Genomic DNA, 144,179 nt, shown 5'->3' on the forward strand with positions numbered 1-144,179 from the left:
GTGTGTTGTGGAATGTAGACAGTTGGCTAGTTATTCACAGACTAACTGGCTTAGTGACCTATGGCCCTCGAAAAGGTTTTGAATCTCACTCTCTATGCAGTAATGAGCGTGACCTGTGTAGATGTCTGTGTGGCGTCACATGTGCCACGGAACCTTCCAGTAGCTTCTCGACGTGCCCAATGTTCCATCCATATCCTTACGCTTCTTCCGCCGAATTCTCGAAGGAGCATGCACGCGCTAGTCGTCGTGGTACATCTCACGAACGCACGCTAGTGGGAATATCGCTGGGCAACGAAGGGAAGAATCCGTTCGATCAATCATCTCATCTGTATGCGATTAATATCGTTGTACTCCAACAAAGCTCATAATTCGCTAATAATTTTATCCACGAAATGCAATGAAACTACCTGCAAAGTCAATTTCACTGTGTTTTAGCTTCCACTCCTATCGAACCTGGTCGCGACGTGTCTCGTTTAAAACGGTAAGAGCCGCCGGATTTCGTATAATAAAATTATTTCGTTCGCAGAGACAGGACGTGCACACGTTTACGACTCGACTATGTAGAGGTTACTCATATTATGATACGAAGTTCGAAGGCAAACGATGGAAAGTGTTAGGAGTATCTTGATGTGGCGTTCGCGTAATGGTTATAAGCGGAGCCCGTTTCGCTATAACGATTTATAATCACTCGTATTAATATTTTCATTAACGAAAACTGAAGACTAATTAGAACGGGGCAATTTATCAATGTAGCAAATATACGGCATTCGAGCATTGCACCTCGCGTTTTGCGCTCGATCAATCTTCATTAATTATGCCATCAGTTTACATCGTCAGCTACGTTACGTATCGTGTTAGCCGAACGAGTAATTAATTTTGCCAACTTTCTCCGATGTTTTACATACGAATCGTGCTCGTTTCTGTACTCGTTAAGTGTCGTCCATTCGCGGATTCAGTGTAAATTATGGTACTCGTTGTTTAAAAAGTTTGCCTGTAGGAAAAAGTTTCGAAATCTTCAATTCGTCGAATAACACTCTCGCGATTATCGTCGTTCGATGTAGAAATTGCCAAGGCAGAGCTAGAACATCGGTGAATTGGAGTAGCGTGAAGAACGAAATTAAAAAGTATGAGAAAAAGAAAAGAAAACACGCGGATCTTAGTAAACGATTTCGTGGAATTCTGTTTAAACTGGCGTTTGTTTGCGACAACGATGGTTCTACCGGCAAATTATTTAATTCCCAGATCGACAACTCGGTAATTGTTTTCGCATGTTTGCCAGCATGCTATAGCGTGGTTGGTAGAAGGACCGGCTTTGTGCCCGGGTTTAACACGCTTGTCTGTAATTAATTTTGCTCGTCAAACAATCGACAAGCTTCTACTTTAATCGCAAAAGAAGAAAGAAGAAAAGAAGAAAATAAATCGCGTTTATGCATGCCGTTCGAAAGCGGAATTGCCGCGCGGTCTCGAGCATCGTGGCAATTGCGGCTACTTACGTACTTACTGCAACCACTAAAGCTCTCGTTGTACGCTTTTCTCTGGCATCTTTATCGCTGTATAATTTTCAAGTGACGAGAGCAAAGAACCAAGGGACGACGGTCGTTTTGTTAAAGAAATTTCGTGCGTATCGTTGGAACGAGTAGAAACCAAGTTATGCGGCTTGATGATAGTCGACCTGAGTCTTAGAACCGATCTCGTTCATGTAAAGTAGAAAAACGTTCCTTAATTACGCTTTGTTCGTGCTGTAAAGCCAAGATCACCGAAGAAATAATGTTGGTTTTCGAATTTTTTGTTGAGAAGAAAAATGATCTCGTAAAGCGTCGAGCAAAGCGTTTTCTTTCTTTTTTGCTTTTGAAGTAGCCACGTTTTTGCCATGTTGATTGTCGTGTCCCGTAATTGAACAGTACCGTTTCTAGTAGAATAGATTCTCTTTATTTCACGGGGATGATGCTTGTACGGTAATAGCGTAATTCAAAGAGATGCACCGAAGCGGAAAAGCTCATAGCATGTAGAAAGACGAGAGGCAGACGGACGAAAAAAGAGATAAAAATCGAAAGAAGAGAAAAAAGGGGACTCTTGGCGCGCTTGGCAGCGTTCGCGCTCTATGTCGCTAAATCAGATGAATAGCTTCAATTAAGATACTTCCTCCGACGGATCACGTCTTTTTAGATGCCGTGGAAATTTTAAAAAACATGTTTTGCAGCTTCTTAATTAAAGGGGTTAGTATCAACGAAAGGAGTCATCCTATAGCGTGTTGATATTTGGCAAAGTCGTTTGAACCCTCGACGAACATTTTCGAAAGTATTTTCATGTTTTTTCACGTTCGTTATAATTTATATCGTGCAAACACCTCAGATGTCCGTTTGTTCGCTTGGCCACCGTTTTTAACACCTTATGTTTATTTCCTCTAATGTGCGAACAAAAGCAGTTAAAACTCGAAGGAACAATACGAGGATGAAAACAAGCTTACGAAGTAGAGCTTTCTGCATAATCTTATGAACGCGGTATTTTGTGTAAATCTAAAATATTTTACATATTTAACTGGTTCTAGTATTTACGTATTTAACTCGTATTAGTATTTGCATATTTAACTCGTATCGTTAGATGCTACGTTAAAAACATTTTTCTCTCGCTGCTTTGCCTCTTCCTTTCTTCTTATCGGACAGAATCGGATTCGTCGAGCTCTGTAATTCCGTACTTTATGTTCGTGACTTATTTTTACGATGTTATCGAACAAAATGTACGTGCTCTTACAGGCAAGCAATACAGACGAAAGAATATATCGTACGTTCCGCGAGACAAGTGGAAAAACATATCGAGCGAGGAAGACGTTATAAACGATCGGTTTAGAAACGATAGAGGCTCGTTCTCGAAATCGCCTTACTAAATACAACTGTTATCAATTAACGACGTCGTACGCCGAAGTTAATTGCTTTACGTTGAAATATTTCGTAAAATCTTGTCGGCTATCGAGGAATTATCTTTCGATTCTCACCGGTTACTTGTCCATCGATCCAATATGTTCGAAACGACTGTATAACTAACCAAGTTCGCCGAGTTCGCAAGCTTTCCAAATCTGTACACGAATAACTTGGAAACTCGGAAGCTTTTTAAGTTGGAGACAAAAGACTCGGGAACTTAACAAATCTGACACGTCCTGACAAACCGTCCCAAGTTTTTAATCCTTTTAACCCTTAACCCATTTTTGGTGCACGAGGTTTATGTACGAAGCAATTTTCGTTCATGGGAAAAAGATACGTTCGCGAATATCGAAGTACTTGGTATAATTATTTATGACACGACACGTATAATATGTAAATGGAAATAGAAACGATTCCATGTAACGGCGAACGTATACGTACGCTTGCAGCAAATACGTATTGGATGTCGGAGGATGTATGTGTACGCCCTTCGTAGCGAAAGTCGTTAAATCGGCGTCTAAAATCACGCGAACGTGCGACCGCGTAGAAATTGTGAAAGATCGCGACGAGAGATAGGTTATCGGGTTTTGAAAAACCGAGTACACGTGTGCGTTCGTGCTAAATTCTTCTACACAAGAGAGTTTCAAGATTCGATTCATCACGCTCGTAAGAATTCTATGTAGGTCATCGAGCTTAATGCAGCGATCAATCATTCGCGCTGCGAACGAATTTGCTTTCGCCTTATCGCGTTATCGTTTGTCAAATTTCGCGATTTTTTTTGCATCGGTTGCCACGTTTGACAGCTACAGGGTTATCTTTTTACCTCTGGATGTTGATCGATGGGAATAGAGTAGCGCGATCGACGTTGCTTCTCCAACATGTGTTTCTACGTTGAATTCTCTTTTTTTCATCCCAAGTTACGTATCCATGGAAAAAGTAGATTTCCATAACCAGCTTCTCGATCCTCGAATGCATAGCGCTGCTACTTGGCGACATACAGTGGCTACGACGAGTATTGGCACATCCTCTTGTCTTCCAACGAAGCGTTTCTTCTTTTATCGAGTTGTACGTTTCATTCTCAAATTTTCTTAGTCACACGGAAGTCCTGGCAAATGATGGGAAGTACGATATACCTGCACCTAATTAATTAATACGTAAACGCTGTATGTAAACGCAATAGCCCGTCAATGCCTTCTAAGTTAACAGGAATAGGACACTTATCGTGTCGCGTGTACAGCAGAGTACAAAGAAACTGGAAAACCCGTGTACGAGTAATTTCGTAATGTCCGATGACCTTATCGTTAAGTTATTCGCTCGTATCTCGCTTCAAATCCTTGCCAATTGCTTATAAAATCGGAGAGACGTCACCCTTCTGGATCCGCGCGCGATCCTCGTTTCTGCGAGAGGTTTCTTGCGCGCCTATTGCCGGAAAATCTAATCGTAGACGTCTCGCCGGAAACATCCGACGCCTATCAACAAAGAGACGCACGGATTTCAACCGTCAGAGATGGGATACTTTCGTTACCCTATGCTGCCGGGGTGAAAAGGAAGGACCGACGTTTCCTTCGAGCCACAAAATTATTCCCGATAGCGGTAGCGAAGTTGAGAACGTTCCATCGTGGAACGAAATTGAAGGGGGTTAGGTTGGTGTGGGACAACGTACAGGCCCGGTCACCCTTATCAAAACCGGTTTGAGAAGCAGACGCGAAAGGTCGGTTGATAAATCTTTAAGCAAATTCAAGCTGGAGGGATTGTCGATACGTTGGTACGGTGGAGAAACATCGTGGAAATGACGAGGGAGGCTTGATTCTCGCGGATGTCCCAAGGGTGAGATACAGACTAGAACGTAGCCGTAGAAGACGCGGATAAGGAAGAAAGATAGAGACAACGGTAGGGGATGAACGTGGCTGTGCGACTGTACGGAAAAGTATACAGTCGATTGGCCGCGAGTCTCGCTCGTGCCGGTCCTCCTCTGTGTTTTCATCCGAGCAAGAACCAAGGGAGAGGTCGATTGTGGAGTCGAGATTAAATTTGGAACGTTTCGTGTTATACGCTCGTGAAATTTAGAAAGGTAGGTACTCGCGCGAACGCGTTCCCAGGATGAAAGGAAATTTTCTCCGGGAACGAGAACGGTCAGCTGCGTATGCGAAAATTCCTCGAGCCTCTCGAATGAGATACACGAAACGAGACGAGAGCGTATCGTTCTATCACGATGTTCCAATAAATAAGCCGTAGGACGAACGACAAGCGCGTATCGTCGTACGAAAGTAGAATTTGTGTGGTAGAAATTAGCGTTTAATTCGTTTAATTCGACGTATAAACTCGGTATATCGCGAGGCATCGAGGTACGCGAGGTAAGAGGCGCGCGTAATACAATAACGAGCCTTTCGCAACTTCGCTTTTCCGCTGAAATATGGAAGTAGCCTTTAATCTTTTAAATGGAACGCTGGTGTTACCTTGCAGAGTTATAAAGAATATGAAACGTTGACCGAGTAAGCGTCGGCTCGCGTAGCCTCGCGTTAACCGCTAAGATTTTTATAAATCTAATAAATTTGTTCCCAGTGAAAAATGTAATATTACTGCGGTAAAACGATGCTTAGACGATAGCCACGAAAGCGATACGTATTAGATACGATCGTTGGGCCGACGACAAAAATAAAGCGCGTCGTATCGGATCCAGTTTGATCTCTGGTTACGTCCGATATGTCGTAATTTTATCAAACAGTTAATAATTTTCTATTTTTCCGACAATACCACCGCTTCTTCCCAGCGTTAAACGCTACTCGATTTCCACGCAATCCATACTCCTCTTTAAATAACAAGACGTCTATTTAAATCCGAACAACAAACATTCCAATTACAGGGTGGCTCGCGAAGGGATTCGAGCACCCGCCACGGCATTTTTTCACGAATATATTATACGTATATATTACACCGCACGAAATATCGTTAACATTAGCGAGACACGACTATCGTGATTGTAATAGTAAAATTTGAAATATTCCGAATTTTGCAATCGAAAAACGTACGACACAATCTGCAAGAAATTTATTGCAAACATTCTCTTAGCCATAAATTACTATACGGTATAAATATCTTTAAATATATACAATCAGCTAATAAATTCTCTCCTTAAACATTATCATGGCCTACCACGATACAATGAACACAACTTGTTCAATAAAATTATCGGTATCCGTACCAAATTTTACGGATATTACGCGATAGCCGTTGGATTTCGTTACAAAAGTAACGAGATCTCCAGGTATTTCCTGTAACGTACGCGTAAAAAGTTTGCAAGAGTGTTCACACGTCTTTCCCTCGTTCCCTGCTCTTTTCCGTTTTCGTCGAAACTACTGGCAAAAATTTATATTAATACCCGTAATTAGTCGAGTTTACCGGCTGTAAAACGTGCTGTTTGCGGGACCGAGAGAAGAGTCGGCGCGGGATAACAACGTTCTCGCCGTAATTTATATCGGGTTACGCGGTCAACGGTTGATAATAGGCAGCCGTGTTCTTTAAACGTTAATGCCGTGTCGGTCTCGCTCGATTCATATTCTCGCGAACATTGTGCTCGCTCGTTATTGTTGCACCTCGAATGGGCGCTTTTCATCGGCGTTGGCGGCATAATAAGCGATTAATCGCGCCACAGGTTCGCAGGTGGTGACTCGATGAGAAGCCGCCATCGACAGCGTCATTTCCTAACCCCATTGAATGTATCGAGAGCCGATTGAGAGGAATGGGGTTGCGCCGGGTGCCGATGGTGATTGGTGTGCGGTTGCACCGTTGCTTCTAACTTTCTGATCGAATGGCGGTTTGTAATGCTTGCGAAATGTTTATGGAGCTTCGTGGTACAACGATATATTTAGATATATACATAAATATATATGTATAAAGGAATAACGTTTTTCTACGGAGATTGAGTGCCAGAGGGGCGGAAACTGTCGAGCAATTTGACGAGAGGTGGCTACGGTCTTGGCACAAAGCGACTTTGCGTAGGTGAAAATGATTTAATTTGCTTGGCGTTTAATGAATGACAAAGGCTGCAAATGAAATATTTCGTTCGAGGAGAGCATGGCGCGGACGACGCTCTGCGTTTGGAAATTATGTAAGTTAGCCATACCTTCTCGTAGAGCAGATTATTAACGCCTACGTTGCTTAAAGCCTTTGTGAAACTAATGATTTCACGGAAACGCGAACAAGTTCGAAGAATCGCTGGCCAAAGCTTTTAGATTCTTTTTTATTAAATCGACTTCGAGGTTTACGGGTGTGTCGTATAATTATAAGGTTCCTGATCCGTCGTCCATGAGCAATATGTATTTTTCGACGATTAAATTAACAAATAAGAATGCAGATCATCGGAATAGGTGTTCTTAGTTGATAAGAATAGGATTGATAATTGTTTGCGCGCGTCTAATATATCGTTAAATGAAATTGGAAAGATCTGTAGATTACGTTACATCTTGAAATCAGTCGTTTCATAAATACTGGATTTTTAATTAAGGCAGCAGTTCTTCTTCGTTTGCATTTTACGAGATGATCGACGGCTTAACATTTCAACGAGCAACTCGCTGACAACTGTTTTAGCGCGTTAAATAATTACTTTGTCATAGAATACTTGCGACGATCCATCGTATCTTCAATTGTTGTACGTTGAATTCTCAATTTCACGGAACCTGATATATCTCCGATGGTTAAAATAGATAACGACTTTTGTTAGCGAATGTCGCTGCGTTCTGTCAATAATTCTATTTGCGTTATGCAGGGATATTTCGGTAAAGGGATGGCACATTTCAAAATTCTCCGCTTCTGCACAAACATTTCGTTGTTCTCTGTTCCACCGTAATCAAAATTTGACAACACAATATTTTTGTTAAAATATTCAACCGTATAAATTTGCGTATATTTTCGTTCTAGATTAATGCCTACTACAGATTTATCGAGTTACGTGTAAACTCAGAGAGCTAGTGCTATTTATACGAAAAAGAATGGTCAATGGGTAAAATTTTATAAAAAAAGAAAAAAATTTAGAAAACGAGTAAAAAAATAATTCGTAATACGTAATAGTAGTTTGAATCTCATCGATATCAATTTACCAAGTTTACGAACTTGTGCTTTTCGCTGTATTAAGACGAACGCGTAACAGCTCTACTCGTCTCAACATGATCGAAAAATGAAATATCGAGATTACGGGAATTGCGAAGGCAGCTAGTTGGAAGTTGCTGAATTTCCCTGATTTCTATACATCGAACCGCGTATAAACGTACAGAGACGTGCAAATGCCATGATGTGTATGGCTGTAGGAAAGGAAATAGGCCATTCGAACAGACAGGCTAAGCATTGTACGACAGCGAATTGCAAATCGTCGAGTGCTAATTTTATAGATACGTCTGAATAGAATGAACTTGATACGAGACCGATTTTGCTGGCTCATAAGAGGACAGCTAATGAATTATTATTGCCACGACGCTACCTACTAATTCCGATGCGATCGAAGCAACGTACACAAGGACGTAGTAAGTTATTTTCGCTTGACCGATCGTGTTCGATCGCGAGAACTATAACCACGTTGAATTATGTCATAATATATACAGGTTAAACGTCGATTTTTGATCGCCGATCACGTCGAGTGTTTACGGCTGAAAGCTCGTTGAAAGTTTACGGTAGTCTGTCTGTACGTGCGCACTGTCGTGCACCCAAGGCACGCGCTTTTTTCCCATTGAAACGTATTTCCGATTATTTGTTTCCATTTTTGGGAAAACAACGAGGAGGTACAGCGATGTTTGATATACCCTGCCGGTTTGTTTGTAAATTCTAGCTTTTACGGGGGCAAAAAATGTATTGTTTACACGAGACCGAGGGCAGAAAATTTTTGAAAAAGCACTCATAGGTCGCGAGAAAATTTTAATACCGAATGAATAAAAAATGGTTGATCGATGTAACTAGACTGGAACTTTTAAATTCTAAATTCTGCAAACGAAGCGTAAAACCGAAATATTTTCCATGTCTATCTTTATATCAGGTTGCATCGTATATTAACGGCTGTTAAATGGAAACGCGCACTTCGCGATCAAACAATATCGAACACGGTTTCGAAATTTTCGAACGGTAGATACCGGCTTTTAGCGTGATGTAAAATGTTCGCTGTATCCGTGTCGCCGCTTTTATCTCCTACCTCGATGGACAATATGGAAAAAGTCTATACGTTTTTGCCAATTGAGATTCGATACTTGCTTTTCCAACGTTTAATTACGCGAATTAGACAACGATTTTGAAAGATAGTTTTCTGAGGTAAAATAGTCTCGGTAATAAAATCTAATTTATTACTTTAATGCAACTGTCCGTCAGTTTATCGATTTGATTTGATATTGTCAATCCTTTTTCACTCGCTCCTACCTCGAAAATCTCTTATCCGTTACGTTTCTATTTTCTTAGCACCGTTTCAAATTCGATCAGGTGGACAGGCGCCGATATTAAATTCACTCGATAAAACGCAAACGCGTTACCTGTCAGATTACCATTCGAAACTGGGAATATTAACACGAGTATGTGTATACAATACAACATGCTCGAGGCAATAAAATCAAACCGCCACCGACGGCCGCTCGATCCACCAAGCATACACTGGGGTGAGAATCAAAGGTCTACCTATTATCACCCCTTCTCTCTCTCTCTTTTGCTCTCTTTATTCGAACTTCCGGGGCAGTCAAATTAGTATAGGAAAACCGATGTACTAGAAGAGATCACACGAATCGTTGTGCTCCAAGGTGCAAGTAATTCGAGTTAAATAACGAAATTGCGTTAATTGAGTTAATTTAGAAGTAATTCCGTATTTTATCGTATTCTCGCATCGTGCTACCCTTGTATCCTTTAACCATTTTGACTTTACGCTTTCATCTTACGCGTATCTGCGTTAGTTACGCTTGTTAACTAGTTACGTACCTTTTGTCAGCTATTTAAACCTTGATCGAATGTCGGTGGTAATTTCTACCTTTTAAAAACAATATATATATGTCGGGTTTGTCGGGTTGACGCTAGTTTTAGGGGCGCGTTGCGTATCTTCTTTAGGACAAGCCATCGTAGTTGTTCAAAGAGGTTTACATTTACAATTATATGCACAAGTGTTGATTTAACAATTTAACGTGCTTATTAGACACTTTTAAAGTAAAGACAATGTTATTAGGTTCAAACGAATCCACGGTCACCGGGATAACTCTTTGTACAATTGAATATGTCTTGAAACTCAAAGTGACGTTAGCTGTGACGCACGGTATCTTTCAGACTCCCTCGCCAGACGTTAAGTGTAAACTCTCCAAGGTGTTCATAAGAATAAAAGACTGACACGATCACACTTGTCAATTGCGTATTTGATCGGGGTTATCAACAAAATTCCAGGCGCCGTTACTAGGCAGACCCGCGTAGAGCAGTCGTTGCTCCTGCCTCGGGGCTTGTTTGTTAATACAGCGTGTGTTCCTCGATATTGGTACTTCTACTGTTAAGTAAAACGTTCATCCCGTGACCGTGGCTACGTTCGGTGACCAGTTGCGTCACCTTGACCCCAAGCCCACTGTTATAATACTATAATGAACAGCTATAATGAACAGTTTAGACCAAAGTATTGGGCATCTTCCCAAAATTCCAAAAGAAAGGCCCGTTGTCCCTACATCTCCGACATATATATATGAAGTATCGTGGACGAGGGGCCTGGGGGGTGTCATGCGAATTATAAACAAGCGATTGCTGAGTATGTGCGTGGTAGGGCTAAGACGAGAGATACGAGGCTAAGACAAAAGACAAGGGGCTGCTGAGGGACGATAAACGAATTAACAGGAGTATGAGTTGAGAAGCCAGAGAGTGCGGATTGCGTTGTTGAGAGAGAGTTAAATCTGTGTTGACGAGAATTGTTAATTAATGATCTAATTGTCTTAATTATAATACATTATTACGGTTAGTTCATGTTAAATAACCATTGTTTTCTGTTTAATTAACATTTGTTTAATCCATTTATTATTAATAAACTAATTATAGTAGATTACGATACTATATATATATGTATATAAAAATCAGTCGTCGTAACAAGACCAGTCCGGAACCTTCCCTCCGTAGCGGGTTTTTGAAAATTTTCCCTCGCATCACGTCCTGTCTAATTCTTTGCCTTATTATACCAATACTTCGTAGTATCACGTATAGTTCGGAGTTCTTTCTAGTTCGCAGCATAAGAATCTCTAAAATCTCTGTTCCGCAACAGGCGCGTGCCTCAATCAAAAATAAATCACAACAGTGGAAAATATGGAACAAGAGAAAACCGTCGTGTTTCACTGACAAGAATCGTCTTGCAACATTTAATTTCACCCTGGAAATCTCCCGGAACAATTAAACGTACGAAGACGTCAAGTTGCGTCACGTAACGCCATCGTCTCGACGCAATCGCGAGCCTAATACCAATCGAGCAATAGCCAACCCGTGTGTACGTTGAAAGAATAACGAAAAACGTTGCCGTGCGAATCGAGGCTACTCGCGATCGAGATATTAGAAGATAAAGACGAAGACGTTGGATTTTTTAAGCGTCTAAGGAGTGGTGTTCTTGGAGGTTTCTCGTCGACACAGGTGGACGGGGTGAATTCCATTGACCTCGATTTCATAGCACACACGAGGGTCCCTTAATCACCCTTGACCCCTTTCCTCAACGAAATTGTGCATACAACCTTTTCCAATCTTCCGCATCTACAGCCACAATGGATCTTTAGAGGAGCTGCCGGCATCCCTTGAGCGTTACTTTAGAGCCAGCTTGGCGCTAGTTATACGTTCAACCTTCGATCCGATCGAAATGCTTCTGACAGCTTCTGACACCTTCCCTGGTAACGACGTTAGGCCGTATCCCCGTGAAATGACCGCGAAACCGAATGATCGGAACTTTGCTTGACTAGGGGGATCGAGAGAGTTATTCACGGACTGGACGTGTAGTTTACGTCTATCAAGATCGCCTGTAATACGTATCGGGTCGTCGTATAAATAATGCCAATCTTGCGAAGGGGTGCTCGATGAATTTATCAGCGTCAACCAGGACAGTTCCTTATGCGCAGAGCGTGACATATAACTGGGCGAACCAGCATCTCTTATAAGTAGACTGATTTTTATGCATTTATGGGAAATTGAAAGACAGAAGACAGAGAGAAAGAGAGAGAGAGAGCACGTAATACGCCAAAAAATATATAACGTAGTAAACTACGCATTGATAATATTTATAAAGTAGATAGAAAGTAGATCAGCGAGAAATCTGTGTTTCAGTTTCCGTTTCTTTAATCGTATTCATAAAAATTCATAAAAAGTTTGTTGAAAACTCCGCTAGAGTCACAAAGTTGGAATATAACTTCAAGAGCAGATAGGAACGTAGCTTCGTGCGGATATGATAGACACCCTATAGAGAGGGGACAATTTTGTTCGAAGAGGTCGAACATGAAATGGAAGTTGTGTCAAGGCTGTCGTTATCGTACGATGTTGTATATCGTCCGGGTGTAGATTCAGAGAATCAATGGATACTATCGGACGTGCCTGGAAATCAGAATTTTGGCCTATATGGCCGTTTGTCGTAAAGACAGATCCCCTACGATTAGACTTCAGCGATGCCTGCCTCATATCAAGTACATATTACGTCTCTTATGCTAAGTTATCGTAAAGTAAGATTCCGTTTATCCAAAATCGTGGAAGGACAAACCTATTCGAATAACAAGATGTCTTGGATAACAGGAGTTCGCTAATTCTCTCTTCCACCTCTGTCCCTTCGGATAACAAGAGCTGATGTTCGTATTACTGGATTTCAATTAATCTGTTCGTGCGTGTTGCTTCTCGCGATATAGAATGCCATAAAATCGATCAGACGTTGAATTTCGCCATGCGACTGATTACTTTCTTAAACGAAGATCGAAACGAACGCATCGATCTTTCTTTAAAAATATTAAAATTCGTGTTTACCCGCAATTTTGTTAAGTGGAAATCGTTGTTTCCTTGCACGTATAACGGCCAATGCTTCAAGTTTTCAAGTAAAATATTCGTTTCGTATTAATACATCGCCGTGGTAAACACGTCTTCGGCAGCTGAGCAAATATTCATAGAAGTTAGCATGTATAGAGTGAACGTTCTTGTGCATCGAGTACAACGAAACAAGTTCGCATAACTGGTGCATGGTGCAGTGTGAGCCTGGATGGCGAGAGCTCAGCAACATGTTCGGTAAAGCAGGTACTGTAGCAAAATTTGTTTGAATAAGCCGAGTTTGGACAAATGGACTTCTATCGTACAACGCATATGTAATGACAACTTACGAGATATTTCTAACCCAGTTTACGCATAATTTCACATGGCAATGTAATTTACGCGTATACTTAGCCGCTTTGGAGTGCTTCGAAAGAAAATTAACGACGACTAGCGTACGAAGTGAAATTTGAAGAAAGACAGTTCTCCTTTGACTATCTTTGGACGTTGATTCGGAATGATCGTCAAAAGGCACGCACGCTTTGGAAATACGTACGATGGCTACATACGAGTTTCTGTTTCATGAAAATTTCGTTTGCGCGTGAAACATTTTTCCTTCTATTTTCGAGCGCGGGCTATTTTTTTCTTTTTTTTACACAAGGTTTTCTTTTTCTTCCTTTTTCCCTTTTGCGATGGAAAAGAGAGAACGTATAAATGTACATTTTCCAGAAACCTTTTAGGTCGACGTACGACGTCGATTTTTATTTACACACGCGCGACGTACGATACTTTGCTTTCGAAAAAAAGGCTGCGAGCTTTCTACAGTTTCGGAGATCGTTGCAAACATCGCTTTCTATTCTGCCGGGAAATTAGCTGGAAACAAGGTCTCGTCGAAAATCGACGTTTATTATGCAACAACCTAATATAATCGTACTTCGATATTTAACGCGATTAGCTGTTATCTCATTTTGAAGTCGAACGATATTAAAATCATGTCTACTAATTGAGTTACAACTTAAATTATACAATCTGAAACTTTGGATAATAACAGTAATCAATGCTTCTGTGGAAATTGTAATTTATGCATTACGAAGTAACGAGCAACGTATTTTACGGATTAGCTTACTGCACGATGTACCGCCATAGCTGTTGCTGAATAACAGCTGAAAATCTTGTAAAATATAGCTTGCATAAAATGTAGTATTACATGCGTATTTTTCATAAAGCATGATCCGTGTTAGCCTCGTGCTTTTTCTGAAGCGTGCAATTTTAAATAATCACATAGCGAAGCTACGTGTCCCAGAACTCGTCCGAAATTAAAAATCTGCATCGTATTCTCGTGTTACTAATGATTGCTGCGGTATAAGTACATAGACGTTTTACTAACACGTAAAATACGAATACGTAATCGCTTTCGGTTACGGTTTATTTGCGTTGAAATTGTAAATTGCTCGATGTAGGTTACCGGTTCGATGACGCTTTCATAGACATTGTACAAGTGAAATATAACTCGGTAGCAGGATATTGTCAAATGTACAAAAATTCTGTTGCTGTTTCGTAGCAGCAACATTCTACATTTTTATTAAAAACCTTTAAGTGTTCTACGCGTTATTATCATCGATCAGTTATCGAGAAACTTGCTATCGAAAATTGTTTGGTTTTCGATAGTTCCACCGATGAATGAGTGTTTTTTACACTATTTCAGATGTAAAAATATCGAATATCGCGTAAACATGTTTGAAACGGATATTACGCGGTCTAATGGGTGAAATTTTAATAAGAACGAAAGATCTTTCTTCTTACTTCTTTTTCAGATAACTCTGTCATCGATTTGGTATTTTATTTGTTTATTCATTTTTACGCAATCCCTCCCTTGCAGGTTTAGGCGAACTTGCAAATTCACAGTATATCGCGTTCTTTAATTCTCTGATACTCGCTTGAAATTTACGTTCCACTTCGCATACAAAAATAAAATATACAATTTTAAACAACAATTTTTTCCTCTTATTTTTAGTACAGTATCGCAAGTGTCTAGGAAATCGTAGCGATCGTTACACGAACATTCTCTGTATCAAACGTGATATACAATTAATTTAGTTTATTAGATTTTATCCAATATATCGATGGTTTTTAAATAGCGCGGGGAGAAACACGTAATTGCCTTGCGAATTAATCGGATAACAGAAAGTAGATAAACCTGTGGAATTAATAGAAAGCCACGAGTAGGAAACGAGACATGGCGTGATCCAAGTTTCTCGTTAAGGTCGTTTCATTCGTTCGCCAGGAAAGATAGAGCGGTTAAACGTATAACTTTAGCCACGGCCAATACAGACCTAATGAAACCGGGAATCCCTGATGGCGGATAAATAGCATCGACATTGTTCAATTTACTCGTAACGTGGCCTCTCGTTAATCGTCTGGAATTTCGATCGATTTGCGACAAAATTCGGCAATCAATCGGTTTCAAAATTGTTGCGCGTTTCGTTCGAACTCTTTGCTACCTTAGAATCACCGGATCTCGATCATGCGAAATATCATAATTAATTACGAGATGACCGGACAATCGAATAAGTCAAACTATGGCTATGTTTCGCAACGTATTACATTTTGATCTTCCTTTCTTTTTTCCAATCTGTTTTCCAATTCCTCTGTGTTCCGTTAAGTTACAATTTTTTAAAGAATCACTCCTGTTCCGCAGTCTTCGAACGTATTACTTGAACTTTATAGAGTTCGTCTAAGAGTGCAGGATTTGTAGTTTAAGTACTTTGAGCTACTTACTTTGTGATATCTCGAGGTACTTGGCTTCGCTGCGCGCGTAATCACCGATTCGTGTATGCATTCCTCGAGTGTACCACCGAGTCGCATATTTCGAATTACTGATGGCTTGGCGTCGAGTTATACGGGTATTATACAGTGTATATCAGGTATTTGACATATGCTCTTTCGCAACACGACGCGTAACATCAAACGTATGTACATACTGTTTAGATTATGATGTTGCCTGTTTTACCTTAAAGCACATTATAAGGCCAAGCTGAATAGTTTACAAAGACGTATTTATGATTCTTTACGTCTAGATCGTGTTTTTAATAGTACGTTGCGCTTCGTGAATATTTTTACCGTGAAACTGTCCATTTCCTTATAGGAAAATGTTTCTTCTTCGGGTTACATGTTAACAAGATTGAAACCCGAAGAATCACAAATACGTCATCTAATAATACTTTACTTATAAGCGACAGCTTACGATCTAAGATCTTTTACGATGTTCGTCGGTAAAATATAATTGAATAACGCGACGGTAAAAGCCAAGTCGATTTTCGTGGACCAACAAGTTCACGTTTCACAGACAAATACAATAAAACGTTCGTTTGACAATTCATGTAGCCGAAAAGTCTGTCTGTTTAATAAAAAGGAACGCCGTTTGCGGAGGTTTACGAGGTTAATCTCTTCCACGTTAAACGTTCCCGTAACATCGTCAGAACCACTCTTTCTCGTTGGACTTTTCTCTTCTGTTGTAATATTAAGAACGTTTATGGCGATACCCGATGCAGATGGAGAAAAATCTCGCGCGATTCTTCTTTTAGATTTGCTCTCTTTCTCATCGAGTTTCTTTTCCGTTTTCACTGTAACGCGCTCGTCATAAACTCTCGTCGGTTGTATGTATGTTGTGTGTCTCGTCGCTGAGTGAGCAGAGCGTGTTGTCCCATTTTTATGCAAGTTGATTCAAAATCTAAAAGGTACACAGTGCAAACCTTTGTGATATGTTGAATACCAAAGTACAAAGAGAATTTGTAATAAAAAGAAGAATGTTAAAGTTATTTTATGTTTTTGAATACAAAGTGGCGAATTTGGTTGAGAATGCCTGGTTTCGGGAGAATAGCATCGAAGGTCTATTTGTGGGTTCCATCGATACGCGTGTATCGATCTGCTGTTTCGATTTTCAATCGAGCGATCATAAAACATTTAATAGCAAATAAAAACAGAATAGGAATATAAAGAAATGATATTTATATGAGAAAGAAAGTATAATACTACTAATATATTAGCGATTTCTTAAAACATGCGTGCAATTTAAAGTTTACAGTTTACATCAAATGGTAAAGTTTCATTAAAAGTAGAAGACATAGAAAATAGAGGTCTAGAAATGGAGTCTATTGAACGGGATTATATTTATGATTCAATCGGATTTTTATTACGCGATACGCTTCGCTTTGTTCTAACGTTTCGTTTCGCTTTATCGGGGCAGACCTGAAAATTAATTCCAACGAACTACAAATATGTCATCTAATCATCTTTCTTTATTAGTAAACGTTTCAAATTTGGTCCACTTTAGATAACAACGCACGTAGTAGAGATGACACTTTGATTTTCGCGCCGTTCGTGAGCGCGTCGGTTCGCAGCGCCTCGTGCGGTAAAATATCGCATTCTTCCTTGTAACAATGCGTGGCGCGTTTCCACATTGAATAACCTAAGTGTTGTGTCTGTCGAAATGTCATTAATAATCATCAAAATATATCGTGTTTTCGCTTCATTTTCTACCAGTATATTAATAATAACAGTGAGCGTCGGAACATGGTGGAATTCCTTAAGAAACCGTACAGTGTCTTGAATTATCGTGCAATGAAAAGTGGCTGGTTCTATGAACGTTTTTGTAAACGTTACAACACGTTTTCCAAAGCTGTTTTTTCACAGGAATTGTTAATTTTCAAGTGAGTAAGGTCATTTTTGTATTGTTATAACATCGTTATTGTTACGCGTTCAACTGTCATTATTTTCCTAGACAATGGCTTACATATCGAGATAATCGTGTTTGACGATAGTATCGAGGAATACGAATACGAATATCTTTAGGTAAATAAACAATTCGGGACGCATATACAGTTGTTTACGAAGGGATTCGTACGCTTACCATAGTAAACCTTTACGTGTATATCGTGCGTATTACATAAACACTTATGTGACTGCTATTATGGCAAAATTCGACCACAATCTGACAATATATATATATATATTGTATATATTCTATATATATATATATATATATATATATATATATAGAAGTTACAAGATATTTATTCCAAACTTGTATTTAAGTAAAGAATCAATATATAGTATGAATAATTGCTTTATATAATCACTGTTAAAGATATTGAAGGATACTCCAATTGAATACTGACATTCAACGATATTATGGATGGTTGCTTGTTTTTATTTTTCTCTCTACAAAATATATCAAAATCGTTAAAAATTTTATCAATATAATTTACCGGCAATCGCTATAGTGTCAATAAAATTTTGAATTTTATTCATAAAGAGTTCAGATAGTTTCGTTGGCCACGATTAATGCGCTGTGAATGTATCCAATATTTGTCATATCGGCAGAAATTAAAGAAATATTTGTATAGGTGATAGAGTTCTCGCAGGGCGCGCTGTATAATCTAATTTATGGACAAAGGATAGTTTGTGCTATCATTTGTCGTGACTTGAATGTTAACGAAGAAGTGAAATATTCGTCACGAAAAGTTCATTGCGGCGCAAGGCTAATCAGTTTGTTTCTGTGTGTGATTACAGATTTCTGGGTATAAAAATCAGCTTGCATGGACCTTGACTAGCCGGCCTTAATGCGAGGACTGCAGGCATTCAGTGCACCGAGAGAGGGTGAGTTTATTATTTATCGATCGTTCAATTTCTTTCTTCACCGATTACAAATATAATACGAGGCAGAAATTGAACAGGGCGAGCGATTAAAAGTAAAAAAAAAAAAAAAAAAAAAAAAAAAAAAAAAAAAAAAAACGATTTCTGGGTATAAAAATCAGCTTGCATGGACCTTGACTAGCCGGCCTTAATGCGAGGACTGCAGGCATTCAGTGCACCGAGAGAGGGTGAGTTTATTATTTATCGATCGTTCAATTTCTTTCTTCACCGATTACAAATATAATACGAGGCAGAAATTGAACAGGGCGAGCGATTAAAAGTAAAAAAAAAAAAAAAAAAAAAGAAATAAAACAAAAGATATAACGTATAAACCGAAGTTCGATTAATAGTTCGTCGGAAATCGTTCGATGGATCGTAGGAACTTAATCACCAACTCCATCAACACATATTTAAAATGTTTTGCAGAATAATTTTGTTCGATGAATGTACTTGATCGTTACAACTTTTATCGAGTTTGAATCGTATTATGGTAGCTTTATCGCAATATTATCTGGCATTCCCTGTAATTTTACCGAAGCATTCTGAATACGTCTCGTTCAATAGAAAAAAATCAACGCTCTATATTTATCGATAGATTGCGGGTTTTTCTGCATTTGCAATGAATTTAGAGACGCAAGAATATATAGATCCATTTTTTAGTTCTGTCCATAAAAATATGAAATTGCGTAAAAGTTCACAATTTCTGCGGGTCGTATGTAGAATTTTAGTAGGAAACACGCTGTTCGAATAATAGAACGGCCGCGTTAGACGATTCTATTAAACGAAAGTGAATTTCCTATTAAATCAATTGAAGCCGTAAACGACCGAAATTATAAAATAGCGTAATTAAAGTTTGCCCCGTGAGAAATTGAGGAAGTCGTATTTATTTCTCTTCATATCTACTGTACAAATACCACGTTGCAGTAGTTAAATACCGTTCATTAAGTCATAAGTAGCCTGTGAAAGTGAATGGTTAACAAGCTACTAAAACTTTCCGAACATAGTTCTCGTACATCCTTGTTTGATTCGTGTGATAAATTGTAGAGAGTTTAGTGGTTAGTTATCCGTATAGAGTTAAAGAGATGGATCGGTTCGTAAATTTTAGTAAATACAACGAGTGTATACGCATTGGAAATAAATATCGACTCCGTAGGACGAAAGGTAGACAAAAATCGACGTAATCTCTTAATATTTTCTTCTCGTAAAAAGAATTCTCCTTTTGAAAAATTGCAACTTGCCTTGGAAACGTTCGGCGGTTCTGTATTTGTACCGATAGCACGTACTTATTTTCCCAGCGGTCCGTACCCTTTCTTACACCGTGATATTAAAATGGAGAAATATCCTTACAGCCGGAGAAAAAGAAAAGACGTTGCCGTTCTTTTCTTAGATTATGTGTCAGAAAGAAATCACGTCTATGAAACTGTTGGTTTTCTAGCGAGCTCGTCCACTAGAAGTACGTACTAAGCCGAAACAATCGATTCAAATCCCCTAGTGACGTAGCAATCTTTTTCGTGATACTTTCGTGGACTAACGTTTCCGTTGCGGACGGTAATTGTATGAAATCGCGGGAGAAATTACGGGAATCGTACATTCAGCGCGCAACCTACTGAATATTACATCAGTTCCGGAATCTGGCGATGGTATTCAGTGATCTTTTCCACGCTGTTTAACAACTTCTGGATATTTTTACTGACAAATCGCACGGTATCCTCGTGCGTACTCTTTATAGATCGATAAACGTCCGAAGGACATTTAGTGGAGAATTATTTTATCGATTACGTATACCATCGGGGACAAGAATAATTGGACAGTGGAAAGTTTGGCAGTGGAAACACGTATCGATGAAATTGCGCTGAATACGACTCGGTTACAAAAATGTGGATGTTAATTTCAATTCTTTATTAAATAATTTATGCACTGCAGTATGTAAGAAATAAAGTGTTAAAGTGTCCCTGATTGCATCTATTTCATTGTAATTTTCACATTAATATTGGCAGACAATATAACGAAGGAAACGTTTAATAGCGATTATAAATCGCAAATTAGTATCTAGAATGATTCATGAAACATTTGCAAACATATTTTAAACAGATAAATGATATCACGACGATTTAGATCTTCTCTATAATTTAGTAGGTTAAAGAGACGGCCTTGATCGATTGGTATAAAACTGTCACGAGCTATCTGGATAATGCCAAACTTGAAAAATATTTCTTCTAAATTAATTAAAGTTACTTGATTGGATCTACATCCTTGAACTATAAGAATCGTTCCGTCATTTTCAAAGTAATGAGCGGCTCGGTGAACAGAAATGACAAAAAAAGAAACGTGCCCTTAAGAACGCTTCTTTCGTGCTTTATCCTCTTTCAATTTCCTTTCAAATGTAAAAATATCGGACACTCTAGCTTAATAATTCCCGACATTAACCGCGTATTTAAATATTCGTCTAACTATGCAGATCTAATTCCCTATTTGTTAAAACGTTTCCTGAAATAGATTGTTATACGACGTAATATCAGTTTGTTTATGTAATTCAAGATGGCTCGGATAAGATTATCAATTAACGTTCTTAAAGCAGAAAAATAAAGGAAGTGGGATACTCTTAAAAACAGTTACATCGGTAAAACTGTTTACGTGAAAATGAGATCGGCACAATAACATACATTCAATGGAAATGTTAAAATTATAATCAAAATTGTAATTACAACGCTGAACCGCAATGGTAATTACATTTCACTGGCGTAAGCTGATTACATTTCAAAACACAGCGACACGAAGAAGTGAAAGTAATAAAGGGCAAAGTATGTACTTAAACGTAATGAATTCTCATACAATTTCGTGTTTCTCCCTGGTTCATATCGCCATCATAACGACGCGTATTACATTTCTATTATTAATATCGTGCTTTTTATCTCCTCTCGAAAGTTTCGCTTGCTTCTTTCAGTAAAAAATATTATTTAACTTGAATCGTCGAGTTGCTCGAGTAATTATACTATTTCGACGTTCGTAATACCCTTTCTACGTTAAACAGAGAAGTTGAAGTGGATAATTACAGTTTGAATCATTTTTGAAATACGTGTTTGTCACCTTTTTCTTTTCAGCGGTACAACTCCATTACGCCTTCGGTGCTCCGGAATAACGAAAGCAATTTAAAAATGTCAACGCGATCGTGAAATTTCCAGAAACGAAAGGTTCTATTAAACATTCCCTTTGTCATTAGAAATTAAACTGTTACTTCGCAGACCGTTTTACTTATCACATGTTCGTTGATCACGGTACAATTTTAAATTGTAGTCCACCTACCTTAAACGATACTTTTAAACGATAGTCCGTTTAAACGATACCTTTGCCGACTAGTTGAATTCGCTTGCGCTTATCGAGTCCGACTGTAAGTATTAGGTTGTCCGAAAAGTGTCTTTCTTTTATAGACACGTCTTTTACACCAAAAACGCATTTTTATACAAACATGAAGCCTAATCTATCGAACGTTGCGATCTTTAGTTTGATAGAGCAAAATGGATCATATGTAATTCGATACGATAAAATAATATAAAACGGGAAATGTTGCGCATCCATTATTTCCTTATGAAACGAAAGAAACTTTTCCGACGACCTAATATACAACGATAAAAAAAAAAAAAACAGATCCACTCGACAGTGAAAAGTATTCTACGAGTAGACTGCAAATCAGTTACTATGAATATATCATTGAGAGTAGTTGGATTGGTTTCCGACGATCCCAACTTAGATGCAAGGATACGACGACGAAGGCAAATCGATGGAGGAGTTAGGCTCAAAGTAGAATAGCTCCGTGTTTATCGCGGCGTGTTCTGCATCTTTAACCGTCTCATCCTACAGACATTCGCATTATGTCGCGATCTCTCCTTCGGTCGATGATCAATTTCTAACTGTTCGGTGAGTTTGCGAACTTTGAACGATATCAACGCGCAAGAGAGGGTCGATTAAAGAATTCTAACATTATCGTGATTTTGTCAAATGTTTATTTCGAAGCGTGTCTCGTTCTCTGAGCGTCTGGCGCTTACGTTCTAGGTGTCAGTCTAGGGGGTGTGCTTTCGTCAATGTTTTCTACGAGGTAGGAATCTGTGTCTCTCCAATTATGCGACTGTCGAAACGTTGTAAGCATCTCGCAAGCGGTGCGTTACGTGCGTATCAAGTCGTAGTGAAGTTTATCGAACGGACCCATCGAGCGCTTAAAAAACTAATTAATTTGTCGACGTGGTCCGAGTTGTAAACTTTGTAACGTGCAATGTGGAAAAATTCCAACTTCTCGAAAATAGCCGATACGCTGTCCGTATCGTAAACTCGGGATAATTTTATATCCTAAAGATATTATGGTCCGTAAAAGTGGATTGTTTGCGCGTTTGTGCAGCTGGTTGGCTCGGCCTATTCGTCGAAAACGATCGAAATATTCGAAATTGGGTCATTATTCCCGACGATGGCCAGTGGCCGATGTTTGGTAATTCTTGTCGTGGAATTGTAGCCGATAGAAACGTGACATTTAGATGGTGGCTCGTATCCAGGCCAATCACGCTTCGCAGAGGAATTAACTTGGTTTCAAGAACACCCTTTCTTTCTCGTCCTCCACAGTTGCTCTCTCTCTTTGCTCTCTCGCTTTTTCCTTTCCTACGATTCGCGATGAATTCCCGAAAGACAGGAGAAACGAGAATAGCTAGACAGTCAGCCAGCCCGAACTTCTCCACGAAACATTGGTTGGCAAGGAGCAGCCTCGAATTGGAACGACTCGGCTGCTGATAATGACCGTCGTCGTACATCTTCTTGCTTTCGTTTTTTCCCAACTTTCTACCTACGAGTCGTCGTCTATCGACTCAGCCTCAGTGGGACGGGTTTAACGAAAGAACCAGATAAGATTGATTTTCGAAGATCCGCTCTTGGCTAGCATTTTCACGATGACGAATTTCCGATTGGTCGTGTCGTCTTCGATTTCACTTCGACGTGTACAATGAGCCCTGGAAATACGCAACTCTTTTACGTCTTCGATTGCCATATTCGAAAGATCGATATTTTCGGTTACGATCTCAATTTGCAAATTCTTACTAGCGACGATACATTGGGTTGGCAACTAAGTAATTGCGGAATTTGTCAATATCACCTAATGATAAAATCCGCAATCACTTAGTTGCCAATCCAATACAAATGCAACGGTGGACGAAAGAAAGTTTAATACTTTGACTGCCACGTCGGTCATATGTGACCGCAGCAGACCTCACAAAGGACACAACCTGACAAACACGAAGATGGTATCCCACTGGGAGTAGCCACCCATATGATAATCTAACAGCTAAAACATTCTACCAAATGTCCAAACTGGACAAATTGTGAATGTAAACAATTAAATAAAAAAAAAAAAAATATGTGACCGATCACGATTTCTCCTGTGTTGCCATGGTGGTCATTGGTGACCGGAGCGCTTCAACTTCTTACAATCGTAAAAATTGAATGAAAATTGACAGTTAGGGCATTTTGAATATAACCGATAAATAGAAGATACTTTGAGATAAAAAGTGCCCCATTGAACAGTTCAACATTTTTATTAGAACATCGATAAAAAAAAAAAAGATAACAAATCTTGCGTCTAACGGTGCACTGCGTTAAAACACTGTGGCATCCTCAGGGAAACATGTGATTTCGGCGTGGCAGTCAAAGTGTTAAACGCAAGTGGTATAGTAATACTATAGTAATAGCAAAATACCGTGGATTTACGAAACGGCATCGTATTTGACAAGAGCGATGAATAAGCAACGAATAATACATACGCCGGAATAGACTGTGGACAACGCGGTGAAAAATATCTGGTACAAATGTTACTAAACATATGTGCATACATACGAGTAAATCGCTCGCAACTTTGAACTCTCTTTTGTGCGCGCCTGTATGTTTGAAATAAGCAAACTTATCTCATCATCGAAGGAATTTTTATCGTTGAAAATTTTGAAATTCGTATTCTGGGACGATAGGAATCGTTCGAAGTTGACAATCGAGAAAAAGATGGTACGAATACTTCCGCGATTCAGTGTAATTTTTTATACGTAAAATTCGCGCATTTTCAACCTTCTGTTCCCTACGTCCATATATTACAACGTCTACGTTATAATCGGCTCGAGCTAACAAAGACTTACATTAAGGTAAAGTAAATGTTTCTATTAAAAATTTCACAGATTACAGAGTATCGTCAAATGAAGTTGCAGCGTGTTTTGCGAAAAAACACGTTCTCGTTGGTGCAAAGCGAACCGCATCCGCGAATCGTTACGTCTGACGTAATTTTCGTCGAAGATCGTGCCGTGGATCGTATCGAAAGCAAACATTGCATAATAAACTTTCAAAAATAGACAGGAGAACGCGTTGAAATTGCGTAGTCGGTTCGTATGTACGTACAGAGAAACGAGGGTAGATGGACTGGTATTTATTCATTGGAAAGCAATAGCGAATGAGTGGGTAATGCATGCGCATCAAGCAGTATGATGTTACAGTTCACAGTTTGCATATTAAAAGCTTCGATGAGGCAAGATAACGCGTTTGTTTCGCGTTGCGTGTTTGTCGTTCTCTATCGTAGAAACTTTGCATTGTCTATATCGTTGTTGTAACGTGTATTCTGGAATAGCGTTCGTGTATCGTTCGTCGTTGACGAAATAGAATTTTCATTCATCATGGAAAAGCGAAAAGAGAAGGATAAATTAAACGATGCGTCCTCATCAACCTCGATATTTTCGTCGTTGATATTTCGTTAGCTTTTTTCCATCATTTCTCTAGCAACGTGCCCCTTTCGATACGTACGCGTTCATGCGTAAAAACAGGACACTCTGTATACAGATATACCGCGGGATTCTTCGTTGTTCAATGAAAATTAACTGACGTCGAAACGAAGCAACTCATGGAATGATCGTAACAGTAATTACAGAGCGCAATTATCGAGTTTTATAATCATGCAATGCCAGGTTGCAGTGAAGTCGCTGAAAACGATCGTTATCGACTTTTACGGCACGATTTTATGGACAGAGGGAGTGTCCACCGAGACTCTGCCTTACATCTTGGCTATCTTTTAGATATTTGTCGACAATTTCCAATCCATTCGATAGGAAATGCATTTCGTTTCACTCCCGTGCAAAATGTTCTAAGTTGCGTTCGTTTCTCAAATTAAACTGCCATGAAATTTTCTTTGCAAAAATTCAACTCGAAGAATCTTCCAACTCGTTTCCCGCATTTCTGGTAAAAGGAAGCTGATGTTTGCGTTTAAGGGGAAGAAGTTATAGAAATAAATGGCGATATAATACGATACAGAAGATCGATTGGCGCGTCGTTACGCATTTCTTTCGTGTCGTGGCTGCCTTAAAACTGTTAAAATATTTAGTTTCGTCCCGACGGTTCTTTCTCCAACGACGTTTGTTCGAGCGGAAAGAAAGAAAAAGTGCGGTGTAAACTGGTTGTGTAAAATATTCACCGTCGTAAGAACGACGTGACGCGACAACGGTTTAATTAAAATTCCATCTGACCTATTAGCAGCAACTTGATCGCGAAAACTGTTTCTCATTCACAGGACTGGTAATTTCACGCCCAAGCTCGATTTATAACGCCTACCAAGCGTTCAGCTATATCTGCCCTTTCGCCCACGATAAAAGTGCAGAGCCTTTTGCCGCAGTCTTTTAAACCGTTCAGCTGTAAGCGGCTTGCCTGAGTTTAACTTCAACTCCCGTCCTTTCCTTGTCAAACTTTATTTGTTGCCGTTTACGCCAAACCTCGGGTTCGGAGCTTTCTCTCTGCAGTTTCCTGAAAAATCTCGAATATATTCCACTCGGTACATTTGCACGACGCAAAAGACGAAGGGAAACGCGTTAATGACGCCCGCGTTTCTATTATATTCGCGGAGAAATACGACAGGCAAACTACGGTTCTACGATGACACGACGCGACGTTCAATTTTTTAAGAGCAAAAAAAAAAAGCTTTCCCAACGAAAGTAACGCGTGAAAGCAAAGCAAAGAGGGAAAAGTTTGGAAGTGTCGGAAAATAAAAAGTTAACTTCGTTCGACTTTGATTTCTTGTTTGTTCCTTGTTTCTTCTTTCTTCCTCTTTTTTTAACGCGTCGTCGTTGTATTTTTTAGCTCCTTAGAACATTTTTGCAGCTTTATACGTGACGCGTTGTACTCGTGTAAATTGAGGAGGACGAGAGAGGAGAACGAGAAGCATCTCCCTTTCTATCGCAGATTCGATTTGTGCAACGTTGTACTTGTTACACAGGTCGGTCGCAAAGATGTTCACGTAGCCTTCAAATATAAAACATCGTAATTAGAACGTTGGCTGTACGAATTTTGTTGACACATTAGGACGCTATGTTGTGGAAACGTAGCACGGTTTATTCGCTTTCATCTTTGTTAAGAGAAAACGACTAGAAAGATATAAAATACAGCGTGGCAAAAATCATATACGCCTGTTATGTCTACGTGAAATCATAAAAATACTGTCGAACTTGGAGAGTGAAGCGAAAATCTTCGAGTTACGGAACTCTCGACTTATCGAAATTTCCCAGGGAAAGAGGTTTAACGAACGAAAATTCGACGTACAGAGACTTTCTGCACGATTATATTCACCTTTGCAGAAACTGTTAGTATCTTCAACTTGCTTTTAGAACTCGTTTCAAGTACATAAGTGCGTAAATAACGTACACAGGTGCATAAATGTGAAAGTTAAAGACACGGGGATGACGAAAATTACGCGTTCAGACGATTAGCTTTGAATATGCACGTGGTCGAAGTACAAGAAAGTAGATACACGGCTTGTATCGCCTTACGTTATCAGAGACAATCCTAACAGTTAGAAGAAAGGAAAAAATATCGAGTGTTCGATTTCCCACATTTTGCGACAAACCGCGTAGCTGATACGATTTCGATTCGAGTTGCAGAGACAATGGCGGTAAAAGTTCGTCTCGTAGAGGTCTGACTATTCCAAATTCGAGTTACACGTGACACGTGACAAATAATTCCAGTCGAAGTAAGTTTTATTTCGACTTCTGGAGATTTTCCTAGCGGAGCGGAAGGGAACGTACAGAATTGTAGTCTTACGGAGCTTCTCGAGTTATAGAGGTTCGACTGTAACATCTCCTTGACGTTAAAAAAAATGAAAAGTGTCGTAATTTCCGATGTGAATTCTATCCCAAGATTTCTCTGTGTTAAATACTGTTCTAAATTCCTTTTAGAAATACATCGATATTTAATGCTATTCATACGTAAATATAGATAATACTGCGCCCAAGCGTGTTTTTAGTTTCTTTGGTAAGTCAGGCGCACAAAATTCGATAGGCGTATGTCAACTTTTCGTGATTGACTGAATGCACGTTCTAAAATAGTATTCTGTGTTGCCACGACAGAGGATTAAACGACGTTTATCGTTAACAAACTCCGTCCAATAGTACTCGTATAGCGGAATTATGTCGTATTCGTTGAACGAGTGCGATTTAAATCGTGATTCGAGACTTTTTACTGGTATTTCAGCGATACTCGAGTTTGCAGCATTGTCTCGTTAAAAAGGGGCGTCTTTTCTATCGATCAACCGTGTATTTTTCTCTGTGATTGCTGTATTTACCGTTCGACTAACAGCATTGTTTTTCCCAGTGGTATCATATTTTTTCGAATCATTCGTTCGTTTGACGATCTTATTGGATCTTTCTTCTCGACACAACGGCGTTTGTAATTCGTCGTATTGTTTGAACTTTGAGCTTTTTGCATCGCGATCGGATTCCATATCCGACTATCTATCGAGAATAAAGCGAACGCCTTCAGCGACATTATTCCGCAGGACATTTGCCACGGGTACGCCAACCAATCGACGTGACCCTGCACTCGTATGCATCGATGCTTTTCGACGACCGTATCTTTTTATTCCGATCATTCGACCTCCGTCTACGCTTCTTTCTCCCGATACTTTCTACACAGTCGTTTACGTCCCATTCCCGTCCTACTGACTCACGTTTCGTTCGATCGATTCGTCTCTATCTTTCTCCACTTTGACGTTTGATTTTTTACCGATAGACACGATGACAGGTGATAATCAATTTGCAAATTCCATGAAAATTCTATGAAAATTCTACCAAAGTTCTACCGCCTACGAAGACTCGTCGATGCAAAGCTGTTGATTTTTTAGTTTCGAGCAATTCTTCCTTCTTAAATGTTCAAGAGATGCCAACGGAGAAGCCTTTTTCGTTTCAATTATCTTTTATTTGCGTACTTTATTCCTATATCTTTAGATCCACCTATAAAAAAATTTTGGTAATTTTTACGAATTAGAATCCAGAAATATCGCGCCCCCGTTAATGTTCGCTGAATAACTGCAGATATATAAAGATTTAAAGATTGCAGGTTTATAAAGCCGCGTAGAGCGATAGAGCGCAAGCAGCCATTTATTTTCTCTACCAAACGTTAGGATAGATGTGAATTTTTGCGCCTTAAAATCCCCCATAAATTCATAGAAATGCACAGAATCTAATAAGCGGATATCAAAAGGTGCAACCGAATTTTCACCAAAATATTCCATATATTCCGAGAGGGAAGAACCAGCAGCTTTTTGAAACGCAGCTATCTACTTGTTAAAACGAGGCAAGACGGGGTCGATGAATTTTTTTCCTTAAGCATAATTCGTTCATCCAGACAGAGATATTCTCGCCGGTATTATTTCGCGGGGATAGGCAAGTTTTTCTCGGTTTCATCCCTCTCGTGCGCTGTACCGCGCAAAAAGCGTAGCTGCACGTCCGGCGAACTGGTCGTTCCCTCGGAACTTTATTTCTCAGATTTTTCTACTCGCACGCGTCGGCCCATGCACGTTACGAGCGCTTCTTCTCGCCATTCTGGGCAACCGAAATACGCCAGCAACTTTCGCGAATCTCGTTCTTGTCGCGCGTTTTTCCCCCCAACTTTCGCGAATCTCTTTCTTGTCACACGCTTTTTCCCCGCAACTTTGACTCTTGTGCAAGAAGCGGTTCGTTATTTGCTGTTCGTCGTTGCCTCGTCTAGCGATATCGGTTCCCATTCTCACGGCTTCTTTCGTATCACCGCGATTCTTCGAACGTTTGCAGCTTCCCGCGCTTGTTTCTCACCTTCTTTTTTAATTGCGGCAAGTTACGTGCAAGGTGCGGATCGCGAATGAATTATTTTTGTTGAGATATGTATAATTTTCTGTGCTGCACTTGGTTAAATGCGTAGTAGAGATGCTTGTATGTGAGTGTCGGTGTGTGGAGGTGTGTGTGCGCGCGGCGTCTCGAAAACAGACGAGTGTAAACTAGTCGGTCGGTTAAGAGTCGGATACGGAAGAAAGTGCTGAGACGCGTGCAAGCGTGTATCGATGAATATATAAGAAATCGTCCATGAAATAAATATATTACTATTTTAATATGAATCCTCAGTGTAAATTTAGCGTTCCTATAATATTATTTCGGCTTCAAAGATCCACAATTCTCAATAATTTTAGTCCCGCACGCTACATAATTACCGCACGCTCAAGATGTCTGAAGCGTGTTTTCGCGAATTGTAAAGACATAAATAGAAGACATAAAAAGACGATCTCGGTAGCGTAAGATTGGCCGATTGCTTATCAAATTTTAAAATTGCTTGCCTGTAGAAAAATGTAAAACGTGATTTATCGTGCGATTTTCCCCTGTGATTTTGATATATTCACTGCGTGGAAACACAGCGGAAAATAGATTAATTTATCTTTTAGCGTAACAAATACAACGAGCGATAAATTAAAACAATTACAAGTTTTTAGAGATGCAGAAATATTTGTTTCGTTCTCGATACTTTTGTATAAATATTTCACGATTTTTAGAGTAGAATCATCGTTGCGTTGTGTTCAATCGCCAGTATTTTTTATTAAATTCTGATTTGCCATTCATAAACGACGATGTATGGGTTCCGTATATCCTTCAACTTTTTCCTCGCTAATATCGTCCGATGTAATACCCCCCTTTGTTACCAAAGGGATATCGAAGAAAATTAAAGTTTAAGATTAATAAAACAGTCTTTACCCTGGCATACGTTTAAGGTCGAAAACGAGGTACCTAGACTACTTATGCAAATTCATAGTTTCATAAGATACAATTAGAAAATGTAACCTGGGTAGATATTTTACTTATCAAATATCGTGGAAAGTACATAATTTGCATATTTCATACATCATTTTCCATAGTGTACATTCTGTGTCCATTTCCCATAAATGCGTAAAAATCCGCACTTTAATTATTGCCTTGGCAACTAAGTGATTGCGGATTTTGTCAATACTATCTAACGGCAAAATCCGCAATCACTTAGTTGCCAACCCAATACGAGAAACAAACGCGCAAGTCGGTCAAAGGGATCGTTTTAAGCGCGTTTGAGTTAAACGAAAAATTCCCAACTAGGACGGAGTAAGCGTAAAGATCGGTTGGGAAATGGGAAAAGTAAGGCGAAGGGCCCGGAAAAATTTCAACCTTAATCCGGAAGCTACGTCATAGGAGGGTTGGAAACATTCGAAACAAGTATTAATTAAGCGCGATCGGGCTATGCTTGATTACACGTTGCGCGGTGCTTCAAACGAACCGTGATTTCGTGCATCAGAGGAAAATTGCTTCTGAAACATTTCGCCCGAATCGAAGGAACGTTGAATAGCGGAGAAAAGAACTGGGACGCGTGTGCGGCTGCCTGTGATTGGAATAAAGGATGAACCTATGAGAAAAAAAAAAAGAAAAAATAGAAGGGAAGAGGCGTAAGTGAGAGAGGATGAGTGAAAGAGAGAAGCACAGCGTCACACGAATGATAAAGCGAAACGGTAGCTTTGTTCTTTCTTTTCATTCAAGAAATGAATCCGGCAGCGTCGCTGAAATATCGTTACATTCCGCGTTACGTTTGAAATTCCATCGTGCGTAAGCTGGCTCGCAGTGAACGGCATGTAACGTCGAAACGAATAACGCGAATGCGGTTATTAACCCCTGAAGGTACGATTTTTTATTTTTAGCAGAATTGGCTATATAATAATTTTTTTGTAATTCTATGACGCCCTACACCTTACGTTTCTGATGCAATAAGAATAACGAAATTTTGGGAATCGAGTTGAAACGAGCGGAGAACGAAACTAGAATATTCATCGTGACGTGGCTACTCGTAATTGTCGCGCATGCCAATCTAACAGCTAAATTATTATCGTTCGTGTTCCCTGTATCGTCGTCGTAATCGCTTCTTTCAACAATTTTTCTCTTTAAAAGAATCTTCTCGCATCGACTGCTCTCGTTACGCGTTAAATAATCTTCTTTTGTCACGATCGTAATAATATTGACAGGAAAGTTATAAAATGGTTAAATAAGTTCCCAAGCGCCTAACTGGATTAAAGTACCGCGCGTCGGAGTGGTCAGGAAAATTTAAGTTCGAAATCCTTGCGCGTTGAAACTTCCCACAATTATTAAGGTATTAATTCACTTTTTAAGCTGTTTCAGTCCTCGTACTTTTTGCAATTGCCAGACGATGAAATGAAATTCTGCGCCAGCTTGCCGTTCATCCCGTTGCAATTAACTTTCTTGCGTTCGACGTCGAATATTGTTGCAAATAATCGGCTGACACGCTAACTTTCGATCAACTTCAACTACTATGAGTCTACTATACTATTGTTAATCTACTATACTATTAAATATAAATCCTTAACTCGGAACTAACGTTTCGTTACAATCGCGTCATGAAGAACTGTTCCGTTTAAATAACAGCTATAAAATTATTAAGCCTTTCAATGTACGTTAAGACGATGGTGCGTTGTAACAACCATGTTGCAAAATTGAAGAAGGTTGTTTCGCGTAAATTTTGCATATAATGCTGTAAAAAAAAGAACGGTACAAGTTACATTTTATGACCACTGTAAATGACGTAAACGACTAAGAAAGAGTTTGTACGAGCATCCGAACGTTATAGGATAAACACCGATACATTTTTTAATTATACGCGATATAATGGTTAATAATTGTGCGATCGCAATTGTTTCTCGAAGCATCGTTTTATATCCAGTATATCGTAGAATGTTTAAAAATTAAAAGTTGCGTAAGCTAGATGAAAGTTTGTATCCGAGGAATAAGGTTATTCTCACCTTGCTAAAGTATCATACGTGCGCATGTACTTTAATAGCTTTGCCTTAATGGCTTGAAAGTTCCTCGTCGTTAACTCGGCTTATTATTAGAAAATACATTTTTGTACGTCGCATGCTGTAGCAAAATACGTTGGAATATTCCTATTGTTACATAATAAGTCGTTGTAGCCAATTGCTATATGTATCACAGTGTAACGAAGTTTTCACGTATACGCTATATTGAACATAACATAGTTTCAACCAGTTTACAAACAACTACGAATTCAGAAATACTTAACGCGTAAAGCACACGAAGCACGTACCTGGCCCCTAAATATCTCTGGCATTTTGAAACGAACGTCTCCAAGATTTCTCGTAATTTTAAAACAAACAAAAGGTACACGTTGGAATATTCGTCGTTAACTTGGCACGAATCATCATTGATACTCGCCGATTTTCCTACGAACGAAGAAAACAAGTACGAGAAAAGTTTCAGAATGTTAAAACCACGCTATCGCGAATTACGAGCATAAGAAAAAATAATCTCAATACGTAACGAAGAAAGAACATTCGAATTCGTTTAGCGTTCTATTAAAATCTACGAAAAGAACGCTCTGATTTATTATATCGATTCGAGGTAATACTTGAAGCGTGTCACGATAATTAGACTGCCGGTGTTAACGCAAATTCGTATTTTTACGAATACCACAAGAAGGAGTAGGACCAAGGCCTGAATTTCTCTCATTTAGCGAATATTATATAACGAGTATGAATATTTTACATATTTTCATGCCTCGCGCAATTTATGCATTTTTCCATTCTTCGGTTTCTCATAGACGCAAAAATTAATAAAAATTAATCCGCCGCCTAACGATAACTAAAGAATGTCCAGTTGGAATCTCCAGTTGGATCGTTGCAAATATAGTCGGCCGCCAAACTGTCGGAAATAACAGGTGGAGAATTTTTCGAAGAGTAACGATATAAAAGCGTTACGAAACCGGGATGACGATAAGCCGATAATTGGTTGAACATTGAAATCGAATCGACGTCAGGATCGTTATCGATCTTAGCGAGTTCCTATTGTTTCTCGTAGGAACCTCCAGTTGTTGCAAATATATAGGTAACGCTTGGTCGACCCGTCACGTGCGCCGAATTCGGTTTGGAAAACAAACGTTCAAGGCTGAGAGGAACGTACGAAACGAGCGGCTAAGGCCGTTGGTAGGACGTGAGACGAGTATTTGCTGCTTTTCCATCCTTGTCGCGGTTTCCCGCCGACACGAAATATCCAACAAGAAAGTCAGCCAGTGTAAATGTTAAAAGTTGCGCGTGAATTTGCATAAAGCCACGGAACTTCGGTTTTGCGGTCGGATGTCTGTGCGGATACCTGGGAACTGGGCCGAGGGTGAAACCTACGGGAACGAGGAACCTTGGAATCCTCGTTTCCACAGCCTCCTCGTACTTCTTCCGTTTGGTCCTGCTCGTCCTTCGCTGTCGCGCGCTTCTTTGTGCGTTTGCTCTTGTTATCATCCGGCTGGCTCATTTGCACAGGCCACCTATGCGGAAACCTGGAATATTCGCTGGAAAGAACCGGTTTGAATATCATGGTAATTTATCATGTTTTGCGTCGTACGAAAGAATACCTGAACGTGGACTTCCAAATTAAATTTGCTATTCCGCCGCTCTGCGAGGTCGTTGATCGCGTTACGTTCCAACGTTATGTTTGACCCTGTAGCCGTCTATTTTCATATTTTTCAGTAGAAAATCGCGAACGAAAGTCGTATCTTCGTATAGGTGTATCATTAGGAAGTATAATTAATACGAGCGTACGAAAGAAAAATGAGAATGGAAATCAACGGTGAAAAAGGATGTATTCTGGTTTATTAATTCGTAGCCTGTAAACAGTGGGCCGCGCCAAAATTAACAGAATATGCAGAACGCGATTTCTACCCGTGGCCGCAGGTCTAACGGATATGTAAACCCTAAATTAAACAGAAAGGAGAACCGATAATCAGTTAAATAATTAACGTTTAATTAATCAGTTGAATAATTCATCGAGACAAAGGGGCGCATTTATAAATAGCAAACATTTGCTTAATATCGTCGATTGAAACGGAGTTCCGTTGTTTCGTTAAACGTAATGTTGGAAATCTAATTTAAACCGGATGCTATTTCCCATGAATTTCTTAAGTTTCTTTCTCGGGCATAGTCAAAGATGAAAGTGGAGAGAAACTTTCAACCTTGCTTCCTTCCATCTAAAGTTCTTCCACATTCGCGAAACTCAAATGCGAAAACGAACCGCGAATCGATCTATTTCCTTTGTTACACAGCGCTGTCCTTCTCTCTCCGCTTTCCAGCGGTTCTTGCTTTATGCGGATTGGAACGGCTGGTTAAACGAAGCTAAGATCTCTTCGGGCTTTCGCGTAGACCGCGCGCGCTGCTTTTACCCGTTGAGTGTATTTTTGCCGTGGCACGGCGAATGTTACCGCGAGACGATATTACTTGGTGGTGCGCGCGCGTGCCAAAGAGGGTGAGATTGTAAAAAATTCTGACCTGCTTCCGACGTGTCGTTCGTTCAAAAAGGAAGTACCACCGAGATCGTGACTCGGGCAGTGGTTACACCGTGACCGTATTCGCGGCAAACTTAGGCTCTTCTGGTCCGTCGGGCTTCCAACTGGTTCACCGACATCTGATAGTATAGTGAATAAAAAATAACTTGCTCGTCTGTATCTGTTGTAGAGTATTTACGCTCTATAACGATACGATGTAGAACGTTGACCTGGCTAGCAACCTCGATCTCTCAACGTGCAATTTTCTTTTGCCTAACTGGCCAAAAATTGTACGATTCTTTTCCGTGGAATTGTGTCTTGACTATGTAGCAATATCTATTTTTTTTTTTATTTCTTTTATAAATCTGCCTCTTACTCGTTTTTCGACGCAATAAGATACAAAAGCTGCGTGTCAAGCGAATGAAAGCCTTTATTAGTACAAAAGGTGAGCTGCCGGCTCTTGCACGGACACGAGCTTCAAGACGTTGAGACGTGTAGCTGCGTCGTTCGATGAGAATTTCACTGGTAGATATATTGGAAAATTTGGAAGTAAAAGACGAGCTTTTTGAAAGTTTACATATCGATTCGCATTCGATTTCATCTCGTTCGAATGCTAATTAAAAGATGTATATATATAAATAGTTGTTGGTTTTTTGATCAAACGCAAGAACCGCGTAGGAAAATGCGCGATAAAATGTTTGAAACATTCTAGTAAAATGGAAGATAAAGACACTAACGTCACGGGATATGAAGTAAAATACGAAAAATGACGGTTTTCACGATGCACGAACGGCGAGCGATCGTTAAAATTTTTTATTCGCAAACGAGACGCTTTATACGTCATACGTAGCATCCGCTTTCTGTGTTAGCATGAAAATAGTGGTGCGTTTAAGGATGTAAGGAAAAATGCACGGGCACGCGCTGCTCGTTTTCCTCGAGAAAAAAATCGCGCGTTATGTTTCCGACGGGAAAACGATATTACCGAGCTGCAGGATACAATGTCATTATGAAGGAGCAAGAGAAAAGTATCGTTGAAATTTTATATCAGTTCAGTGTATTTTTATGCGTACATAAAGGTAAGAATATGTAAGCATACGGTAAGGTGTATAGGTCGATTCTAAGACCATGTTTGGTGTAGAAATCCGCCAGTGTATTCGACTTTAGATTTTTTCATCCCATTTATGGGATTACAGTACAGTTACAGTACAGTTCGATATGAACGTGTTGTTCTGCGATTTTTTTAAAGAAGGTCCGTTTCATCTCTTTTTCTCTCGCTTTAAACATGCAAGTATCCCATGTGTTATACGAGACGAAATAGTATAAAAAATAGAGTGAAATAAAACTCGACAAAAATACACTATATTTTTCATAACCAAGAGAAATACGTTTATTAAAACAATAAATAATTAAGCAGAAGTATCACGTATTAACGTTAGATGATATTTTCCTCGTCATCGCTGTTAAACATCGTCGCGTATCGAAATATCCTCGTCTCCCGAGCTCCGTTAATTTATGTACGATTTTTATGTATATCACTTGCAAAAAAGATCACCGACATTTTACCAGACGTATATATCGTCTATGTTAAAAAGACCTTCGAGTACGAAGAGAAATCGATACTCCAGGAATTAGAAATTAATTAAAAATTTCGATATTCGACAATTCCGAAACGTAGATCAGCGACTGCAAAATATGGGATTGCGATTTTCTCGATTCTCGAGCTGCGTGAAAGCGAAAAAGTGGCGCGTTGTGCGGGGAATACCTTAATACGTCTTTTGAAATTTTACCACTCTTGTAGTTTAAGATCAGCCTGTACTTTATGAAAGTTAGACAGTAGCTGGAAAAGAAACATCGTACTCGTCTATAAAGTTACCCGGTGGCAGTGGTAGTCGGTGGAGAGAAAGTATTGTTGAAATTTTTAATGCGACTGCCGGCTCGTTTCCGCGTTGGAATTTTATCCTTCGTGCAGCGCTGTGGCTCCAGTTGCTTCTCCTCCCTTTTCCTTCCTTTTCTTTCTCAACGTCGTTCTTCTTGACCGTTGCGAAAGGAGTTACGAAAAGCATCGGTTTTACACGGCGACGTTGTCCGAGTGCCAAGTTGCAGCTCCAGCTCGTTCGCGATCCATTTAATTGTCCGATGCCGGCGGTGGCTGTGCAGCTTCCAGCCTCGGCGCAAATTGAATTTGGATCCTGGTAATGCACGATGCAATTGTTATAACCGAATTGCTGAATAAACTTTTAAACGAAACGATGAACCGGTGAACGTCTCTGCCATTTAGAAACAGAGGAACGCGTTTAGCCAAGCAGCGAACGCGAGAACGCTTAACGTCGAATCGTTCATTGGAAATTCCTTAATGATGAAACGGAAGATCCTTTCTTAGAATTAATTCCACGTTTAATCGCGCCGTAGATTTTCAAACGATGAAATTTCGCCCGGTTTTTTCGCCACTACTATAACTTTCTTTGATATGAGAATTTATGTAATTATATACGACCGTGGCTCGTGCTATTAAAACCAGTCGTATCTCTTTTCTTTGTTGCAACCAGAAAAGATTTTAGACGAGCAACCATAGAATCTTAAATAACATTTTGAATATTTCATCTTTTCAACAAAGAAAATTATCAACGTATCGTAAGCTTGCCTTTCCAACTAATTGTAAAAACGAAACGCCAGTAACATACGATCGTGGTCGTCCAGACTAACGGAATTTTTAATTACTTTCGATCTAAACGAAACTTGTAATTATCGTTGACCGGCACACGGACGCGTGTTATACCTGGAATAGACGGTAGATGACTCCGTAAGAGGAACTCTGGAAATTCATAAAGCTTTCTGAATTGGACAGCAGATTTTTCTGTTTAATTAAATTTTCGTTATATTTAAGAAACAGAAAGAATCTCGCGTTTAATTTTCGAGAAATTTTGATCACGTCCGAAGAAGAACCACGTTAAAGTAAATTTTTAACCGTCTTGGTCGACTTCAGCTTTTTGTATCGTCGAATTTTGCCTGACCTGATTTTGTTAATCGAGATATATCCGTATTAGACTCACGAATACAATTAATGCAAGTTGACTCACGTAAACTGGATGTTGACTAAACAAGAGGTTAATTGACCGTGCTTTCAGATGGTACATATACCTTGTCCGTGTTGTAGTAATATCATAACCACTTGATCTGTTTAGTATGATTCGATTAGCTGAACTTTGACTTTGTCGCTGCTAATATTTATCATTGTTATAAACGTTAATACTTGTTAAATCGTTGTAGCGTTCCTCGTCATTCTAGTAAAATTATAATTTCATCCTACGCTAGATTTACGTGCAGAGATGGTCGACAGGAAAGAAGATCGATTATAAGTCAGACGCAAATAAAATAGATATTGGCTTGGCAACTAAGTGATTGCGGATTTTACCAATACCACCTAATGACAAAATCCGCAATCACTCAGTTACCAACCCAATATAAGATCGTTCGTCGATATCGGCGAGCAAAATCGCTGCCTTTCAAAGTATCGCATTTCGTTTCGGAGAGGAGGGGGGGGATTGAACGTTGAGCGCTGCGAGTCGTTGACGCTTTCCAACGCGCGATCGTGAGTCGCAAACGAGTCGGAAAATGAGAGAAAGGGCGAATCGGGATCGAATCGAAGTTTGCTCGCGGGGCGAACGAGACGAAACGAATCGCAGCAAAACGGGACGGTACGGTACGGTACGGAATGGGACGAGTTACTTTTGTCGAGGTTTGCAGGTACGATGGAAGCTTAGCACTCGGTACTTGGTCGTAAAAGCTTTCGCAGACAGTGTCGGGGAGGAGGTCAACCGATCCCGATGCACGTACGCCTAAGTGCTCTGCCGTTGTATGCGTTCGCCATAGCGCGTTTTGTCTCGCCGCGGCGCGACGAGCATTTTCACGACGCGCGCTCAGTTGCCAATTCAATAGATACAACGTCTAAGTCCACTTAGATGCGTTTCGTACTTCTTAAAGTTTGTTTCCACGTCCGTCCTGCTACTCCTGAGATCCTACGTAATTAAATAAAATTTGTAAATTTCGATGTAATAATCGTATTGGCCATTCTGACGATAGATTGAACTAATTAATTGTTTGTTCGGAAAGACGGTCGTTTCGTTCGAGTACTCGAGAAACGAGCGATATTTATCATTTGAGGAAGAGTAGTAGGATGAAAAGCTTTATTTTTGCCGATGCTTTTATCGAAATGTCAATAACAAATAACAAGTATAACAAGATTCAAAGTTGAGCCGCGTATCCATCGTTAGTCGAAGGAATCGTAATTGTCGATCGAATGGAAAATAGATCGTCTTGAGTGAAATAAGTGGAACAAAGACTATCTAAATCGAAGGAATGCACTTGACAGTCTAATTATTATAGGCGGCCATGTTCTTCGGGATATATCGGGTGATTATCCGTGTCTTCTCCTTTGCGGATGTTCCTCGTTTCGTCTTGACCTTTTATATTCTTATTTCCCTTTAATATCCGATTCCATTATCGACTGCGGGCTTTACAAATAATTTTCCGAATCTCCGATTTCGATCACGTAACGAAATTTTGAGGAACTTTAGACGCAGTCTATTAAAAAAAAAAAAAAAAAGAAAAACAAAAAAGTTTGAACGATTTATGCGTTTTCGAAGTTTGTTAAAACTTAACGTATATCACGCACGCGTATTCTAAAATTTAATTAACGTATAATTACGCAGTGAAGTTAATAATGGTTCGACACAAAGGGCATTAGGATAGCGTGATACTTATTCGAGATCAATGCTCTGCTGATTATAATTAATTTACATGTTATAATTATACGACGATATAATTGTACTACGGTAAGAAGAAATTGTTACGAAGCAAAATAAAATTATCGCGAAACGTGGTATCGTTGTATAAGAAAGACAACGTTTCTTACGATGAATTTCATCCGATTTTTGTTATATTTCCGAAGACGTTCGTAGATACAATGACCGGATTCTTTTTATCAATTTCGATAATCGACGTTGGAAAGAAAACTTTGGACCGAGTTAGCGGGGGATTTGAACGTCGGACTTCGTTATCGATTCGAAGAAAATCTACATTTTGATGGGATCAAAGGAATCGTTAACGAAGAGGAATTAGTGGGAAATGGAAAACATAGCTTTCGCCATTATCTTTGATGCGATCGTTTCTTCGAATTTACGAAGATAGAAGGTGGAATTGGCAGAAATTTAACGAACGAACTTAACTTCATTTGAAATTTTATTTCCCCGTCGATGTACACCGTGCAGCTCCCTAATTCCCTTATTTCGTTCAGAGTTGTTCTGGCACAGCCACTCGAGAATCGAGAACTAATTAAATTCATCAAACCGCGTATATACCTATCTCGTTAGATCGAAAGGATCGGAAATATGAAAGCCACCGGTGCCAGTTCTAATCTTCGAAAAGTAAGCACGAATTTCTCAGACGTTATTCGGATGTTCTTCGAGCAGAATTCGGAATGTCGAAGAAAGGGACGAAGAAGCTCAAAGAACTTGCAAGTTGTCTAGAGTTTCGTCGAATGACGGGCTGAAAGTCATCGTTGGTCTGGCGGATGATCTCGAAAGCACAGAGGATCGCGCTCGCTGCTTCTCCTTTCAGACGAGATCAAAGATATTTCGCGCGAGAATGCCACGACGTTAATTCGAAATCGTCATCAGACGATTCTATGTTTACCGTGTGTTTACGGTGTAGCCGAGTTTCCACTTTGCGGGAAATTCGCCGGCGCACAGCGCGTTTTCCTTCCTATTTTCAGAGAGGCGAACTAATTTTTGCGCGAGCCAGTCGACACACGTGCTTTTTTCTTTTTCTGTCTATTTCTCTCTGTACCTGCATTCTTGCGACGCTTTTTACGTGCACCACGTCGATTTTTATTTACACACACATCAAGAAATTACGCACACCGCAAACATTTTCGAATTTTCCAAAAAGCTTCTTCTTCCGTATGATATTCCGAAAAAATGTTGATATTTACTTTGTGTTTGATATTTACGCCGGACTGCGGATTTCTATGCAAATTCATATCTTTACGAGGACAACGACGAGAATAGGATCTTGCCTAGGCATTCGTTTCACTTACCGAATGTCATAACCGATGCTATATATTCCACGTTTTCCCTATATTTTTACGTATGATCCGCATTTTTCGGATTTTTGCAATTTTTAATTTCCTGCGAATACCTAAAAACCCGTCTGCCTGGATGCGACCAAACGGTTGTCCTAATTTTCTCGCGAATCGAAGCTAACGTCGAGTCCATCGATTCTTTTTTTCGCTGTCGAGCCAAAATATTCAAAACCCATGCAAATTAGAACTTGGAAAGCGCGCGTATCTGCTCTCGAATGATGCTGTCGCAGCTGCAAATGGTCTCGAACGATAACGAATTAAGGTAAAGCATACGTTGGTGGTGGAAACGGCTGCAACTCGCTCGGACGTCGCTATACGTCCGTTAATTGCATTAACGTGACTCGGTATCGTTTACGTTTAATCCGGAAATGGGTGTAGCACGAGGATGTCGGAAACGTCGTGTTCCGCGAATAAACGAAATACACTGTGTTTGCATCCCGTTGCGACGCAATTTTCCTTTGAGAGTTGACCGAAAGGGGAGAGCGGAAAGGCAGCTAGTGTTGCCATTTCCCAACGAATTTCCTTGCGAATGCGACGATCGTCCCTTGTTAATTTCGATATTTCAGCCACCCTTGTGTGAGATTACGCCCAGCGTTCTAATCTTATCGCGAGTTCACTGGATTCGCGTACCTCGTTATCCGTAAGTGGAATAATTTTTAAATAAAAATCGTAAACCTCCAGTGCCGCCTACGATGTAGAAAACGAACATCATTCTGCAGGATGATTAAAATTTGCTTCCATCAGAACCGTGAAAAAATATAAGTTACATCCAGTGCGAGCGAAGTTTGACGAATCGAAGCTTCTCGCTACTAGTTTGGGATCGTTACAATGATCGCGAAGTAGCTTTAGTTTGCTACTTACGTACTTTGAAGTGGTGTTACCGTTGGTTTTTTCGCGGCTATTGGTTTCTATTTTTCAGAGGAGAGGCTGGCAGTTTCGTCGTTAATAACGTTAGCACAGGCTGTTCAAGTTAATAAAAGCACGGCGCGTAATTTGCGATAATAGGGGAATTTTAATGGGCGCTTTCGGAATTTAATCTATTCGACGATATCGCTAACACAATTAAACGTATTTATGAATTTTATGTTTCTCGGGGAATTATATACTCGTGCGAAATTACTTGGCGATTATACGGAGATATGCCGGAGAATTAAAATGGATCAGTAATCGTACAAGTTGTGCGTCTATTAACTTTGCAAATAGAGCTCTGTCGTTATATTTGTTCGTGTATGAAAATGAGCATGGTCGAGGTAAAAAGTCGAGCGTAGCGAAGGTCTGGAGTTTTAGAGAATTAACCGTTTATGGAATTTACAATAAAACAGAGCTGAAAGCTTTTTCGCTAACGTCGACGAACTGCTTAAACATTTAGCGTCTCGTCCGAAAGGGAATGTTTAATGTCTTCGTTTTGTCGCGCTTCAAAGCGAAAGATTTAATAACGCGAGTAAATTTTGGCCTACAGCCGTAGTTGTATATCTGGAAATATAATTTCAAAAATTGCATCTTGTACGACATTTTATTTCCAACGAATTTCACGATATAATCGCGAGTAAAAATAAATAGAACGATAACCAAAGTGGCTAATGAAGCAAGATAATCCAATACTCCTGGAAATTGTCTACACACGTGTAATATATTACACGAAACATTTTGAATCTATTCGACGCTGTAACGTGAACAAGACACGACCGTCGTGATTGTATCGATAAAATTAAAAATGGATCTGAAAATGTATATAGAGGTTTGAAAATATTTATTCTTCTTACATTATATAAGTCAAAGTATTCGAACAATCAATCATTCGCTATATTAATAGGCCATAGAATTTAACGAGGCCATCTTTCGTACTAATCGCATATTCAAATATGATATCTATGCTGTATGCTAATTGTTCGCTTTTTTAAATGTACGTTTGCGATAAATGTCTTGTAACTTCTATATATATTCTCGAATTAGTTTCAAATTGTACGTTCAAATATGATACGTATGCTGTATGCTAATTGTTGAATTTTTTAAATGTACGTTTACGATAAATATCTCGTAACTTTCATAGACATTCTCGAATTAGTTTCAAGTTACAATCAGGACCGTCGTGTTTTATTAGAACTTTCCAAAAGTTTCGTACAACGCGTATATTTCCAGTGGCAAATGTTCTGAAACTTTCGTCAGACATCGTACGTTTTGGCGGCTGTACCTTTTGACACGTTCGATACGAAGCTAAAGAGATGCGTGAAAATATCGAGGAACGTGTGTATTCCGAGATTATAGAACGGTATATTTTTGGTAAAACGAGCGAGGCTGCCGAGGCCAAGGGCAAATCTCAAGAGAAGAAAAGGGGAAGAAATTGTCTGCGCAGTATATTATTCAGTCTCTGACTTTTTTATTATTCTCTTCCAGTCTGTTCAAACTTTCTTGCTCTCGAATTCTATCATAAATTCAATCATCTCTCCCTCGGTTTCGTGCCCACGCCAGTCGATTGCGAGATTTCTGTTTATAAAGCTCAGCCTGCCGTTTGAAAAATTCTACGAAATAATTCGAAAATATAGCGATCTTTTGGCGATCGCTCTTGTCCCTATTATCACTGAAAATATAATTATCGAATTCATCTGTAAGTATATTTACTTATAATTCTCGATGAGAATTGATTGTAAAATTCATCCAAATAAAAAAAAATCTGTAAGAATATATAAGTAGAAGAGCTCGTCTGTTTTAAATTTAAGAAAAATACGTTATATTCGAGATGTAAAAAAAAAAAATGGCACAAATCGTAGAAAAAAAGAAGAGAAAAACTGCTTGAGACAGGAACTCTTTTGGTAAAATTCTTCCACGCGAGATTATCGGTGTATCCTTCTGAGAGGTAGAACGATTATTTGGTTCGCAGTGGCAGTTAAAGCGGTTTCCTTTGCTAAGGGCAGACCACGGTCCTTTTCCGCCGTTTACACGCCCCATCGTTTCGTCTTATCCTTCATTTTCCTTTAAAAGAAACGCAGTTGTGCGTTATACACCGTCCTGATTTAACATTCGACAGAGATTAAAAGCATGGAAATAAACGTGAAACGGCGTCGTATCTGTGTGCAAATGGAAAACGCAATTTCCCTTTGATTACACGCTCGTCGGACGAATGTCGACCATCGCCAACGTTAATCTCCATAGATTTTATCGAATTTTCATGGAGAAGTGCATGAAGCATCGAAAGTACGACCCGCAAGATCGTCGTGGATCGTCGCGAACGCGTAATTTCCTGATCTTAGGTGGAGGAGCTGGGCGAAAATCGCTGGAAAAATATATCTAAGCATCGTTACTGATTTACGGTTATAAAAAATTTACTTGTACGAGCAACGGCGATCGTGTTTCATTAAGCAACGAGCGAAGTGAATATATCTACGCGCGATTAAAGGCGGAATTTTAATTATCCTGACGCCATAAGTTAATTTATACTAAAAGGGCGTAGCTGGATGGCATTCCTTTTCTCCCGACGCGATGGGAAACGATTATCTTACATTTTCTCGTCGATTTTACATCGTGCAGGAAAAAATATATATACACCTTTGGTTAATTAATTTTCCACCGACGTATTTGCGTTTTATATTAAAAAGAAGAAAAAACAGTTCCGAGAATCGAACGACTAAGCAAAAGTTCGAGCATTACCCTAAATACTTTTCCAACGAAACGCCAGATTTTCAACTCTTTTTGACCGTTTGAAATTTTGGAAAATCAGCGGATAAAATTTTACGGATTTTATACAGGAAAGTTTTGCCGTAAACGCTCAAGTATTTTATGTCTTTGAAACGATAGTAATCATTTTATTACCCATCCACGGAACCTCGATTAATTACCATCAAATTTTATTCCGTTTCTCTGATATTCGAAATATTCTAACGATATTCAAATAGTGGAAAATGACGGTGAAGCAAACGTACAAGAAAAAAAAAGAAACATTTCTCTTTCGCTACAGCAAATTTAACTTGGAACACGCGCGTAATTTACTCGAATAGAAACGATCTAGTTGAACAGTTGAGCAGAAAGTGCAAACCTCAGAAACGACCTCGTTTGTATGCGCATGTCTTGTGTGTGATCCGGATATCCACACTATTTTGCATCACGATACTCTTCTAGCCCGTTCCGAAGAACACGATTCGATTTGCGATAAATTTAATTTATTCGGTTTATCGTTAGCAAAGCGGAAAACGATGAAACTTTACGATAAAAGTTTTTGAAAGTAACGAGAAGAGTTCCCTTTCGCAAAGGGGAGCGTTTCAGAATGTTTACGTGTAATTACGCGCCATGCGAATAGCAATACGAAAATAATTTATCATCGAACGATTAAAATTAAAAAGCAACTTACGCTTTTGTATTTACTTTTCTACGTAAAACTCGCTACGTATCGTAGATTTATACATTCGCGCAAAATATTCGAACACTTGCCGTAAGAAATTTTTATTTCCATATTATGCGTATAAAACATTTTTCAGAGAAGAATTTCCGCTGCGACGAAACAGAAATAAAGAATTAAATATTCAAAATGTTTAAAATGTACGTACGAACCGTGTATGAATTCGTGGTACGGTTAATGAAATGCACAATCCATGTCATCGCGTCACGTCGTTATGCGAGTACAAGGACAGAATAAGAAAATAGTTACATAAGTCTGTATTTCATACTGACGTCGGCAACATGTGAAAAACGTTAGTACGGGCCGAGGTACGGAGCTCGCTGTCACAGGGTTAATAGAACGTCTCCAGACTTATGTTTATGTAATACTTTTTTCTTAGATCCACTAGCAGAGTGTACTACGAAGAAATGCACGATTTGCTCGTTCCAATATTCACCGTATGGCAGCTACTTCCCAATAGAATATCGAATTAATGAGAATTAAAGAGAAAAGCTTCAGACCGACCAAAATTTACTGTCGCGAATTACGAACACGAACGATAGTTTAATATATAGAAAGAAGAAACAATTTTGACTTATTTAATTGTTCATTAAAATCATCGAAAGAATCGTTTTTATTCCATCGATCAAAAATGATACTCGAAGTGTACCTATACGGATAACCGAACAACGTATCCGACGAAAGCCATCCTGCGTGTCATCGGGAATAATAGAGAGCGATTTAATTAATTAATTTAAGAAATACCGAATGGACGTTTACTAAACAATCGCACACACGGCTAATGCACCGGGCTAATGTTAATTGCTCTCAGGCTTACGGCGGTTTCTCGGTCAAATGAGCTAGGACATTTGCCAAATGCACGGCCAAAAGCAGGATCCAAGGGTCATCACAGAGAGAAATTATAATAATGGAGATATTAGTGAAAAAGTTACACGACAAATAGTCGTCGTAATAGTTTATAATTTTCAATTTTTTTCTCTTTTCTTCTTTTCGAAGTAAAACATCTTCTTTTCGTTGCGAATATCCCTGCATATGCGTAAGATACGTGGAGAGTATATTAACACTAGAACTACCGATAGTTAACACGAAGCTGTTTCGACCAAAACCAGTGAAAATGACTGGTCTTTAAAAAATACGTAATAATAGAATATTTTTATATTTATTGATTTATTACTTTTTTACAGAAGTTATGCGGTACATTTTTGGTATCATAAATTCATCTGAGACTATGATCCCTAAACGAGGGTCGACACGTTTATAAAATTGTAGAACCAATCATTTTGACTAGTGTGGTATTTCTAGTGTTAGCATCTAGCGATCGATCCGGAATTTTCCTGATATCTGATATCGTCATATTGAATGCTACGCAGTCAAAGTTTAAAAAACGTGTGGGAAGTTGTACAAAACGAGGAAACCGGTTAATTGGGGTGCGATAAACAAATTGCAGTACCCTTTTACATTTCGACAAGTACCAGCCATTTTGACTGGTATTGGTACAAGTAACCATGATGCAAAATTATTTTAGGTTTGAATACATAAAAAACAAGATAGAATTTTTAGAATAGAATAGAATAGAATAGATTATTCCTTTAGTTATCGTTGCGAAAGTCACTACATCAAATATAACATGAAGTAGAAATTTTAAAATAAAATTGTAAAACCAGTCGATTGGCTGGTGCGATGGTCCTAATGTTAAATTGTAAACGATCGTTAGTTTTTAGTTGCGTTTAGCCAAATCTGTGGTAGAGTCTAATTCGACAGATGGCACGATGGAAAACCGTGAGAGGAGGTGCTGTTGTGGCTTCTGCAGATAGGCTGCGACGATGTAGCCGCTGTAAATGAGTCGTTTCATTATTTAAATGAAAATGCTCCTTTCGTTACGTTCTGTATAAGTGGCGCGTCGGCGCATAATTTGTCGAGCTCTTCGTTAAAAGGATTTCATCTTTTTGACGACTACAAAAACGGGAATATCGGGTCTCTCTTGGAACATTCTACTGTACAAGGGCGCTTGGTTTCACTCGTTTAGCATAACCTTTGAAATTATTACACCAGAGTTCTTAGCAAAATTAAAGTTATTAGGATCTATATCGCTTTTATACGTGTAATAATTCAAGCTAGCGCTACACATTCGGCTAACTCCTTATCTGCATATATTAAGCGATTTGAAACTTTGGGTCTTAGACGTGGCTGTAACTTTTCTGAGTATCTTAACGCGCACAGATCATCGCGACTGATACACACGCCGATAAATAAAGAAACTGGTTAATTGGTATTAACTTCTTTCATGTTCTTCGTGCCTGGTGTAATAATTATAGCGATTATATATATTCGCGTGGACATGCAAGGTCGCGAGAACCGTACAGCGACACATATTTCGCAACTATTCAATATTTAACAACGCGAAATTTTCACCTTACATTTAAACGATGAATATTAGCGAACAAATTGTACGCTCCTTTACCCAGCGAAGAATTTATGGTATACGCCAGACGTTCGATAAGATGAATAACGCTAAAAGCGTACCTAAGTTATCCAGTGTCGCTTTTTAAAATTCCCCTCGGCTTTGAAATCGCTACGAATACGTAATAATGATCCCTTTGCTGTACGTAAAAACGTTGGCAGCCACTCAAAAAACGCATGGCGATGAAACAAAGAGAAAAGGAGAAATGAAATTAGGATACAAAGGAGGGACGTTCCGCGGCATGGAAATGCAGCGTATCATCTGCGCGGGCGACGCGACGCGATGAAAAAGCACCGCGAAGTGGCGTTAGGGCGCAGCTGATGCTCTTCGCGCGCGTGTTCGTTCACGGTGTAAATTGCTCGTTCTATTATTCAGCCAAATGTAAAAGCCCTGTAAAGTTCGACGCGTGGTTAACCGCTCGTGTATAGTCGAGAACAACGTTCGTCGTTTCAACGCTAGAAACCCGGCGGAAACGCTTCGCATCCGCCTGCCTATTTCGCCAATTTCCCTATGCTTTTTGCACGGAAGCTATCGCGTTCTGTTCGTTCGACCGGTATTTGTCTTTCGCGGTGCGCAAAGCTTCCGTGACCCGGGAACGGCCGTTTGATTTCGAGCTGGTCGCCTCGTACCGCGCCACGAAATTGGGAAATTCCCGTTGCGAGCTGATTTTCGCGATACTCGGTTTTCCACTTTGCTTTTTGCGCGTTCATCGTCCTGAATTTTCGAGGATATCGTCGTTGGGCTCATGCGGGTAAGATACTTTTCGAAGAGGCCTTTTAACGAGTTCTGTACTTTGGAAAAATCCTGCGCTCTCTACCGGGTGTACAATTTGAATCTATAAATACGTATCACTGCTAAACTACCTGCTGTATAAAAAAATGTTTAAACAGGGATTGGTTGGTTTCGAGGAAGACTAGTTGCAGTTGCGAGGAAGTTGCGAGTAGTCGTGGGTCAATCGTTACTTACGAGTTGTCGGATTGTAAGTTGTGAGTTGTAAGTTGAGTCGGCAAACATCAATTTAGTCGTCTTTTAGTTGTATCACGTTACTACGTTAAGTTCTAATTAGATAGCTATATTTTTCTGTTTTCAATCACGATAAAAAATGTGTATAACGAATAAAGATCGTTATAATCCTGATTTCTGTAATATTTAGATCGACGTTCTCTCATATATCAAACAGCTCGTCGGCAATTTGCACTTATAGATTAAAATCGAACATTCTGTACAGCGACGAAAGCGAATCGTACGTTTTCCATCAAATTCGTGTCTTTTTCAATTTCTCGATTTCCATTATCGAGCGTATTTGTAAAAAAAAAAAAAAAAAAAAAAAAAAAATGAATATACAAGCTTGCAAGTTAATCTTAAATAGCAATACGGAAATATCGTTAATCGAATATTCTAAACTCGGTGTAAATGCTTAACGATATCAATTGAACGAAATCAATTCGATGCTCGAATAACAGAACGTTAATTCCGCCGCGGTTTCCCGTTATCTAATAACGCCGGAGCTATAATAATTTTCGAAATTATACACGAAACGGGCACGTGTCTCCCTATTGATTTAAATGCGCACGTCGTAGTCCTTTGGCGAATGAATGAATATTACAAGCGCGTTTGCTTATCGCGTAATATCGGCGTAATATCGGCGTAATATCGGCGTAATTACGCGCCGGTACGTAGCTCGTGTTCGTTGTTATATTATTCATACACTCGTGAAAGCATCGTAAAGTTTGGCAAGCGGCAAACTCCGTGCAAAGTAGAGAGCGTCGGCCGTAGGTTCCATCCAGAAATGACAGACTTGCCGAAGTTGTAACGTTCGATAGTCGACTTGCCACTTTGAACCAGCCAACTTGGAACTTCTTACGATGATCCTTGATCTTTAATTGCTGTCGCGAGACTTCGCTCGTTGTGCACGTTGCGTTTCATTCTAATCGTGCCTCTGTGTCTCTTCGATTCCCTTCTAATTCGCGAACAATTCGCGTCAAATTTCGAACGAAATTTCGAATATATATATGTCCTTTCTTTTGCAATTTTTGGGAACATCCCCAATACTTTAGTCTAGACTTTTTATTATAGCCGTACTTGAATAATAAAACTTACAAGTAATTGTTTATGATTTAATCCGATTATGTTTGCCCGAGATTTGTGACAATAGACTCGGGCTCGAGTGACACAACTGGTCGCTGAACGTAGCCACGGTCACGGGATGGAAGTTTTTACCATAACAGAGGTATGGAGTAGTTGTATAGCTCTGCTTAAAAATATGGTTGTACGGAGAGATACAAAGAAGAGTATATAAGTGCAGTTCCACTTGGACTGGGGGAGTTAATTGTGTCCTACTTGTACTGTGGACAAGTTGAGTTACGCTTAAATTGTGGACAAGTAAGTTGAGTTGCGCTTAAATTGTGGACAAGTATGTTCAGTTCGACCTTAGACTTTGGAAGAAAACGCATTTGCTATCCCGTTGACCGTGGATTCGTTATTGAACCTAAGATCATTGTCATTAGCATCTCGAGTATCTAATCGCCACGGTTACTTCTCAAATTCTGTAATGATCATATATTGGTACCAGTAAATGTCATCTATATTGTATAACAACAATGGCTAATCCAAATGAAGATTAGTTACACTCCCCTAACCCCAATGAGAAGTCGACATAAATGTAATATCTTGTTCGAGCGAAGGTTCGGAATCGTTAGATTTATTCCACTTGTATTTCACTTGATAGCGATAGAGAGGAGGTCGTTGACCAGTCTGTTCACGAAAGAGGGCAACACGGTTGTAAACAGCTAACGTAAGCTCTTCTAAGGATTGCTATCCATAAATCTTGATACCGAGAAGCATGTATCGAGGTGTAACGTATCTGCAAGTAAAAGTGTTCGGATCTCCATCATGCAAATACAGCTCCTCGTAGACTTGCCTCGTAGACTTGCCTCGTAGGTGTCCTGAAACTGCACTTGCAGATACCACTCGTATCGTTCTATTTTTCATGCGTGTATGCGATAAACGTATAAATAGAATAGTTCTTATCTTTTGACGATGCTGTTCTTTTTATCTCAATTACCAGACATACTATAATTTGTAGAGACGTTATTTAGTCCGCAACGATAAATCATCTTGTGCTAAGAAAAATATTTGCGTGCAAATTTTAATTTTTAATTTTGTCGTGAGAAAATGTCCTCGCATCGAAGAAATGAAACGGTAAACGAAGCGAAACTCGATAAATATCCTAGTGTATATATAGTAACGGATGACGTCTTAACGTGCTACCGTACGCAAATATTAGATGCGACACGACGATATTCTCAGAATGAGATCGTTAAAAATCATTTTGCGAAACGTCTGAATAGCTCGGTTGTCGCGTAGTGACATATAGAGATGACTAGCTTTCCTGGTTTAAAGTAGAGCTTTACGAGAATGCAACCGTCAACCGTGTTACCTTGGCTAAGTTTTCGAGTAGGTATAATTTCGCCGTAATTACGACAATGTTCTGGTTCGCCATAAAGAGAAGAAGGACACGTGAACTCTTGACCTGACCCGACGTAAAAGGACAGTTTCGCAGGATACTGGGCTTTAACAATATTCATAAATTCATAAATGTGGCCTTTCAGTCTAGCCTGGTCGGAGCCAATGAATTTACTGGAAATGGACCTCAACGATGTCCAGGATTTTGTTCTCTTTACCAACAATGAATATTTACCTGTTCCCGTCAGAAATTCTCTCCCCCCGCCTCTCTGTCTCTCTTCTTCCCTGCTTCTTCGCTTCTGTCTCTCCGTTTCCTTCATAAAGCACCTGTTTTATGGCTTTCGTTTTTTGTTTCGACGACTTCGCAAAAGTAATTAAAACGCGGTAAAGATGCAAATGGACGATGTAAGCAGTGGCGCGACCGCGTACGTTTCCACTTAAATATTCATTAACCGCACGAAAATCACGTTTCCCCGACCAACCTCTGATTAACGATTCTGTTTAATAATTCGGATTTGCTTCGCGTAATCCAGCCAGTAATTCGATGGATTCGGTTGATCCAGAGATCGTATTTAATGTCCGGCGTGGCGAGTGCTTTTAGTTTCGAAAAATCATAGAGCGATTTAATTATTTAGTTCGTAAACGCTTTAATTGCTCGCATCGACTACTAGCGAGCCGAATTATAACAATTTTCCCAAGAACGGTGGTCGCTTCGGTATTCCTAGAGAAACGCGTATATAGATATCCTTTTTGAGCAATTCGTCGCGCTTTCGATATCCGTCAAATTCTTTTAAAGAAGTTTCTCTCGAAAAAGTTTCTCTCTGGCCCTTGAAAAATCCCGAGACGAAACCACGCGCGTGCAATTTAATTTCGTTTCTTGTGAAGTTAACGTCCTGCGATTCGTCTTTCGAACGATGTAAGTAATACAAGATATTTATTACTCGATAGATAATTTGAAATGTATTTATTCAGAAAATTGAACAGAAAAATCCATCAGTTGAGACTAAAAGCTGGTAAAAAATATCTTTTACGCAGTCAAAAGGTTAAACGACTTGAGAATATTCCGCTTCCTATAAAATGCATGATTCACTATCACACTCCGCTAGTCATCGATTATCTCGACCGAAAGAACGTAACACCTGGCTTCGTAAACAGTCGAATGGTAGTCATTCCTGTAACGTGAATACAAACTGTAGGGTTTGCTGGTCAATCGAAAGACCGTTCCTAGTGGATACAGAAACCGAACAATACAGGAATTCCCGCGGGCAAGTGGTGCCCGTTAGAGTAGTTAATCGAATATCGACTAGGTCGAGCAAGTGGAATCTCAGGTGATTATCGGGTGAGTTCCTATCGATAAGGGACGTCAGCTTTCTCAATGTATTCGTTTCCTACTTTATTTCCAATTTCGTCTCCCACCTTTACACGTAACGCCATCGATTTACCTTTTCGACGCCTCGAATTTCCTTGCAAATTGCCATTTTTAATCGTTGACTGTGTAAATTGCAAGATTTGTACAGCGATTACAGCATAACGTACCTTTGGAGCGTCAATCAAGCGATAAAAAGAGCGAAATTCTACCTACAGTAGTTCGTATCTAGCATTTAACGGCCGAGCGCCGAATGCGTCTGACATATACGCGCTGTTACTACTTCCATGTCGAACAGACACACGTACACGATGTCAACACGGCGACTTTCTTTTCGGCATAATACAAACAACGTACGCTATTGGAATGTTTGCTATGTAACGTAAAGAGACTGGAGACCACTCCCTTCCGAATGCCGCTATTAATTTACCACAAAGACAACAATAAGCTCGGGCTGATCCCGTATAGCCGCCTATCGCTTTACCACGCAACATTGACATCCCACAAACCAACTTCCGTAGTCCCCAATTCTAATCAGCTTTAAAACAACCCCCAACCTATTAACCCTTCAAAAACCTTGCTTCCCCCTCTCTACACTGTCTCTCTCCCCTTTTCCTCTCTCTCTCTCTCTTCCTTTTCGCTCATTCTCATCTCCTTGTCTAACTTTCGCCCGAATATCAAGGCGATAAAACGGTAAAAACAAAGCACCTGGTGAAAAAGTAACGGAGGATGCTCGCCATGGACGATTAGGTCGATCGGCGTGTGCATGTCCGCGTTTTCTATCGATGGCGACGCGCACATTCACGTGCGTCGATGGTTGCGCCGGTTTAAGGAGAGAGAAAAGCGCGAGGTTAGGTCGATTGTCAGCCCCGAAGACCTTGACTCAGTGGCCGTAAGCGAGTAGAGCGCATGTGTGGTACTACGGCCGGGTTACCCGCTTCCTACCCCTTCGCTGGCGCCAACCGGGCCGAGCCACCCTCTTCCTCCCCCGTGATACGCTACTATCGTTACTATTACTCCACGTTCCACCCCACTTTCGGCCCTTCCTGTTCCGCTTCCTCCCCTCTTCGCGCGACATTCTCACCCCGCTGCATCCACCACCCATTTCCACGTGTACGGCTCGATTCTCCTACGCAACCAGTTAATGAACACGTCACATGCCAGGGTGCAAGGCACTGAGCAGTGGCCGCGCGCATCTCTGCCACCTTTCGTTTTGCAGAATCCAACTTCTATCATATAATAATGTATTATATAACAATGTAAACGAAAGATAGTACAAATACAAGCGGATGTTCGTGGAATAGTCTGTTGTTAGGAAATAAAGAGAAATCGCAGAATAAAATTTGCTCGTACGAGGCAGTTTTCGAGTCAGTCGAATTTGAAAATTTATTAAACGCTTTTGAAGTTGGCCGAGTACGAGTGAACAGCAATTAGGCGGTTGTTGTACGAAATAAAAATAACACGAAAGTGAGGGAAAAATGCAAAACGAAAACTTTCTGTCGGAGAGATACTAGTTTAGTTAGGAATTGTTCTGGTACGCGCGTATGATAAATTTTCGAATTTATTTTCTCGCAAACAAAACGATTCCTCGCGAATATACTTTCTTCTATATTTTCGATTAAATAATGGTATTCAAATATACGATACTTGGTAAATTTTCAAACTCTTCGTACAAGGCAATTTTATTCTATACTTTCTCCCGATCTTCTCATATGGAATCGCCTGATGCTCGCTTGTACGCGTTATTCGGCCGGGTCCCGTATTATCGGAATTTTACAGGGTACAAATTGCATACTGAATGTGGTGATAAATCCTCTAAACGCAACGAATTTTCGTAATAAAGCCAGTAAACTGCTCAAATACGGTAAAAGGCAGTTCCTGCGAAGAAACGTAAAACGAGTTTCTTTGCATTTTTGAATAATTGCCCGCGTTTTGCATCTTGATTCGATGTAAGAGACCACTAAAATATTCTACTAAGGCAAGGAATTACGTATTAAAGAATCGCCAAGTAGGGGATTAAAACGACGTACAAATTACGACGATCGTTCCGCTGCGAGACTTTGATCGTATCTTGTCGAATCGACGAATGTGTTGGAAGACAGATGTCAGAGGATGAAAGGATACAGGCAGTTTGATTAATATTTCGAACGGGCGTTCCGCATACTTGGGATTCAAATATCCGTCGATAGAGCGGAGACAAATAGCAGGGATGAATAAAATATTTACAGGGCCAGGTACGTGGTGGGAATTGTTTTTACAGAAGAACGTGCGGGTTGCGTGGGCGAAAGGTGGCGCGGTAACTGGGGCAGCTTGGTCGGAAGGCGGGAGCATGGTGTTTTAAAATGGATTTTGACCAGATCTCGAAATATCCCGTATTTTACGATTACTACGACCGTTATACCATTTGAGAATTCCTTTTCCTGCGTATTGGTAAGATCAGATTGTAGCTGTGCGTTATTTTCTTCCCCAAGATTGCTGGAAGGGAAGTATAGCTTCTACGATTGTACGTTTGTCCTTTACCATCTTTTTATATAAACGTTTTTTGTACTTTACAAGTTGTTTATTCGTATCAAATTATTCCAACTCTCTCTGTTGATAGCCGCGAGCGTAAATTTCAATCGACGCTAATTATCAACGGAGATGAAGGTGACGTAATTCGGTTTCAGAGTTTCATGAAATTTCTACCATATATCGGGTAACTTTTTGATTCGCCTGATCGAACCGCCTTTGAAATTCCACTGTACGCATGTAGCATATAGAGTATATTCTTACTTACAGTGTTGCAGAATTATGTCGGTAGGTTTGAGGTTGAACGAAGCATAGTGTATACAGATTAATCAAATGCATCTTGTTGAAGGCATTACGCTGTTGAATAATGATCTTTCGGAATACATTCAGCTTACCTCTCTTTGGGTGCCTTATTTGCATGAGAAGCAAACATCCTACATGTGAATTAATGAAACTTGAATTCTCTCGAGTATCATTCTTTCCATGGATACGACATGCTGTCTCTTGGCTATTGCCGTCAAAACGATCTTCTTAACTCTTACAAATTTATAATAACCATTGTAATATGTAATATCAAAGAAAAGATATCGGTCTGTAATTAAAGCTTTTAATCCAGTTTCTTTGTAATTGAAATTACACTACCTCGATGAAAATGGTTCGTTTAAAGCGTTGTCTTACTACTTGCTCGAGTCTTTTTTCTTTTTTCAGTTGCGACAAATCGCTGTAAAAGAACGAATAATTGGTCTTTATTTACGTTTGAAGGCGCGTTTCAGCTGCCTGTCGCTTCTTGAATATTATCTCTGGTCTCGTTCCTTTCGGCCGTTTGTAGTTACAAAGGTGTCAGCTGCGTTCGATTTCCATACGTAGAAACGGTATCCATACTTTTATCGAAAAATCCAGCCCGCCGTTTATGTTTAGTGGGCTTATATATTCGACTTGGATATCGACTTCATATAGCTATAGCTGTACGATACGTATAAACGATGCGTTTCGTCGAAACCGAATGGACTACCATCGACTATGTATGCGATTTGTTTGAAGATACGAAGATGTATATCTCGAACGATCTTCGCTTTTTAGGAATTATTTCTCTTGTACAAATAATCTTGTGAGATTTGTAAGTCTGCTTTTTAGTATTACAGACATAGGAAAACGTATTTACACGATCGTTGTTATTTTTTAAAATAACCAAACAAAGATGCAGTTAATTTTTATCGATAATCCACAATCTCTCGTTAATACGTAACCTTCTTGCGTTCTTTGGAGCATTTTCGACCAAATCGTATGCTTTCATCGTTAGAAAATTTTTCAAATTCGAGGAAACCGAGGAAGAATTTTCCTTGTTACGTGCGACTTCTCGTTTCAACTTTGTGCCAAAGATTTTCTTACAGCATGAGAGAACCTCGAAGGTTCTTTTTTCCTCTCTGTTGAAATAAAAGCGAGTGTGAGACGTAAAAGACTGAAAGATCTCAGCAGACACGAAAGTTAATTCGTGCGGACATTAACCTCATTCGCGTGTCTCTGTATTTTAAACATCGGCCCCTGCCTGCAATTAATCGACCGACATCGTCGAAGAGTATGCTCGCTATTTTGAAATATTTCGGTTCGACGGAAGTTTCTTCGAATCTCTTCCATTTTGCCTGTAGCTTCCGAGTTTCTTCAGAGAGTCGAGTTTCTGCTAAAGTGTGCCGGAAATGCTGCTCCATAGTTACAATTCGTAGAAAGTTTCACGAGGATTCGGGTATAGCTATACATTCGCCAGCAATTCTACGTTTCAAATCTCTTGGGCTCTGAAATTTTTGTCCATGGTGGAACTTCTCGCACGTAAAATATGTTTCGCTGCCCGTCAAACATTTTTGTACCTGTAGGCGAAAAATGTCGTGATTCGTCAAATATCTTTTCGTCGCCAACGTCGAACCATCGATCTTCCCTCGCCTCGCGTCCTTCCCTCCAATATTTCGAAAAACATATCGTTCTAGAAACGTACCTACGCGTGGAATACTAGCCACGATGCTACGATAAATACGTACATCGAATAGAGCTTGTTTCTATATCGTACGATATCTCGTAGATATTAGAACGTCGCCCTTGTTTCGCAAAAGAAATACGACGAGCGCGATACAAATATAACGATGTATCTTCCTTTACTTTTACCTCGCGGCTGTTCGTAAGAGATTTCAGGAACACGACAAATTTCCTTACCTCGGCGGGCCAATATCTCCTAGTCAAGTTGATCAGCAAAGAAAGAAATTTTCTCTCAAGTGCAGTTTCCTAGACGTGTTATTATATTTTACGGATATATGTGCGTATTACGTTTCGAGGAGGCTGATTTTTCCGATTTAAAATATCGCTGAAAAAAGGAGAATAAAAACGAGGAAGAAAAATCACCGACGGATATTCCTCGCTGACTGGCGTTTTCCTCGATTCCCCTGTATCCTCCTATTTTCTGATTCTCGGCTCGGTTAGCAGGCGCGTTCAAGGTCGATTAATAAATCTTCATCGGTGGGGAACGGGACCGGGTAGCTGGCGCGATCAGTTCTGGCTGAGGCTGTCAACGTTAACAATAACAAACGCCCGATACGGGGCCATAACCCTGCGCTTGCTCGTCGATGGACGTCCGCGTTTTCACAGACGCTTTCAGCGTTTCACCCGTCAGTATGCATAACCTATTTTTTCGCGTTTCTATGCCGTCACGTGAACCGAATAATGAAAGCTATCGAACAGGCTGAATCTTTTAGCCAACGTAGTTCGATCTGGCCGTACATACGCGATGCGCCTCCGTTTCTCCCCGACGTGTTACGTAACACGACTATACGAATGCGCGCAGTCGAAACCCCTGCCATTTAACCTTTATCCTGTCGTTTGAATGGGGAATCACCGCTGCCAAATAGCGACGATATACCTGACTGCATTGTTTCGCTAATGTCCCATCACGACACACGACAGTCTCCCGAGGATTCTACGTACGTACGTACATATTCCAAGAGTTAGGATTGCTACTGGAGCTTATTAGAGTAAATGGCTGATTTCTTTTCGGTAAAACGGTAATGAACCGTGATAAATTAAGATCGTTTAATCGAATTATCGTCGAGCTGACGGAATAGTTTGTACGGTTAGTTAACGTTCTTGCGTACCAACTTCGATAGTTTAGTTTTACATGGTTTACATTAACAACGAATGTACGAAATTGCTATTTCGATAAATAAGCTTCTCCCTTGCTTATTAAGTTATTCCTCGTCCGTGAACCCTGGACCCTATCTCATCCATTGATCATCAAAGTTACCCTCTACTTTTCGATTCTCCGACCTTACGTCCTGTACTTTCAGCCCTCGGTATATCCTCCAACTGTCTTCGAAACTTCTGTTGGACGTTTATATTTTGCAGTTTATTAAATGTAACAAATGGAAGCCTCACGGATAACGACAGTTCGGCTCACTTTGGTTCAGAAACAATCATCGAGAACGAGTTTCTGCGTTTCGTTTAAACTCTGATCTTCGATCTTTGGCTTAACGCGGGAAGAACGAGAACGAGACGGAGTTGACAAATACGCATTCGTTATTCAACGAATCGTTTCGGTCGATTCTTTTGACGCTGTTGAACCGCGACTGGCTTTGGTCGTGATTGCATTCGACCTCGCGTGGGACACATGGGTCGAGGAAGGTTGGCACGGGAAGGGCGGAGGTGAAGAATGATGTAATCGATGCACAAGGGTAGAGCGTGGCCGCGACACTTGGCCTTTGCGTTGCTCGACGATCCTCCCAGCCATGGCAGCCAGAGAGAAAAGTGGCTGCGCACCTCGCCCCCTCCAACCTTCCTCTTCGTGAAAAGCGTTGGAGGAAAAAAGTTGTAGGGGGATCGAGTTAGCGGAGGACGTGTCTGTCCTTGGGAGAATCGGCCAATCTCAAACTTTTTCGACTTAAGTTCGAGATGCATCCCTCTTTGTTGCGTGTAACGTGCAAGAGTTGGAAATATGACTAGCGGAACTCCACACGAACAAGGTAAGCACTGCTCTCCATCGCTCAACGTCACGCGCTCCTTTTCTCATTTTAATTATTTCAATTTTTCTGTCGTGGCAACCCAACGAGATCGTCGTCAACCACGTTAATTTGCATAGGAATAAAGGTTAACACAGATATCAGATCAGACGAAACGACAAATTTTAAGGTGTCTCGAGAATTTCTTCAGCGTGGTGTCACTCGACCATGAGTTCGTGTATCTGATGTCTTTGGCTTATCTTTATGATCGTGTAGGGTTCTATCGGAAATAAACGATCGGATTTGCCTAATCATCTTTCCAGCTCTCTGTTCTATCTACAGCGATTCGCGAAATTATTCCAACACTCGTAGAAACTTTTTACGTACATGCTATACGAAACATCTTGAAGACTCATTAGTACTGTAACGAGACACGACTACTATCGTGGCTATATTGGTAAAATTTGAAACTGATCTGAAAAAGTAAGGTCGGTCTATAACGAAAGCGAATGAACACGTTATACGTTCGTCGTTATTCCGATAACGAATGTACGAGTTGAATTTTTATCGTATAATTGTATTCGTAATATATCTATATCGAGTTCCAAAGATGGAGATAAAATTTATTAAAAATTCCTTATTCACAGCTACGTTCACCTTCCACTGCGTTTTCACGTTCGACATGCTCCACGTTTAATTAAACGTGCCTGACGTGCTTTTCCTATCGCTTTTCGAATACGTGCTAGAAGCCTGATTTAGCCGTGTTCTCGAGGACCGACTTTAAAGCCCTTACGTGGCACCACCTCTCGCCTCAGTACGTAGTCCTTTCAAATTCTTCTTAGCGGTGGAAAGTGAGAAAATATTGTCGAGTAATCACGTTCCGAGGATAATGCGTTGTTGGAAACCACGGAACAGGCGGAAACGCGCACGATTAGTAAACGTGTAGAACCTTACTTCCACGTGATACGAGGATAACGTCGAGAACTGACATTTAACACGCAATAGTCTCTTACGCTGTTACGGTATTTCTATTACTCATTACCTGCAAATTCAAAGTTACACACGTAAATGAGTTAGGATGGTATAGCGCGTGGTTTAGACAACGAGGTGGTGACCTTAGCCCTCTAGCCTTTAAGGCTGGTTTAGTCAAGTAGCGAGTAAAGTCGGATTTACACAGTTTGATGATAACGGTGCCTTCATCCTCGTTTCATCCTCCAAAGTGAACAGTGTAAATTCGGCTTTACCAGCTACTTCACTAAACTACACGGCAGTGTCTGAACCAGCCTTTAGCCGATGTACGATTAACTCGTAACTAACTTTCGGAAAGTTAACAGGCGCAACTTGTTTTTCCAAACTATAATACGTCGCTTATTCGTTTAACCGTTTGTGAATCGTCTCGGTTGGATCGTGTTTGAAGAAAAAATCATCGGTAACGAGAAGGAACACTGGGTACTTGTTACATAAATTCCACGGTTATACAAACCGTTCGTTCCTCGACGTTGGTGTAAACGAGGATCTACCGTACTCTATCTACGATTATCTTTCGAAGGATTCGCCGGCGATGAAATTACGGTGAAAGGTAAACGATGCGTCGATGATACATAGAGAGGCCGCGAACGAAATTTTAACGATCGCCCGTTGAAGTCGTAGAGGAAAATTAGGGCAACGTGCTTGACCCAGGTTTGTTTTCGCGATGAGTTACGAAGGAATGGCAAAAGTTTAACGCGTTCAATGCGAATGTATCTGGTATAAGCGCGACGCGTGAAAAATTCCTCGCACGTGTCACGTTCGTTCCGAGTCTTTCTGCGAACAAAACGGCTCGACCTCGCGGAAACTTTAAAGTCACCCTTGTCGCGAACAATAAAAAGAACATAGGAAATGCTTCGCGCGCCATTCTGCGTAACACGCGTTTATCCGATTTAGTTGTAAATAACTGCGCAAAGAATCGCGACACAGAGTCGTAGAGAAAAATTGGTAGACACGTAGTGGAAACGGATATCAAGGAGCATGTCTCGTTAAATACGACTTGTTTACGTGAACGTGTTTATTTTTAATTATTTTAATAAATAAAACTGTTGAGGTTTCGTGCTTTATCCATGAAATAAAATGTTTTTGATTATTTGCACTTTTATCTTTATTTTATAATGCAATTCTTATATCGGGAGAAGCCAGCTCTTTGGATGTAAAAAATAACATACTTAACCCTTTAACCTACAACTATGGGCATAACCCGTATTAGAAGATCGGGCATAGCCCTATCGGGCACAGCCCCTGTCGGACATAGCCCCTGTCGGGCATAGCCCCTGTCGGACATAGCCCCTGTCGGACATAGCCCCAGTCGGGCATAGCCCGTATTAGATGATCGCGCATAGCCCGTATTAGGTGAACGGGCATGACCCGTGTTCGATGATCAGGCATAACCCGTATTAGGTGAACGGGCATGACCCGTATTAGGTGATCGAGCATAGCCCGTATTGGGTGAACGGGCATAACCCGTATTGGGTGAACGGGCATAACCCGTATTGGGTGAACGGGCACAACCCGTGTTTCTGAGTAATCTACTCCAGGTTTCTGCCAGAATCCCCGAGCTGCAAGCCTAACCTTATACTTATCTGGGTCCCTCTTTATTGCAAGCACCCACTTACAGTCTATAACGTTTCTGTTCAAGCGCCTTTGCACAATGTCCCACACATCTTTACTTTTTAGATTGTCTAACTCCTTCATTATTGCATCAGTCCACTTTTGAGCATCTGGCCCCCTCAGGGCTTCGTACACATGCACAGGTACACACATGCTTTGAGTTTTGCAAACGGTCGCAGTATGAGCGCAACTATCATATGTCTTTGGTTTATGTAATCTTGCCGGCCTCCTGGGCGCTATCGATGCACTCACAGCTTCCCCCGGATTATACTCACTCGTTAAATTGTCCATGAAGTAGTCAGTCTCCCCTTCATCGTTTTCGCCATCACTTTGTGTTTCGACGTCAGTCCGGTCAACTCCAAGATCCAAGTTCAATATCTTCTACGTCCCATATCCATTCTGAGGACCTCCTTTTTATATTGCTCGTCTCCATCTTAACACTCTTGTAGGGAAACGTATTCTCTTCGAACCTGACATGACAAGATATTATTACTTTCTTGGTCTTTGGCAGGTAAATCCTATAGCCTTTGACCTGCCTGTCGTATCCTACAAATATCCCCTCATCTGCCCTGCTATCGAATTTTCCTCCGCTTGGACTTCTCAGGTACCAGACTCTGCACCCAAATACTCTCAGTCTGTTGATCTCTCCTTGGATGTCACATCCCTTACCTTTCCATAATTCCAGTGGGATCTTGTCTCCGATAGCATAGGTTGGGATGGGCATAGGTTTCTTATGTGACATGCCGTCTTCACAGCTTCCCCGCACAGATAGTCAGGGAGCCCCGATTGGATGAGTAAACATCTAGACATCTCAACCAGGGTTCTGTTTGCTCCTAGGGGCGGTCTTCCTGTGTAAGGTGCCTTTCTCTTTCAGGTAATTTTCAAAATATTCCCCTGTGTACTCACCTCCGTTTGGTGGGCACTTATTTTCGACTGGCGTAAAGCCTCCACTTCCATCTGGTATTCTTTGAAACACTTAAGTACTTCGCTCTTCCTACTGATGATCCTAACGTACATGAAACGAGAGAAATCATCGATGAAAGTCACAAAATAATTACCTCCGCTTAGCGACTTTCATTGAATTCTGCCATTAATGTGAACAATCTCTAAAGGGCGCTGACACATGTAGTGAGCTGTCCTCGGAAATGGTACTTTGATCATTTTTCCTTTCACGCAGACTCCGCATAGTTCCTCGTGTTTCCTCGAGTCCTTCTTCACGCTACTTACAGGGATTTTCCTCATCGCATTTCCATGCAGGTGACCTAATCTCTCATGCCATGATACTTTTATATGCCTTCGCTTCAATGACCTCAATGTCTTCGTCATCTTTCACAGGCTTCTCCTGATCGTTCTCCACGAAAACGTTTGCTACATGCCTTTCAGATGGTATTGTCTCTAGGTAGTACACATTGTCTCCTACCTTTGAATCGAATATAACGTCCCCATCATCATGTGTACCGATAGCCTCATCCTTCGTACACACTGTGGTGACACATTTCATTGCTGTTGAGGTTATTCGATGTGTAAACAGAGAAAACTCGTGGATAAATTGTAAGGCAGAAAATTCTTCGTCGCAGTCTTTTGTCTACATGCTGTCGATGGCTTCAGTGCTTGAGAAAACTAAAAAGACCATATGTAGAGTTTTCTTATAAGTGGTAACCACTTCAACAAAAACAATAGTATCGTTTCGATCGAATTTCGTCGATGCCCACTTCTATCGTCTATCCACTTGTTTCTATAGCAGACTGTATAACGATTCGTACGATTTTAACGAACATTCCGATTACTGACTCCGTTGATCTAAACGCGCGTCTGTATTCCAAATCCTTCGCGTTTTGAAATTTCTGAAATTATTTATTGTTGATTGCTTGCCTTGCCTTGCTTACGTTTCTATGGCGTGCATTTTATTTCATAGAAAATGTCTAGATGAAACGTTTTACCTTATTTCGCGTGTTATTCTCAACGTATGTGTAAAACAATAATGTATAGAACAATGGAATAATAGTGTTTAGAAAAACGTGGCTTCAAAGCAATATCGAGTTCATTAGTACGGGTGAAATGCGCGAGAAGAAGCAAATTAGCTCTGTTTGTTAGCGAACACGTCTGGGTTTGAGAGAAACGGAGAAAGAGAGAGACCGGTGGGAGGCGCAAAATTACGCGATTCAAATTCTGTTCTGCAGAGTATGCGTGTCTACAGCACCGTGTATTTTCTCTGAAATTGCTGCGATCTTTTGCGCATTAACCGCAAAAAGAACTCGTACGTTCCTACCCTGTAAAAGTGTTGCGAGGATCGTATTTTGTGTCGTCACGTTATTTCATCGTTACCTTTCCAGTCTCGTTCAATATCAGATTCGTTTTACTGTTCTGCATTTACGTTGTTACACAGAGTGACCTCGAGCAGAAAAATCGTCGCATTCGAACTAAAACCTTCTATTTTTCTTACGTTTCTTTTTCTTTTTTTCTCAGAAAAGATTATAAAGATAGAAATCGGAAGATATTATCGAAATATACGCGAGCGTCGTTAGATTTAAATCTTTTCGATCTCGATCGGATTTGAAACTTTCGTAAAACGTACACATTTGTGGTCCTCGGATTTTCGATCGTGTTTTCAGTAGTACGTTGCGCTTTATTCCGACGTCGTGAACATTCCAATTCGCTTTTCCAGGGCAGACCTGAAGGAGAAACGGTTTCAGGTGAAACAGGTTTCAGTAGTACGGTACGCTTTGTTTCGACGTTTCGTGAACGGCGGCAATTCGTTTCTTCGCGGGGTAGACCTAAAAAAGAAACAGTTTCAGGGCAAACCTAAAAAAAGAACAGTTGCACCTGAAGAGAAGTGAACTGGAACGTTCACGAAACGTCGGAAGAATGCGCAACCTACTACTGAAACCCGAAGAACCGCGAGTACGTCGAGATAAAAACGATTGAGAAATGTTCGTTTCGCGCGACCTACGTTTTACGCGACACTGCGAAACGTCTGTTCAAATTATTTTCCTATAGAAATCATACGTTAACGATGAGTTTCGCCATACGCGTTTTCGATAGCCTTTAACCGAAACCCAACAGCTGCCAATCCGTTTTATTCGGAAATCTATATACAGGGTGCGACCGAATAACATGTACAAGCGGACACGAGTTGATTCCTTATGAAAAAATAAGAACAAAATATGGAATAGAATTTTTTCATTTAAGGCCTAGTTTACGAGAAAATCGACTTTGAAAATCTATAAAGTATAGTTGAACACACGCACCCTGTATATTTCTCCGATACTCGATTGCAGCCAGGTGTTGCTCGTAAAAGAATTCCAGATAGAACGTTCACGGATAGCTGGCAGACAAAGGAAGGTATTTCGAGAAGTTCAATGTCATCTTGGAGAACGTATTGTCTCATAGTTATCATTTTTATAGCCTCGCTTGACCTAGGTTCTCGCACAACGAACGATGAATCGAGGGTGCACTCGATAATGACAACGGTGACCTGAAAATTGTGTCAAGAATACTCGATCGCGACACTGAAGCAACGAAGGCGCGTGCCACTTCGAAGGGTACGAAGAAACAATTTTAAAACGTAAGAATAACCTTCGATCTTGAGTCGTCGGAATCGATAACACGCCAACTATTATTCCGCTGAACTCGCGACGTATTCCCGACGCGGTGACATATTTTCGTGAATTTTTTTTTCCTTCTCCACAGATCGAAAGATTATTTTTAAGAGGTTGCTGCTCGCGTTACGATTGTTTCGCCGAGTTGTTACAGGCCGATTACGAGCTGGTAACTTTAAATAAATAAAGCTGGATAACGTATACGGCGAACTATATATTTTACGAGCCATTTTCTCGAATATTCCAACAAATAGTAATTTCTTTTGTCTTCATTGTTCGGTACGTTGCGCTGTTTTTATAGGTTTCACGATAAGTATACAGCAAAGTCTCGAGTAAAAAGTTCTCGATAATCTTGAGGAAACAGCAGCGAGTTCGCAACCTTGTATTTTTGATTACCATGACTATAAAGCATCGTATCCTTAGTAGATCTTTCGCGAGAGGTGTTACTTATCTTGGAAGATTTTTCGTACTTGATATGCAGGTTACATTTATTCAAAGACATTTCGTTCTTCGAATTAACATTTCTGTTACGTCGGGCGACACTCTACCTAGACCAGGCCAGACGGGAACCAGATGTCCGCTCATCCTTACTGCGTATCCTCGATAGTCTTAAGGACCCATGATAAATCTCAGTAATTTGCTAGCTAAGGTCCTTCAGACGGAACAAATATCTTTGTTTCTAAATCATTTTCTAAAGATTATTGTCTACTACGGCTTGACACGGGAAAGTTAGTTTTTCTCACGTACGATGCTTCCCATTAACAACTTTCTATCGAGGGCGGCTAAGACCCTTCCTAGCCCACCAACCTTCGTTTATCCAATCAGAAACAATGTATACTGTTCTCACTTTCCTGACCAAAAATGTCATGAACAAATCCGATGGTGCCGTACGCTAGACACACCCATCGCTAGCTTTCCCCCGACACAGCATCGGCACTGTAACTTACTTATTCTTCGTCGTTAGAACAGTGAACAAGTCATTACCGTGTCAACAGTGTACCTCATAAGTGTTAGAAATATAACTTTTATAACCCTGTTAATAGCAACGTTATAGTTACTCCTCTCCTCTCCACTCCTCTTGTCTTGACGGAAATCAGGGGATCGATCAACTCGTGATGTCGATTATTATAATCGTAACGGGAATTTACGACTCTCGTTGACGTGTTCCCTGGCGATTGCGTCTCCCCGCTATTGGTCGAAAAAACAATTTCTTATCCTTTTTATAGGAATTTCGTATAGAAAATAGGAATTTATTTCATTTTCGGCGTTAGTGGGCAAATGATATTTCATAAAAGGACGGTCATTGAAAATTTTATCTGCAGACCTGAAGTTTTCTCAAGTTACGATAACATTTATCCGCGGGAACGTTACTTTCCAGACAAATGCTTGCTTATCTTGGTAATACCCGCTCTCCATTGGTCCAGCATATAAGTTGACCCTTCGATAAAAGAAGATAAATTTCAACCTGCTATCAAGATCCCAGCTTTATAATCGTGAGCAAATTGTAAACGATTTAGCGACATACACCATTCTCTGGTTGACATTTTGTTCGAGCAAAGAATAATAAAATTGACGTTCCGCTTCTTTCTTTTTTGAAATCATTCGCGTTACGTTTACACTTAACACGTTGACTACCAACGATGGTTATCGATGACGAGTCTCATTTGTATTCAATTTTTTAGAACGATTAAAAGAAGATAAATTCTTTACAGTGAAGAAACTTCGTCGATGTTTTAAATAACTTTGTTAGAAAAATGTGCGCAAATACAATATGATATTTTACAAAAGTTAAAGATAATATTATGGCGTGGTATATTTGAATGTATCGCGGCACCGGCAGATATATAAAATTCGTCCGTGTCGACCAGCAAAAATACGGTCGGCGAAAATTAGAATATCTAGAAAATATCGTTCACGGTCATTTTCGTGAAAATATTCGAGAAATTGAAGAAAAGATTAATTAAGTATATGTATATATGACATAGAAGATAGAGCACGAAAAGCGTACATAGAAAGATGAGATTCAGCCATATATTTTGAAAAGTTTGAAAAGCCGTGTTTCCATAGATATGTACAACGTGGCTGGAAGTTTCTTCGAAATTATCGATCCGATTCGACGTAGATCGGCCGTGGATAGCAAAACTTTCCACAAATTTCGCGTGTTCCGGGCACATCGAACATTACGGCTTTAAAGTAGCTATTCAAACCCTGGAAAACGATCGAACCGTTCTCGTCGAGCCGAACTCTTTTTGCTTTCGCTTGTACGGCGCGCTAAAAAGTAACTTTCGTTGTGGAACCAGTGCGGTTTCACGCAAGGCCGTGGCGGTGCTTCTTCCAACGAGCAGCGCCAGTTTTCACCATTTCAAATAAGGAAAAGAGCGAAACGTTTTAACACGATACACATTAACTGCTGTATCGAGTTTCATTCGTTCGAAATCTCCTCTGTAACCAAAGAAGAACTTGAATATTAGGTCGTTCTGAAACTTCCTGGTGGTTTAGTTTCGAAACAACCTGGCTCCTTTAAAGTGGAACGTTACCATCGAAGGAAGATATAATAAATTTCGATCTGCTACGATCGGTCTAACCTTGTAATCCATGCTTACGGAATATTCGTCTCTACGATTCTCTCGTCGACATCTTATTCGAGTAAAATTCAAAAGTACGAGCTGGCGCGTATTCCGGATTTTTAGCTTTCTAACAGCACGTTTCGCGAACGTTTCGGCGCGTTTCTACGGGGCACAACTCGCTGGACAGATGGTACGTTTACCGAGAAACGATTCTGAAATTTTTACAGGAACGCTCGTTCATTTAGAAAATGTGAGATTAGAGATTGCGAAGGGTGGGAAAATGCTATTTCGAGCTTGATGTATTATCGATACGACTGACATAGAACGTTTCGGCGACGTGCTATTGAAAACACGAACGAAAGTCCGAGAAACCACAAATATACCGCATTATGTATTTATGGTAATTATATTTAGCGTGCACGATTTTAATAGACTTTAGATGGAAATTAAGTTGGTTATACTTGGTAAATTGGAATAAATAATAGAAATTCCCTAGACGAAGTAAGAGACGCCCGTGTGATATTAACAATCACTGGCAATTGCTCCTTAATTAATTCATATTCTACTAATTACGTATATTTCGTTCGAATGGAACCTGTCTACTTTGATAATGGACTTGTTATTTTCAATTACTACGTTATTAACTGCTAGCAATTAGTACGATGCAAATATTAATCGATATACGTTGTTGATAAAATTTAGACGAACGATATTTCTCGATTAAATAATACAATACCTGCGCTGCCTTTATTATAATTGAAGTTTCGATTTATTTATTTATAGCTAGTCGATATCCTGTCAGTTGCTTCGTCAAACATTTTCAACCTACAAAATCTGCTATTACTTGATTGAAGTTCGTAATTATCCGTTTACGGTTAATTGATATCGTGTCGATTGTTGCGTTGAATATTTCCAATCTACAGAAACTGCCGTTACTTTCGTATACGTTCGATGGAATTATCCTGATTGGCCGAAGAATCGCGTGGGTCTAAAAAATTGCAAAGATAGACTTGCTCTTTAAAAAGTTTAAGATAGAACTATGCAAATGTCGATCGATCGATCAGATTTAAACGAACGGGGTTTCTCAATTTTTGGAAAGCTGCGACGAAAGGCGGATCGGTGGAAGGACGAAAGTTTAGACAGCGATTGGAACGTACGAAAGAAGAAAAAGTTGCGCCGTGAGTTTCGCGTGCTCGAGGCGCATCGCGCGAGTAACGTTCCGTGGCCGAGCGTTTAACACGTTGAAAAGCGGCGCGCACGATGAAACAAGCCGCATACATTAGCGATCGTTAGATAGCGTTTCCAGTTTAGGGTTTGAATAATGTTCCTGGAAACGTTCTTAAATCAAGCGAAATAAGAATAGCTCGAGAGCTTTTCCCTCGAGGCAGCACGATAGGCCAATTCCTTCGAGCCGAGAACTTCCCTTTTCAATTTCCTCGCGTCCCAATTTTTCATTAATTAGAACCGCTCCGGATGTTAATATCCGACGGGATATGAATTTTAATCTGTTTAATCAGATTGTCTCTTAATCGAAGACTCGGTATAATTACCGAATTCAAAGTTATTAAAAGTGGAACAATTTCAGTTGGGTTGGTTTTTGCAAATGTTAGCACGATATGAAAGGTGAAAAGATAGGGAGAAATAAAAAGATTACCATCTCTGCAAAATTTCGACAGGCACTTGCTGCTGTCGTTCGCTCACGTTCCACGATACTCGCGTGTTCTAACAATAATCGTTAGATTTCATTTATAATAATAATTGTTTGTTGATTGTAAGTTCTACCTGTTGTTCCTTTGTGATTAGGCACTCGTGAATCGGAGGAAATAATTGCTTTTATAAATAGTTGCGTTGGATCGTGAGTTTTGAAGGTGCTAAATGAGGTGTATTATTGCTCCACGTATAAAACGGAATAAAATAACGCGCGTTATTTGTTGCCGTTTATTTATGATAAATTGATTCGTTAAGTTGTAGAGTTGTGTGTAAATATCGCGTACACACGGAATACGTATGTTCGATAAGGTAGAGGAATAATTGTAATCTATTCAGAAGGTACAGCAGTATAACGCGTTATCGAGAATGGAAATAACAAGCGGCACGTTGTTGATGGAAAATAAAATAAGTAAAATGCGTAAGATTAGCCAGTGTATATGCTTTTCTCTCGTGTTCGTATTTTTCAAAAACTCCTACTTGAATCGTACGAGAAGTTCTTAGAATTACCGCGATGTTGTTAGGATATACACTCTTTGGCGATAAATATTTCAAAACAATGTGGCAAACTACGAACTTTAAGTATCGTAACGTTTTCAGTATCGTGCCGCGAGTTTTTCTAGAAAACAAACGACGCGTTTCCAGCTACGTTATATATGTATTAAATATTTCATGGAACGGAGCAACTCGTGTTACAAATTGTACGTACGCCGTTCATAGAGGGAGAAAGAAACGCGAGTACAAATACGCGAATAAAATATGGAAAGCTAAGTTTACCGTGAAAGAATAATCCGCTGCAATGGAGGATTATGTTCAAGGTAGCACTTACAACGATTAAAAACTAATACCAGGCTGCATTTACTCGACCTGCTGCTTTTCTCCAGGGTACTACGCGTTTATTTCAACAGACGTTACAACCTTCGAAAAAATGTCATTTATTACCAAGTAGTTGGAGAAAATTGAAGAACGTGTACCCTCTGCTAGACGAAACCGTGAAAACTTGTAAAAAGTCCGATCCAGAAATGAACGGCATGGGAGGCTTAAATTCCACGAGACTGCGTATCGTGGAGGGGTTGAAAAAATTCTCGTAAATTGCACGAAGATCGAAAGAAAGAGGAAACCCGTAATCATCTTCCCGCGGAAGTCGATTGATCCCGGAGGAAAAAACACGAGGGCGAATGTTGCGTGTTCTGTGTTGCATGTCGGGGATGATGGCAGCGGGAGGCGGTGAAAACCGACCTGATCGTGCCGGAGGAACCGTACGGCCTTTACAATACCGTCTGGAAACGGCCGTGGACGTTATGCAAGCGGAAGAATGTCGTGTGTTACATCGCCGAAACGATCGCACACCCACGCCCTACATCCTTGCTTTCATTCCACTGTGCATCATTAACCTCTCCGCTGTTCGATGTATCGATTCTGTTCTCGCGTTCTTCTTGTTTCCGAAGACCTTTCGTGACACAGGGTGAAACGGTTCTACGCGAGGAAAAATTCCAAGAAAATTCCTTTCTCGTTTCGTGTTGGAACGTGGTGCGAAAGATCGGTAGATCGAGAATGGAAAGCGTGTTTTTCGTATGTAAAAGACAGAGGCGCCTCTCTCGCGCAATAGCTACGGTTTATCGCTGTTTCGAGAACCTCGTCCACCGATTCATCGATCTCGCGATCTTAACTTATTTGCATCGAAGCGCGGATTATAACGCGCGCTGCGACTGCTTCTTTTCATTTCCATTTCAATCTAAATAATTCTTTTTTAAATAAATAATTTCCACTTTTTTCCTCTGTTATAAAAAATGTAAGATGCGATGTTTGCGAGGTAACACTGTCTACCGATCGTTTTGAACAGTAAATTTTCGATAAACTCCGTGAAGAATTCGGATGTCATTCACTGCACCTACGACCGACCAGTCCTCTTAAGTAGGGTCATGATGCAAATAAGTTAAATACATTTCATAAATAATTTCGCGAATACACCGCAAGATCGTGAAATAGCCGGTATTTTCAAGGGTCAAAGAGAAGTTTCACCCTCTTACAGCGAGTTTGGACAGTGAAAAGAAAAGAGATACATATATCGTCTACGTATCTTCAAAGTTTCATAATTTGTTGAATTTACGAGAGACCTTCCCTTGTAACTTTTATTTTATCGTCCAGACGCTTGCTACGCAAACTTTCGTTTTATAAACGTTTCGTAGTCTTGGTATGCATAAATACGATTAAAAAAATGCAACTCGCGTACTCGAAGAAATTCGAAAAATCCGAACAAGAGTTTGCGTATCGTCGGTGTTAACCCTCGTTAAACTGAATCGAAGAAAAGACAACGAGAAGCTGGGAATCAGAGGATAGTTTCGAAAGAATCGTCGCACGTTCCTTCGCATGATACGAACATCGATAAAGAAAGTTGGACAGGCATAACTCGCACCAGGTATCGATCATCATCGTGCTTGTTTGCAAACTGGCGCCGACACGACGATCGCTTAACGCCGCTTTCAGCTTGGAATTTTTCCTTCCGACTGGCCATTCCCGGTCGCGAATCTGTCATTTCCAAAACGAATCCTCCACAGGACAGATACGATTCTCAAAGAACTGGCTGTAGTTTGACAACTTTTCAAAAGCTCATTTTGCAAGGTTATTCTCAAAGTTACTCTCTTCACTCGTAACGTTTACCGGAGTTTCTTCCAACTAGGAAGTTAATTTTTCTATTACCAGGGGCTCGTTACGCGTCCGAATTTTCGAAGATATAATTTTTCCTCTGCAACGATGAAATAGCCGAGCGTGGCTCACACAGCGGGACAAAAGAATGGTTAAGATCCTTTTACCATCGAAAATGGTTTTATTCCATTGTAGGAGCCATTGATAGAACGCAGGGAAATCTACGGTCTCGTAGTGTTTACCAAAGAAAATAAAAGACACGCGAATATTGCAGTCGTGGAGAAGGGAATTTCTTTTTTCTTTCGATAGCGTCGATGTAAAAGCAAAGGATTCCCATTGAAAACACAGGAGTTTCTAATTATTTTTGTGGTTTTATTTTTACAGTTTCGCGTAAAAGCTCTCGTACTTTTTACAAATATTTCAACCAATCTGCACATTTACATAAATGTAAATTTGCGATCGAAACGAACAAATTTGTATTTTCATACGGAATCATTCGCTGATGTTTAAATCGCTAATTACACTCGTATCTCGTGTTTTATTCGCTCGGGCACGAGCATAAAGCGATGTTCTAAAAAAAAAAAAAAAAAAAAAGGAAAAAAAATAGCCGAGCGTGGCTCACACAGCGGGACAAAAGAATGGTTAAGATCCTTTTACCATCGAAAATGGTTTTATTCCATTGTAGGAGCCATTGATAGAACGCAGGGAAATCTACGGTCTCGTAGTGTTTACCAAAGAAAATAAAAGACACGCGAATATTGCAGTCGTGGAGAAGGGAATTTCTTTTTTCTTTCGATAGCGTCGATGTAAAAGCAAAGGATTCCCATTGAAAACACAGGAGTTTCTAATTATTTTTGTGGTTTTATTTTTACAGTTTCGCGTAAAAGCTCTCGTACTTTTTACAAATATTTCAACCAATCTGCACATTTACATAAATGTAAATTTGCGATCGAAACGAACAAATTTGTATTTTCATACGGAATCATTCGCTGATGTTTAAATCGCTAATTACACTCGTATCTCGTGTTTTATTCGCTCGGGCACGAGCATAAAGCGATGTTCTAAAAAAAAAAAAAAAAAATAAGGAAAAAAAGAACAAGATTGAAAAAGAGCCGGAAAAGAATGGTTCGAACGATGGTATAAAAAAGAAATACAAACAACGTAGATATAATAAATGCAAGAAACCGCGACGCGCCACTCGTTCGCGTTTTCGAGAATTAATTTCGCGCGTATAAATAAGGTCGTAATAAGCGAGCAGTAATCCAGCGTTCCAATTAAAACGTTTCCATTTTCAAGTGTTGTGTTAAACGCTAACGAGCTGAAGGCCAAAGCGAAGGCTCTTCAATTATGCAAACTTCCACTGATAACGCATTCATCATTCTCCTAATCAGAGGTATTCTAAACTGGATCATCTTGCTCGCATTGTCGTCTCTCCTTATAATTACGAAAGTATTTTCTCTCGACGAAGAACTTCCGAGAAGATGCGTGTTACGGGTCTCCGTTATTCTTGGTACGAGCAATGGCAGCGAGATTAATCGATGCCAGAATATGCTTTTTAACGAAGCACAATGGCTGACAAAGCGAACGGTTTCGTAAGATGGATGAATCGACGAGAAACAATTTCTGCGCGAGCTTAATCCGATCTTCGCCAACGTCTACGTGCCAGCACGCGCGCCGCTTTCCTTAAAAAATTCCACCGATAATTTGTTATCTCTTGTCGCCTTCTCGCGATACTTTCGATGTTCTCTTCTTTGGAAAGTCGAAGGGAAACGAGGAAAGGAGAAATTGAAAATTGTTCTACCGCGTATCTTTTGAGACGTTTCGCTAAACGTAAAAAAGAAAGGAACGAACAAATTGAGAAGCAAAATAGTCGAAACGTCGCATACGCGTCGAAGCTATCGCACGTACGTGCGCGTACTATCGCAACAGACGATTAGTCGTTATCATTAAGTTGTTTTGCGTGAAAATTCCAACAACGCGTAGTTCCACTTCGAATCGCGATGTTCTTCGCTACCGCCGATTCACGGCGATCTCTATAGCTGCACGTGAGAACGTTCCGGTTAAGCGGAGCCACGTAAATCACTGTCATTGCTATCCTATACAATCCACTCGCTCTCGTTCGCCATTGTTTCGAAATCTTCCTGCTATTTTAACCTAAATTGCGTCGATTTTCCTTGCCATTTTTTTCCCTCCAATTTCACGATACGCAATACGATTACCGCGATGAATAGATAACGAACGAGCGATGCACGTGGACATTCTTGCGTCAACGGAACGATTCATCGAATTCCCAGGAATAGAATGGGTGCCGTTTTTCGCTCAGTCGGTAAAGATGCACGTATCGAACTAGCAAATTTCATTACTCGCTCTGTCTCTTTTTTCTCTGTTCTCTTTTTATTCGCCTTCTTTTCTCGGGAATATTTTCTTTTTTTTCTTCTTCTTCTCTCTTTCGCTTTGTTTCGAACGATGGAGGATAGCAATTTGCATAGCCTGCTATGTTCGGAATATTTTCGGGCGGCTCGAAATGCACGTTCGTGCCTGGAATTGCCTGTTCTGCGAAAATTTCTCATAATTTGTATTTCGAAGCGACGCGACGACGATTCTATTGTGTCTTATATACATGTACATCTGGCTTCGGGAATTCAGGATGTGTAGCGAGTGCGTCTAGAGTGGGAAAACTTTAAGAAAGGCTTGGCGGTGACACGAAAAGAAGGAAAGAATTGCAAGGGAAATTCGTGGTTAAAGTAATTCGCGATAGCGTAATCTTGAAACGTAAATTTGAAAGTTGCCAAGAATACATCGCAATGACAAGTATCACAAGTATCGCGACAGTGTCAACCGACGCACTCTCGCTCTTGTCTCTCGAGGAAGCCAGGCTCGCGAACAGCCATGCGGCAAAATGAGAAAAGTTATACCACTGTCATCGTGAATTTTCATTTTCGTCCGCAATAACGCAACGGCTTTGCTCCGAATTGTCCTCGAAATCGTTTGATTTTTCACATCCTCGTCCCCGTCTCTTTCGTTACCACGCGAAATTGCGTTCTCGGGAAACCTTTGATTTTCGTTGATGTATCTACAATGCACCGATGCTCGTTCGAACGCAAAGATTTCGAGAACGTCGCGTCCGAATTAATTTCAGCGACGATGATAACTCTTTTATGCGATGGAAATCAAAGTACTGCGAATCTCCTATCAGAGCGTCGACGAACCTCTGCTACGATCCTCGAATTTTTATATTCCGATCTTACTTTTCTCGCGTTGCCAGCATATAGAATTGCTATTTCTTCGTATTCCAATCGTAGTGTCTTAGCAAACGAAAAGAATTTGCAACGTTTCGAGACGTTGAGATTATTTGATATGTAAACAGAAAAACTCGTGGATAAATTGTAAGGTAGAAAATATATTTAAATAGAAGTGTAATTATAAGTAAGAATACAATTTGAGCTAGTGTCACCCAATAACTGAAAACTCCGAAGCCAACGTCGTCTGTCTACTGTTTATGGTCTGTCTTCGTCGCAGTCTTTTGTCTACACGCTGTCGATGGCTTCAATGCTTGAGAAAACTAAAAAGATCATATATAGAGTTTTCTTAGAAGTGGTGACCACTTGAACATTAAGAAACAAAATTGAGACGGGAAATCGTGTAGTAGAACTCCATTTTTTTGAACATACAATTTGTATAATTAAAGTTCATCGATTTTCTTCGCTGCCTAATATTTTTCGTCCACAGAACAGGAGCTCACAGTCGGATAAGTGAATTCAAGTAGCACAAGTTCAGTTAATCGCGAGGTTAACTAAAATTTCTAGTAAATGGAGTTTTATTGTACAATAGGTTTCGTATAAATACGCTAAATATGAGATAAATAAAAAATAAATATAAAATAAGCTAAATATTGTTACTTGTAACGATGATTCGTCGTTGATCAATTCGATGCAGATAGTAAATGTGTCATAAGTAACATACAATGACTATCTTCCAATGAAAGATTTTTTTATCAAAGACTACGTTTCATTTCCATAGTGTGGAATTTGTATAGTCGTACGAAAATACCGAATGATACGAAATTTATTACGATTGGATCTGATTAACTAGTATACACAGTGAGAGTTAAAAATAAACACAATTCTTGAAGGTACAAAAGTTATTCGAAAATCCTTACACGTATTGTTGCATAAGTTGAAAATTGATAAAAAAATATAAAGTATGGAAAATACGAATTAATAGTAAAAAGAAAGCATAGGGTAAGTCAATATTATACTAACCTCGTTTTAAAATGTACGTGTATCTAATTCTCGTTGTAAATGCGATAATAGATGCAATGGCGTGTACATACTTTTTGTACGTGCAAGTGTATGAAGATATTTATACGTAATTTTCGTTGTGTTGTATTTTTGCAGAATCCTCAAGAATGTGAACAAATAAACAAACGCAAATGCCCAACAAGGCACGGCCTCGTCGAGAGTGGTCTCCCCAGTCCCCTATAGATGTATTGTGAGTATCTCGTAATAAAAAATAATAAGTTGAATATTGGATGGAAAGATAACAAGTTGTATCGAGATGTTCTATCCGACGCGTAATTCCAATATGTTTTGAATGAAACTGTTGGAGAATGTTTATCAGATTTCGACGAACAATAAAAACACGTCGATGATAAATAAAAACAGCGATAATGGAACGGCCGTGAATATTTCCTCTTTGTTAATACTGTTTGTTAAAATTCTCACGGTGTTATTCACAGTTTTCTGCTATTTTAATTCGACTCTGGCGAAATCCCTCGAAACTGGAACATTAAACGTTTCGAAAATTAAATCGATTTCACGGCTGCTCCGAATGATCAAATTTTATAAACCCACGCATCATCTCGAATCTAGGCGCTTCGATTGCCGCATTATCCGTCACTGAATATTAGTTGCACGTTTCGCGCAATATCAAAAATGCACAAATTTTTCCCCGCGTTGCCGTTATGACGTATACGTCAAAATAAAGTTTAAATATGTATTCGGCTAGCTGAATATACATAAAATATCAATTTCAACATGGTTTATTTAAAAAAAAAAAAAAGTGTGGTATGGGATTGAAGAAAGACGACAGTTAGCCAAATGGGAAAATTTTGATGTAGGATTTGAAAGAGCAACGCGAGGCTCGTGTATTATATTTTATATTTAAATTTGAAAGACTTTCGAAACACGGTTTATTCTTATGCAATCGAACTCGCACATATATTTCTTCCTCTTTTTTTTTTTTTTTTCATAAATTGGAACACTGTGCGCATACGTAAAACAACAGAAGCTACTTTCGTCTATTATCTTCACGATCTAAAACGTACTAACAAATTGCGATTTCACGGTGCGTTACAATGCCTGTTTTTACATTTTGCACGGAAGGCAACAAAAGACAAAGACGCCTCGATACGAGATATCGATCCTACGACAAGAACTACGCCGCGTTTTTGTATACGAGAGAATGTTGCAAAGTAAGAAAGATAGTTCGTAAGATGTTTTGGTAGTTTGCGCGCGAGTAAGAAACGCTTCCGCGACGGTATCCGTGACAGGAAGATCGTTGCCTTCCGCGGAGTCTAATTGGTCCAATTCGTAAGATAAGGTCTTCAATTTAAACGCAACGATCATGGCGAGCAGTCACGACAGTGCCGGATGTAATTAAAAAGGTGGAGACGTTGTAGCACGAGATACGTTGTCCTAAAATTATACTCGTCATAACTGCGGCTATTTTCCCGTGAATAACAACGAAAATTGACGGGCTAACTGAAAAACTGCATATTCGCCTTTTAAACGAGTTCCCCGAGATTCTTTCAAGGGGTTGATCGTCGATCGTAGTGAAAGGTACGCTCACGGTGTATGAAAAAAGTAGTAAATGCAGAAAATATCAAAGTAGCGTAAAAGATATCGCGATGGGGCGCAATATAATAAAAGTAATGCGAGAAGCGAAGAAAATTAAATAATCGCTAAATAATTATTATTCGTTAACAGATTCATCGCCGTGACGATCACCGGTGATCGTCGTGTGAACGATGTTTTAAAGTTACTATTAGCTATAATACCTAATTATATACAAGCACTCAAAATTATTTAACAGTAGCGTTAAAAAATAATTTCTGAATGATAGGTACCGAGTATGAATAATAACGAAGATACATCAACAGACAATGTTATAATTGACAATTTCAAGTATTTATTTATACAAAAATTTGGAAATAATTACGTAGGCATATTGCCAATTGATGAATCGTATTAAAGCACAACAAGAAGTATAAGCGGTAAGTAAAGGTTGCTAATACAACCTACAAAAAATATGGTTACTTTTCTTGTACGATACTTTGCAAATTCTCGATCTTCTTCGCATTATCTCGGTAGCATTATTTGCATAGTCTTCTAGTTCATCGCGCGTTGCTATTTTCGCTTCGTATTTTGTGACGCTTGCAGAGGAAACGCGGATGTAAGGACGCGAGCGCAGAATCCACGAAGATGCACTTGGCGGTGACTGTGTTAGATAATTATTTCACGAAACGTTTCGTCTGTGCAAATAATGCACACTTAACAACGCGTAAACGTAACAAGTTTCCTGTTGCGAATTATCGAGCAAAGAGCAACCAGTCAGATCAAACCGATCGGTCGATATCGCGTACCTCGAATGAATTGACGCTCAAAGTGGGGGAGCTTTAATATATCGAGTGTTAGAGTAATCCAGCACTGTGTTGAACTTGTTGTATGAACGTAACGTGTGATGTGATGCACGGCGGTGGTAAGATCTTGTTGGGAGCGAAGTATTTCAGCCGTACGGTACGATGTCTGTTGACGAACTGTCCTCCTACGTTGTTGCTTCTTCCTACCAGCCGTTGGATTTCGTCTGTCCATCGTGTCCTTCCGGCTGGTCCTTTTCCGGAGTTTTTTACCTGACCTCGGAGTCATTAGGTTTACAGCTCAGGGAGGACATGTAATTCGGAATTTCCTAAAGAAGGGAACGGATCTATCCGTGCCATAAACAGAGGGCCACTCAAAATTCCGAACAACGTTCGACTCGTCGATTACGACGTACTCGAATTTTTTCTCCCATACTTCTTCCTCTATGGTTTTATGATTTATCCCTGGTATGTAGAAATTTCTGGTCGCTGACGAGCGAGAATTTCACGCGCGATACAATTCAAGTTGATTTGATAACACGGAATGCGCGCGTAATAACGCGGCAAAAGTCAGTGGTGGCCGTCGTTTGGCGGCCGGTCATCCGCGTGGAAGTTAACCGTCGAAATTGCGATTTGTCGCGATAATACGGTCGATGTGCTGCCAAAGAGTGGTCCCGCCGATGCGAGATAAATATTTGGCGTTGCGCCGAAAATCGTCTGCCTCTGTCTCTGTCTCTGTCTCTGTGTTCCTCCATTTCGCTCTTCCGCGCTCCCACGACTTTGGTCGCCCAGAATCAACCGATCGAAACCAGAGGGTAGAACGGGCCTATGGTTTCTCGATGCCGCTTGTTTCCCTCCAATTGGCCTTCCAACTGGCCGATAACGTCCCTTGGAAACGATCGGCGAGTTTAGATTTCTCGTGATGTAACGCGTCGCATTTGCAAAGTTGCCGCGCACCCACTAATACAGCAAATGCTAATTTCGTTGAAGCGTGTCAACGATGAAATCGAATTTGTGGACTCAGAGTTCGCATACAGTGACAACGGTACGAGCTATGGAGAAAAAGGGTCTGGAGAAATATCGGACAGTTTCTTGCCCGGAAATCTGACTTTACGAATTTCACTGACTGGAAAACGCAAAGGATTGAGCGAAGATCAAAAGCGTTAGAGCGTGTACGGTGACAATGATACGAGCTATGGCGAGAAAGTGTCTGCAGAGACATCGGACAGTTTTATGGCCAGAAATCCAACGCTGTTGGTCTTCGTTCAATTCTACGAAACATTTAACCCCTTGGCTTATAACCACGAGTCAAACTCGTGGTAAAGAATTTGTGCCATAAGCGAAGACCGCGAGTCTAAAAACACTATTAAAACACGACTTAAAAACACTATTAAAACACGTCTTAAAAACGCTATTTGTCCTCAAACGTTGTTTATTATTTCACAATATCTTTTGTAGCCCCTAAATATACATGTCATAAGAAGTATACATCTTGCGCCAGTTCGGGCACACGGCTGAACAGATGAATAGGGCACGGCGCGTGACCGAATTTCTTGCTTACTATGGCTCGCACGATCGGCAGATAGCGTGTAGGCCAAGGGGTTAAACAAAGTCGATCGCGTAGGATCTCGTAGGCGCTGATCGACTGTACCGACGAAATCGTAGCTACGGAGAAGTCGTGGGTTCTTCGCGATTTAATTTTAATTTAATTCAACCAAACTGAGTCACAGGAAGCTAAGTCGGACTGTAAACGTACGTGACGTCTTCCCGATAGCGGTACGCACAACACGTAAATTCTTTTGTATCTTTTCTATTCCTTTGATTCGCTGGTTTAGAGTGACATCAACGTGTCAGATCATTAACGAGTACTTATGCTAATTAGATACTTTGAAACATAGTTAACTTCATCGTTTAAATAAGGTTTCCGAGATGTATATCGTTGGTGAACGAGATTACCGCGATTGAATCCTTTTGGCCACCGAGAGCTTCTTTCAGATCTGCTGGTATCTTGCATTCGTTTCTTGCGAGATTTAAAGCGGCGCGCTCCCAAAGGAGATCTCATTGATCGCGATATCCGCGTCACGTCGGTTACGCTTGTTTGGTTTTTTCTTTTGTATCTTGTAGATACGCTTGTTCCTCGTTGAACGCGATAATTGTAGATGAATTGCAATTGTCCAACCTCGTTAAAGCGAATGCATATCGTAGGAGTAACGTGTCGTAGGAGGGACATCCGTACATAAAAATAACGTAACATCGATTTATCTCAGTTGGAACGAGGAAGCACAGATATTTCGAGATGTAGCTTTCGTTCCGTCTTAAAACATGAAAGATCGCTTGGAAAGGAAATCCTTATTTTAGGATATCTTAGAGAGGCGACGTACAAAGCTCTCCATATAAAATAGAAGACAAAGAGGAAAAGGAATCTGGTTGGAAGGCAGGATGTATCGCAAAGAAACAGATGCATTGTCGGCGCAGGACATATGTTTCACGGTCCCAAAAGTGGATACTTGTTCTCGCGCGTTTCGTAGGAAATCGATGATGTACGACGACGGTCGAGAAGTCGAGCGCTTTTCTCGTTCGCCTGAAAGCCATACGATTTCAAACGTTCGTTAGTTATTCTAAGCTTAAGGACCGGCGGCTAAAAGTTTCGCCGCTTTTAAATTCCGATTTATTCGAGTTGTAGCGCGAGATCGAAAGTTCGCTCGTTCCTCTCGGCGTCTCCTCCTCCCCCGAGACTTCATTAAACGTCTTTATTTAGAAACTGAGCGCCCCTTGAGCTGCGTTGCAGATTCTTCTCCTTTCGTCTTCCTTCTCCTTCGTTCCTCTTCCATTGACATTAAAACGCGCTAGGAATGCGTTAATTTCCTCTTCGTCCGCCGTGATATCGTTAGCTTTTACTCGAGTAAATGAAATGGCAGTTGCCGTTTTACGACCATACGATAAGGTAGAAAGAGAAGGAGGAGCGGGTATTGATTTTTGTATCTCGTCGTGCTGTTAGTAATTAGTTTGTTTTCGTATTTAATCGTTACTCGCTGAAAGTAATTAAATTTGGCTCGCGTGGGTGTAGCGATCTAGCGAATTCGAGTCGGCGTGTTCGCGTCGAGGAGACAAGGATCGAACAGCTGAAAGAGAATGATTAGAGAGTAGGAAGAACGAGCCGTGACCGAACAAACTTACGTTGCCATCGTAACTAAATAATTTAGATTTTTAGTTTTCGCCACGATCGAACGACGCGTTCGTGGTTCCTGGGATTTCGATCGCGTGAAACGACAGGACAGTTTCGGATCTGTCGCGAAGAAGCGGGCTGAAATATTCGCGAAATCTCGCAGGAAACATCAACGCGATATTTAAAACACGAGTGGGACCCAAGGAACCATAAATACGACGACGGATAAAAGAAAATGTTCATAAAATAAGAGACACGGAAGGATATTTTATTTGTATGGAATTTTACGAACTGAATTTTTATTCGATAAGGACGATGAATAATTATAATATATATATACCAGCACAGCGCAGATGATTTTTGCCAATACGGCAAAAAGCTTTTTAGTTAATTAATTTTTAGTTCGCTTAATATTCATAGCGTATGAATTTTAAATTTCCTCTTTTCCGCCAGCACGTGTAAATTTCAAAATACTTTTATCGCAAGAACAGAAGCAGCATCGTCTATGTTAAAAGCACATCGGAAATTTCGTTATATCCGCGGTGGTTTGGTAAAGTTAGAGTCGTCGAGCCTCCAACACCAAGCCTTCTTCTTCGTCTACACTTCAAAGACAGCGCGGTATTCAGCAACTGGTAACTACGAAAGTGTAACAAGCAAAAGAGAAATTGCACCATCGCTTGTTTAATCTTTCATTCGGCTAAGGTACTACAGAGCAGAGTGTGCTGGTCGCGAGGAAGTTTATTCCGCTACCTTTTTCCACCACCGATGTGGATCGTATTTCTTCGATGTAAAATTAACTTTATCGTCGAAGGGTATTTCGTTTGTCGTCGCTTGGTTCGCAAAGGAAGAAACACGAAAGATGAAACACGTTGAACCGCCGCTAGCTTGAGACGTTTGATCCGTGGCGTATTTAATTACGAAGTGTCACGGTCGAAAGATTCGTTCGACGTTACGATAGAAAGCTGAAGGAACGAATTGTTTTTCACACGATTATCCTTATCGGATACGGTGGACCCAACGTGGTGTATCGTGGCTCGTTCTTGGCAGCCTCAGGCAAAAGCAACGTACGAGTTGATTTATCGATTGCAACGAAAGCAACGGTACTAACATTTCCCGAGTTCCAGCATAGCGGAACCTTCTCTTGTAAATGCGTTTCGTTAAGTTTCTCGATCACGTATACGAAAGTTCAGCGTGTCATGAGGTTCCGGCCTTTTTCCTTCCGGCTTTCCACGTCAAGATGTCCACGCGCGTTTCTTCCTAGCTGCTCGAAAGTTTCATCGTCTTATCTTTGTTACTTCTCCTTATCCTTTCCAACGAGTTATTCGAAGTTAACATTTTCTAAAAAAAATGTCCATCTTCCCTTTCGAACGAAACTTGAGATCAAAAGTGAAATGTAAATTATAGAATATTAAAATTTATCCCGAGTTTCGTTCCAAGTTACGAAGTTCCCTAAATCGGCCGTACCTTGAATTCTGTCGGTGTTAAAAGGCTGAAAATTCACCATCTCATCGGCGTTCGTGCATTCGGAAGCAGCGCGCTAGTTTGAACGCTATTTAAAAAAAGACAGTGACGCAAGATACGTACGCGAATTTAGATACGAAGATGATTTTAATTAATCTCACTTAACAGGCGTTTGTATCACGGTAGCTGATGTCAGCGTTTCCGACCAGATTATTCTTATCTGGTGTACACTTTGTTTTCCGCGAAGGATCCGTTCGTTCCGCGAGACTGCATGCGGGCTTCCCTGCTTGATTTATAGCTTCGAGCAGTTACCGATAAAACTTGCCCGCGTTCGAGATATAATTCGCAAACGCACCGCGATTAATTCCATCGCCTCGTCGATCGCCAGGGGAGGGTTTCCTTGCCCTTTGTTACCGTGAAACAGATCATTACGTTAATTACTACGGATCTTTAATCCTTCATCCGTCAGCCTGCAGGACTTTTGTCGAACCGGTTTCACGAACTGGAGGCGATGCTGGGACGAACGAACGGTAGTAACAATCGGATAAAAGGAGGAGGAGATCCGTTAAAATTGTTCGCACTGTAAGTTAGAATTCACTCTGCCATTTCGACGGCCAAGTAAATCGACAATTTTTACGAAATTTATGAAAATACGAGAAAAAAATTCACCTATGTATTTGTGGCTCATCGGATTTCGATCGCGTTCCCGATAATGCGTTGCGTGTTGTTTCCACGTTTCGCGAGTTTCGGGTCTACCCCGAATAATTGAACCGGAATGTTCGCGAAACGTGGATCGCGATTTGCTATGAAAATCCCGTTTATAGCCATGCGGCTACGCTGGCGACATTCGAAATTTGTGTTCGCAAACTGATGATGGGTTTTCGTTGCTTCAGCTACCTGGTAGCTAGAAAAATATGGTAACTCGCAAAGGATTAGAAAGATTCGAAAAATTAAGAAGGAGAATACCTTCGGTTTAACCGAAAACCACGCGTGCAGCGCACAATGAATTGATAAAACTCTTAAAGAAAGATACCACGACGAAACGTTCGTAAACGCGAATAATTCAATTCGCCTGTAAAGGATCTCCGGTCTGCTCTCCGTTCGACGACCCATTTCCCATTTCACCGGATCTTCTCGCGTAGCTCTGGCCCTATACAGCGCGTTACGATTCCGAAATCCTGCGAAAAAGCGAGTACGCCGACAATTCAACGTTCCGATACCAACTCCATCAGCGGTTACTTCGGGGCACACAGAGCGCACGGTTGTACCTGCCTTTATTCAGCCGTGGCCGAGAACGTAATGAATTCGAAGTTACGCAACTCGAGAACGGTGGAACGCTCTGGCGTTCGCCTCTGTTGCGCTTATTCTATCGTGTTTCAATTACGCTGCCGCTGGTAAATACACTGGAACGGGCCAGGCCGAGATCCGCGCCGTGTTTTCCACTTTGAACGCAGATGGAAATCCCGACGCGACGTCGTGCGATTAAGTGCAACGCGTGCGAGACGACCGCTTATCAGTATGCGCGTAATGATCGGTAAGTACACCGGCGTTAATAATTCCTGCCGCGTGGAAAGAATAAATTACGAGCTACACGTGCGTGTTTTTAACGACGCGGGTTGCGTGCCACCAAATTGAAAGAGACATGCTTTAATCCGGTAATGCTCGTAGTCGTTCTAATGAGGTAGAATGGAGGGGCAAAGAGATAGGAAAGTTGATTCTGCGTGGAAAAATATTCTGCGCGAACGAAGAAATTTTACAACGGCTACAAACAGTATTTGCACGTAACCTTATTCCATCGACGAAGCGTATTTTCATCAATAAAACGTATTGTACGTTTTATTTTCGTAGTACGAAATGTCGATCGTTATGTAGAAGGCGAATTATATTTATAATAGTCAGGTGAATTTGACATATTTTATCTTCTGGGCGATAGATTGAAATATACTACAGCGTTTAATCTTTACGTTTAATCCAAATATTACGTTACATTTTGACGCTTTTTTCTATAAAGTCATCCGCATGAAAGTTTGTTGGTCCATGAAATTTATCTTATCTTAATCATTTGAAAAAGTTTGGTAATCACCGATGACCGCCGACTACCACGGTGATAATTACTTGGTATTTGACTATTACGATAAACATAATGGTGTGCGAAAGAAATAACATCTTTTGTAGCCACTGTATACGTTTCGACAGAAGAGGTGATTTAAATAACGTTTTTACTTCGGAACCCATCGCCAAACCTGTCGAAGATTTTTTAACCGAAAAGTGTCTTTCTTTTACAGACACGTCTTTTACAACGATGCATCTTTATACAAACATGAAACCTAATCTGTCGAACGTTGTGATCTTTATTTTGATAGAACAAAATGGACCATACGTAATTCGGTGAAATAATATAAAACGGAAAATGCCGCGCGTCCGTTATTTCCTCATAAGACGAAAGAAACTTTTCGGATGACCTAATCTATCTACGTGCAGTTGAAATAAACCGAAGAAAACTAATATTCGTTTCAAATCATATATTCAAAGTAAAAGTAAGAACAATAGTGTTTAAAAATTCATCCAGCCCACGTTTAGAACCCAGACTACGTTTGGATCACTTCCTGCAAAAATGATACGATCGATAACGATGATAACGTGTGTCATCAGGTGGATGTCCCGCTCTGCCATGAGGCCGGCCGAGGGCGACACATCGGACTGCATCCTGGTGGTTGGCATATCCAGACCGAAAATGGCCGCTGCCTTCCTCACCGTTGTCCTACTCTCCCTCTTTCTGACCTTCCACATTCTGTACGATAGCGCGGTATACAGTTTTCACGCAGCCTCCGCCGTCGAGGGTCGTACCGTCGAACTCGTCTCCCAAGTCCGCGCCACACCGCCTTTGCTCTTCTCCAGCAAGGTGCACTTCCCACGCACCAGCCGTCATCTACCTCAGGCGATCATCATCGGCGTACGGAAATGCGGCACCAGGGCGCTCCTCGAGATGCTCTTCCTTCACCCGCAAATCCAGAAAGCCGCTGGCGAGGTACATTTCTTCGACCGCGACGATAATTACGGGAAAGGCCTCGAGTGGTATCGACGCAAGATGCCTTATTCCTTCAGGGGCCAAATCACCATCGAGAAAAGTCCCAGCTATTTCGTCACGCCAGAGGTGGGTATGAATTCGGCCAAAGACCGCGAATTTTTACACATTCTTGTGCTTTTTCGTGCGCGTGGCTGAAAGAAGCGGAACCTAAATAGGAATTTATCTTATCTGCTAAATATCGTAATGAATACTAGCAGTATCTTGTATATTTCTGCGTGTCGTACGCCTCGTACGTGCTTTTTGCCGAATTTGTCGAGTTTCTCGTATCGTATTGCGTTGGCAACTAAGCGATTGCGGATTTTGTTATCACGTGGTAATGACAAAATCCGCAATCACTTAGTCGTCATCCCAATAAATCCGCAGTCCAATCGTGCGACGTACGATCCCGAATCGTACGGTTCGTCTCGCGTCAACCATTTGCGGTCGATGTGTTTCTGCGATGACGATTACCAATTGGAGGAAGAAATAAATATTTATAGCTTGAAGAGGAATTTTAAATTGTTACATCGACGTTCGACTTTGAAGAGAAACTTTAAACGCCGCCACTGTGGCAACATTCGACCGCAAAAGGCTATTAATTCGGACACGGCGCTATCTTTGCGCTTGTTGCTTTACGTAAGAGAGGACGATTTAAATATCGCGTTGCTTGTTTTACGAGAATACCAAGCAATCGTCGTAGCTTAAAGATAGGTAAACCATGTCTTCCTAATGATAACGTTTAATTATCGTACGATAGCTTTTTCGCCAGCTCAGAAAGACACGCAATAATAGGGTAGTCGATAAGTTTGTAAATCGAAAGTTACGTATTGGCTCGGTTCACGGTTCATTCGGCCGATTCAGTCACCCGAAATTAATTTGGCGAGCAACGTTCGCGATAGAATCGTACGGTGTCAAGGTTAACTCGTTTCTTACAACCTCGAAGAGGAAATAAATCCACGCGATTCGATTCGCCAACGTTACACGGTGCTGTTGCTTGATACCGTAATTTAAGAGTCCACCATATTTCCTTCGCAAACTATACGTTCAAATTGAACGTTCCAAAGCGAGAAGCGAAACGCACAGGATATTCCTACCGAAGAAAAGAAGGAAATAAGGAAACTTGTTAGAACTTTTTCATCTTCTTTTGTACGAAACGATGTTTTTAATAAATAAAGATGAAATATCTCCGGACTGATTAGAATATCAGATAATTCGAAATTTTACACGAGACAGAGATATTGGATAAAGTAAAAGGAATTCTATTAGAACAATTCGCTGGTGCGATAACGCGTATCGAATTTTCAAAAATTAAACTAAAGCCAGCTTTTATGAAGTAATTTCTGTTGGAACAACCATTTTCTAAAATGCCTAATAAAAACGTTACACTGGATATAATCGCAGTTAATGCCACGGTCTACGAACACATTTTTGCTTTTAGCGTTACTGCTAAATAACATGCAACTCGCATTCGTGTATAGTTTCCGAACGTAAACAGCGTGGCACCACGAAATTCTGGATATCACGATGAATATCGTTACACGAAATGCGCTTGACACTATGCGTGGATGCGTTGTTGGTCGTAATCAACCGTAATATTATCATACGTGATTATCCTTTCGACGAAATGTATTTTATATATCATTCAATTCAACGAATTCAACGAAACGAGGTGCAAATCGTAGAATCGCGCAAACGATTTTCATCTGATGATGGCTTTCAAAAGCCACACTGATCAACTCCATATTTTAATGATTCCCCAATTTCGTTAAATAAGCGCGCGATTAATATTCTGAAGGAACGAATGATTTTTGCTTTCGTAAGTTCGTTCACTGCAAAAAGATTCTAAAAAATTCTAAGGTAAATTTAAAAAACTTCTCTTTATTTCTCGAGTTACAAAGCTGATCGATGTGGCTTCTGACCGGTACGTTTGATAGTCGTAAATCGACAATTTTAAAGCAGTCCCTTTCACGTGTTAAATTCGTATATCATAGGACCTACGAACGCAAATTATTATACACACCTACGTATCAAGTCAATTACACGTAATCGTTACCATGACGATCACTGTTCTAAGTGATCCAGCGATACTATGTCTGCTGTAAAATCCAATATATTAAACGTAGGTAAACGATAATACAGGAAACACGCGTACGACAACTTTCTCTAAAATTTCGCAACGAAATTGTTGCTCCGAAGCGTCGCGTGATTTTCTCGTTTTCTCGCGCTTAACGATAATTCTTCACGTCGTTGATTTCTCGTCGCAGGTACCTGAAAGAATCCGCGCGATGAACGCGAGCGTGAAGCTGCTGCTGATAGTGCGGGAACCAGTGACCAGAGCGATATCCGACTACACTCAGCTACGGACGCACGCCGCGACCGCTTCGACCCTGACGAATGGAACACCACGAAGCATCCAGCAACAGCAGGCGGCGCGTAGCTTCGAGGAACTGGTGATACGACCGGACGGCAGCATCAACGAGTCGTACAGGCCAGTAGCGATTTCCCTGTACCACACGTACATGCATAGGTGGCTGGAGGTGTTCTCCAGGGAGCAGATCCTCATAGTGAACGGTGACCAATTGATCGAGGACCCGGTGCCTCAGTTGCGCAGGATCGAGAATTTCCTCGGATTGGAGCCACGGATCGGCAGGCACAATTTCTACTTCAACCACACGAAAGGCTTCTACTGTCTGCGCAATGAGACGTCGGAGAAATGTCTGAAGGAGAGCAAAGGCAGACGACATCCGCGCGTTAGTCCCGTGGTGGTCACCAAGCTAAGGAGGTTCTTCAACGAACACAATCAACGATTCTACGAGCTCGTAGGGGAAGATCTCGGCTGGCCTGAGGAATAGCCGTCGTAGAGAAGCGGTTCGATCGCTGTGTCATAGATGCGGGTAGCCACGCGAGAAAGTCCAAAGTTCGCGAAGAAGCTGCTTTATTTTTTCTAAACGTCGGAGTACGGCGCAGCTGGTACTGACGCGGTGCAATTCTTTTTTTTTTTTCTTCTAGTTTCCGTCGATCGAATTTTAAGAATGGAAATCACGAAGATCCCCTCGGCATGGACGAGATCTGAACGCGGAAAGATTGTCCGCAAGCGGAACGAAGGAGCGGATCAGCTACGGGGAACAGGTTGGTCCGAACTCGGCTGGTCCGAGAGAACTTCTTAACAAAGCGAACGCGAGCAAGGTTTCTGCGCTTGACGCGGTTAAGGGAATCTTGTAATTGCTACGGAGTACCTCGAAAATCTTGATCCACGGGGATTACGTGAGGAAGTTGGTCGAAATTAGCGGAAACATCGTCCAGGGAACCGAGGGCAAATTAAGCAACGCCAGCCCTGTGAAAGAAGACAACAGCGCGGAATTGAACGGCGAATCAAGCGAACATTTCGTGCCACAAAGGACGAAGGCATCTTCGTGATTCGAATTCATTAATGGGAATATTCGAGCTTTTGAAGACTAATTAGGATCGCCTTTGGTTCGAGAAATTACGCAACAAAGTTACCTGCATCGTTGTCGTCTCATATTACTTCGTTGGATATTTGAAAATTCTTCGGGAGCAGCAGTTTCGCCTGGTGCTTCTCGTCGCGGGAAGAATCGAGGCTGATCAGGATAAGTACCTTTTATATTTTATGATTAGCCGTAACATCGAAAACGGGTAACGCGTCGATGGTTAGATATAATTCAGCGATTTAGGAACTGTCGATGTGCTCGAATTCCAAGGATCAGTAATCGTAGAAAAACCGAATAGAAATCTTTCATTTCGCACGGACGATGATACAAAAATTCTAATTTCTCCGGAATATTATTGAAAGAAAAAAGTATCCACGAAACACGTTTCTCGTTCGTCAAAGATTTAATACTCGGTTATCGTCTTGTTAACAGCGCGAGATGTAATAAAAGGAGTTCCTTTTGTAGGGAAGAAAGGAGAGAGTGCGATTCGTTTTCTGAAAAAAGTGCAACAGTTCCGTTGCCGTCTCTTCGAAGAGGAGGCCCGAGCACGCGAACTCGAGTGAACATCGAAGAGCCCGTGGCAATGAGTCAAGCCATTAAATCGAGTGCATGCAATTTAATGGATATATGCTCCGGCCAGGACTCTTCATTATTATCGGAGATCCTGAGCCCCTCTCGTGTTCGCGTTTCAGCCGTTCGTCCTTGCGTGCTAATTGCTTCGAGTTGTCGCTTCGTAGCGCCGACGAGACCGATTTCTGCATCTCGATCGATGCTCCGTCGTAAAACAACTTTCATTCTCGTACAGTGTTGCGGTTAACGCGTCGTTGATACAATAGAAACATGGATTAGGAAAATACGAAGATACAAGCAAATTACGAACAGCTTTCGGATCACGAAATAGATATAAAAAATCGAGTCTATCTCAGGGAATCAGCTAATTATTCGAACTGCGTCGTATGTTCCCGACAATAGCCACCACTCACCGAAGACAGAAATATCCGTAATTTTTATCGAACAAGATAAAAGGCTTCGTTCAGTGTGAACTACCTACGATCGTTCAACGATACCTAACGCACATACAATTTAATTCGCCAACGATAAACGAACATGCAACGCAGTCTGAAACTTCATATTTATTTCCATGATATAAAATGCCCGAACTCTTCGCGCTATATACCGTGCGAATTTGCTTAACGCGTCTATCGACGAATTATATTTATTACGAAACAATTTATTATAAAAGAAATATAAACGAGATACAAAACGTAGTTAGAGAAGCGTGCAACTTGGAAATATGGAACGTTAGAGACATTTGTAATAAAAGAAGCTCGTAGAAAATTGACTCGCGCCAAGTCAGTTTAACAACGCGTGATCCGATAGGCATCCGATTAACTGGACGGCCGAAGATGATCGGCAGGCGTGGAATTGATTAAACGTTCGTCGTGGAAAGGGTAACGAGATGATCGAGGCGGACGAAGAAAATTAGCCAGGCAGCGCGTGCGAAATCGATCGGGCAACGTCTGGCCGTGTGAAAGGTGGGCAAATCGTCGGCAGAAATATCAGGGGTTGAATAGCGTGGAACATCGGGCAGCGATCCTCGATATCAGTCACGGCCGCGTGTATCCCAGAGGAGCGGCCTATCGCAACCGAAACGTGCAAGAGTAGATTCCGGATGGGTCGTTACTCAGAGGGGCTGGATATCTGTCCGTCGATTCTCGGTGGCGAACGAACGAATTCGAGCACATTGTACCTGGTGGCGCGGCTCTGCTCGACTCGGCTCGGCTTGGCGCGCCCGTCTATTTGGGTCGATCGATCTCCGGTAAGAGAGCAGAATGATCCATCGATGCTGTTACCCGTTCCTCCGCGTGGCTGCGCGCAAGACCGCACGTCTTGTTCCATCGTACATTTACCTGCATACACTCGCACACATATGTATCGTACACGTACACGTACAGGAAAAGGAAACTCGCGCTCGCGTACACTCACACACACACACATACGTACGTAGGTACGTGTTTACGTGCATAGGTAACCAGAGACAACGGAGACGGACAGACGAACGGGACGGACAGACACTGTTCACAGGAAGTAACGCCGGCCAAAATAAAATAGAGACGAGAGTCCGATGGAACGATCGGTTTCAGGAGGATAAACCTCCTGAAGCTTCAGCGACTCGTTTCGCGGGCCCCGTCGCCATGGATCACATTGGTCCGTGAGTTTACATATCATATAGGGTTAACTAGTTGATATTACAGAAGATTTAATATTTTTATAATCCACATTGGAAGTTGTTATATCGAGTCGTTAAGCTTATTGTGTACAGGAGGAGAGCCACCCGTCTGCATAGGAACAATGGGATTTTAGAGAAGAAAGAGAGCTCTCTGTGATCTTGGGTTTCGTCGCTCCGTCTAATCTGTTAATCGATCGCGTTCGTTTCATGTATCGCGAGGCAGGATATCGTAGTTTTCTTTCGCCGCGCGCTGTGCACGACTCGCCGAATGAATTAGGGGGATGAAAGGAGGATCGTTTGGCGAGTGGCGTCGAGCCGTTCTGCTTCAGCAGCCAGAAAGGCTTCAACGGGAGGAGGAGTTGGTTAAAGCTGTAATTTTTTATACGTGTTACTATTATACCGTGAAATGTTGGCGAATTTCATTCGTAGCGCGATGCAACCATATCATTTTTATTACTATTTGACGTAGTAAGATACATTAGGTCGGAATAAACAAAAGTTAAACTGCACATATCGTTAGAATTAAGAAATAATTGGTAATTACTAATCGTCGATGTTCGAATTGGATACTGATTGCGATGTTTAAACCGATTATTTAAGAAGTTTCGATAAGAAAGAGTAAATAGAATATTCTTAAGATCGTAGATCGAAGTTATCTGTGAGGAATTATTATTGCGCTTAATTCAGTACCAGCGGTTCTTGATCATCGTCGTCATAAGCTGGGACGAAATAAAGTTTCGAACGATTCAAAATCGACACGAACTTGCGAAGCAAGCTTCGACGTTCATTCGTATCACTTTTTATCAATTTATCAATTGCATAAGTTGAAGGGCAGTTAATTTGACTAAAAGCTCGAAGCTCGATATAAAATCACAGAGGGAATTAAAATTTGTAAATTGATCGACGTTTTCGTTGCTTCTACTTTTTCGAGTACCTACTCTTTACTTTAATACGCGCACACGTATATTTGATTTGTATAAAAACTAGGACGTAAGCGCGAAACGAATACATATCAGAAAATTGTGATAAGGAGACGTATATATAAATTTTTATAAGGTATATGTTTAGGCGATTTATTAAAATAATCGTGGAGTTTGAAGATGGAAAAAATGATCGTTAATTGAAGAAAGAATAGCGCGACAAATTTTCATATCCTGTATTTTTCGAGGAGACACGACAAATTTAGTATATTTTTAACGTTCACCGAATTAAATAATAGTCGTTAAATCACTTTGATTTGTAGATACGAAAAGATATTATTCTATAAACAATGATTCAAATATTGATACTTTTTAGTATATTTGTAACGTTCACTGAATTAAATAGTAAACGTTAAATCATGTTGATTTATGGATACCGAAATATATTACCCAGTGAACAATGATTCAAATATTGATACTCGAATTTAATAACGCGATATATACGTTTTACACTTAGACTGGCTGTTTTATTCCCCTCGTTATACAATGGTACCAAAAATCTCTTCATTTTGTTTATCTGATCTTTTTTACGCTTCCTTATGCGTGGAATATTAAACCAAAATTAGATGATCTAAAGAAGACGATCCTAAATTTTGTTTAAAATATACAAAAAATATGAAAAGAAGCGACTTTTTCATCTTAAGCCATATAATTATGAAGAATTTTCCAGGGCTTAACAATTAAAAGAGAATTCATCCTGGGAGTTTACCTCTTGCGAATTCTTATTTTAAAATCTAAATAGAACGATCGATCCGAATCATCGTATCGTTGGTACGTGACGTCACGGAAGAAAAATCCTGAAGGAATCCGAGGAGTGCGTGTCACGGTTCACCTAAAATTGAGCTAAAGCTAAACGAAATCCTACGGATAGCCTGTTGATGTTCGTATTCGTCGTAATAAGGCTTGTATCGCACACCCTATGTAAACCTATTCCAATATCCAAGGTTCCAGATTGAAGCAAGGATATCAACAGCGGAGAAAAAGAGAAAAGGGAGCAGAGAAATAGTAAGGGGCCCCTATATATCACGTGAAGATAAAAGTTCGCGATAAAATTGACCATTTGTTTCTGAAGAAAAAAGAAGAGAGAACCCGGCGCGAAGATTCCATCGATCGCTCCTGGGGACCCGTGACGCCTCGATGAACGAACCTGGAATGCGTATAATAGTCAGAGAAAATTGCTCGGAAATCTTTCAATACGTTCTCTTCCGTGCTATGTCGTCCACTGGCCATTTGTACCGAATTCGCGACAAAAATAGAGATCCCGTTATACTTCGAATTGGATTTTTCGACAGTGAGAAACAAGATTTCTCTGAACGCTGTGCAATTTTATAAATTTCAGATTTATAACCCTTGACAAAAAGTACTTATATACGACTAGCCTTTTTGGAACATCCTGTATATATGTAGTTTTATTAAAAACCAAAACGGTAGTATTTATAGTGGAAGTAATCGTTTTGTTCGATCAGAAACGTATCGTACAAACGTATTTCGATATAAATTTTGCCCTCTTTTTTTTCTTTTTTTTTTTTGCTTTGCAAAGTATGTTATATACCGAAAAATTTGCAGGAAATTTGCAATTTAAATCGAAAACACTTTTCACGGTGTCGTTCATTAAATCGCGTATCTTTTTCGGCCCGGTGCACCGCGGTATCGCGAAATTACACGGAGAAACGAAAACTCGTTTCCATTGAGTGAGCGGGCAAGGAAAGTTAACGGAGAAACCTTGGAAAATCCACCGTTCGTCTCCGTTTCCAACGAACGCCGTAAAAGTCACGTTATAAGAAGCTGCTAGTAAAAAAAATGTTCGCTAACAGAAATATACGGGATCGTTTCAAAAGATAGCTTGTTAAGAAATAAATTGATCTATTCGCGTATAGATATCCGCTGTTTTCTTTCATAGGGCTTTTCTTTCATTGTAAGAAGCAAGTTTCCACGTAAAGATATCGATGATATTCTTACAACGTATCGTTTCTGTAACATATATAAATGACAGGGGTATTCTTTGATATTTCAATTACCGTACCCATAGTGCAGTTTTGAGTGATACGAAGAACGATAGTGATCGAACGATACGATAGTTATGTAGACAAGGGTATCAGAAATCGCGAATGCTTTGCACGCTTCAAGTGTGACACTCGATATCGGAAAGCGTACTTTTCCTTCGGGAACAGGAACAGGAGAAGTGTCAAGGAATTCGGTCAATCGCGAATAAACTTGTCACGGAAAGCTTAGGTGTTTGATCAAGGTTTTATCCTACGAGTATCTTTGAAGCCTCCAGAAATATCACTATAATCGACGAAAAATTCTCCGTTCTTGACCTTCTGACCTCCTTTAAACCTGAAATTTTAATAAAAGGAACAGGTTGGAAAAGAAGCGGAAAAAAAGTGGTATCGGATATTGTTATTGCTCTTTTTCCTTTTTTTTTTTTTTTGTTACTAGCCTTTATTATAATCGATCCGTTGCATTCCTCGTCGCATTTCGTTCTAGTCTATATCTCTGTACTATGGATAACAGCTTTATTTTTTCTAACAAACAATTCACCTAAAAAAAATATTTCGTCCCGAGCCTCTACGATTTTTTATAAAATACGGTGTTTTCTATTAAATATATTAAATTTAATATCGTATCGTATTTGTTATCTTTTTATTTATTTTTATTTACTCAGTGCGCTGTCCGTACACTACGTGTGTTTGTATCTACGTTCTCGTCGCGTTTTGACGAATACATCTATGAAACATACAAATATTCCTAACTTACAAATTAAAACCATTTCAGCCAGTACAAATTAAATATATCTTATCTATATAAATTAAACTTAACTCTGTTCAGACTTTCCTTTTCTATTTTACATTTACGTCCTCTTCGTTACTAGCCTTTGTACTAACCACTGCCTCTAATTTCGCCATCGGACTTTTCATATCTTCTGCTAATCTCACACTGTCTGTTAGCATATTTTCGATTTTCCTTTTCAACTTCAGACTGGCGCCCAGCTTATTCACCCAACCCCCGAGGTCTTCCGATAACTTTCCTCTCAAACGCTACGTAACTCCATACATGCATCATTCTCTCTCTTCCTCTCTTTCGCTCTTTCTCTCTCTCTCTCTCTCTCTCTCACACACACATAATCTGCATTCTTTTACTCCTATTCCTCTCGTATTCCTTACATTGCCACATCTTAATCGTGCCCACTATTCCTTGTCCTTACCTCCGATATTCTTCTTGATCCAATAGACTGCCATACCCAGCTCCTCTTCCCTGAACTTGTAAGTATCGCGATAACTTGACCTGTCTATCCTACTGCAACGTTCATGCATATCTTACTGCACCTTCCTTCCTATTGCATTTTTCAGTTTCTGCTCTACCCTGCTGGTGCATTGTATTTGTTAGACGCAGCTTTATTCTAGGCAACACTTTGGTTTGGATACAAAAATAACAGAGGATTCTTGGTGAATCTCTCAGATAGCAATTTCTTATAAAGGTACACGCGCGACACCGTGGCAGATACAAAACGGAAGTGGTACAACTTGAAGAGAAAAATGGAAGTGAAGAAAAAAGAAAGAAGAAAGGAAAGAAACGAGAAGAAATAAAGTCTGTGTGCAAGTTCGGCATAGACGGTGAATTCGAACGTGGTTTTTCACAATACCGTATCGTATACTTCTTTATCGTATTGTGATTTACGCCTGTTACGATCTTGTTTGACTCATGCGCGCGTTTCATACGTTTAACCTGTACCTTAATTTATTCCTATGCTCCCGCCGGTCGTAATGGTTCGTAATAGACGTAAAAGTTGCGTGCGTCAGGCTGTCATTAATCCTGATTATTCTCGATCGCTTCACGGGTCACGCTTGCACGATCAATTCTTACATTTTGTAATTCTCCCTCGTAGCATATTTTTCCAAACGATCGTCGATGTATAAATACTGACTTTCGCGTACGTCTGTCGCCATAATATACAAATTCTCATATTTCTTCTTTGCTTTCTGTCAGAGCAAGCTAGCTATTCTTTCGTACGACGATTTCCCTAGCGACGCACTACGTGTAACTTGCCATTCCTTGTCCGACGAGGAAGATGTATCGCGTCAATAGCACCCATGTTATATACTAGCCTAATTAATACTTAATTAGAATGTATATAGAGGAAGATACGACAAGTGGTGTTGGACCAATATTGTATTGCAACAGGACCACTACCTTCATCTTAAATCTTAATTTACTATCTAAATGTAGTTATATTTTAATTTATTATATATCTTCCAGTTCGTCTTGTCTCGTTGTTCCAACAGTAAGATTTGCCTGCTAACGCGTTTCTAGGTATATTTCTATACCATAATCCTGTACGCGAGCGTACGTTTCCTTATTAATGATCCTCTATGTTTGTGTCAGTCTTTGGTATTTCGTTCCAGTTCTGGATGTTGTTCTGTGGTTTCTCTATTCGTCCAAGCTCCAGAATACTCTCAACTTTATGCTCCCCTTTATGAAGTTTGCTAGTTGGCATATTAATTTTTCGCTTTTCGTTGTTATCATTTCTGTTTATTCCTCATTTCTCAAAGTGATTGGTCTGACTTCTGTGTATACCGTGCAGCCATTGATCGATTATCGTTTCCCTATTTCCTGTTTCCTCAATTTCGCACAGTCGACGTAATAGGTTCTCCTGTATTTTATACTTAAATTCATGTCCTATCGTCGTTGTCCAACTCCGTTTACCAATTAATCTTACCCATGCAATAGTTTCTATCGACAGTGGTTTATTTAATGTTAGGTAGTTCGTCGCTTGTCGATGGCATATCCTGAATTCTTTTGTCGTCACGGTGTATATCAAATTTGATATTTTAATATATTACATTTCGTTAAAATTGTTTCACGTTAAATAAAAGCTCGATATCGTGTTTATCAAAACGTGTAAATAAAATTGCATTTATTAAAAAGTCTATAACGTCGAAAGTGGAAGCAAAATAAAATAAGTGAAATAATACAGTTCGATTACAGTTTCTAAAGGTACACGTTAACTTGGCATTCGTATACACTGATACGCTATGGGTACATAAATTTCCACTTGAAAAATTAATATTAATTTACAACACGACGCAACATTTTATCGAAAAAGCAATTTCAAATTTCCTGCAAAATTCTACTCGTCGTACTCGCGCTCGATATGCAATTTTTTAAAACGTACAATGATTCTTCCTTGAAGGTTTAACGTTTCATTAAAAATACACTGTTATTCCATAATTTATTGGAAAACAGCGAAGTTTCTGATAATGGATCTTATCGTTTTCTACCGAATAATCAATTTTTCCTGCCCATCACAATATTTGTCATATTTTACGAACTCGTTTCAACATGAAGTACGAATTGAGATTCTTTAAGTTCGACGCGGTCATTAACAAATACGAAAGCACGGAACTACGGCAAATAAATTAACAGATACGATGAAATAACGATCTATCTTTGGAAATTTACGTATTTATCAAGATGAAATAGCCTACTTCGTCACGTTTCGTTGGAAGTGAAATGTTATTCGATAAAATAATTCATCGACACCGATATGATAATGATGAAATCTCATTTTCAATATGTTTCGCGTGATTCTAACCGGTTCTTCCAATTTTACTACTACATTTCTACATGGAAGTCACGAAAAAAAAATTAATTTGAATAAAATCAATAGAGTTTCTTTCTCGATATCGTCTTGAAAGCTGTGCAAAAAAAAAAGAGGAACAGAGCAAATACAGTTAGAAAGCTCGCCGTGAAACGAATATTTTTCATCGCTGTTGTTTGTTTTTCAGTGGAACGACTGTTTAATCTGATGCAAAAGCATCGGAACACCGCTATTTACTCGCGATAACATCGTTATAAATATTGTTGGTCAATGGTGAAACATTTCGATCCAGATTCTGCGGCGTAAGAGAGTATTTCATAAATTTCATAAACGTGATATACATCGTAGGATCTTATGCTACAATTAATTTATTTACAATCAATGGATTGTATAGATATTGATTAAACAGGAAACGATGGTAGTTTAACGTAAACTAATCGCAATAACGTACTATAATTTAGACAACTAAATAATTAATTCGCAACTCTCGTCACCACGGATCCAACGCTCTCTCTCTCTCGACAACGCACTCTCTGACTTCTCAACTAATATTCTCCGGCTTCTCCACTGACACTGACTGTTAATTCGTCTTTCTCTCTTAGCATCCCTTTGTCTTTTTATCTTAGCTCCACCACGCGGGTGTTCCGCGACCGCTCGTGGTCAGGGTCAGTCATCAGGACTTTTCCACGAAACTATTCGATTGAAGGATCGACGGCACATTGTTGGGCCTGTCGACACTTCGGCTTTCTCGCTACATCATTTATGGTTCACCCGATGTCTCTTAGGCCTTTTGTCCATGATACTACAACGTACATAAATTCCCAGGATGAAATGAACATAATTTTCCAGCATGTACAAGCGACTTTGAAAAATTGTCAAACTTGTATCGTACTTTGTTGGAAGCAGAGATGGAAGATAAAGTCTAATACGCTATCGAATTAGTATTAACAAAATTATTCTAAGAAAATACTGCTACGTAAGGAGGCGTTAAAAAATACTGATCTATTGTATGAAAAAAATTGCTCTCACTTACTGTATATCTACTTACACAAGTCGAGAAACTCGTAAACCAAAGCAGAGCGGTCGCGACGATTACGTCGACGAGTTCTGTAAGAGCGTAATCTTCTCGTTTAGAAAACGCAAAAGCAACCAGCACAACGATCGGTCACCTGAATCCTACGATCCTAAGATCCACGATCGGCTGCTTTATCGTTTCGAAATTTATGGTTCGAGTCAGAACAATTGCGTATTTTGCACGAGTTTGGCGGATACGTGGAGCAATGAAAAATTGATTAAAAATCGGCAGGATTGCTTTTAATCGAGGATCGAGTCGATTCAAAGTTTGCGAAATCTCGAAGATTGAATACGAAATCTCGAACGAGGCTCTAAATTTGGAATATTTCGAGGAAAAGCGGTTTTCAAGTTACGCTCTTCCATAAGCTGAAACGCTTAACGCGGTTCTTGCGTTTAACGTTACATCGCCTTCTGACGAAATATCTGCTATACCAGTGTGTGTTAGAACGATCTCTGTAGAACTGTACTAGATCGTTAACGTCAGGACTATAATAGAACCATAATACGTACCTAAATGTTGCCTATATAAATCAGTATAAAATTGTAAGGAAATTAATTCAATGAAATGCATCTAAATAATTGTGTATCCGCTAAATAGAAGTCCGCATTAATTTTCGCAAAAACGTCTATACGTTTTCGGTAGTAAAAGTCGTAAAAGGAGAAGAAGTAATTATTATTTTATTATAACACATATGATTGCAGTGTTAATAAACATCCACCAAAATACGTTGTAGAGAGCCCTTATTCGAGGTTTCCATAGGATTATCGAGAAGCGTGCGACAGTATCGGCGTAATTCCCGGCGCGTATTAATTTCGAGGAAAGAAAGAGGGGACAAAAAGGTACAAAACAAGCGTTTCCCTGGCGTAGGCAAAGAGACGCGCCATAAATAATCCGCTTTACAACGGCGGTGAGTCGTGCATCCGCAGAGGTTAGCGTGAAAAGTGCAGCTTGCATCGGTGCGCCCTGTTATTCCGTGCAATAAATACCTCTCCGTGTTCGGGCAAAAGTTAAATTTCGATCACAGAGTGCTCGATGTCGGGGTCGGATAAACTCTGCAACACCCGAGCTGTATTCGCTACGAATCCGCTCGAAATCCGTTCCGTGGTCTCACGATTCGAAGCGACAACCGCGTCGAACTCCTTCGCCACTGCGATAAGTCGAGGAAACAATCCCCTTCGATCTCCTACCGTTGAATTTCGCGTTACGGGAAATCCTGCGTTCTGTACGCATCGCGTACGAAATCGTTCACAGGTTTCCTTCGTGAGATTCACCATGGGTCCAACGGTGTATCGAAAAGAATGATTTTTTTCGATGATAAACGAGCCGCTCATCCGCCAAATCGGCTAACTCTGCGAAGCAGAGAGTAGGAAAAGTTGGTGAAATTATCTAAGATAAGGATCGATCGAGTGCTGTGGCGCTTTAAAAAGTTCGAGGAAGTTAATGGAGTTAACCGCTTTGGCCTGTGAAACAGCTCAAATCGCGTACGCAGATGTACGGAATCTGGAGAACGTTTAATCCACGGTGTTCTATTTGTACGGGATATTTAAAACTTGATACACTTTATATGGGCTTTATCGTGAAAGGTATTTTCTTTTTTTGAAAAATGTTATTTCCTAAATATATAATAGCTACATACTCTTGGGAAGGGCTTAACTGCGACGAATATAAGCTGGAATCAAAATTCGATGGAATACAAATTTTAGCGATAAGTTGGTATTAAATTTAAGACAAATGCTGGTTTCGTAGGTTGAGAAGTGTAAGCGTTGAACATATCGCGAGCTTGAAATTCATCATAACGCGTACATATCAAAGTGTGATATAAGCAAATTTTTCTACGGTATAATATATATATTATCTGTATATATATACACGTATTTTTTACTACAGTATAATTTTGATGCGAACGATCATTAAAAACTTGAGAATTATACAATTTTTAAGGAGATTATTTTACGAATCAAGGTATCGATCGATAACGTTCAATAATTTCAGCAATATAACAAATTGATGATCGAAACGCAACGTAATTTAACATGTAAGAAATATTTATCTTCTGTGAATGATTCGAAGAAGGTACTAGACCGAAAGAATCAAGAAAATATAAATATAATTGACTGTGTGCAAAGTGGTCGACAATTCGTTCAACGAATCGCATTGTATGAGATAGCGAATATTTTTTGACATTTACTTAAATTCCTTTAATACGAAATACATGTAAACCAAACGATATAACGTAGATAATTTTCGTTGTTGGGAAAAATTCAGAATATAATTATCTGCTTGTTTGTCTACGTTAATTACTTCTTCTCGTGTATAGTCGTTAGACGAAGGAAGAGATCACCGCCGAATATGTACAAACATAAGCTCGTAGCAAACGTTAATTCGTCTCAACTGATACGTCTAATCGATACTAATCAAAGCGAAATACAAACCTTGATCTTTGCAAACTAGTCTTCGCAGGCAGTCGGTAAGCAGCTTTGAGCAAGAATCAACTGAGTTTGCCTAAGCAATAATTTTGACGAAGTCTCGTATATGTATCTGCATATACGTCGTACGATCGCAGGCAAGTAATTATAGAAGCTGTGAGCATTACAACTTAACCAGATGATGTTTCTTGCGAATGATTTCTACGAAGAGAAAGATGAATCGTTGGAAATTTGTCGCTGATACTGGGGGCAATATATTTTCCAACACGATCGATAAATAATTTCCAAGTATAATAGATTGTTAATATTTATTTTCGCGTAAGTTTTATCACGATTTTTCAGAATTCCAAAGTTTTAATTAAATTTTGGGAAAGTTCGAGCGCTTGGGTTCGCCACAACTCTGAATTAGTAAAACATTCGATTACAGTTGCTATCTTTTTCAACTTCCCTCTATAATAGCAAGCATCTGCTTATCGTGCAAATTAATCTTGTACCGTTCCGATATCTGATTTGTCATAATCGACCGAGATAAGCGAAACACCTGGAACTTTGCATCGAATAGATGTCCCCCTCGTTGTTTGTCTTATCTCGAGCGACGAGATAGAAGACGACCGAAGTCGAAAACAAGACGACCAAGAGTTTTCTCGAAAACATTCGCCAAACATTCTGCAAAAACAGAGATCAAACACATTGGAGATAAAAACGAGAGAGTCGTCAGCGAAGTAGCCTGGCAAAAGAAACGTCATAGTTCTTTGCAGCCAGTTCGTTTCAAACGTGAAATGTCCGCTGCAAAAATGCGTCGCGACCGTCTCGCAACGGTAAAGTTGGCCCTGACACGATGTACCCGCGTGCTACGTCGAGTTAGCTAGCGACGCAAGTGAATTATATCTTGTTACGAACCGGAAGGGCCAACTTCTGTAGACGTCGCTCGCGCGAATAAATTGTATCTCTCGCGGCGAAGTGGCCGACGACGACGCAAGGAGACCCATCCCGCGGAAAGATTAGAAACCGTGAGGCGAGCTGGCCCCGAGGAAAAAAAGAAACGAACGTTACTTTGTAGAGGAGCACCGTACAACCTGCTGAATTAATTCGGTGCACTAAAGATCCCATGTCCCTTTTGCAGCCACGCAAACGTCGTCCAACCTTTTTCATCCCTGTGTTTCACGTTGGTGCGCGTTCAAAGGCGGCCGCGGCATTATCGCGTTAGATTTGGCTATGCAGTTTGAAAGCTTCTGTCGAGTTCTCTGAGAAAAAGTTTTATGCAGCATGATCTTTCGTATTTATTTCCCAGTGGAATTTATCGCGTGTCACGGAACAGCCAGTTTCACATTATCAGCCGACAGTAAGCAAAACTGGCTTTTTTATATATTTGCAAGTACAGTGAGATTTTTGGAAGTTGGTGTAAAAAGGAAATGTTTATAAAATGGAAAGAAAGAGGGAGGATGAAGGAGATTTGATTTGGTTTAAAGCATCTGAGTCGTAACTTTTCGATTATGAACTACCTAAATTCGTCCTATTACAAACATATATTATAATTATTATAAACAGAGGGAAGGTGAAACGAATATATTATGTTCGATATTACGTTCAAAAAGGTATCGTTCTACGCTCTTCATCGTAGTATTGTTTTATATGGACTTGCAAGGCAGGAGTTTATTCCAAAGGATATTTTACAGTTTGGTAACGAAGAAAATAGCGTTTATAACGAAATGGCAGCTCTTATACGAATATAACAATACCTATGTATGTGCCATTTATTAAAATGTAAATCTTATTCGACACAGCATGGAAGAAAGAAAGCATTCTCCGCGTAAATTCCGATTTGAAAATAAAAAGGGCGGAAAAAAGTCGACAAGAACAGCCGGATTAAGATTCGATCGAAGAACCCTCTAAGTTGTCATGGTCGTTCCATTAATCTTCCTCGCGAATCATTTTTGCATATGACTAGGGCATAAATTTAATTCAACGCGCTGCTCAGCTTCGTAAATAGGATGGTTAAATAATTCACGCGTTCTGTTACGTTGATATTCAGTTCCTGCTCTCATAATTCATTTGCTCGCTTTACGTCGCCAGTAACTATCGGGCCGTGATCCAAAACTTTCACTCGCTACCCTCAAATTAGCCGATCGATGTATTTCAACGACTGCTCGACTCAGCTCGAAAAATTTTCGCTTTCCTCCAGAAATTCCATGTAAATTTTCTCACGTATTCCACAATTTTTCGTTCCAGATATGACAAGTCTGAAAGCTGTATTCGAACAAAAATTAGTTAAAATTGGTCGACTGCGTTCGTAGCGAAAGTTTAAATGGACTCGGGTGGAAAGTAGTTGCAGGGCTACCGAATTTCCTAGTTATATGAACAGAATTAATTGAACAAGCGAGACATTTATAATCCCGAAAGAACGTATTTGCAAATTAGAAAGGACACGATCCAAACATCGAAGCTACCTGTATCTTTGGTAAAAATAAAAGACCTTATTTCCGAAATATTTTTTAATTCCTAAGGATCTATATATTCGTAAATTTAAAAACGTACTGTATCGATGCTCGCGCGCGTGCTTCGATAAAAATATAAGAAGGTTATTTAACGATAAATGCGGCATATATTTAATAAAATTATTATTTCGATAATTTACGAACGACAGGATAGTTTCTAGTGCGACCGATAGTCGCGAGGCTACGTATAAATTTTCTACTGCGTTGATGCGATAAGAAAAAAAGGAAAAGGACGTATACGATTTCAGTATAGTCGGTAGAATCATAGTCAGCCAAGCGAAAAGGACATTCGGACATTCTGCTTGACACGCGACCGCCGTTCGCGAGGTTCATTTAAATACGGAAATAAAGTAATTTCGTCTGACAGCGCTAATAACTTGCGGCCGATGGCATACGTTCTGCAAACCCGTCCACGGCTACCATCAACTTAGATTCACTGTTATCGCTGGTTAATACAGCGTATAATGACGGCCGATTAATTGCGATTACGATCGCTCACGACACACCAGTTGCTATCTTGACAATTTACATCTTTACCATTTGTTCGGGACACGATAGTAGAACGTTCTTATGTTCCGCCGCTAACTCCTTAGAAATATTTCTTTCGTAATCTACACATTTTGTCCCCGATAGATATTGGCTGGCTGTTCCAGCAAACTTTCGTTTCGCGTTTAGGAAATTTAACCTGCGTTTTATGTACAGTAGCAGGGAAGAAAGAAAGTTCAAAGTTGCTAAGTAATTTATTCGCGTGCACATAGTAACTTTTCCACTAAATATTTTTCGCTCTGCTACTTACAGTCGGTCAGTGGATCGTAAATGTTTTGCTACGAAGTTATAACAAAAATACAGAAATTAGGAACAAAATTGACATCGTTCTTACATACAGAATGAAGCAAGAAATCATAATGCGGCATTTACTAGCCTGTGGTTATATAACATTGTTTTCTTATTTTTAATCATAGAATATACCGACATGGTTTGGCGCGGTATAAATGAAACACCCTGAACTTTCTTATTTCTTCATTGGCTCTTGCGAAATTCTCTTTCGTAAAATTATGATATCTTTTTATGTTTCAACTTTCCGTCCCTCGTTACTGCAATTTTACACCGACTAGTATTAAATAGAATACACACGTTGCTAAACGACCAAACGATTATCGACTAAAACGAAGTAACGAAGAATTAATAATTCAACTTTAATCCACTCGGTTCAATCTGAATATTCGACAAAGAATTGGAGAATGTTAGTGAAGGCCATTTCTAATATTTGATTTACTCTCAAACGTCTGGACCCTTTAGTGGCGTTTCAAACAGAAGATCTTCTAATTACGTTGAACAGGCTGCACTTCGTTCATCCTGGGTTCTTGCCTGTCAAACTAAAGATCAAACGTCGACATTCGATCAGGATTCTCTCAGGGCTGAACAAGCAGCTCTCTTTTACATACACCGGCCATGTTCAATCACGACATAACGGAGATGATGTAACGGCCGGTACATGGAGCACAGATTAAAAGAACTTTCGAGAAATTCTGTCGGTGAGCTTTCCATTTTGTGCGCTCGTCTTTTTCCGTGGTGTCGAGTATTAACGTGATTGGGTTACGTACCGTGAAGAATCGACAAGTCGAGCTCGCCGAACCATCAAAAGCTGGCTTTTCGTAAGACGAAGCTTCGGATTTCGCTATTTTGACTGCATCTAATGGAAAATATCCTTTTTCGGATTACCGTCTTGGCTACGTTCTATTTTCCTTTTTTTTTTTCTTTCTTTTTCTTTTTCATCTGATCCAAAGACAATTTTAAATTCGATCTTCATCTTTGAAGGAATTTTATAATGCAAGTAGCTCGGATTCGAAAAAAACATCGAGAAATGTACAAACGTGATTTGCTTTGTTACAATAATACACGTAGAAGCGTAATAAAATATCTTTAGATTTTCTTCCAAGCGTTTTTTAAAAGCGAAGGAACGATCGAATATTTAAACAAGACATTGAGCACTTGTTTATTCGTTTACCGTTCGCTGAAATAAACTCCAAATATATTGCCACGAATCTCCATCGCTATTGAATCAAATGGTAAATTAGTAAGAAATCGTTTCATTGTTATTAGTTAGTATTGGATCATCGCGCGTAATACGAACTATTTTAACACATTATAATATGTATCGTACTAAGATTTATAATTGACTGTGGGCTTTGGATTTGCAAATATTTTTTGGTAAGTCGATCGATAAAATTGTGCGTTGCGCGCGATATTCAAACTATAACTACAATTTATCAAACGAGATATTTGAGTAACAGCGTGAATCATTTATTTCAAACGGAGTTAGTCGAAGTTGGAATATCAAGGAATATTATTCTGATAAATTATCGTGGTATTTTAATAGGTGCTTTTATGATCTGGTGGTATTCGTTAACGCAAAGAAAAGAAATATCAGATGGAACGCAGAAAGAAAAGAAATATTAGATACATCATTCATTGTGCGAGAAAGAAAATGAAAATACTTTAGGGAAATTAATTTCTGCTATTCCTTGTCATAAATCATGTTGCAGGCTATTTTTATTACAATAGCCTTTTACTTTCGTATTCTTTCGCAATTTTTTAAGCTTTTTCATTTTTTTTTTTTTTTAAGCTATTAAACCAAAAGGCTAGAAAGAAGAACGTATTTTAAATATCAACCTGAAACTCGTACGATGTTTCTACTAAACGCACTAGCGCTATCGCTACGTATGAATTTATCTGTCGTTGCGCGTATATTGTCCTATAGAAAATGGTACGAGAGGCGCCACGTCCAATCACGTTTAATTGTCTACTATCCTCCGACTAATCGACTTAAAACTAGCGTGTGACCAAGCCGAAAGTTCTCGATACGCGGATCAAATTCCTAGTATTCGAGTTTGTACTGGCCAGAACCGGTTGATCCCCAAGGTGGAGGATCGTTAGAACCGTTTGTTCCATTATGAGCATCGAAACGTTACGAAATTGGGAAATTTTACGACTGTCTAGATCGACGATCTAAAAACGAAAAAATTCATCGCGTAAACATGTACACTCTTAAAGTGCTCGCTGGGAAAATCGATTCTTCCCATTGAAAATTCCACAGATTTTCAATCTGTTAATCGAGAACGTCGGATCAATTGATTATCGAAAAACGTTTTTGCAATGGATACGATCTTCATTATTGTTTCGTAACTTTATTGCTAAGCGATAATTAAATTTCTATTTTTGTCGCACAGAGTAATTAGATTACGTACTAAAATCGCGATAATTAGTTCGAAAGACAAACAAGGGAAAATGATTCGAACGAACAGAGAACGTTCAATCAAAGAACGGACGTGGCCATAAAGTTTCAAGCCTACTGTTCTTCGATTCTACTTGTAAATTAACGAAGAGAGTGGCGATTTCGTTCTCTGCAGCTGTCACCGAGAACTCGAACTACTTGCGACTACCGCTTCTTGTTAGCTACCGTAGATGATACGAACCCAGTCGATCAAAGCTTCGATCCTATGTATAAAGTACTCGTGCTCGTTGCTGGTTACAGCAATTCACGTAAACGTGAATTCGTACGTGGCAACAATATAGAAAGAATTTACACTTCTTTTTCGTAGAATCTTCTGGAAATAGTCGGGAAACATTTGGAAAAATGTTTCCTTAGTTAATTGAAAGCTGAAATTGGTAAAGCTCTCTTCGGTTCGCAAACGTTCAAAGACACTGATGCCTTTGTGATGCAAACTAACGGCTGAACTTAAGCTAGACGATCACGTTTTTGATGCGGTTCATGTTAATTTATCACTTAATCTCGCTGTCTGAGGCGCTCGTAAAGCCTCCTGTGAGACAAAGGATCCTTAACTGGATTCGTAACCAGACGCTAGTAACAACCAGCGAGTCGATGAATTAATCAAGTCCTTTGTATCCTTGTCCGGCGTCAACCAAGTGACTACGTAGTTTTAGCCAACATTATCATATTGATTAATTCTTACGCGTTTAGCCATTTTTAACGAAACTTACGTAATTTATGGTTATTTGCGAACAGACTTGCGTGCGTATATTCAATCGATATATTCTAATGCGTTAATTCTTTGCCTACAACTTCTCCATTATCATAAAATAATAATACTTCACCAAGTACGTAAATAAGTACTTTGGGGAAAAAAGAAAACAAGTAAGTTTCCAACATATTCTCGCGTGTACGTATCAAAAATAACTGATGGTTCTCTTAACGACGTGCAATGACTATAAAAATTATTTGCATTTGCCATTGTACTTATTATAGAATTCAAATGCTAATTAATTAGATTCAAGAACTCTTGTATAATTACAGTTTGATAATATGAAAATGAGAATGACGAGAAGAACGCTTTATCGGAGAACAAGCGCGTGTGTGTACCGATACTTTTCGTAGTCACTGTATTTTCCTTCTAGCTGCCGCTCTCTAGTTAAACGAAATTCTCGAAATTATTTCCCTCGATCCCGGCGCGTTCTTAATTTTCCTCTTGGCGTTTCTTACTCCCTTCGATGCCATTCTCTCATTCAGCCGGTCTGTTTGTTCCAATCCCATAGACTCGGTGGTCTTTGACGCTTTGGATGCATTCGATTTCCCTTTCGTCCCTTTTCACCTTTCACCCCGTCGTCGCCGCCGCTTTCCTCTGCCGGCTATTTTATCTTTCATTCGTCGGCTTTTCTTTTTGTCTTTCAATCCAACGCGCAATCGGCCACTTTTCTCCTTCAATCTAGTCCACGATAAAAGCCCACTTTTGATCTCGGTTGGCCCTTTCTCATGCTAGTTACCCCTTTCGTTTCTGCGTGTTCCCCTTACCTTTACCTTTCTTCCTCCCCATTTCTCGGTCGTTCCACTTTCGTCTTTCAGCGCTTTCCTCCGCTCTCTCTCTCTCTCTCTCTCTCTCTCTCTTTTTTATTTTATCCTCTTCTGCTCTTTTCTTCGCTCGATGTTTCAACGACGTTCCCGTTTTCTCCGCGCGACCACGATCACTACATCCTGATTCCGCCCTTTACCCAGGATCCTTGTCAGAAGCCAGTTAACACCTTTTCCCTGTCTTCGACTCGAATATCTGCTTTCATTGGGAAGTTGGCGGTGGACAACCTCCGGGAAAGCGCCACGACGACCAGCAAAGACTTTCCAACAAATTTGCGCTACGAAATCCCGGCTTCTCGAGGTACGTACACGCCAACGAAAGATATATTAGATCTTTCGTCGAGATCGCGGTCATCTAGAAGTTGTTCCTCGATTAAGGCTGTTGCTACGTGCACGCACTCAGCGATATCCTTCGACGTGTGGGACTTTTTTCGCGCGAGAAATTAACTCGCGATGAGATAATAGATTTACTTGACGATCGATACTCGGATTAACGGTCTTTCGTGTATTTTATTCGCCGCTTTGTCGTATATTTCTGTCGGTATGCGTGAATAGCTTTAACCATCGATAGTGGTATTTCTTTCGCTGTTGAATATCTTTCGTTTCTATCGGTTCGTAATTTATAAAGAATAAGCGGTGTCGTTAATTAATTTACTACTTGTGAATAAATCGCGGATTTTTGTCACGCGTTTACAGGGAATTCGGAAAGTGCGGAAGAAACGTGCACGACACGTATATTGTACATAAATATATAAATTATCCAATGTAGAATATTTATGATATTTATCGGGTGAGGCAAATTTCTGTTTCGCTCGCACCTTTCTTTAATCGTATTCGTGAACGTACGAATTCGCATAAATATTCGCAGTGTATTTATAAGTTGCAAAATGAAGTAACATTGTTAATTTTCCGGTGTATATATATAGCCATAGGGAGGAATTGAAACGAGCTGTAGAGATCGGAAGCGCGTTAATTTAATTCAGGAACACGAGTGCTGGACGCAGCGTAGAAAGCGATGAAAAAACGCCTAACTGTGACGATGTGCAGGGTACAGGAAAAGGCCGGAGTATCAGGGCGTACGGGAAAATAAACTTTCGCGGCCATTACCGTCGGCATCTATATTTAATCGGGTCGCTGCGGGTACAATAAAATTCCGCATCGATTTTCCATTAATCGGCTATTAGTATGCAATAGCTAGTTTGTTCGTGTACGAGAAATGACTTTGGTCTCCTGAGATAATAATAAGGCAGCAATCGTCCCGCGAGGACGTTCCTCGATAACGTGTAACCACTGACCGAGAACTTCATTTATCGAATAATGTACCGTGTAATTCAACGAATTTGTCTTATTATCCTGATTACGAAACGCCTCGTCGACATTGTCTAATTCTTCAATTGCTTCCTTCCTCTTCTATTCTCTTCCTCCTGTCTGACTTTCCAACCTTTTCCAGACCTCGTCCTGTTAAATTCGTTGTGCGAACCGATCTATCGTACAGCGTATCCTTGGTTGCTCGCGAAACAATGGATTATTTTCTATTTCACGCAATCAATGGCAATACCTGCCTCGCCAAATAAATAGCAATTGGGATAACCAATGCTTTCGTTCCAGTAGCACTCAACATTGATAAACGATATGGGATTAATATTCAGACGCAGCACTATCTCTGTATTTGCTTGCATAAGAGATTATTCAAATAGCGTGTTGCTTATTCTACGAGAATACATATGAACCATTTATCGTAACTTGAAATTACGCGAACTGTTTTTTTCCCTAGCGAATAACGTCCGATTGTTTTGGATTGTTTTGGAACCCGGAAAGTTCGTTGCGTTTTTTAAGGAATTTGATCGACAAGAACGATTATGTTGAAAAGTTTTCCGCTGAAAAACCTGAGAGGTTGTGGAAGGATGGAATATTCATGTTAAGCGAAAGATGGAGAAAGCTCGTGGAACAAAATGGCATCTATATAATTCGATAAATATATATCGAATGGAAATGTAAATCGGAACGAACTTTCCGTGCGACCCCGATATTTCAACAAACAAGAGATTGCCCTCTTTCTTAGATTCCGCGCGGTCTTCTTCTTTATATCTTCTAATAATATTTGCAAAATCGCATGGAATACTTGACGTATAGCGTAGAAAATGTATAATGTAGGAAAATATATAAAATATTCAAAGCAGGATCATACTCGTCGTGGTATTTAACGTACAACTACCGAAGATGCAATAAAAGTATAAAAATATAGAAAGCCGCATTAAAGAAGGAAATTTAGAAAATTAACATCACGAACTTGCACGCTCTACAATTACAGAGAAAAATAAAGATATATTTTGCAAGGTATCGTTCGAATCCTCAGATATTTCCCTGGAAGATGGCTAATCGATCACTGTGATCAATCCGCTAGTTCTACTGTTGATAATTGTACAAAACCGAGATAATAATTGAGATAATAACCGTACCAAATAATTACCAAAGTACTAATCGAAATCGAAACCGAATTGCCTTTATAAAAATATGTATTTGCGTAAATATCCGCTGCCGAGTGATTAGCATTTACGTGAAAGAAGTTTCCCTGTCAGTAGGTGGAAAGACGGGGAGCGACGAGGAGTAATCGAGACGAACAATGCGCGCCGGGAAATACTTGATAGAGATCGTGTGCCAGAAAAGTAGAAAATTGAAACATCCAACTTCGCCTAAATGCTATCTATGTTCGCGAAAGTGTTGACATTTACTACCCGGCTCTCATTGTCAGCGATAACTGTTCTCACGTTTTTGGCAATTTTCCAGTGCTCGTTCGCCGGCCAACTCGCTCTTCGCAAATCACTCCGTGGCTAACGTGTTAAATAGTTATGCGAGACAAATTGCTTGGCATAATACGGCTCGTTGTCATTGGAAATGATAACCGAGCGAAACTGATCCCATTTATTTTCATTTTCCTTTAACTCTGTCTTATTAATCTTTCCAATTTATTTATCCGTTCTTTTCCTACTTCGTTATTATCGTTATTACGATAGAAATCGGCAAAAAATATTTGCCTCGTGTATCGATTGAATAAAACGGTAAATGTATCTTTCTTGGCGAAATTTACTGGACACATACACTGCTGGCCATAAATATTAGGATATCAGCTGACACTTGGCAAAAATTGTACGCTTCCCACTGACTTCTCTTTCCTAGGTATTTTATTACGAATCTGTCGTTTCATTCGTACTATATGGAGTCTTCTAGTGTAAAATAGTAAATGAAGGAAAATTTGTTAGAATTATTCGATAGACGTAACAAGCAAGTGTCGTAGTATATATAGCTGGCAGTGTGTAACACCTTTCGCAGTCAAAGGGTTAATGCAGTAAGAAGAAAGAAAGTTCAGTGATCGCGAGCACATCGGACACAATTTTCAACGATTCAAAACTGAATAAAGTGGAGAACATTTATGGCTTTTCTCATCTACGTTTCCCTCTTGTTCAATTTGCCGTGCATCACGCAACGCAATGGAAAGAATTTCGTTCCGAGTCGATTACTGGTGCATTGGAATATTTGTAAAATTTGAAAAACTAAAAAAGAAACCGCTGTACAATTTTAATTTCTTTCGGCTGGAAAGACCACCCGGCCTCTGGTGGCCGAAACAACTCGTCCCGAGTCATCGTGTACCTGGACGATAAACAGAATACGTGAATAAGTTATGAAAAACAGTATTACGTATAGAAGGCGTCGTATAACGCGCCGTGGTGACAGAATTTACATTTACTACACGCGAAGCTGCATCCAACTTTGTACATGAATAATTGAAACGTGTCATGAATCAACTGATTTCAATTTCAAAAACATCCACATCCCGCACACGCGGAACTCCAAGTGGACGTTTAAAATGCAACACGCGCAACTATGACGAAAGGGATTAAAAGAGAAACAAAAATAATAGCAACGATGTAAAAAGAAAAAGAGAAGAAACAAAGATGAGAAAGAGGAAGAGGAAGGACACTCAAAGAGAAAACGAGAGAACTAAACGGAAATGGGATATGAGAGTCATGAAAAGGCTCTTCTCGCGGAGACTTCCTCAAGAAATTTAGCATTCCCGCCACTCGAAATCGTGCAACGGGAATCGCAATTTTTTTTTCACAGCCGGCTCCTTTGATTCGGGCGACATTTTCGCGAAACGAATTTCTTTCCGTCAAACGTTAATTACACCGGTCGTCGTACGCGAGTTTTCTTTTTCATTTCCTCTTCGAAATTAGTCGTAAACTGCTTGAAAGCAGCGATCTTACTAATTAAACGATCTCAGGAAATTAAAGGATAAAGGATACATCTGCTGACTCGTACAAGGTGGACAATGTATAACTGACCGATTCTGATTGCCAGTAACTTTTAAATAAAATAAATAACGACAATCTTTTCTCAACACAAGTCGTTCATAATTACCTAATACTTTACTTTAATGCTTGGAAATTATATAGAAGACATAGTGCACGAAGTTGCTCAACGAATATTCACTTGACAGAACGACGTTTCGTACAGATCTCGGAATTTTGGATCTCTCGCGAATCTTTTCACGATATTTTCAGATATGCGGATAGCTCGATCACGATCAGATCTTGTCGTATCTTTCACGTACCTTTATCGCTCAAATTTCATTATTAACTCACGAATTCTGCTAATATTTTGCATGCTTTGGACGTAATTTGCGTAAGATCAGCGTCATCGACGAATTGCCTTGATAAAACTTTTCAACGATATTTCCTCGCTGTTGAAACGTATAACGTCCCATGATTATCTTGTCGTGCATTCATAAAACAATTGCAAAAGCGAAACAAAAGATGATGAATCGTTCCACATTAGCGGAGCTTCGAAATTAGTCAGTTACGTATATATTATCCAATCTTTATTTGCAAACAGCGAACGAATTTTTCTCGATACAAATAGGAAACATTCTGAAACCTGTTCCATGAAACGATACACGAGTTGAGGATATATTTTTGATCGTTTTAACCGATAGAATCGAACCACGATACACAACGATATATGGAATTGGTTCGAATGGACGTTAATTGCTTAAAAAAAACTCGCAAATCAGGTTGGTTTATAAATGAAATGAACGTAAAAATGAACGTAGAACCAGTAGAAAGCAATTCTAAAGGTAGCAAATAAATGAATTCATTTGTTTTTAAAACCTCGTGACGGGCGATCATAAGATTTACACGGTTGAATATCACGGTTTTATGAACTTTTCCATTTATATTAGTTACACAAGACGGTCGTACTAATAGTTTAACCACATAAATTTCTATTATAAATGAGATATTCTTGTTACTGCAACGTGTACTTAATTAGAACGGAACGTTAATTAATTTTAAGTTACGAAGTAGAAAATCTGTTTATTCGCATGGGAAAATGTTTAATCTAACGTTTGCGTGGAACGAGAAAACGTATACATTTCATCAACAAAAGAGACCTTTTGTAATCGTGTTTCAAGTAATTTTACCAGAATTTCTAACCGCTGTTATATGTATAATCCGATTTTAATCCAAAATTGTGCAGGAGACTGTTGTTTATCTATATATTTCGATATTTCGCCTCGGGTGTAATATTGGTAAATAATTGCTTGCAATATAAAGCCTTATAGCACGTACGATCAGTGCAATCCACGCGATAGATCCGTAATATATCCATAAAAGAAATTACAAGGCGCACGTGTTAAAAGGATGTATGGAAAATCATTTTCATTTCTTTCTTCATTGCTGGCGCTTACGTATGCACGTAGGTCTTGATTTCGGTACGGATAGCGGCTTTAACTTAGCTGGAAATTCTCTTCAGGCAACTCGTCGAATTTCCATTCGACAACGGAAGCCTGTCAGAACTATGCTTAAAACAGACATAACTCCTGCTTCGATTTCCACCCTGCGGCACGTTTCCCAGGTAGCAACTAGTTTCGCATGATTTGTCCCTTAATTGTCCTTGCGGTACGTTTATTCCTCATTTAAACTTTAAACTGAATGAAACATTTGCAACAATATTCCATGAAAGCAGTAGTTCGGTCGAGCGAATCGAACAAACATGGTTCGATCGTTCTTAGAATATTCTCAAAGGATCCGGACGTTCGATCTTCGATTCCACGAGCAATCATTTCTGAATCTTACTACGGGGAATCTTACTAAACGTACTATAACTACGGGTTTTTATGCAAATTCTTATTTCTGGAATGTAGGAATCGTTCTACTTGTTACATATTATGAGAACTATTATATTTTGAATATTTTATATACTTTTTCGTACCACGTACATACTGTGTAACTTTGCTCCGTCTAATCTTCTTACAAATGCATGGAAATCTATAGTTCGGATCAAACGAGCGATCTTCTTTTTTCCTGTTCTTTTTCATCTTTTTCTCTTTTTCTTAATCACGAGTTTGACATGGCACGCACTTCCCAAAGTTACAACATTGTTAGTAACCACTAATGCGAAGGGTAAAAGCAATCAATGGAACAAACACTTATCTATAGCAGGTGGCGAAAGTCAATATCCTTCGAGAAGACTAGACCTTCCTGCGAAAGTTTCCTTTGTGTATAATATGTTTAGTGAACTCGATGTGCGATGCTCTTTTCATACTGTAGCTAGAACAGCTGATCAGGTGGTCAGGATAGTAATTGATAGATGTCTTACGTACGTGCAAGTGTCGTAAATATTTGGTTCGCGATGCAGATCGATCAAGAACGTTGTTTCTTTAAGGGGAGGCTAAGGTTAATTCGTACAAAATAAGGCATGTTTTTGTGAATTATTTGTGACGACACAGTTAAAATCTCTTTATTAAAACCAATAGTACATTAAAGCATGACATTCGAAGAATATTGTATAAAATTTTCACGGAGAAATATTAAAAAATATGGCAATGGCAGCAATTATTCGGACGTGTCTCGGAAAAAGGTAGAATTGCGGTGGCCCCGATAACTTGGCGCTGGATCATCTGAAATCAAAAAATCAAAGTTCATTCGTTAGGTAACAGTTTTCCCCAGGTAACGCTGGCAGGGTTTTTCGAAATCTCAATTTTTCACTTTTTTGGAACACTTTGAAGGGAAAATTAGCCGCATTTGCGAAAATTTGTTGAAAAATTTGCGGTTGTACGAATTAACCTTACGCCCCCCTTAAACGTTTCACAAGATGTGCTCGCAATTCTTCGGTCCCTATGTATTTACCTTTCTCGAACTTATTATCGACGCGCGTACTCGTCGAGTTTTCGCAGTTTCGGTCCAGGGCTTCTTCTCAATTTTTCAATCGGGCAGCTACGCCTGGTTTGCAGACGAATGAAAAATCGAAATTAACGCGAATTTCCGCGATTCACTGGCGAGATCGGTTCCTCTCTCTTTCTCTCTCGCTGCTATCATGCTATTGCGAATCTTTTCTCTCCCAGAGAGTTTACATCGGTCGAGTTGTCATTTTGTTTAGAGAACGCTCGTGCTCTGGAGGCCTTGTGAAAGCGGAAAACGGTGCGGTGACGTGACGGTTATGTTTTCGCTAAACCGCAGATAGATCCTTTTTGAAACGAATCAAGGACGATACTTTACGCGCTGGAGTATCCGTGGCGCGAGCACAGTCTCGAACTACTGTTCCTCTTTGCGAAGACTTAAATGAGAGTGGAGGAGAAAAAAAACAGGAAGAAGAAGAGAATTGTTTGGTCTCCGATGCATTCGCGGTACGAAATACATCCGTCGTCAACTATCGCTGCAGGCGGAAGCTGCACTTCCTTTAGTGGCGGATATTAAGCTCTAAATATTGCACTTGCAGCTTGTTTCCTCGAGACGCGATGAGTTTCCTTTCAAATATTTATTACGAAGATGTTGGATAAAATCTGTTCTATAAACGGTGTAATAAATTAATCATTTGCTGCACGATAATTTAATAATGAATAATGTCAGGAAATTTTAATCGCGACCGATCGTTTACTTTCTCACGTTTATCCCCAAATTTGTTTATCCCCAAAAGAATTTATCGATTCTGGAAAATCGTAATTTGTTAAATTTCGTCCGTACAATGTTGTATGAAAGAAAGTTTATAAAATAAGAAGGTTAAAAGGAAGATATAATTTTTTCTGTAATTATTTGATAAGAGCAGTAAATACGTGTATCATAGTTGTTACATAGTGAAAAATTGTTTAGCGCAAAAATTATTAAGATTCATAATGTATCGATTTTAAAGTTTCTTTTACGCACCGCTGTATACGTAGAAGAGTATTATGGTTGGCTTTGCTCTGCACCTCGTCCACGTCCATTCTTTATTACCATTGATCTTTGTTGCCGCTCGTTTATCGTATTTACGTGGACTTTGTAAGCCCAGGTTTTTCGCTAGACAGCGATTCAAAGAAAATTATCCTGCAAACAAGCGGAAAACCGACAACCTCGTTTCGTTTCCTGCGGTTAACCGGTGGGTTTGTGTGACTGACATTTGTGAACATTTTTTAGCGAGCTCGATAACCAAATTTCTGCGAAGTCATTTCTGCGTTGTATATCCGTGATATAGATTTACGGAAATTTAATGGTCAATTGATGGTGAAATTGTCAAAGGAACGCTACAAACTCGTTAATGACATCGATAAATTTTAGTACAAAACGGCGGTTCCGGTAACATTTCCGGCCAATCAGCAAACGACGCATTTAAACGCACCGTATTGCTTATTCGGATCGATTTTCGGGCTGGTAATTTTTCATTCGAACATAAGATATTTATTTAATCGCCTGTAATTATACGCCCTGTTGGTTATTAAACTTTTTACCGAATCGGTATGTTTGTTTATCGACAAAATAATATTCCTGCGGGACAAGTGCAATCAAAGTGATTGTATTATTTTTGTGGAATCGTTTCTATTCGTTTGTGTAAAAAAAAAAAAAAAAAAATAGAAAAAAGAGGATAATGTCAGTGCTGCATGAAATTCGTTAAAAAGCCGCTTCATGACACAGATCGAAGAAATGAGAAGAAAATGAACTTTCGTAATGCGAAGAAATCACGAAACGAGTAGTAATTGTTTCATGACAAGCGAACGTAAAACGGTGACAGAATCACCGCTGTTTTAATCGTGAAACGTTGTTCGAATTTCGTTTTTCGAAACAACTTTCTTGCTCCATTAAATACTTTAATGAGAATTCACATCAACGTTTATCCAAGAAAATACTAATGTAGATCCTTTACAAGTGGGTCACTTTAGACGCGCAGTTAATTTTCCACGTCGAAAGGGCGGGAAGTTTTCTTCTAAATGATTAAGTCAAAGTCGGATTTAAGCTTTTAATATTTCCATCTAATGTTCCTAACATTTCCTACTTTTGCTACAAAGACGCTTGAAATTCGATAATTTCAACGTTCATTGACTTCACTGAAACGAACATAAACTGAGAAAATAAAGCGGTTTATGGGCTAAACGATGTTAAAAACGCTATCAAATATACATACATGCGATTCGTTGGGCCGGTTACACCACGTTAAAAATTTTACGAACAGCGTGGGAATGGAAATTCATAAACACGATGTTAACAAAGAAGATTAAATAAATAAAATTGGTAAATAGAAGAACTGCGAATAAAATGCTGCGTTTTAAAATCACAAAATTGTCCCTTTCGGAGAAAAATACATAGCCAATCACAAAAGTCTACGTGCGTCTATCGAATTTTGTAAAATTATTTATGCTTATGTATCCGTACAATTATTATTAATACGTAGACTAGGAACTACTTTTTTCGACGAAATTATATTTTTCTATTCTCGATAAATAATTTTATTTCGAGGAAAATATGAAAAAATTCTTGTTGATACGCCTGATTTCTCATTTTTATCTTATACATAAACTTTCTTTTTCCAAATATTACGAATCTCATTATTAAATTGTCCCAAACGCGTGTTTTACAACAATGCATCTTTACATAAACATGAAACGTAGTCTCTCAAACGTTACGGTTCTTATCTCAGTGGAATAAAATGGATCAGACGTAATTCAATAGAATAATATAAAACAAACGATTGTGCGCATCTATTATTTTCTTATAAACCGAGAGAAACAACCTAATACATCGTAAAATGAAAGCGATATTAAAATGATAAAAATTCGAGGACCACAACATATTTCGTACAATACGAAACCTGCTATTTTCGTGATTTCATACAGACATAACAAGTGTATGTAATTTTTATAACAAAAGTGAAAGCGCATGAATCGTACCCCGTTTGAAAAATATGTAATCTTAATGCATCAACAAAATTCGTAAAATTAACGTTTTTACTGTAACACGTATTTGATGTGTAAGCAGTGTACGTAGACTTTTGTGACCGACTGTATATCTTCGTTAACCGTGGCATGGAAGAACTAAAATCGAGTACAACGTTGACATTTGCCAGAAGTCACCGTAGAGATCGGTGTTGCGCAATCGAACCAAATGGATATCGATGTGCATTGGTACAGTTCCAGACTAAGATGTCCCTCTGAAACTTTTAATAAGCAGCGTGACGACGACGTCGTCGTCGTCGTCGCGTTCCACGGTATCTTCGACTTATTCTCGTCGATTCGATCGATTCTCTTTCGGTACTAATCGGTGAACGAAAAAGGCTGTTCAAACTTTTCTTTCGCGAAACTTTCGACCGGCACGTTTCACTTTGCCTTCAAGATCCTTGTTACATTCTAATCGAATCTGGTCGTTGACTTACGCGAATTGGATAAGAAAATTTCGAAGCGTCCTAACGAACATCTCGCTCGAACGAAGAATTGGAAGACAATTGTTGGAGGAAAAATAGGACGAGAAGACGAGATCTCCGAATACTAATTGATGTGCCGTGAAAACCTTCTTTGTGAGTTTATTGCCTGTTTCTAATTAAGTAGGAGAGAGATTATCGATTGGCGACAACGAATTATCGTATTTGAAAACTAACGACACATAAACTGCAACAAACTCGGTTGAATAAAGCAAAGAATCTACGTACGATTAACACGATGCACGAGGTACTTGCATGTAGGTTTTTTATTAACATTTTGTTCGAGGAACAAACGTACTTAAAGTTCATTTCCAAGCGAATGAAAGCTAAACGAACGAGGAAACGTGTTTTCCACTACGAATTCGAATTCTATCGCTCGTTGATATCTCGAAATTCGTATTAACATCAGAGAAATTGATCTTCTTGTAGGAGAGATGGCTCTACAAATACGATACATTTAACCGAAGAGCAAAATAATGGTGAAATGGGGAATTTTAATTGAAAAGGAGAGCTCTCGTAGAAATAATTAGCCGGTTCGATTATGTCCTCGTGGCTCGATCGAAAAACTATGTCGTTCGGAACGAGGCCGAATCGAAGTCGAGATTGAAGAAGCTAACGCTTTAAAGGGGACCTCGTAAGGCATTTCGAAAAGTTTTGATAACAACGTGGTAGTCCGATACCGCCGGGATAATCAAATCCATTCGTTCCTTTTCCTCGACAAACTCGCAGAATCGAATCGAAGAGAGCGGGTCAAGAAGGGCCCGGCAAGAAGGAAATCGACGCGGACTCGACTTCGGGGGCACGTACAGCAAATCAAGTCAGACGGAGCGAACGAAACCAAAGACGTTAACGAGCGAAACAGCGAAACCGGAATCCAGTAGCAGTCGAGAGTCGCCGGGTGGTCCGCGAACCTCGTCTCGTTTTTTACTCTCTCGTGGACTCCCGTTAGTCGTTAAAACGGAATTAACATATCATACTCGCGTGTAGGTGAACTCGATGAACGGTTCAACGATTCTCGATCGCGATTCAGCCGTGATACTTACCACATTACTCTAACGTCACGCACCGTTATACTCGTCGATCGATAAACGACGTTACCGATGATTTACCAACGATCCATACCCTGGTGCTTCGTACTCTTCCAGATACACTTCTCACGCGAAGAGATCTTTTTTTCTTTTTTTATTTTCTAAGCTTTACTTTGCAGAATACAATGGCAAATTTCGCATATCTTGCTCTTCTCGAACAACTTATCTCGGTATTTTGTCAGCGGTGAAATTTACGTCGCATACTGATGTCAAGTACGCATTGGTGTTATCGTACATCGCGCGAATGATGCGTTCCGCAAGAAAATGCGAATAAGCGCAACGCTTGGCAGTGCGTCAAATTAGCTTTGCAAAACGTTGAAACTCTCGGTGAGAAGCTATGGTAAGTCGAATAAAGATAAAATTCGTAAAAATAAACAGATCTTTTAGATCGTTTTTCCCGAGTCAGCGACTTACAGTGATTGCAAAAGGTATTGGCATAATTATAGTATTTACCTACATATCGATTAATTAAATGCAGCACATTATACGCGTAGAACCTGGTAAGATAACGTTTCATCGGATAATAAGGCTGTGTGGCAAATTTTCTTGTCACTGTAACTACTACTAACTTGGATGAATGGAGAGTTACGACGAGTAAGATATTTCATTCGAGTACTACGTATACTACTGCCCTGCTCGTCTTTAAATAATTTCAACGAGACGAGAAATCGATATTCGGTAGAGAAAACTACCCAGAAAATTTGGCGAGATACGTAAACGAGAATAAGCTGAAGCGCGCGAGCTTTTTTTATCCGAGTTGCCGGTGAAGTAAACGAAATAAAACTAGTGCATTCTCGTTGAAACGCGATCCTTTCGCCCGTGAACATCGTTTAAAATTAATCGTACAAAGCCGCGAGTGGCTTTCTTCGATGAGATTTCTTTTCCTTTTTTCCCCACGCACGTTTAATCGACAACGACGATCGACAACGTGGTTGAAACGCTTCGAAGCGTAACGAAGCTTGCCTCTCGAAACGAAGAAAGAGAAGGAACGAGGAAGAGAGGAGAGAGAGAGAGAGAGGGGGAAAGAGCGAACGAACGAGAACAGTGGAGAATCGTCCGTATAAATGCGAGCGATGTCTCTCGGTGGGAAATTCCCTGGCGTGAAGCGATCGTAAGAAACGTTTCCGCGAGGTTCAAGTTTGCCACGTGCTGCACAACGTTGCTCGGTGAAAACGGGCTTGCGTCGAAGAAAGGGATTTACGGGGTTACGTGTATCGACCGTGACATTTGCATAAAACATACCGTACGATCTCGTCGGCTCTCCAAAAGGATTTCCAACAGATTAAAAGCAATTGGACCTACTCGTATCCAAGCCGTTGCTTCCAATTCATTTTCCTTTCTGTATCTGATTTTCTTTTGGTGCAAAAGAGGCCAAATGGTAGGACGATACAATAGCAGGTGAATCATAAACGCACGTCTATAGTTCGCGGCAAGAATCTACGCGTTGAAATAAATAAAATAACGTTATACAATTATACTATTATAAACTGTGTACTTTGCGTTTTGAATGATTAATGGGGACGATCAAAATGTCGCGTATTTCAACATACGTATTACTGCGCGCTTTAACGTCGATCGCTAGATCGCGGATTTTTATGAAAACTCGTATCTTTGAGAATATAATTTAAAAAATTGCATACTCGGAAGAAAATTGTTTTACCTGACAAGTATCGTAGGAAGCATCGTAGTTTGGATATTTTATAGAACGCGCATTCTCTGCGATCTTGTACTTTTAAATTTCCTAGAGATATATAAAAATTCGCAGTCTCTTGATTACATATACAGAAGCGTATCTAGATATTGTCTAAAGCATAAAGTATATCGAAATTGTATCTATTACATTACATATCGTTTGTTATATATCAAAATGTGCGTTTTCTTTATTTTAATGCGTAGATTTAATGCGTAGATTCATCAATCACACGTATGTTCGTTGTGCGTGCGTCCGGCTTTGTTTGCGTTCGAGTTTAAATTCGGTACGCGGTATATTAAAAACGCAGAATTTCGGTTATTATTTTAACGAGAGAAAATATAGCGTGCAGCGATTGTGCTAATACCGATTTTCCAGAGCCATTTTCATGCAAAATTTTCATCAAACGCAGATTGTGCGAAAGTAGTTCCCTTGGGAAGTTACATACTGCATCCAAGAATCCTTTCATCCTTGGAAGCAGCGGTGAAAGCACGAGCATAACTTCTGCAACATCCTTCCGTGCATCAGCCTCTGTGCTTCAAATACCATTGATCATCTCGAGACAATATTCTTCTAACGCTTCTCGATCCTTCTTCCTTGACACGTATAATCTTTCAAGTCATTCCAGTCCGGAAGTTTGCTTCAAAGGTTCCCGAATTAAACGCCGAGATGACGTCGTGTTTCAGATGCAAAGTTTCTAACCGAAAATATATCCAAGAGAACGTTTGTTCCGATTGAATGACCAAGTGTATTCTAACGTTGATCCTCGATAAATTACATACCGACTTGTAATAATTATATAAAAAAAAAACAGCAGTTTAAACCTTCGAATGAACCGTGCGATCGCTTTAGGAAAGAAAATTGATCAAAATGGTAATGGAAAAACGCGACAGGTATACATAGACAAGAAGAGAATTAATTTTGTCGTATGAAATTGACAAGATTATTGGGAATTGACCGACCATTATGATATTAAATATACAGGTCCTTTGTAGTTTAACGTTTCTAAAGAAATAGTTATTCTTAGAGGTTTGAATAATTTTTCAAATAATTTTTCGCGTTTACTTAAGTTTCTTGAAGCAAACATATATGTACGGGAATGTACATATTGAAGTTGGTCCTATCGATAGTAATAATCTTATCCGGGTAACTCGTTTTTCCAAGGTTATCCTACGTCAACAAGAACTTCTCCGCTCTCTCGTTTTCTATGGAAGTGTTCGTGCATCGACGTAGTTACCAAGCGAATTAGAGACGGATACAGTCCCTTCTTTCGTTACAAATTCAAGCAGAGGTTTCTTTCTCGCAGTAACGCGGTTAGACGCACTTACAGAATTAAATCAATCCCTCTCGATCAAGGCGTAAATCCTTCCTCGAGGTAGCTTCCAACGGGAGCTGTTTCAAGACGGATCTGGATGCTTTTTATCAAGTTGCGCGATGCGCTTGAATCGCGGTAATGCCGCCAGCCAGAAGTTCTTCGAAACCCGATGAAAGTGTGTCTCCAACCTTCGCTTCGGGAGTTCTTTCGAGCCGGCAGCTATCTTTCCCTTCTTCCTCGTCTTCGTCCTTGTCATCGTCGTTCTATTTTCCTCTCTTCTCTTTTCTTCTCTTCTCTTTTCTTCTCTTCTCTTCTCTTCTCTCTTTGTCAGTGTTCAGCGAAAGCTCTGCTGATTTATTTAAAAGACGGTGCTACCGGCGAGATTCTCGCGAAGATGGAGAGAGGAAGAAGGTGAAAGCTTTCCTCGGCCAGAAATATGGTGATGAATTTAAACGGACGTTATTGGAAGTTGCATAATAGTTAGTGGTTGCGGTTGTCGAGCTGTCCACCTATTCTTTACGAAGCAAATTATCTTCGCGCGACTACTTCCAGTTACCTAGAAATAAAATGAAAAATGGGGTAAAAAGACTGCCTTCGGATAATCGAGTATTCCTCTGTAAGGATAAATTTCTGTGAGATTTTTTCTCTCTTTTTTTTTTAATTACGAGCTTATTGTCTCTCCCATTTCGTACCACTTTTATATTGCTCTTTGAAAAACTCTCTATTATTCTTGATAGCATGCACTGGCTTCCATCGATCTTTTAGTCCACTTGCTGTTTACGTTATTTTAATAAAGGATCATACACGAGAATAAATTCAAATATCTTTGTTTATTATCGTATATTAAAATTTCTGTCCTACTCATAATTCGATGATAATGAACATTTTCTTTTACTCGTTTGAATGTCGATAGAGATACCGATAGGATTTGACGAAGCGGTAGGACGACATTTCGGCTATGTTTTAACCGACGTTCCAAAGTAAGTTCAATTTTATGAGAATTTTAACGGTAAAAGTCGGACGCACGCGAGTGATTCTGGAGATGTTGAAGGTTGCAAAAAGACATGCGTTCGTTATTCGAAATGTAATAAATATCGCAAGACGAAGAAAACGAAACGACAAGAAAAAGAAAAAGCAGAAAACGGAAGAAACAAGAGAATACGTTTAATTCGTTACAGGTTGATCGTTCCGTTTAATTTATATTGCCCCTGAATAGATTACAAGGAAGTTGAATAAGTTTTCCTGCCAATGAATTAATCTCCTTCTTGTTATCGGAATCGGAGAATTACCTAAATAAAAAGTATTATTGAGAAAATCGATTCGACAAATTTGTCTAATTACTAGGAATGGGGAAAAACATAAAACTTTGACGAAAGGTCGATTGGATATTATTTTCTTTTTTGAAGCAACAGCACGTAAACGTACTCGCGTGGAAGTGTATCTGGACAGCGGTGTAATCGACTCTCGAATAATGTTTCTGTGATCAAAAGATATGAATGACGTATGTACATACACCTTGTTTATCGTGTACACACAACTCCTCCGTTTTGTCTACAAACGGTGTGACGAGACCGAGTGTCGTTGACAGAGTAATGACGAGATATCAAATATTTTACTAAAACGCAAGTAAACTGCTACCAACGCGCAAACACTGGACTATTCATTTTTAAGGCGAATCGATCGAAAGGAAGCTACGAGGCTACGGTATCAGCTTTATGAATTTTCCAAGCCAAACAACTTTCCTCGAAGAAAAGTCAAAACGTTTCCGTTTATACGTCGCCTTTATATCACTTCAACTTCCTTTGTTTTGCACAACGGCAAAACGTTATTACAATGGCAATCTTTCGTTAAATCGTGATGAAACATCAAGTTCCACCGAGCAATCGATTTATTTATTAATAGTCTGCTCGAAGCAAAAGGATATCGCAGACAATTTACCGACAATCCCAAGATATAATAGGCCGAAGAGAATCAATAATAAGCCTCGTTTATCGCGATTTAACGGAATCGTAAAAGGAACGGCAAAAGGATGGGCAAAGATCATTCGTTTATCGTAACGAGCACTGATTATCCAGGCAAATAATTAAACCGCGAAACGATATGAAAACGCGATATATAAGTTTCCGCGTTTGGTTTGGACGATCGTAAACGAAACGTGGCCATTTAATCGCGATAATTCGAAAGTTGGACGCGCATTGTGAAATTCTCACGAGCACGTTCTTTTTCATTTATTCGAGTGATTTTCAATGGAACATCGATCCATTCTAATATTTAGAGTTTCGTTGAATATTCTGAACTTTCGTTGGAACTTGCATCGATAAAATTATCGACGATCTCTTCTCAAAATTGAAGTGTTCGCCGTCGTGTTATGATTAAACGCAACTGACAAATGTTCACATTGCGCGACGTTGTTCCCATAGAGAAAATCGCCGATTTTCCAACAAGCGAGACATTATTTTTCCGGATATCGATCGTTATCGGTAGACCGCGGAGTTTTATGCGTTTATAGAAGATTTGCGGATACAGAGATGCACAGAATTCGCATAACATTGCGAACATAGATAAAATAACCAAAGTAAAGCACCGTTTTTAATATTTACCAGATAAAACGATTCTCTATCAAAATTCTCATTTTTTTTGTTCTTTTTTAATTATCTTCGTAAAAATATGAATTTGCGTAAATATATCCGCGGTTTTTTTTCCACTTATCAACGTTTCGTTTCTTCAAGATCCTACGGACCATCGATACTCGCCTGGTAAAGTATTTGATATTGATCCGCAAGGGGCGAGTTAAACGTGTAAATAGAGTTAAGAAAACTAGATCTTAAATCCTAGTGGTACGTTAAGCAATAAGCTGCGCTGATAACGATACATATCAAGAATTGCCTGACCGATGTTCTCAGTGTCGATCCACGACATTACACACCGAACGAAGAATAAGATCGAAGCACAATTTCGAGGCTCGATACCTTTTTCATTTACGTAGGAAAATAATAACACGAAACACAGGGAAACGGAATTTCTCGGTTCTTTCGCCACTCGATTTCACTGAATTCTACGTCGAAAGATTAGCCTGCGTCGTTCGCTGTCTAATGAATTTTCATCGGGAAATCGTATTAGAAATATTTTCTTGCGAAATCTAATGCGTACTGTAGCATCGGTAAACGAAATATATAAATTCGGATATTTGCGATTGCAAATTACGTTTTTATCGCGGTTCGTTATTTAAGGGTTTACTTCTGGCAAACAGAGTATCGCGAAAGCTCGAAATTTCCGTTGTTCCGAATAATTTCTGCAAAATGGCAAACAGATACAAAGTGAATTTTTCACTAGTAACGGCAGATATTACTCGTAAACGGTATTCTATGTGTAAAATCGAACGAGAGTAGCGCAAAGGTGAATTTCCCGAGAAAATGTTCAACTTATATGCGATATATAGAAACAACAAATCAAACCTGTTTTAATCGATTTATTTCGACTTGCAAATTCGCTGAAAGTAGTCTGTGTATATAAAAGAAATATCCAGTCGAGAAGTATCGTAAAGAACATACTGTGGCGAGCAGGAAAACAAATTTGAAAGTTTATTTTATTGATAATCGTATTACAGTTTTAGAGAACGGAATTCTATTTTGCAAGAGTGAAACGAATAAACATAGTATATATATCAAACTAGTTAATCGTTGGTAACAATGGTGAAAAGTATCTAGCTCAAAGTTACAAAATAGATCTTCGTACGTAAGGTATCGTTTCTTAACTTTATTTTTATCGCAGTTGTATAGCTCGAAAGCGAGTCGAAAGTTAGAAGAGTGAATTATCTAAAGCGAAAGTGTAACCGTGGAGAAACCAAGTTACACGAAAGCGGGCACGTTAGATAATTAGAACTAGACGAAGATATTTTGTTATTCCAGTAGACTGAAGATAATCCGCGAAATAAAAAGCAGTATTAAGCCGATATTTTCCCCTCCGTTACACGTGAACCACCCCCGTGTGTCGCGTGATTTATGAGCATAATAAGGAGGCTCGTTGACTGGATCAACGATATATGGCAACCGACCGACAAATATAAAAAGTGTATAAACGATTACGTTAGAAATCCACGAGACGAATGAAAGAACGGTAAACAGCGGAAAAGGCAAACGTGAAATTTTATTTCTGAAACGGATATGCGCTAAATGAAGCTAAGCTCGCGGGAAATGATTGCATCGACGTCGCGAGGAGAGCGAATTAAAAGCGAGAGGGATAAAGAGAAAGTGGAACGGGCAAGAAGAAAGATGGAAACACAACAATGGGCCATTTTATCGAAAAAGCCGGAGAAAAAGAGCGCCGTGAGGCAATGCCACTTTTGTCCGGCTCGCATTTTCGCTAGGCCCTCGAGAGACTGGCCTTTGACAGAGTACAAAAGGCTATTGTGCGATGACCCGTTAAAAATCGTTGTCCGCCTAATCGGCCGAAGGTTGATTCGATAAAACGCTAAAGGGCAAGCCGGCGAAATTTGCATCTCGGTACACGCAGCCCGCGGTGCAGTAAATCCGGACCTCGATAAAATTGCCCGTCGACAGTCGACAGTCTCGGCTTCGCTTTTCCGCACTTTCCCCTCCGTTTTTCCACGACCTTTCCTATCGGCTCGATTAATTTCACCACCGCGACAGACCGCAGGGACGATCGCGGCTACAAACGATGTCCCGATTATTTTTATTCATTTGCTTATTTGTTTAGTTCTCCGTCGACTTGTCGACTTTCGTGTCCACGCTTGTTTCGCGTAACACGAAACGAAGCTCGGTTCGAAGTTTTCTCCTTCCTTTCGATACGTGCAAGCTTACGCGCATTCTCGTCGATCTTTAAATCCGTTTCGATGCGAGCTTCTGTGATTTTTTATTGATTTTGATTTGTTCCAAGGATTAGACAATTATTTAGCTATTTTTAAAGTTGAAATTTACCTTCTGCGAGTTATAAATTAATAGTAACTTTGTTCAGTCGTATAATATAAAACAGGCAAGATTTTAGAAGTAGAATTTACACGTTACGAATCAGGTAATCGCCTTATTCGATCTAAAGTTAAAGCGGAATAATCTACAGCTAATTTATCAAATCGTAATTTGTCAAATCGCTAATACGATTGCTAAATTACGACACGATCGTTCTCAACGTGTAGATCTTTCAGATAGAGTTCGTAGATTTTTGCTTTTTACATACATCTGTTAGATCGCGTGCTTGCACGAATAGAAAATTCTGTTCGATCACAATCGGTTGCTTGATATTTTAGTATAATTGTAATTATATATAATAAATAGCTACAATTATCGTGTTTCGCGCGAAACTGACAGGTGTTCCAATGCTTACGAACGAGAGCGTAGTATCTGCTCTCGCCATCGATGCTGGCACGATTAAAAAAACTGAAACTTCGTAGGACAATCGTTTAAAAAATTTCCATTCTCAGAGACGAAATAGACTTTTAGACGCGTGCGAAAGCGAACTCTTGTAATTTGCATTTATTCTGAAGCACGGAATCGCCTATCGGTTGCAGTACCTCTTTCGGTAAATAAAAGCGTTATAAATAAACGTAAACACGCGTTTATTCGCAGTCGTTGCACGAGTTACGACGAGTCGACGTTTAACGTTTGATGGTCGAAGTTGCGCAATTTTGAGTAGCATGACGCTCGGTTAGGCGATTACTTAGAGACATGGCGCGCTGTCGATATTGGTAGCTCAGCCAAAAGAGCAGATCCTGGTTAAATAACCATAGTAGTGGAAGTTGCTTGGTACCGAGAAAGAGGGTTGATATAATATTTGCCACTCTCATGATTTGTTCAGTAGGAGAGCGTGTAATCAAAGCGGCTAGCCCCGAAGGAAGCAGAAAACGCGCTTCTTTAGTAGAAAAGTTGGTAGGGCACGGTAGATTAAAGAAAATATTTTCCCCCGATCACCCGACTTTGTTATTCTCCGTCGTAGACGATCGAGAAATTGTAGGTAGAGCTTGCAAATTTCCCCAACACGAATACTTTTTCATAGGATTACGCGCCATGTATATTTTCCCTGTGTTCGATGTTTATTCGATCTATTTAGACGCGGACCATGCGACAAGGAAATTCAGTGAAACTCGAGTGGGTTTATTTCGCGATCAACGATTCCATTAAGCAAGACTGCCCGTGCGTAGCTCAGGTATCGAATCTCGAACGAATCGAACCGATTGCCCAAATTCTGGTGGATCGCGTGCGATCGAACCGACTACCTTAGCGCTGTATCAAACTAAACGCTATAGTTCAAAACGAATACATATCATTAGTTCTTAACGAGGCGCGACGTAAGTATAGCTGTAATAAAAGAGAACGAGGACAAAAGAGAAACGATAACATTAACAACTAATTTATTACACATTTACCGCATCTTATATACATAATATACATACAAATTGATATATATGTATATATATATATTGTATATACGGGATATATGTATTATATATATAATATATATATATATTATATAATATATACACGTGCATACAAATCGGCGAATAGGAGATAAGGTTTTGCTAAGACGATAATCGTATCGACGATCGTATGGATCGCGAAATAATAGGGGAAATCGGACGAAAGGAAACGCGTAGATCGCGATCCACGCGATCGTCGTCAACTGTACAGCGACGTTGAACCGAAAGAAAAAGGACGATATTCTATCGACAAAAATCCAGACAGTATTTTAAAATGTCATAGATAGCTTAGTTCTCTACGTATTAATATATCTATTCCTACACATACTTACATCACTCTCACACGTACACAGCGAGCACAGGAAAAATCGTGTTGCGAAAATCGACTAGAAGAAGGTGGTAGGTTTATCGCTGATCGATTTCTGTCGGCGAAGGAAACGATATTATCCGCAGGCAAAACGAAGACGCGTGCTCGCGCACAAATACACACAAATACCAACACAAGATACAGGCGTACACGCGTACACACAAGGAATATTATATCGTTGTCGATGTCCCAAGATTGTTAAACCGGGAACGCGATCATCGACACCTCGAGATCGCTCGGACGACGACGTGTCGCGTTTCCGATCGTGTAATTCACGTTTCAATGATATTTATTATTTTTTATAATAGCGTATACCGTGTATGTGTTTTCTGTCGTGATTACCCACGTTTCTCCTTACCTCGATAGATGTTTAATAACGCGGATAGGAGACAAAGGAACAACGACGAACGGAGCGAGAAACACGAAGAAGATGAATGAGGAGGAAAAAGAGATTCGGTCCTGTGCATGGCGTCGAATCTCGTTCTTCCATTCTGTAGCAAAACGCTCCGTCGAAACGTTGCTCCTTCTCCTAGCCCTCCCTCCAGGAGTCTTATTAATTCCCTAATTATTGTGTTGTTACTTGAAAATCATTAGGCCGCGATAACGAACCGCGGGCCCGATTGTTTAACTGCATATATGATCGTCGACCCTGGTCGTTGTCTACGTAACCCTTTCGCTGCACGGATGCTTCTTAACCCTTCTTAATCGCCCAAAGAGACAAGCTTTCGCGTCCGACAGAAGGATAAAGCTTCGAAAAGAAGAAAAAAAAAAAAAGGAAAAGAGCGAAAAAGAAAAAGAAGAAAATACGAAACAGTCAACCTTATGATCTTTAGAATACGAAAAATGAAAAGGAGCAAAAAAATTAAGCGTTTTTTAGACACTTTAAAAGTCGTCCTCCGGAGCGTGTAATTTCGTCGTCGTTTTAAACAAGGTAGAAAAAGTTTCGATGTTCACTAACGTAGTGTTAAGCGATCGTTTTTAAGTGTGTTCTTCCGATTCAATCGTTTAAACTAGCCAGCTCGCGAAGGGTTAAGAAGATCATCGAACCCTTTATCCATGCATTGCAGCGTCGACAAACGAAAACGTCGAGAGGGACGCGTTGGCGTTTCTGTCGGAACGCCAGATCCTTCGAAGCGAATCAAAATTCCGAACAACGTTCGAGGAAATCGAATTTGGAAGTCGTAAGCAGTCGAAACGTTAATACGATGACACGACTCACATCCACGATATCCGTCGTTTATCAATATTCGGATAGAACCGTGTCGTTGTTCAAATCGTCTACGCTCATCCTGTATAGCGCGCTTCATTGCGAATTATATAGCGCACCTGTGACGGATGGTCGTTAATTACGCGAGAAACGATCTCGTTCATTTTTCAATTATTCCTTTAAATTATTTGCTCTCAAGGTCGGCTCTATTACGTTCGTCGTATTTTTATTCCGATCAAATCGGTGATTCGACGATCGTTAAATTTTACCTTCCGTTAAAGTTTCAACGCTGTTAAACGTACATTTCATTCTTTCGAATCGATCGATGCGATATTATTACGAAGCTTTCCTCCATCGATTTATTATATTTGGTTAACGCAATCGGCGGACACGTTCCGTGCGAAAGGAGAAAATGTTACCATGCAGGTGCAATCCGTCGAAATAAAAACAGCCTCGAAATAATTAACGCGTGTCATTATTCGGTACACGATCGTGTGCAACGTGTGGAACCACGATGTACATGTATCATCGATGTATTAAACTTCTGTGTACGTATAGTAACAATAAAGTCATTGTTGGCGGAAAACTCGTATAATTTCTACAAGTAGAGTAACCGCGTTGCAAGCGTGAATTTCAGAAATTGTACAGAGGTAAATTTGAACGCGTATCAACGTATCGAAACGTAATAACGATATATTAGCAAATACGACGAAGATGTCTAACTGGACGTTCATTTCGAAGAAATTTGATCCCATCGTTTCGATCGTAATGCGCGTAATTATTCGATGCGTTTGTTACAAGTGACGTGTGTATTAGTTACGTAAAAGAAAAGCGATGTCGTGCAACTGAAAGCAATAAGTTGTCTTGCGTAGAACGAGCCTGAACACGTAGTCGTTGACTGATAGTACGTATATAGTTTAAAAAATAACGAACAAACACGTAGCGCATCTACCGCATCTCCATTGTGTGATTTAATAAACGCGATTTAAGAGTATTTCGCGATGAATTAAAGATAATTTAAGCAGAAGATAATTAAAGAAATAAGATAGAAGATATGCTATGTTACGTTAACTCGGTATCGATCATCGTTTCTCGCGCACATATAGGAGCACGGTATTGAAATCCTTGTAAACGTTGCCAAAGAGTGTGATTCTTATCGTTAAACGATTCGGAAACGCTTGTCTCTCGTTCTATTTGAGCTGTTTCGGACGAAAGACGGTAACGCGAGCTTCTTTTATCGCTGCGTTTCGATTAATTCCGTGGTTTTGATGGAGAAAATTTGTTACCAGTCGAATAGGTTTTTCTTTTTTCTTTCTTCGAACACGTTTGATTAATGCGTCTTACGAGTGCAATTTATCACACCAAGTACAAGAAAATTGATCAGAAACGTTAGTCTACGATTCCGTGAAATTCATCGTACATCTACGTTCAATGATACGCGTATTATTCGTTCAACAGAATCAGCCCAATCAGCTACGTTTATTTAGATATACGCAACAAGTTCGATTTATTGCTGGCTGGTAATTCCTAACAATTCCTACGCGATTCCACGAACAGATAAATTTAGCGTGAAATTGAGTTCAATAAATATTCGACAGGCGTCTTACATTTTCATCGACTGAAATTAGCTTCGCTCTGCCGATTGTCCAGCCAGCGTTTCACCTCGTTGGCTAACAGTTAATTAATTACAATTATCCGAGGAATACGTTCAATTTATCGTCGATCACGCTTGCTTTACCATCAATCGAAACCAATCGAGCGAAACACGGATTGCCTTGTGTCGAAACGTCAATCCCAGATCCAAAGAGGATGTATCGCAAGCTTTGAATCTCGGTCGGTCGAATAGGCTGAACAGGCAATTCGAAATAATTCCGCGTCTTTTCTCTCGTACTATGAAAACGAGAGCGTAAAAAGCTCGCCGATCTTCGCACTTTTGCGCTTTTTCAAGTGCACGAAACTGCTTGCGTGTACCGATTAGGTATGCGTATTATGTACACGTAAACGGTATCAACGAATTAGACCAAAAGTCATTTTTTTACAAAGATCGAATTTATACAACAAAAAAAAAAAGAAGAAGAAAGTGACCAAAGTTCAATTACGGTTGCGTTTCTTTGAGCAAGAGCAATGGAGACGCGGTGGAGAGAAGATGCACGTTTCGTTCGACGCGCACCGCCGCAGGAATTTCGAGGGAAACCTTAATACGCAATCCTTAACGAGAAATTAGACATCGATACACGTGTATACTTCGCTGGCGCATCGTCGTGAAACGATGCAATCGATTCACTACGATTTCATGCAGACGTGCACTAAAAAATACAATCTCACGCCTCAGCTCGTTTCGATTCGATCAATCACCTGTTCCGACGTTTACGAGCTTTACCGTGTCGTCGTATCCTTTGTTATAAGTTTAGCCGCTCTTAAGTTTCCTACACTTCTATTGGCATCGAGAAGTTCTCTATATAAAATCGAATTTTCGGAGTTTAACTTCTTTCGTGCCACGCAACAACATCGACACGTCGATAGAAATGTTTGTAAACCGATAAAGTATATTTCGCGATCTGGATATATACGTATATTTAATCTTTCTTCGATGTACCTTTGAGTTTCTTAATTGAACGGTGATTTAACGTGGTTACTTACGATTTAATAGACCGTTAATGTATGCCGTAAATAATAACACGATAGTACAGCTCGTAAAATCGATTTAGATTTCGATTGCGTAAAATTTTCATGTCATCGATATTGGTGATTGCGCGATTCTTTTCTCTTTTTCTTTTCTTTCTCTGTTTATTGCGCGGCTGATATACGTATTACTTAGAACAACGGAACTCCGAAAGCAATAAAATTTGTATTCGTTTTATCGATCGCTTGAACTTGTAATGTCCTATTGATTTATGAAATAGCGAACGACCCGGTAGATCATCGATCTCATACATACAGGTGTTCTTAACCGTACTAATATATGCGTACATTTTTGTAACTATTGTATGTATCGCAGCGTAAGAAGCAAAGAAATCGGTCGTTGTTTATTCAAATCAATTGTAACGATGTAAGCATCGTTAACCGAATCGACGATTTCGAACGAATACATTTCTTTTTCCTTCTTACTTTTACGCCGCTAATATGATCTTGTGCGAGGTTTCTAGTACTCGTATCATAAAAGATATATAATTAAAATTTAAGTACTGTAAACTAATATATACATATATTATGTGACTCTCCCTCTTTTACTTACATTCTGTATATTTAACGTATTATTTGCCAGAATCTTGTAAAGAATGCATCGTTTCTGTAAAAGGAAAAGGAATAAAAGTAAATAAAAGTTCATTTTTATTTTATAAGTTGTATGTTACATATATATATATATATATACGGGGTGGTTGGTAACTGGTGGTACAAGCGGAAAGGGGATGATTCTACGCGAAAAAAGAAGTCGAAAATATAGAATAAAAATTTTTCGTTCGAGGCTTTGTTTTCGAGAAAATCGACTTTGAATTTTCGCTCGGTACGCACGCACTTTATCGCGTCTCGTTATAACGGATCACACTGTAGATCGTTGTCTCGATGGAAAAATTAAAAAAAAATTTTTATTCTATATTTTCGACCTCTTTTTTCGCGTAGAATCACCCCCTTTCCGCTTGTACCACCAGTTACCAACCACCCTGTATATATGTCGCGTGAATTCCAAAGAACTAGATGCATTTTTACCTGTAGAAATTAATTTCGCATAACACCTGGGAACGTGGTACACGTGTTTGTAGGGAGAAGATAATCCACGATTTTGCTTTAACGTCTTCTCCGTATCAGACACCTGCATAGACTTCTTATCAAAAATGTACAGCGTTTGTTTCACGCGAGAAAACAATTTATATAAGTTGGCGCTAAACCGAGCGACTCGTACGAGCGCCGGATTGAACAGGAGCGTAAAGAAAAACGGAAGAAAAGGAAGTTTCGAGACCGAAAAGAGAGAGTGAGACGCTCCCGAGACGATTACCAACGATTCGATGGTTAGTTTTAATCCTTTTTGTACGTTTATATGCAGTTAAATGACGTGTACATAATTATCTAAATCAGTGTTGTGAGATTAATGCGATTGTAATACCTACACACCGACCCCATTAGTGGAAGGCATGTGCTTCGAATTATTATCCTTGAAATTTCGTGAGGTGATTAAAAGGTCCTTTCGAAACGTCGTTGTTGTCTTGATGTCGTCGACTTGAGACAAACCAATTTCCATTATTCTTACTAAGTAATTTCGCATTTAAAAGACAATGATAAAGTAAAAACTCTTGTTTAGGATAAAGAAACTGCGTTTACTTTCGAATCGATGACATTAGGACTATCTTTTTATTATCTTTCTATTAATCCTGAATTCCTCCAGTTAATTTTATTCTTATTGCTATTAAAAATATTTGAAATCTTTCACTTACCTCTTTCGCCAGTTTCCCGTTTGAAGAACAAAATGAATTACTTTCAATTTTACTTTCTTTAGTGCCATCTATATATTACGTATCCATAGTTCATAATTGAAAGTCACGAATGGCAATAAACAGGAAATGATTGAACCTAACAGGGAATGTATCGTTACATGTTGAATAAAGGAAGACAAATAAAGAAATCGGGAAATCTCTAAACAGAAATGAATCAACGATTCGTTCTGTAATAAAAAGATACAACAGTGTCGACAATACTGTGAACGAGCTGCTACAGATGCAAAGAAAGAAATTAACAGCATGAGATGAAAAATCTGTGCTCTGCGAGGTAAAAAAGATGTTCCTATATTTAGACTTTAATAAAAAGCTATACGCACAAATTATATCGCATAAATGTATTATCACATACATTACTGTCTTTCATCTATTTGCGTGAAACTTTTATGCCAAAATATTACATGTGCTTACAGTAACTGTATATATATATATATATATCATTTATAGAATATAGTTTGGAGGGGTCCCTTTTCAGGATGCTAAGCTCAAAAAATCTCAGTGAAGATTCTAAATAGAAACGCCCTTAAGGAAATCATGGAACATGGGCTTGCTTCTTCCCTGGTGAAGTCGTATTATATCGTGTTGATACTGCATCAAATTCGATTGAACAAATATTTCGTTGATTTGCGCGTGCGCGGGAAATTTAAATAATAAGGTATATAGATGAGCATACGTTTAAGTTACACTTCAGTTTATCTTCATACTTTCACCGGTAGATGGCATATAATCATATATGAACTAAAGTCGCATTTCCACTGATACGTTGAAAACTATAATACAAGGTAAACATGAAAGCTTTTAATCGAATATTTCGACAGTTTCGCACGTAATAAACATATAATTTTTATTGCGTTCATGTATTACATGAAAAACATAAATTTATACATAGATTTAGATAGAATGTAACCTTTCATAAAAATGTAGCCAGAGTTACCCATAATGCTCACGATATTTGGCGGTGAAATATTCAAAACATTTGGAACAGTTAACCTAAAACGTGACAGTTCAATATGTGTTAAGCAGATGTCAAACATGAGCGGAATATCAGCAGCACACGTTAGAAAATTAAGTAAATATAAATACTTTACCAATTTTTTATTATATGCTATAGCAAAACAAAAGATGAACATAAAATTTATTAATCTTTCCAGGTCATAATATCGAGGAAATTCGATTGAGAGCACTAGATAATATTATTTCAAAATACAATCTTGGTTTTGGTTGCGATTGCGATGCTGTAAAAAAAGAATTAATAACAAAGTTATTTAACTGGTTTTCATTTGAAGCCTTCTCAGAGACACAGAAGGTTTTAGATTTATTACTTCGTTTATTAAAGGTATTTAAAAATTTAGTTTCATTCGTTTATTCATTAATCAATGATTCAAATACTAACAAACGATAATTGTACTTCTAATAATTTAGAAATTATAATATCTCACAATAAAAATTACATTTAAAAACTTATAATTGCATATTATTATATATTTTGTAAGACAGATGATAGAAGTCACTTAAATACATTTGGTAAATTAAGACTTCAAAATGAACTTCAGGAATTAAGAAGGAAATTAGGTTCAGAATGGTATGAAAAATTAAATGAAATTGAAGAAGCTGTTCTTTGTTCAGATAAGTTACAAACAATATCATCAAACTCAAAAACTATAAAGGTTCTTATATCTACTTTTAATTTTAATTATATTTGTAAGTATATTGAAACAAGTTTGTCATTCAAATTTCTTTTTAAGGATCCTAGCTGTCCAACATTAGGATTTATCGATTACGACAGGCATAGAACGCGTATAAAAGATTATGAATATAATGGAAATAACAAAATACATAGAAAAGAAGATCATAATTTATCTCAAAATGGGCTTACTACTACCTCTGCTTTGAACAGGTAAATATCCTAAATATGTTTTTCACAGTATGATAATTATATATGTGTGATCTTTTTATTTTGTTTTATATGAAATTTCTTATATTTCTTGTCTAATACATATAATTTATAGTACAGTACCATTTGACTTAACATTAGAATGTGGAGATGGAACCCCGATATCTAAAGCTACTGAAGGTGGTATTAAATGGTTAATCATGCCATGGCAACCTTTAGTCACTTCAGATAGAGGTGTCTTAGCAGCAGTTGAAGAAGCCCTAAATAATAGCTTAGATGCAAATCTTATATTACATACATGTCAATTTATAACAAACGTGATGATGCAGGATTTTCCAGCAGAAGTTTTTCTTCAAAGACCAGCAATTGTTTTTGTGAATATTTAAGCTTTTCATTAAAGCGTTATGATATTGTATTGATATTTAATAATTAGTATTTAATAATACAATATTAAATTTCAGATATTACATAATCTTTTGGAATCTAGTGCAAATATCACAAATGCCAATTTTAGAAATATAATACCAATGGTATTGAAAACACTTCACAAATTAACACGATCTTTAAGATTACGAATCTATTATTATTGTGAACCGTGTATTGCAAATAAAAAACAAAAAGTAAATTAATGCAGTTTAAATTTAATACTTAATTATAATACTCGAGTACAGCATAATATATTTATAAAGAATACATTTTTCAGTTATTGGCAGAAAAATTAAGCAATAATGTTTATTCTCCTTCTGAAACAAGAGATAGTCCTGATGGAGGATTTCCAGAAGTTAATTATCAAGCATATCAATCTACTGTAAGTATTTAAGTACTTTATAAACATTTATGTACCTACTAATGTTTTGTATATTATTTAGGGAACAAGCGAAAGAAGTCAAAGTGTATCAGATAACATTGATGATTCTATTTTACAATTACAACAAATGCTTATACCAATCTTTTGCATTGAAACTTTAAAACGTGTTATATCTCAATTGAGTATTTCTACTAATTCAACACTTATATTAAGAAGTACTAAGTATGTAACAGACGTAATATATGAACTGGTACAAGTACTCGTCATAAGCGTCATGCCAAATGTTTGGCTTTGCAATGATGATATTGCTTTAAAAGTAATTGAAGACATGAAAGTATTATTTGGCATGCTAGGAGAAGTCATAGAATATTTTGGAAATTATAGCACAATAGATGATTTTAGAATAACGTATTTACACCTTATAAGTATTACAATGAAACTTTTAAGCCACATAGTTCCTCTAGAAATAGCGGATGTTATCTTCCCTAAATCACTTAAAACATCAATATGTGTAGCTATAATGGATGCTGCTATTTATTTTTTATATCCAAAACTACACTCTATATTACAAGAATACGGTCGTGTATGTAATTTCTAATTTTTTTTAACTAATTAGAGAAAATCTAATTAGTCTAATAATTTATTGTTGTACACTTAACAGCAATTTCAAGGTAGCGATGAAATTATATATATTAAAACATTCGACGAAACAAGAATGATAACAAAGTCGATACAAGCAACTATATACATAATAAAAAATACACCTAATTCATCTCATTCGGAAGTTTTAAAAATGTTGTATGCTTCAAAATTAAGTTTACCTTATCACAAAAATTTTGGTATTATTAAGAAAACTATCGAATTTTTACAAAATATGAATAGGTATATTCTTTTTATGAATTATATGAATTTGGAAATTTTATTGTTGTTAAAACAACTTAGTTATTGCAATATAATTTATTTAACGTTTAAGGTATTCTCCAAGTAATGAAGACCAAACATTAGCTACAAAATTAATATTAAGTTTATTAGCAAATGCAGATACTGATATACAATATGCCACATATTTTGAATGTCATACTTTAGTTAAAAGTATTTTAGGAGTAGAATATAACAAAGAAAAGTTATCATGGGAAAATCTGGCATTTTTATTTGAATTATCTGTGTTAATTGAAATCATATCCTATGGTGTAACACACGATGACAAAAGGGTAAGATGAAATCTTATGAGTAAATTTAGCTTAAATGATATGCAATCTGCAAACAATTATTTATATTTTTGTTAGATCAAGGAAATGTCTGAAGAAATATTAGTTTACATATTAAAAGGAAGATTACAGATGGGAGAAAATGGATGGTTAAAATCTCTAGAAGCCATAGTACAAGTATTGCCTTTTTTACAATGTCATGCTTATCCTTCCTCAACCTTAGGTCAATGTGTAACAAAAATCTTTGATCCTGATGTTTCTACTAATATACAATTGCCATATATCGAGGTAATATGTTATAATTTATTATTGGAAAAGTACATTTCTTATATTCATAAGTCTTAAAATAGTTTGAAAAAATACATGTTTATTTAAAAGGTTTTGAAAGGTAATTTAAGGTTCTTATTTTCGTCGGATGAGGATATTAGATACGAAGCCGTTTGTAGATTGATTTGGCTTCTTGGAAAAGAAAAGGATTCAGTTAAAAAATTACCACGATTATCATCCCTACACGATTTACCTCTTAGCTCACTTTGTATATTTGATCGTCAAAGGGTTTTTAAAAGATCTGAAGGCAGTTATCAGGTTACATATTTTATTACATTTCATACATTTAAAAATTATTCCACGCATTGTAAATTTTATATATGGTCAATACAGAAATAATACAGTCAATGTTTTTACAGAGGAGTAATTTATTATCTGTACTTGAAATGCTAAATGAGCCGAATGTCGATCCTAAAATACGTAAATCAGCATTAGTACAAATTAGCGTTATGCTTACAGATTCTTCTTTACACAAGTTATTTATTACGGAAAATGGATTATCGTTGATCTTGAACATATTTAACAGTGCTCTAGTAAGATTGTATAATATCTATGCTATATAATTCATTAAATAGTCTTTCTCATTTTACCTAAATGACATCATTTTTTAGGTTGAAAAAGAATATGTTAATTATCCAGATTCTGTCATTCCTATAATTACTATACTAAAACTACTAGCATCCTCTGAATGTTCTATACGTCAGGATTTGTCCATTCGTATTAATGTTTTATCAAATATAACGAGAAGTAAGTGCGACAAAAGATTCAAAATAAATTTTATTACTATATTACTAAAAAATATTTTTTAGGTCTTTTTCTATTTCCAAATAATGAATGTATTAAAACTGATGGTTCACAATTATTATGCTTATTACTTTATAATGAATACATTATGAGATTGAGTGAAAAATATACAGAAAATTATAATCAACTGAATATTTCTTTGCCTTATATTATTGTATCTAAAATGAAATTACCATTTCTTTGTAAATCGCATTGGAAAATAAGTAGACATAGACGATCAGATATGTCTGGTAAATTATAGACTTAATTAAACATTTTAAATATATTGATCGTTTATATCTTAAAGATCAATAGTACTAGTCTGTAATTCTTATTTTTTAGTTCTTCATGGCAATGACTCACTGGTATTAACATTTATAAGACAATATTGGATATGGGAATGGAATGGTGGTATAAATGTGCTTTGGAAACATTTTAATGATCTTCATGATTCTAATATATCAAAAAAACTGAAAATTCTAGAAAATGAATTTTTAGTCTTACGTCTTAGCTTTCCTCATTATAGCTGTCAACAACAACTGTACAATATACAAAATTCAACTACCCATGACTCAGTTTCATGTGCACTTGATTATCTTACAATGTAATCACTATTTGCAATACTTTTATAATGACCATTTATGATTTAATTTTTTTGTAAAGAATTGTTATTAATTCGCTAGTAATTTTTTTTTTTTTTTTTAGGCATATAAAACTTTATAAAATGGAAAAATGTGAGGAAATAAAAGACATAAGCCTATTACCATGGGAACAAACGTTTGAACGATTTTTACTTTCACAACCCGCAAGTAAAGAGGATTGTGATTTATTTGTTGAAGTTTTAAATTTTCTACAGTTTTATATCAATATTACAAAAGATGGTAAAATTTAAATAATTAATAGAATTTATGTATCATTTGAAACACAGTGAAAATATTTGTATTGTGTTACATTAGGAAAGTATAAATGGACTAATAAAATAATGACAAATATAACTAAATCTCTAACCGAATTATTAAAAAGCTCGGAATTAGATAATCAAAACGTACATCAATCTATATTGAAGTTAGCTGGCACATGTTCAGCCATAGGACAATCAGAAAGATCTACTTTAGAAGACCAAGACGTTTGGCTACACTTTATTGAATTAATTGTCTCCACTTTATGTTTAGGAGACCAACAACATTTTTATAATTTAGGTAAATTTCTTTTTTCCACGATATTATATCCTTATCATTTAAATTAAAATAAATCAATTCTTTACAGCTTACCTTGATTGGCTGTTAACATGTTTAACATATTTAATTGGAAAGTGTCATTGGACAAATTGCAAAAATTTATTAATATCATTAGGAAATACATTAATCGAACTCATTATATCCTTCCATGGGGCTGGAACAATAAGCTTTATGGGCTTATCTATAACCAGAAATTCTATTATATGTCTCAATCATTTGTTATATCAAATGCAAATAAACTTCAATAAAAACGTAAGTATAAATAAAAGTTTAACTTAATTAAATATTTCTATTTATAATGATACTATTAACGGTATATGATATAAATGTTACTAGATTTTTGTACAATTTTGGTATGAAGAAGATCGTATGTTGAATTGGTTACCTATGTTGTGGCAAAATCGAGATCCTTTGGTTCGTGCTTCTGCTTTACAACTATTAGCAGGTCTAATGAGTAATTTACATACAGC

At 39.3% G+C, this 144,179-nt stretch overlaps 2 protein-coding genes and 1 long non-coding RNA gene across 11 annotated transcripts in view; 2 read left to right on the forward strand and 1 right to left on the reverse strand.

The window, feature by feature from the left end:
* The first annotated feature begins 18,671 nt into the window (after positions 1-18,671).
* Positions 18,672-99,653, forward strand: LOC105680199 (heparan sulfate glucosamine 3-O-sulfotransferase 5). Of its 4 annotated transcripts, none has more exons than XM_012382642.3 (4): positions 18,672-18,769; positions 77,091-77,184; positions 86,610-87,111; positions 89,289-99,653. In XM_012382642.3, exons 2-4 carry the CDS (start codon positions 77,126-77,128, stop codon positions 89,874-89,876), a joined length of 1,149 nt encoding a protein of 382 aa, XP_012238065.1. In that variant the 5' UTR covers positions 18,672-18,769; positions 77,091-77,125; the 3' UTR covers positions 89,877-99,653. The 4 variants fall into 4 exon arrangements, 2 of the variants coding, with proteins under 2 accessions (XP_012238065.1, XP_012238064.1); XR_004461240.1 differs by lacking the exons at positions 18,672-18,769; positions 77,091-77,184 and adding an exon at positions 84,267-84,539 and having other exon boundaries at positions 89,289-94,563; positions 94,635-99,653; XR_004461241.1 differs by lacking the exons at positions 18,672-18,769; positions 77,091-77,184 and adding an exon at positions 84,267-84,539 and having other exon boundaries at positions 89,289-89,941; positions 90,034-99,653.
* Positions 62,896-68,559, reverse strand: LOC112212392. Its single transcript, XR_002946211.2, has 4 exons — positions 68,549-68,559; positions 66,922-66,925; positions 66,721-66,725; positions 62,896-62,997 (listed from the first exon to the last, which is right to left on the reverse strand). It is a non-coding gene; the product is annotated as an uncharacterized LOC112212392 (long non-coding RNA).
* Positions 99,654-137,413: 37,760 nt separating the features above from the next.
* The window catches only part of LOC100750073 (rotatin), a 10,246-nt gene continuing 3,480 nt past the window's right edge, over positions 137,414-144,179 (forward strand). Inside the window, exons 1-22 of one of the 6 annotated variants that reach the window (XM_003487521.4) lie at positions 137,414-137,722; positions 137,899-138,106; positions 138,341-138,520; positions 138,603-138,787; positions 138,945-139,118; positions 139,197-139,348; positions 139,461-139,719; positions 139,807-139,965; positions 140,049-140,153; positions 140,215-140,736; positions 140,815-141,035; positions 141,127-141,364; positions 141,440-141,649; positions 141,740-141,946; positions 142,048-142,221; positions 142,300-142,435; positions 142,498-142,722; positions 142,814-143,075; positions 143,177-143,352; positions 143,428-143,670; positions 143,738-143,961; positions 144,046-144,179. The exon at positions 144,046-144,179 is cut by the window's right edge and continues 160 nt beyond it. In XM_003487521.4, coding sequence (XP_003487569.2) covers positions 138,391-138,520; positions 138,603-138,787; positions 138,945-139,118; positions 139,197-139,348; positions 139,461-139,719; positions 139,807-139,965; positions 140,049-140,153; positions 140,215-140,736; positions 140,815-141,035; positions 141,127-141,364; positions 141,440-141,649; positions 141,740-141,946; positions 142,048-142,221; positions 142,300-142,435; positions 142,498-142,722; positions 142,814-143,075; positions 143,177-143,352; positions 143,428-143,670; positions 143,738-143,961; positions 144,046-144,179 — 4,136 coding nt within the window. In that variant the 5' untranslated portion in view covers positions 137,414-137,722; positions 137,899-138,106; positions 138,341-138,390. Of the gene's footprint in view, positions 137,723-137,898; positions 138,107-138,340; positions 138,521-138,602; positions 138,788-138,944; positions 139,119-139,196; positions 139,349-139,460; positions 139,720-139,806; positions 139,966-140,048; positions 140,154-140,214; positions 140,737-140,814; positions 141,036-141,126; positions 141,365-141,439; positions 141,650-141,739; positions 141,947-142,047; positions 142,222-142,299; positions 142,436-142,497; positions 142,723-142,813; positions 143,076-143,176; positions 143,353-143,427; positions 143,671-143,737; positions 143,962-144,045 lie in introns of those variants that run through there. The other 5 variants (XM_033319524.1, XM_024365871.2, XM_033319525.1 and 2 more) reach the window with 5 other exon arrangements.

Source organism: Bombus impatiens, unplaced genomic scaffold, assembly GCF_000188095.3.
Source record: "Bombus impatiens unplaced genomic scaffold, BIMP_2.2 scf_0155, whole genome shotgun sequence".
Taxonomy (NCBI): Eukaryota; Metazoa; Arthropoda; class Insecta; order Hymenoptera; family Apidae; genus Bombus; species Bombus impatiens.

What these genes read in the sequence shown, in the direction of transcription:
- LOC105680199 (XM_012382641.3), top strand. Translation starts at nt 84,469, where the DNA reads ATGCTGGGACGAACGAACGGTAGTAACAATCGGATAAAAGGAGGAGGA. An exon ending in CCGTTAAAATTGTTCGCACT is followed by an intron (nt 84,540 to 86,609) that starts GTAAGTTAGAAT and finishes GTGTGTCATCAG; the next exon opens with GTGGATGTCCCGCTCTGCCA. An exon ending in GCTATTTCGTCACGCCAGAG is followed by an intron (nt 87,112 to 89,288) that starts GTGGGTATGAAT and finishes TTCTCGTCGCAG; the next exon opens with GTACCTGAAAGAATCCGCGC.